This window comes from Eumetopias jubatus, unplaced genomic scaffold, assembly GCF_037043125.1.
Source record: "Eumetopias jubatus isolate StellerSeaLion01/CBP00866 unplaced genomic scaffold, mEumJub1_p1.0 scaffold_10, whole genome shotgun sequence".
Taxonomy (NCBI): Eukaryota; Metazoa; Chordata; class Mammalia; order Carnivora; family Otariidae; genus Eumetopias; species Eumetopias jubatus.
Genome location: NW_028274816.1, coordinates 54,324,764 through 54,467,939, shown reverse-complemented (window position 1 = coordinate 54,467,939; position 143,176 = coordinate 54,324,764). Strand labels below are relative to the sequence as shown.

Below are 143,176 nucleotides of genomic sequence, written 5' to 3'. Positions count from 1 at the left end.
GGAATGCACCCATTTCTTCCAGGTTATCTAATTTGCTGGCATAGAGTTGCTCATAGTATGTTCTTATAATTGTTTGTATTTCTTTGGTGTTGGTTGTGATCTCTCCTCTTTCATTCATGATTTTGTTGATTTGGGTCATTTCTCTTTTCTTTTTGATCAGTCTGGCCAGGGGTTTATCAATCTTGTTAATTCTTTCAAAGAACCAGCTCCTTGTTTCGTTGATCTGTTCTACTGTTCTTTTGGTTTCTAGTTCATTGATTTCTGCTCTGATCTTTATGATTTCTCTTCTCCTGCTGGGTTTAGGCTTTATTTGCTGTTCTTTCTCCAGCTCCTTTAGGTGTAGGGTTAGGTTGTGTATTTGAGACCTTTCTTGTTTGAGAAAGGCTTGTATTGCTATATACTTTCCTCTCGGGACTGCCTTTGCTGTATCCCAAAGATTTTGAACAGTTGTGTTTTCATTTTCATTGGTTTCCATGAATTTTTTTAATTCTTCTTTAATTTCTTGGTTGACCCATTCATTCTTTAGTAGGATGCTCTTTAGCCTCCATGTATTTGAGGTCTTTCCGACTTTACTCTTGTGGTTGAGTTCTAGTTTCAAAGCATTGTGGTCTGAAAATATGCAGGGAATGATCCCAATCTTTTGGTACCGATTGAGACCTGATTTGTGACCTAGGATGTGATCAATTCTGGAGAATGTTCCATGGGCACTAGAGAAGAATGTGTATTCCGTTGCTTTGGGATGGAATGTTCTGAATATGTCTGTGAAGTCCATTTGGTCCAGTGTGTCATTTAAAGTCTTTATTTCCTTGTTGATCTTTTGCTTAGATGATCTGTCCATTTCAGTCAGGGGCGTGTTAAAGTCCCCCACTATTATTGTATTGTTGTCAATGTGTTTCTTTGCTTTTGTTATTAATTGCCTTATATAATTGGCTGCTCCCATGTTCGGGGCATAGATATTTACAATTGTTAGATCTTCTTGTTGGATAGACCCTTTAAGTAGGATATAGTGTCCTTCCTCATCTCTTATTACAGTCTTTGTTTTAAAATCTAGTGTGTCTGATATAAGGATTGCCACCCCAGCTTTCTTTTGGTGTCCATTAGCATGGTAAATGGTTTTCCACCCCCTCACTTTCAATCTGGGGGTGTCTTTGGGTCTAAAATGAGTCTCTTGCAGACAGCATATTGATGGGTCTTGTTTTTTAATCCCATCTGATAGCCTGTGTCTTTTGATTGGGGCATTTAGCCCATTTACATTCAGGGTAACTATTGAAAGGTATGAATTTAGTGCCATTGTATTACCTGTAAGGTGACTGTTAACTGTCTGTTGTCTGTGTTCATTTCTGCTCTTTGCTGCTTTTGGGTTCTCTCTTTGCTTAGAGGACCCCTCTCAATATTTCTTGGAGGGCTGGTTTCGTGTTTGCAAATTCCTTTAGTTTTTTGTTTGTTCTGGAAGCTTTTTATCTCTCCTTCTATTTTCAGTGATAGCCTAGCTGGATATAGTATTCTTGGCTGCATATTTTTCTCGTTTAGTGCTCTGAAGATATCTTGCCAGTCCTTTCTGGCCTGCCAGGTCTCTGTGGATAGGTCTGTTGCCAATCTAATGTTTCTACCATTGTAGGTTACATATCTCTTCTCCCGAGCTGCTTTCAGGATTTTCTCTTTGTCTCTGAGACTCGTAAGTTTTACTATTAGATGTCGGGGTGTTGACCTATTATTATTGATTTTGAGAGGGGTTCTCTGTGCCTCCTGGATTTTAATGCCTGTTTCCTTCCTCACATTAGGGAAGTTCTCTGCTATAATTTGCTCCAATATACCTTCTGCCCCTCTCTCTCTCTCTTCTTCTTCTGGGATCCCAATTATTCTAATGTTGTTTCGTCTTATCGTATCACTTATCTCTCGAATTCTGCCCTCGTGATCCTGTAGTTGTTTCTCTCTCTTTTTCTCAGCCTCTTTATTTTCCATCATTTGGTCTTCTATATCGCTGATTCTCTCTTCTGCCTCATTTATCCTAGCATTTAGTGCCCCCATTTTTGATTGCACCTCATCAGTAGCCTTTTTGATTTCGATTTGGTTAGATTTTAGTTCTTTTATTTCTCCAGAAAGGGTTTCTCTAGTAACTTCCACGCTTTTTTCAAGCCCAGCTAGTATCTTTAAAGTCATGATTCTGAACTCTAGGTCCGACATCGTACTAATGTCCGTATTGAGTAGGTCCCTGGCTGATGGTACTACCTCTTGTTCTTTTTGCTGAGGTGATTTCTTTCGTCTTGTCATTTTGTCCAGAGGAGAATAGATGAATGAGAGAACAAAATGCTAACAGGTTTACAACGTCCCCAGCAAATATACTGTATACAAATCAGAAAAGACCTGAAAGCAGGGGAAAAGAAAGGGAAAGAAAGAAAAAAGAGAAAAAGAAAAAAAAAAGAAAAAAAAAGATAAAAACAAAAACAAACCAATACAAAAAAAGCAGAATATGATCAAATATGATCAGGCTAGTGCATAGATCAGTGCCACACACTAGTTTTTGGGCGTATTTTGGTCTGTTAGAAAAAAGTGCCTCCTAAAATTTTAAAGGAAGAAAGACATATATGTACAAAATAAGGGTTGATACAATGAAGGGATGGAAGATGACTGTAAAGATGAAAATTATAAAAGATTTTATAGGGGTGCCTGGGTGGCTCAGTTGGTTGGGCGACTGCCTTCGGCTCAGGTCATGATCCTGGAGTCCCGGGATCGAGTCCCGCATCGGGCTCCCTGCTCAGCGGGGAGTCTGCTTCTTCCTCTGACCCTCTCCCCTCTCATGCTCTCTCTCTATCTCATTCTCTCTCTCAAATAAATAAATAAAATCTTAAAAAAAAAAAGATTTTATAAAAGGACTTGGTAAGATAAGTTGTTTGAAAAAAGAAAGAAGATTTAAGAAAAAAAAGAAAAAAAAAAGGAAAAAGGGAGAGAATGTGATCAGGCAGGAGACTAGAACAAAGCCATACACTAGTGATTTAGGGTATATTTTGATCTGTTAGAAGAAACTGTACCTCAAAATTTTAAAGAGAGAACAACTTATATATATATGCCAAAAATAAGGGTAACTACTATGAAGGGATAAAATATGACTCTAAAAATGAAAAATAGAAAATGTTTTTTTTTTTTTTTAAAAAGGGATTGATCAGATGTTGGCTGAAAAAGGGAAAAAGAAAAATAAAAAAAAACAGTCAACAAAAATTAACTTTGATGAACTAATGAATCATGGTAAAAAAAAAGCCATGAATCTATGTGCAGTATTCCCCTAGCGCTGGAGTTCTCCCGTTCTCCTTGATCGATCAACTTGGTCTTGGCTTGCTGGCTGTTCGTGCTGATCTTCTGGGGGAGGGGCCTGTTGCTGTGGTTTCCAAATGTCTTTGCCGGAGGCGGAATTGCCCTGCCCTTGTCGGTCCGGGCTAAGGAAGCTGCTCCGGTTTGATCTCAGGAGCTTTTGTTCCCTGCAAGCTCTCGGTACAGCTTTGGAGGACCAGGGCAGAAATGGTGGCCTCCCAATCTCCACCCGGAGGAGCTGAGAACTCGGGGCCCCGCTCCTCAGTGTGCCCCCAGAGAAAAGCAGTCACTTCCGTGTCCCCGGTCTCCGGCCGCACTCCGTGCTCACCCGGCCTGTGACCGAGCATTTCTATCTCCGGCACCCGACCCCGTGTGGAGTCTCCAAACCCAGCAGATCCCTGCAGTGCGTTCCCGCACCGCTCCTCCCCGGGAAGGAAGGGGAGTCTCCCCGGATCTGCTGCTTGTTGGGTCCCTGCTGGAGGAGCAGTGCCCCGACTGGGCCGCAGATCACAGTTTATGGCCACCCCGAGCTGAGAGCCCGCGCCTCGGCTCCGTCTCTGCAGCCGGCTTCCCCGCTCCGATACCTGGGAGCTCTGGCGCACTCAGGCACCCCCGGTCTCTCTGTGACCCCAAGGGTCCTGAGACCACACTGTCGGGGGAGGATTCCACCCCCCGCTTAGCCACTGCAGCGACGTCCCTCCGCGGAGCCAACTTCTAAAAGGTCCGATTTTGTGCTCCGCGGCTCTATCACTTGCCAGAAGCGGCCGACGGAGGCCCCTCCCCCGCCGTCTATCCTCCCGAATATCGCCTCGGATTCACTTCTCCGCATGCCCTAACTTCCAGTAAGTGGTCACTTCTCTGTTCAGAGAGTTGTTGCTACTCTCCTGTTCGATCTCCTGTTGAGTTCGTAGGTGTTCAGAATGGTTTGATCCCTATTCAGCTGAATTCCTGAGACCAGACGAAATCTAGGTCTCCTACTCCTCCGCCATCTTGCTCCGCCCCCCGCAACACTCGACGAACTTCTTCTTTAACAGTGAAGGGAAAAGGGAGGAGGGAAAGGGGTACAGCAGGATGCCTCAGGTGACAAAGGAACTGGTTAGATATTAGGGATTTCCAAACAAATCTGAACCCTTGGACAGACCAGGGCAAGGACCCCAGAGTCAGTGATCTACACATATGGGTGCTGGGGGGGGTATTTATTTTTAACAATGAGGAGTTAAGAGTTGCACTGTCCAGTACAATAGCCCCTAGCTGCAGGCGGCAATATAAATTAAAATTAAGTTGAATTAAAAACAAATAAAAATTTTAGTTCCTCAGTTACACTATCCACATTGCAAGGTCTCAATAACCACATGTATCGGATGGTGCAGATATAGAACATTTCCATTACCACAGAGACTTCTATTGGACAGCACTGGTCTAAGGCACGGGTTTTGGAATTGGGTAGACCCGAGTTGGCACCATGCATGGCTGTGTTACCTCAGGTGAGTCACTTGCCCTTTCTGAGCATCACTTTTATCCTATGTACATGAGCAAAATGACCACTACGTGATACAGTAGGTGGGAGCTCATGAAAGAAGGGGAAAGGGGCTCTGGCCCCAAGGAGAGAGCAACAGGAAAGTGGGGTGATTGGAAACAGAGCCAGGCAACCTGGCTTGGAGAACAGTTCCACCTTTTGCTACCCATGTGACCCTGGGCAAGTCACTTACCCTCTCTCTGAGCCTCTCCTGCTTTGTCAGGAAAGTGGGGGTGGATTCTCCTTTCCACAGTGGGTTCAGTGAAGATGATATGACCCATGAATCACCTAAGGTATGTAGTATAGGGGCTGACACAGAGACAGCCCTTGGCAGACAACATCTGAACTCAGGTCTGCTCTTATTACTGCTAATCATCATGATGTGATAGGTGGCTTTGTGTTGGTCACAAAAGCACTGAAGTTCCTCAGATGTTAGATGCATCCACGCCAGAGCTTCATCCATACTCCTTTCCCCTCAGCCTGCCATCTACCAGGATTCTCCAACAGCTCAAAATCAAGTGGTCAATCTTATTTACAAATGGGCCATGGACTTCTGGGCCTTGTAACCACCTCCCCCACTTCTCTGTTCTAGTTTTTTTTTTCTTTTTTGAAAAGGAGCAAAAATAAGCGGCATGTGTAGAAGACATTTTGGGGTGTCTGTCCAGCTTAGAAGGCAAAACCTCTCCTGTTTTCTGGGCGACGAAACAGACAGGGCTAAGCCCCTTGAACTCTGCTGGTACGAATCCTCCTGGACCCCACCCCAGCCACAGGAATGGGACCACGGTTGATACCTGACATGAGTGAGCCAATCAGATGCCTTCTCCAGGGGTTTCAGGGACAAGGCAAAGGGATTTTGTGGACTTAGAAGTTATGGGATTGTGTCTTTTCCCATGTGGATGGAGAAACACTGAGCACCCACATGCAGAGAGAGACAGAGAGAGAACTGTGGAATCCCATGTACCCAGAGAGGAGGGTGACAAGGGGTGAGGGCTGGGGGCCGAGAGGGGCAGCAAGCTCCTGCCCTGCCCTGGTTCCAGCAGCGTTCCTGTTTTCTGATCACGCACTGCCTTCAGTGGGAGCTTGAAAAAAATGGCCACAGATTCTTTCCTTTTCATGAAGAGGTGGTGTCCATTTCCCACCCCTCAAATCTGGGCTGGCCACGTGGCTGGCTTTGGCCAGAAGAATGTGGCAGAAATGATGTGCCGTTCTTTTTTTTTTTTTAAGATTTTATTTATCTGAGAGAGCACGAGTGTAGGGAGAGGCAGAGGGAGAGGGAGAAGCAGACTCCCTACTGAGCAGGGACCCCCCCCCCGCCTCCACCCACCAACATGGGGCTTGATCCCAGGACCCCGGGATCATGACCTGAGCTGAAGGCAGCTGCTCAATCAACTGAGCCACCCAAGTGCCCCAGAAATGATGATGTGCCATTCTTAACATTGGCCCTAAAAGGCATTGCCCCTCTGCTCTCACTCCTGGAATCCTGCCTCTGTCATGTGAACAAGCTTGGGTCGGCCTGCTACAGAATGATAGATGATATGGAGGACAGGTTAATTGTTCCAGACAACTGTCTTAGTCCAGACAGTCCCTGGGTAACTGCCAACTCATCACAGGTGCATGAGTGGGCCCAGCAGAGACCAGAAGAATGGCCCAGCTGAGCCCAGCCCAAACTGAAAACCCTGCAGAATTGTAAGCTAAATCCATGGCTGTCTTTTCAAGCCATTAAATTTGGTGGGGGATAGTTTGTTACACAGAGGGTGCTAACTGATACACCCTTGGAGTTTTGGAAGTCTTCCTGGATCCTTGTATTAAATTCCTCCTTTTGTTTTTATCGACCCACTTAAGTGAGTATCCTTTGCTCTCAGCCTGCAAATTTTATGAAATATGGACTACTTGTGTAGGTGGTTTCCAGGGATTTGGTGAGCTGGGCAGATGGGACACTGGCAGCTGGCGAGAGGGAGAGAAAGGCAGTCTCTGGGACTCTCTGCAAGATGAGAACATCCCAAAGACAAATGATCAGGAAGGAGAAGGTCTCATCTGGAGCCCCCAGGAACTTCATCTTGTCCCAGCCCCAGGATTCTCTTGCTGCCCTTCCCAGCATTACCTCTGAGGCTGACAGACAAGTGCCCACTTCAGCAGCATATCTGTATTCTTTGTCTGTTAGTCCTATAATGAGAGAGAGAGAGTGAAATCGTCATCATCATCATCACCATCATCATCATCATAATGTGGCTGACATTTTTTGGAGGTTTACCATTGCCAGGTACTATTTGCAGTGCTTTACTCCTACTGTGTCATGTAATCTGCACACTTTCCCTTTGAGGTAGGAATTACCATTTATCCTTGTTTTACGGATAGGGTAGGAGGTTAGTTAGCCTGGCTTCAAGGCCCAGGGCCTTAACTGCAAACAGCAGGGATCTCTCTTGGCCCTTGTTGGGTGTGGTGGATGTGTGTGGGGCTTCCCCTCAGCCCATACCCCTCTTTCCCGAGGACTGCTCCTCCCCACTGGGAGGGGCAAGACAGCCACACCTGTCCTCATGACCTCATCTCCAAGGTTGCCATGACTCGAAGAGGCTGGTTCCTCCTGGCTGCCGTCAGCATCCGTCCATCATCATACGTCTTGGCCAAAATTGTGGGAGGAGAGGAAGTGACCCCTCCTGCCTGCTCATGGAGGCAGGGACTGGATGTCTCATCCCTCCCCTCTAAGAACATGATTTTGGATTTGAATCTGGGCTTGGTTCAGGGTCAGCCATTTGTCAGCTGTGTCGCTGGGCAAGGTGAGTTTCTCTGGTTTACTCACTTGGAAAATGAGGACAAGAACATACCCATCCCTTGGAGTAGCTGTGACTTGAAGGCTCTTGGCACTTCCTGAGGGCCCAGGAAGTTGCAGCTGCTACAGTGATGAGGCTGATGCAGGGGATTCAGGCAGTAGCCTGGCCCTCCCTCACCCATGGAAGGTTCCACATGGGACTCAGGGACTGGAGACTTGGCCCCAGCCTCTCCCAGTTGATCCACAAGGCCTTTGCAAACCATGTCAGCTTGCAGTACATGAGCTATGAAGGCTTGTGTTGTTATGGCAGGAAAAGAGGCAGTTGAGGTTAGGGGCGAGAACTAGGAATAAGGCAGGGTTCTGGGTTTGAATTCCTCTCTAGCTGTGGGATCTGGGGCTAGTCACTTCTCTCTGAGCCTTAGTTCCCTCTTTGACAAAAACAAGATCTTCTTTCTTATCCACCACCGCCCCTCCCCCTTCCCCCCAACACCTGCAGAGCTCTTGTGGACATTAAATAGAATAATGTTTAGCAAGCACATAATAGGCGCTCAATACATGGTAAGATATTATAGTATTACAGTAATAGCTAATACATCTAGGAATGAAATGCAAGTCGGATATAAGTCAGATCCCGTCCCTCCTCTGCTCTAAACCCTCCATGGCTCTCATGTCACTCAGAACAAAAGCCAAGTCCTTATATGGCCCACAAGACCTTACACTTTCTGTCCACCCCCACCCCCACCCCCATTCCCTCCCTGATCTCATACCATATTTCTCTTTCCCTTCCTCACACCACTCCAGCCACACTGGCCTCCTTGCTATTGCTTGAACACACCAGGGAAGTCCTACCTCAGGGCCTTTTGCCCTGGCTATTTTTCCTGCTGGGTATGCCCTTCTGCCAGACATCCACTGACATCCATCCCTCCTTTGCTCAGTGTCTTAGCTCAGATGTCACTTTCTTGGGGAGGCCTTCACTGACTTAAACTGTGCCCCACCCCAACCCTGGATTTACTTCTCAGCCTTACTCCACTGCTTAGCACTCACCATTATCCAACATGCTGGATATCCAACATCCAAAATCTATATTTTACTTGGTCATCACGTGAATTGCTGGTGTCTCTGACTAGGATGCAAGATCCTGAGGTCCAGGACTCCGGCTGCTATTCCCAGGGCTTCCCCAGCGCCGGCAGAGTGTGCCCTGGATGGATATGTGTAGAAGGACTGAATACAGCACTGACCACATGCCAGGCACAGGTGTAGATGCTTGAGAAATAGTAACTTGTTTCATCCTCACAGCAGCCCCAAGGATGGCATTTTGCAGATGGGCAAACTGAGGCACAGACAGTGGGAGCAACTTGCCTATGGCCTCACTGTGGGTAAGGAATAGAGCCGGGATTCGAACCTAGGCAGATGAGCTCCGGAATCCTTTTCTGTCTCTTTGTTCCCTGGTTAACTTTGCGTGCATGCGTCAAGGGTAGGTATCCTCCTCTCTGAGTCTAAAGCGTCTTGGATGAGGCTGCTGGTGGGGTTTCTGTCTTGCTGCAGAGTGAGCTGTGTCTTGTAGGGGCTGAGTGGATGTCAGGCAGTGGACAGAGGTGAAGGGCAGCACATACCTTATGCTCTGGATGATGGCAAAGCTATGCCTCCTATCAGCATCACGGCCCCTATACTTCCAGCGACGAGGAGGCCGATAGCAGCTTCTCCTGACACAGTGAGAATGGGGTCTGGCTCAATGGGCTCAGCGTCTGTGGGATCCACATTGTCTTCTGGGGACCAAGAAGGGGCGAGACTGGAGAAGCCATCCTCCCTCCACACTGCCGCCTCCCACCATTGCACCTCCTGAACGTGTCTTTAGTCTTCTGCCTCCTCCCCATCCTCTGGCCTCCACCCCAGCCTCCTCCTGGAGGCCAGCCTCAGCTCTCTCTCTCTCTCTCTCTCTCTCTCTCTCCCTACCTTGTTAACTTAGTTCCACTGGACTCTACTCAATTTCTGAGCTCACCTCTCTCTTCTACTTCCTGGCCTTTGTACCCCCTAGAATGCTATTTATGCCATTTTCTTCCCCTTGGCCTGGATAATTCCTATGTATCCTAGTACCAGCTCAGATGTCCCCTCCTCCAGGAAGCCCTCCCCGACCCACTTGCTGGGTCAGGTGGCCCCTTGGCTCCCCCACCCCAGTCTTGCCCACTCTGGTCATTACTGTTTGTGGATGGGTCAGTCCCCCACCGGTCTGTCCCCCACTCAAACATTAGTGTTTGGGGACAGGGCCAGGGCTGTCTCCAGAATGTCCCCAGCACCACCCAGCACAGGCTGGTCATGTAGTAGGCAGCCAACAAACATTTCCAGAATAGTTGATGGACGAATAAAGGGGGACCTGAAAGTCATTCTCAATGAACATATCAGAGTCACCTGCTGCTACAGGATTTAAACTTTTTTCTCCCAATGACTCACCCCCAAACCAAATCCTGAAGCTCCTTCTAGAGCCTGGCTGGGAAGAAATGGCAGCTCTCTGGGACCCAGCCAAGCCAGACTTTCCATCACCCTTGCCTTTTCCATGCTCTGGACCTTTGCTCATGTGTTCCCTGCTGCCCAAGTCCCTCCCCTACTTCTCTACTGGCCAGGTCCTCTGTACCATTCTAGCTCATTCCAGGCCTCTCCTCCTCCATGCACAAATACACGAAAAATAATATTCATGAGGATAGCTGCTATTTAAAGGACCTGCTTTCTTTCTTCTTCTTTTTTTTCAGTAGGCTTCATGTCCATCGTTGGGCTTGAGTTCACGACCCCAAGATCAAGAGTCTTATGCTCCACCGACAGAACTAGCCAGGTGCCCTTTAAGCACCTGCTTTCCTACAGGTGTTCTGCTAGCCTCATTCATGTATTATTTCTGCTCCTTATGACAATCTTCCAGAGGTATACACAGTCACACCCATTATGCACAGGAAGAAACAGAGGCTCAGAGAAGGGATGTCACTTATCTTAAGTCACCTGGCCAGGAAGGCACAAGGGCGGGAATTGAATCCAGGTTTAACCAGCTCCCAGGCCACTTTCCTGATCGCAACAGGCTGTTCTTGTTACTGCCCCTTGGGGCTCCACACGTGCCACCGCATACAGTAATAGTCACAAAATTAATAATAATATGGATAATGGTAATTGCAGCACGATACTAGCTCATGCTTTCTGAGCTCTCACTAGTGTCCAGTAGCACTGGGCACAATTATTTTAAGCTGTTCTCCTCCTTATCTCATTGAATGCTCACAACTATACTTTGGGGTGGGCGCTATTATTTTCCCAATTTACAGATGAGGACACTGAGGCACAGAGAAGTCAAGGCAGTGGTCTAAAGTCACACAGCTAGGAAGTGGTGAAGCCAAAATTCAAATTCCAAAGCCTGTGCTCAGAACCACTCATTATCACCTGCCTTTTTTTTTTTTTTTTTTTTTTTTTGCCGGTATGCGCTGAGACCTAGAGAGGTTAAGTTCACACAGCCAGCAAATAGTTGGAGCTGGGATCCAGATCGCTGGCTCCAGATCCTGAGCTGAGCTTTTGTTTGAGCTCATCTCTGTCAGCTGCAGCCTCTGTAAAATGGGCTAATAATCCCCACTCTGCCAGGCAGATGGAAGGACGGGATGACATCTTGGCTGGAGAGGGGCTCAGAGTGGACTGCTCTGTAGGTGGCTCAATGCAACCAAGGATGCAGAAGTCTGGGGTGGGGGCGGGGGACTCACGTGGCAGCGAGAGGGTCACAGGATAGGAGGATACTGTCCCTGGCTGTTCTTGGCTGTGCACACGTAGGTGCCCAGATGTTCCAGGGACAACCTCCGGATGATCAGCATAGCCCCAATCTTGTAGGGCTCCCCGTTGAAGGACCAGTGCAGCACAGGTTTGGGGGTGATAGAAGAAGCCAGGCACTCCAGGATCACTGAGTAGTTGAGGTCACTCTGGATAACGCCCTCGAAGACATAGGGGAATGTCAGCAGCATCACTCCGTTGGAGCTGGCTGTGCAAACAGAGAGCAAGGCCACATGGATGGAGACCCCTCAAAGAGGCTGAGCACTTCTTTTGTCCAACACAGGGACATTCATTCATTCATTCATTCATTCATCAACAAATGTGTTTGGAGTTCCTGACTGGTGCCCAGTGCTGCTCCAGACATGGGGCGTGGCAGAGCTGTTGGTGCCCCCACCCCAGCCCCTCACCCTCACCCTCACCACTTCCAACTGCCACATTGCACCTGTTGCCTGGGCACTTTCTCCGGCTGCCAGAGCCTGCTCTGGCCAAGGAGGAAGCAGGCCAGAGAATTGGGAGATGGGCACAGCCAGGGCACTATGCAGTGACTGGCATGGGCTGGTATATAAATATCCCAGTTGCCCAGCCCTCAGCTGGCCCAGGGTGAGGCCGAAGAGCTGGGAGGAGTGGCTGGATTCTGGATTAGTTTGAAAGCAGAGCCCACAGGATTTGCTCATGGATTGGAGAGAAAGAGAGGAGTCAAGAGGGGGTCTCCAAAGGCTCGGGACCTGCGCCTGGCTGCTGGGAACCCTCTTTACAGAGGTGGGGCATCCATACTAGTTCTTTTTCCAGGTGAAAGACTTGAGGTCCAGGGGTTCTTAGGCTCAGGCTTCATGGTCAGAGAGAGGCACAGCGAGTATTTGAAGCTGGAAGTCTGATGTCATGGTGAGTACCTGGAGCCTCCACACTGAGCTGATTTCCAATTTCAGTGCAGTGTGATAGTGAAAAGAACTTTAGCTCAAACCAATAACTCACGGAAGGCTTCCTGGAGGAGGTGGTGTCTCAGCTAAGCTTGGCAGGAGGAGAAAGAACCCACCAGGTGTAGAAACAAGAATCAATGTAATATCCACTTGGATCTGGCTCTTACTAGGAGCCAAACGCCGTTCCAAACACATGTTAACTCATGGCCGGTTATGAGTGAGTGAAACCCATCCATGCTTGGGCGAAATCATTTAGAAAGTTGTAATCGGGGCGCCTGGGTGGCTCAGTCTTTAAGCGTCTGCCTTCGGCTCAGGTCATCGTCCTAGGGTCCTGGGATTGAGCCCCGCATGGGGCTCCCTGCTCCGCGGGAAGCCTGCTTCTCCCTCTCCCACTCCCCCTGCTTGTGTTCCCTCTCTCTCTGTGTCTCTGTCAAATAAATAAATAAACTCTTAAAAAAAAAAGTGGTAATCAGCATTTGAAATGTGACATGAACTATAATATGATAGAAACTATCAGAATGCACTGCTTGTAGCAATAACTGTTATTTTATGGCACGTGTCTTACGCGTGCGTGTGTGTGTACACGTACACACCAGGTCATGATGTGAAGTTCATTTCTCACTGTGGGTCACGATGGAAAAAGCTTGAAAAACACCAGATTTACTCCCTGAAATCCTCAACACAACCCTATGTGGTAGGTTCTACCGTGACTCCATTTTACAGATGAAGACACTGAAGTACACAGATGGGAAGTACCTTTGCAAAGACGCAAGGCTAGTCACTGGTGGGGCAGCCACATCTTTGCAAGGCTGTCCTGGTTTCAGAGGCTGCACAAGCTCTAGGCTGAGCATGGCACGGGCACGGGAGGTGGGGGAGCTCTCCCCACCTTTGGTACCCTGAAGATGGTGCTGGGCTAGAGAGGCCGTGGGAAAGGGGATAAGCTCCAGGACCAAAGAGAGTCCTGTAGAATCCCAGCTTGGCCTTTTGCTTCTAGGTGACCACAGGCTATTGACATCACCTCTCGGTCTTAGCTCCTCACCTGTGCAATGGGTTTGGTGCTCGGAGCATCTGCTTTCTCCGGTCGTTGTGAAATCCCCTGTGTTTGGTATGTATCGAGGGCTCAGTAAGTTGCAGCCAGTCCTTCCTGCTTTTTGGTGTTTACTCCAGCTGGCCTCTCTAAAGGAGCACTTTCTCCCACTCTTCACGGGGCAAACTCCTGATCGGCTTTACAGGTCCCAGCTCGGATGGCCCCTCCTCTGGGGAGCCCTACCTGTCTCCTAGGCTAGGTTCTTGCATGTCCCTGCCCACGAGCCCAGCCCCACCCAGGACAGAGAAGGCACTAAAAAAAGATTTGATGCATATGTGAGAATCAGCGTCGGTAAGTGTTTTGTTGAGCGGAAATCTCAGGCCCCGCATGGTCAGCCCTGCCGACCACCAGCTCTACCTGCCTTCCCAAGTTACACTGAAAAGCCAACAGCTTCGCGTGGCCTGCACCCCCTACATGGTTCTGTGCACAATTTCTTGTGCTCTCCAGATCTCTCTTGCCCCTCCAGCCTTGCTGCTCTCTCTGCCTGAGAACTCGGTCCCTCTCAGCCCCACTCACCCTGGCCAAGTATCTGCTCTGTCGCACTCCTGCGTCCTTTGCTGGTTTCCAGCACTGTGTCTTGAGCTGTTGCATTTCCAATGATCAGGCTGCTTTGGGTGTCCAGTGTCTCCTGGCCGATGTGGTTGGGCCCTGGGAAGCCCTCAGGGGAGAAGATCATGGTTTCTGGCCGGGCCTTGTGCCCTTGGAACCAAGAAGTGGAGAGAACACCATTCAGGCTTCCGGGGACAGGCAGGCGGGCACTGGCTCCTTCGGTCAAGGGGTCTGGAGACGCGGGGGCGGGCAGCGCCAAGGAGGCAGAACAGGTGCAGGAGGCGATCAGGATGCCTTGGAGGATGTGGGAAGGGAGAGGAGAGAGCAGAGGGAGCAAATGGGACCAAAGGCGAGATGATGCCCCAGCAAATAAACCTTCCTGAGCTTGCGAGGAGTGTGGAACATCAAGAGTTGATAACAGCGATAATGACAGAAATAGTGTAGGGGGCGCGCCTGGATAGCTCGGTTGGTTAAGTGTCTGACTCCTGATTTCTGCTCAGGTCATGATCTCGGGGTCCTGGGCTCGAGGTCCATACTCAGCGGGAAGTCTGCTTGAGGATTCTCTCTCGCTCCCTCTTCCTTTGCCCCTCCCCCTGCTTGCTCACTCTTTCTCTCCCTCTAAAATAAATAAATCTTAAAAAAAAAAGAAATAAAAGGGAACATTCACTGAGCACCTTCTACAAGCCAGACACTGTTTTAAGCAATGAACATATATTATCTTACTTACTCCTTCATCGAACCCACCAAGCACACATTATTCAGGGTATCCTACAGATCCATTCTCTGACCTCTGCCCTGCTCTGCTTCCTGAAAGGCTGACTTCTTTGAGCTGCATCATTAGGTGCCCATGTCTTTTGCTTTGGGTTGGCTTCTGCCAATGGGAGTGACCTTGAGTAGCTGGTCCCACAGCTCCCTCCCTGCTCCATCAACGTGGGTCGGCTCTGTCCCTCTAATAAGGCTGCTGTTGGTGTCCCTCTCCATACACCACTGTCTTTGGGTTTTGGGGGTCTGCTCTTCCTCTTACGGCTTCTAGCAGAAAGGAAGTAACAGCTTTCTGCTCTGGCTAGTCCCTGGGTGTTGCACAATCTCGGGTGGGTTTACCTATGTCCTGCCTACACCTCTGCAAATAGTCCCTATATTAACCCCCCGTCATTACTCCTTTTGAGTAGACCATTTTCTACCTCAACCCTGAGTGACACAATTATTATACCCCCAGGAGGACTGAGGAAATGGAAGCTCAGAGAATTGAAGACCATTGTCCAGGATGTCATAGGTGATAAACAGCAGGGCTGTGAGCCACACCCAGGCAGGCAAAATTCTGTCAGTAAAGTAGACTGGTGCGTGTGCCCCACCATCCCCAGTTGCTCTCACTTCCTTTAATTAAATTTCCATGTGGCTTAGTGCTTGGAGTGAAATCCTCAGGGTCTGACTCCAGACCCTATGCACTTACCCACCCCACTCTTCTGCCTCTCATTGGATTGATGGCTGTGGCAGCAAGAACACAAGGTCCAGCCATAAAAGACTGAAACATCTGAGGGGAAAATGTAAAGAACTTCAGCCAAGTGGAAAAAAACAAATACCACCCACCAACTCAGAAGAACAATGACATACCAGGAAAAATGATTTGCAACAGATCTCACAGACCAAGAGCTCATTTTGCTAATATGTAAAAAGCTCTGAGATATCAATAAGAAAAATATCAGCAACCTAACAGAAATATATACAAAGGATGTGGGTAGCCCATTCATAGAAAAGAAAAGAAAATAGAAATGTCAAATGTTCAGCTGTGCTCATGGTAAGAGCAATGCAAATTATTATTATTATTTTTAAAGACTATATTTTTATTTGACAGAGAGAGAGAGAGAGAGCACAAGCAGGCGGAGCAGCAGACAGAGAGAAACAGACTCCCCGCTGAGTAGGGAGCCCGATACAGGACTCGATCCCAGGACCCTGAGATCATGACCTGAGCCGAAGTCAGACACTTAACCGACTAAACCACCCAGGTGCCCTCCATATCCTCTGACCCTGAAATTAAACGTCAGGGAATGTGTTCTACAGATACACTTTCTCAATATAAAATGACTAACGGGCAGGGTCATTTGCCACACCTTAGTTATAATGGCTAAAGATTGGAAATATCCAAGTGCCTGTCCACCGGGAACCAATTTAATAAATTATGGTCCATTCACACAGTGGAATGATACACTTGTACAAAAGGATGAGGAAGAACTCCGTCCAGAATGGCATGAACTGAGAGGTAAAGATCTCCATAGTATGTAGTTAAGTTACGAATGCATGCTGCTGGATAGTTCTTATGGTATGCTACCTTTGGTGTAAAAATGGGAGAAAAGTAAATATATATTTGCATTTCTTATAAACACACAAAGAAACCCTGGAAGGATACACAAAAACAGTGGTTCTCTGTGTGTGATGGCGGGGAGGGAAGCCTCAGAACTCGATGGGTGGTGAGGACAGAGACTTCACTCAAGGTCTTTTCTGTATCTTTGAGATTTAAACCGTGGGAATATACAACCCATTCAAAAATTAAGTAAAATTTGAATAAAGGAAGTAAGAGAGCATAAATGTTCTCAATAGTCTTTCACACACACATGTGCGCACACACACACACAGTGCACATACACCAGAATGTAAGATCCAGAATTGGACTGCCAGTGTGCAAGTCCCAAAACTTATTAGCTCTGGTGACTTTGGGAAAATTACTTATCCTCTCCAAGCATCAGTTTCCTTATCTATAAAATGGGAATGATGATGCCTCCAGTGATTTTTCAACTGGGGATGATTTGCTCCCCTCAGGGGACATTGGTAACGTCTAGAAGTTTTTCTGGTTGTCATGATGTGGGGTGGGGGAGGTGCTACTGGCATCCAGTGGGTAGAGGCCAAGGAGACTGATCAGCCTCCTGCCATGACAGCCCCAGCAACAAGAAAGCATTGGACCCCAAATATGAGTAGTGCCGATGTTGAGAAGCCCTGATCTAATGCTTGTAAAGGGCGCTTAGAACAATGTGCCAACAAGGTGAACGCCAAATCAATGCTTGACATTATAATTATCATCACTATTACCATTCTTGCTTCTGTAATTGCGAGTCCTTGGGGTGCTGTAAATATGTCTTTTAAAGATTAAAAACAAAAGCAATACACTAAGTGGTTACATTCTAAGGATCAGAAATTCCCACTTACAGAACAAACGTGAAAACATCAGCTCTCTCCTGGAATGAGAAGTGGTAGCGAATGACTCCCAGGGCAGCAGCATCAGATACAGACAGTGCTGGGCTCTGGAACCCGGTGTGACAGGTCTCAGAAGGGCAGCTTCCGGGGGAGGGGGTCAGCTGACACCCCCTGCTGGCTGCGTGCCAGGGACTGTGCCAGATTCTCCCAACCACGACCTCACTGGTCCCCTCTACAACTCTGAGATCAGCACTAGTCTGTTTTATAGGCAGGGAAACTGGGGCACAGCGAGCTTGAGTCTCAGAGCCAAGGTCAAAAGTGGAGAGCTGGGAGTTGTCCCATTACAGGGCCTTCTGGGTGGGTGAGGGGGGCTCACTGAGTCTTTTATCTCCGAGTCGACAGCTGGTGTGATTTTTCTTTTTAAAAAGATCTATGTATTTATTTGAGAGAGAGTTGGGGGGGGTGAGGCAGAGGGAGAGAGAGTCTCAAGTGGCCTCCCCGCTGAGCATGGAGCCCCACATGGGGCTCGATCTCATGACCCTGAGATCATGACCTGAGCCCAAATCAAGAGTCACTTAACCGACTGAGCCACCCAGGTGCCCCTGGTGTGACTTTCCTGTTCCCCTGCTCATAAGCCTTCTGTGGCTCCCCAGTGCTCTCAGGACACAGCGCAGATCCCCTTGCCTGGCACCCTCCTACATCTCCATGCTCCTCTCTCCACTCCTCCCTCATTGTCTGCATCAGGCAGACCGAACTCTGTGCAGCTGCCCTGGCCTCCGGGCCTTTGCACATGTGGGTCCCCCTACCTAGAATGCTGTTCCCTCTAACTCTTCATCTAGCTGTGATTCCAGTTTCAGCTCCGGCACCCCCCTTCTGAAGCCTTCCCTGACCCTCAGGGAGGCTTGGTGATAGACACTACACTTGTGTCCGGGCAGGGACCTCAGGAGATGGAGTGATGGAAGCTCTAGCCACAGAGTGATGGGAATAAACAGGACCTGCTCAGGGTGCTGCTTTTCTATCTTGACGGAAAAGAAAAATTTGCATTCTTCCCCTTTTATGAAACAAAGGGCACAGGGATGCAATTTGCATGAGCGACGCCACCTTTCTCTGAGCTCTTACTTTGAATTTAACGGCTTTGAAAGGGCCTTCCCTGGCCAGCACCTCCCCAGCTTCAGACCTCAGCCCTCTTCTTTGGGCCCCCACATTCCTGCCCTACCCACTGGGGGATGGGTCTGTCTTCTCTCTGGACTGTGAGCCCCAAGAGAGCAGGGCTGGGGCTGTCTTGGTCGCTGCTCTGTCCCCAGCACCACCCCGCACAAGCTGGGTCCCCAGCAGGTGCTCAGGTGTGTTTGTTGAATCAGTGATTGAAGTAGAAGATCTCAGGTAACCCAATCTGAATTCGGGGATGGAGTTCTGACTCTGACACCATCGCAGGTGCCTGGTGATTCAACGAGTGTCCCCAAGGCACCTTAAGAAGACCTCACGTCTCGGCAACACTTCCTCCAGCTGCTGTGGAGTCACAGTTTCACTTGGAGACTTTGAGGCCACTAGACCCGGGTTCCTAACCCTGACTCTGCCACTTATTATTTCTGGTGTCCAAGTGAGGGATGGAGTGGAAAGGGCCCGTGGGGCAGAGGGAATAGAGGCTGGAGTGGAAATGACCCACGCCTCTAGTGTTCCATGTGATGACAAATGTGTCCTCATGTTTCCCATGAGGCCGTGGTGGATGCCTCGGCAGGGAGCCGGCTGGAGGCTGTCTGGCAAAGCCCCTCATGGGACAGGGCTCCCAAGGGCAGACCTTGGCAGAAAGAGGCTGGAGGGAGCCGGGAGATGCTGGTGAGCCTCTAGGGGGGCCCAGTTCATGGAGCCACAACAACATACTCTGCAGTGAAGAGGGTCCTCAAAGTGTCCCCCAACCAGACGGATGCAGCAATGGTGCCTCAACCACACAGAAGGGCTTGACTCCACCTTACAAGTAAAATAGCCAAGTAGAAACTTTCCTGCCCCCTTCCTGGACTTCCTCCCCTCTGCCCGTGGCCCCGAGAGGGCCGCAGACCACATCTCTGGGTGGGGGGGAAGGACACAAAGAAAACAGGCCTAGAATCTTACTATAGTCGGACACAGGCCTCAGCTGGGGATGAGGCAAAGCTTTAAACGGGGTGGAGTTTGGGCTTTTGAAACTACATGGAACCTGACCTTTTAAGACCTGGAAAAGGAGGCAATTCATTTACCTTCTGAGAGGTGCATGTGTGTCGTCTTTGGGAAGTGCGGTCTTGGTGGCCAGACCATCTGGGTTCAAATTCTCCCTCTGCCATTTCTAAGCTGTGTGGCCTGGGGGGGAGGCACATAACCTCTCTGTGCCTCAGTTTCCTCCACTATGAAGTGGGGATCATATAGCCCTTACCTCATAGAGTTAAGAATTAAATGTTACTACATGAAAGCTCTTAGAACAGCCTGGCATGTAGAAGAAGTCAATTATATGACCTCTTGATATTATGACTTGTTATTTTATAATCATCATTATTATTATTTAAGATTTTATTTATTTGAGAGAGAGAGCACGAGCAGGGGGAGGGGCAGAGGGAGAGGGAGAATCTCAAGCAGACTCCCCACTGAGCAGGGAGCCCGTCCCAGGGCTCCATCCTAGGACGCCGGGATCATGACCCAAGCTGAAGGCAGATGCTTAACTGACTGAGCCACCCAGGTGCCCCTATTATTATTATTTTTAAAAAGATTTATTTATTTATTTGAGAGAGAGAGTGCATGCTAGTGGAGGGAGGGGCAGAGAGAGAGAAAGAATCCTCAAGCAGACTCTGCGATGAGAGTGGTGCGCCAGGCGGGGCTCCATCCCACGACCCATGAAATTGTGACCTGCTCTAAAACCAAGAGTCCCACACTCAACCAACTGAGCCAGCCAGGTGCCCCTATCTTATTATTATTATTTAAAAATTATTATTAGATGTAGATAGCTGGGGTGAGCCAGGGAGCTCGGTGAAAAAGGGCGGGGCGGGGGTGGTCCTGGTCCTGAATTCTGATTCTACCCTCACCAGCCAGCGATCTTGGACAGGTGACTCTGTCCCTCTCTGAGCCTCTCTTCCTTGGTAAAAAGGGTCAACAGCACGGCCTCTTGGGGGGACTTCAAGAGCTCTTGTTCATCTTTCAACTGACTAGAGGCAGAGCTCTGAGAGGGGCAACTCTGACTTGGATAGAGACTCTCCCTGGGGGTGTCTTCTCCCTGTCCCCAACCTGTGGGTGAAGCCACTGTTCCTTACGCACCTGTTAGAAGTAGCCTCTTCCAGGCAGGGCTGTGGCCGGGTCCGGCGTCCAGAGGACACCTCATGCCTCGTTCTGTCCAGGCGCTGCGCAGGGGAGGTCGCCCTGTCAGGAGCGGGGCCTCCTAGATCTCAAAGTCAAGGACGCAGCTTTGGCCCCGCCCCCCGTCCTGGCCACACCCCCGCTTCCCTGCCTGGCTCCTGCTCTTGGCTGGGAATTCACCTCCCGGACCAGCACTCTTCTCTAGCACCGGTTTTATGGTAGTGGTGGGTGGGGAGCACGCAGGGGCGGGATCCTGGGAGAAGGGGTTTTAGGGTTTCGCTCGTTCCCTCTTTGCTCCCGCCCCCTTCCAGCCCTCCTGGCCTGGAGAATGATGAAGATGGAGGGTGGGGCGGAATTGTCCTGCTCCCGTCACTTCACATCAGAGGAGAGGAATGGCCAAAGATCATCAGGTAGGAGGTGGCTGGGGCCTCGCTTGCCTCCTGACTTGGCTCCAGACTCCGTGACTATCAGCTCTGAGACTCCACGTCTCTCCTCTGTAAAATGGGGATGTTGATAATAGTGCCTGCCTCAGAGTCAGAGGGGCCCATGGACATCAAGATGCCCAGCAGAGTGCCTGGCATAGAGCAGGTGCTCGATGAATGGCGGTAGTTATTAAAATAATGCGAAGTATTGTTATAGGTATCCGGGATGTCCTGGAGGCATGTTCAGAAGCCCTTTCTCAGGGCCTTGCTCCTACTATATCCTGAATTTTGGATTCTGGAAGAAGAATCCACAAAAACTTCTTTCTCTCATCCTTTGGACCCATTCTTTCCTCCTCAATAATTGTATTGCTCAAACGAACAGCTGGCATTTATTGAACACCTACCACATGCCCGGCACAGCAGTTGACCCTTAAGGATTGTTGTTTAATTGAATGCTCATAGCAACCCTGCGGGGTCAGTATGATCATCTTCTTTTTCCAGTGGCTCACAGAGGCTAAGTAGTTCACCTAACCTCACACAGCTATTCACAATGGCTTTTGTCAGTTCTTGGAGAGAGTCATCTCAGGGCCTTAGCACTCGCTGCTCCCTTTTCTTAGCACCTTACACAAGTCATCTTATGGCTGATTGCATCTCATTGTTCCAGTCTCAAATCAAATAGAAACTCCTCCAAAGGGCCTTCCCTAATGCCTGCTGCAGGTGAAGCCCCAGCTTCTTGCTAGCAAAGCACACTGTTTTCTTTTCTTTCCAATATTTACTACTGTCTGAAATTATTCATTTCTTTGTCCACTTGTTTATTATCTGTCTCCCCATTCCCACACCCACCTCTCTAGAACATCAGGCGGGAAGGATTTTGTCTGGCTGTGTCCACAGTGTCTAGAACAGTGCCGGGCATATCATGGGTGCTCAATAATTTCTTTTATAGTGAATGAACAATGACTAAGTGAGTGAGTGTCATGGGAGTGTTGGAATTTGAACTCCTATCTGACTCAGCAGCTCATGCTTCTCCCTCCCAAAGAGGTCCAGGTTTCTACCCTGGGGCAAAGTTTCACACACAAGTCTTTGAGAATAGTCATTATCAAGTGACTTGGTAATATCTTTATTAACATTACCCATACTGCCTTTTTTTAAAAATGATTTTTGTGAAGGCTTGCTGGGGCGATTAACCAGGCCAGGGGACTACCAGTGGGTGATAAGCAAATATCTGCAACATGATTAATAACCGTCTATGGGTGAGGAGTCTGGCATTTCAGCTTATCCAGCTTTCACGCTCTTTTATTGGGGCAAAGCATCTGGAGTTTGCTTTGAGAAACCAGCCTTCTCATGGTTCCAGATCAGAGCACTTCATCCTCAACCACAGTGATTGGGGGAGGGTTGGGCACGTGACCCTAGCCTAGCAATAGGAGAATTTCAACCCTGTGCTTCAGTGATACCTGGACACACCACCCAACACAGGCCCAGGAAAAGCAAACAGAGGTCTTCTGTTGGAACTCTGGGGGATAAAGCATTTTCTTTCTGTCTGGCTTGCAAAGCTGAAGGGACAGAAAACATTTTCTTTTTGTCTGGCTCCAAAGCTGTGGAGCAGCTGGGGGCCCTCTTTCTACCATGAGTAGAAAGGCTGCCTAGAATGAGGCCAACGCATAAGAAAGCATAGCAGAGTAGACGGACAGATTTCTGATGACTTCATTTAAACACCTAGACCCATCTGTGCCTGAAGCTGGCCCTCATCTTTCAGCTTTTGTGTCATCTGAGTCTATATATTCCCCTAGATCTTCCTGGAAGTTTGATTTGTGATTTAGTTACTTGCTTCCCAAAGAACTCTGATGGAAAGGAAAGGTGAAAACAGAGCTTTTTGAGAGCATGTGATTCAGGGTCTAGCGGAGACTGAAGATGGGTAAGGGATGCCTTGGGGGAGGAGGAGGACTTAGCAGGTCTTTGTATCCCAAACCTCAGCCTTTCTTATACCACATCTTAATTCCTTCCATATGTACCCCCCATCTGCACTTTTATTTATTTATTCAATATCTTACTTAAAAACAGCTCATCTAAAATAAGCTTGACTCAGTTTTTAAATAATAACACCCACAAAAGTGCATCCTAATACGCTACTTGCATCAGTGCAGATGACGGCAAAAATATAATGATGAAAATGAAACACATCTGTCCACATAACTGTGCAAAAAATTTTGGTGTGTCACTGAAAGAACATGAGCCCCGATCCGCAGCACAACAATGTGAAGATACTTACTGCCGAACTGTACCTTAAAAATGGTTAAGATGGTAAATTTTGTGTCCTGAGCTTTTTTTAAAACCACCATTAAAATTCTTAAAAATTATTTAAAGAAGAAGAAGAGAGAAAAGAGGACAAGGAGCAATCATGTACCTAGCTTGCCTTTATGGTCCAGTCAAGGTAGGATGGAGTTGAAATCAACCCTTGCTGATACTCCAAGAAATAGCTAAGTTACAGTTGCAGAAATCTTAACAAACCATCGTCAAGTCCATAGATAACCTGGGGGAAGGGATTAATTAAGAAGTAAAACAGAATGCAAATGGCAGATATAACATCTAATGAGTCACTTCTCTTTCATTAGAGTCAGATAACTTAACCAATGGAGCAAGTTCAACCTGGCTAGTAATGTCATGTGGGTATTATGTAGGCCCTGAAATGATATGATAAGAAGGGCACTTCAAGGAGAAGAAGAAGAAAGAAGAAAGAAGAAAGAAGAAAGAAGAAAGAAGAAGAAGAAGAAGAAGAGAGAAGAAGAATTAGAATTAGAAGAAGAAGAAGAAGAAGAAGAAATAATAATAATAATAATAAGAAGAAGAACAACAACAACAATAAGGAGGAGGAGGAAGAAGGGGGAGGGGGTGTTGGAGGAAGAGGAGAAGAAGAAGAGGAAGAGCCCCTTCAGCTCTATGGTATTCTCCCCGACCCCCAAACCCAGAACCCCAGTCTAAGTATGAGAAAAACTTAGCCAAATCCAAATTGAGGGACATTCTACAAAATACCCTGTGTTCCTTAAAATGATCATGGCCATGAAAAAACAAGGTAGGACTGAGAAATTGTCACAAAGGAGATTCAGGAGACATGAAAACTAAATGCAGTGTGGGATCCTGGATTGGATCCTGGAACAAAAGAGGGACATTAATGGAAAAATTGGTGAGATGTGAATAATGTCTAGAGTTAAAAAAAAAAAAAAAAAGAAGACCATGAGTCCCACTTGGAGGAGAGAATCATGACAATTGCTAGCATTTACAAAAGAACAGGAGTCCTGCTTAGAGGAGACAGTCATGACCCTGACAATGACAAATGCTAGCATTTATGGAGAACTTGACTCTGAGTGGGGCACAGCGCCATATGGCAGGGGTTGCCATTCTCCAATTACAGAGGAGGAGAATGAGGCACAGAGCGGGTAGCTAGCTTATCCGAGGCCATGCAGTTGGTACATGACTGGGCAGACCCCGGTGCTAGTTTCCAGAGTCCATGATCTTAAGCATTATATACACCAATCTTTTAGTCACTTGGGCTTCCTAACATCCATAGGTATTAGATATTGTTTCCACTTCTTCACAGGAGGAAACAGATACAATGAGTGTGGTTAAATACATTGTCTAAGGCCAAACCCTGTAAGGCACACTCACTCCAAGCCAGCCTCACTTCCTCTGGTCCTGGGATGATGAGTTTCCTGAGACACTGGTCAGGTCCTGTATTCCTGGCTCCTTGAGCCCGTGCAACATCATCATTCATGTCTCCTGGTGTGCGTGTGTGCATGCGCATGCGCACATGTGCAAGGGCTCGGTGTGTTGGAGGGGAGCAGTAAAGCATCATTTCACTTATAACAGGACAGATAGCCAGTGCTGGGCGGCTTGGGACAAAGCTGAATTGTGAAAGACAGCTGGAAGGCCAAAAGGACCCCCTGTCCCGCCAGGGGCTAGGTTTGGATAGGGAGAGGTCTTATCCCACGTGTTTCATGTTTCCATGGAAAGACTGGTCAGAGGCAACCCCTGCTCCTTCCAGGGGGTTTGGAAATATCTGCCTACGTTTTGGTTATCACCATGCCTGAGGACAGAACAGTACTGATGTTTAACTGGGCTAAACGTCCCGCAATAATAGGCGGGACTGTCCTCTGCGACAGAGATTCTTCTCACTTAAAATGCCAATAGTGTCCCAGTTAGAAACCTGGAGTTGGAATAAGGCTATAGCTTTTGTCCCACTTCCTTGTTATGAGATTGATGAGTCTAGGAGAGGATACTGAGCTTGCGTGGCTCAGACCCCCCTCCCTCCATGGATTTGCCTGTCTCTTGAAAGAGTCCATTGTAGCCTGCTACCTCCTGCCATGTGATAAAGGCCATCCCGGAAGTATGATTATATGTAAGAGAAACTAGTGGTGCCCTCACCCCTGATCTATTAGCCCCCTCTTTCACAGTTAAAGAAGTTTTCCCTGGGCACCTGGTTGCCTGGAATAAAGACTACATTTCCCAGCCTCCCTTGCAGCAAGTGTGGCCCAGAGGCCACGTTCTGATCGATGAGATGTGAGCAAAAGTGCAGTTTTGGGGTCATGCCCTTAAAGGAATGGGCCCTTCCTTTCTTGTTTTCCCTTCCTTCAGGCTAGGGTGGGGACATGGTGGCGTGGCATCTTTGACCATGGGGACAAGCACAACACCATAGGGATGGCCAAGAACAGGGTGGAAGAGCTCAGGCTCCTGACACCTTCACAGAGCAGAGCTGAACACCAGCTTGCACTGTTACAGCAGAGAGAAATACATTTACATATATTTATATGTAATTAAAGCTATTCTTATTTTGAATCTGTTACACACAGCCAAATTTATATCCTAAATTAAGCTGCTCAATTTAAGGGAAAAGAAGGGGAGGGGATGTCAAACCCATTGGGCCACACAGCTCAGTCATGTTTCCTGATATTCTTTATTGTTTGGGTAATAAAGCCAACATGTTGCCTCCTCTCTCTCTTTTACTTCTGCATCTCTCTCTATTGGTTCTGCCTTTAGGCCAGGATGAAGGGTGATATTCTTTGAGAGTTTAAGTCTCCACCCAGTTGCTGGTAGAAAAGCAGTTGCAAAGAAACCCGAGATTATCTGGAGCTTTTTCTGCAAAGCAGGCTCTGTTATGCAGGGGAAAGACCAGATATGGGTTTCCCCCTGGATGTAGGAAGCTGAAGAGAAAATGTCCCAGGGGTTTTAGATTGTGAATTTGTTTGCTCAAGCCTTCTTTCTTCTGGTGTGCCTTTCTGTGCTACAGAGGCCAGTAAGCTAAAAGCACACTTCCTCACTTTCCTCGAAGCCAGGGTTCTGCCAGTGTGACATACTTCATGAGATTTGGAAAGGAGAAGTGAAATGGGGGTGCTTATGATGCTTCTGGCATGGATTCTGACAAGCACAGTCATGGAGAGGCTGGTGTCTTTTTCCACCAGTGACTGGCTTTGTGCATTTTGAGAGGCTCTTATCAGTGTGAATCTAGCAAGTGTGGCATGGTTCTGGAGCCAACAACTCCAGTAGTAGCAACTTTTCTATGATGGTGGCAGTAGCAATTCCCCCAGCGGGTCAGTTCAGAAGCTTCAGATCTTCAGCCTGTGGGGCCTGATGGAATCGGCTTTCTTTTCCTTCCCATCAGAAAGCACCCAGCTAGCTCTCTTTCCCTGGGCTGGGTCTGCCCCCTTTGAGCCTCTCAGAATTGGAATTAGTCCAGTCCTAAATCAAATCAGATGCACAAGAATGTCACAGCACCAGACCTACTCTCCCAACATTTAGAAAATACAGGTGCACCAGCATTTCCCATGTGAATGCAATTTTCTTGTGTTGCTGTTTCAGCCACAGCCCATAGATCAATAGGAGGAAAACATGAATTTAAGTGACACGACACTATTTGCTTGAATAAGAAGGTTTAGCAGAATTATGATGCTCTTTTTACTCCACGAGGGTGGGAGAAGAGAGAAGTGACAATGAAAACTCCCAAGTCTTTGTTCTTTTCAGGAAAAGGGAGTGTTGGTGTACGTATTATTAGCAAGGGCAACAAATTATTAAGACAAGCAGTCCAGGTTTTAGAGGTGTTATGGACTAAATTGTGGTGCCCCCCATTCATATGTTGAAGCCCTAAATTTCAATGTGACTGTATTGAAGACAGGACCTTTAAAGAGGTAATTAACTTTTTTAAAAAAAGACTTAATTTATTTATATATAGAGAGCACACGCATGTGTATATGAGTCGTGGGGGAGGAGCAGAGGGAGAGGGAGAGAGAATCTTAAGCAGACTCCATGCAGAGCACGGAGCCCAGCGTGAGGCTTGATCTCATGAACCTGAGATCATGACCTGAGCTGAAATCAAGAGTCAGACGCTTAACTGATTAAGCCAGCCAGGCTCAATTACCCAGAGGTAACTAACTTTAAATGAAGTCATAAGGGTAGAGGCCTAATCCAACAGGACTTCCATAAGAAGACGAAAAGACACCAGGGATATGTTCACACAGGGCAAAGGCCATCTGAGGACACAGCAAGATGTTGCCCATCTGCAGGCCAAAGAGAGGCCTCAGAAGAAACAAACTCTGCCAGCACTGATCTTGAACTTTCCACCTCCAGAACCATGAGAAAAAAATTCCTGATGTTTAAGCCACCAGCCTAACCAGTAATATTTTGTTATGGCAGCTCTAGCAAACTAATACAGGAGTTTGAAGGTGGCTGTCAACCTTCAGGGGCTAGGTTTGGATAGCCTAGGTTTGTTGCAATCCTGCAACAACAATCCATCTTTGAAGTCTGGGTGTCTTATAAGACTCCTTTGTTAGGAATACATTTACAAAGTCTCATGAGGCAGAGTCCACTTTTCTGAAGCTGTAGGAGAGGATAGAACATGTTCTCTTTCTTGCTTTGCTTAGGTTTTTGTTACTAGCAGTTAGAACAGCCTAGAGTTTCAAGTCAAAATCTTGCAATCATATATTTTTTTTAGCACCATGAGAATAAAGAAGGAGCTGTAACAGGGTAAAAACGTTCACAATGCACAGGAAACGCAAATTCTAGGATTATTGGGGAAAATTTTCAATTGGCAGTAATCACACCTCAGATAAACCTCATTGGCTATGATAGTGCCACTGTGCAAAGCTTACAAATAGTGTGATTATTAACAGAAAAACACAAGGCATGCAACACGTTTCACCCACCAAGATAAAGAAACAAAGTAGGAGAGAAAATAAAAACTTTGGTTTGAGTTGTTCCAGGCTGGCTTTGAACCTGGGCCATCTTTTAGACTTAATAACCTGTCATTTTATATCCCATTTGGAGGTTATTGGTGACATTCCACTAGCCCTCATTTTGGAAAATATCTACATTTGTACAATTGCTTTCCCGCTCAGAGTTACATTTGAAAAACTCTTGTCTTCTTGCAAAGCGGAGGAGTCTACAATGGTGACAACTCCAGTCTTCAAGTCTTACTGGGGGTAGGGAGTGGGGGTGGGCTTCTTCCCCTTAATACCCAGTATTTTAAAACATTTTTTTAAAAAGATTTTATTTATTTGACAAAGAGAGACACAGGGAGAGGGGGAACACAGTGGAGGGAGTGGGAGAAGGAGAAGCAGGCTTCTCACCGAGCAGGGAGCCCGATGTGGGGCTCGAGCCCAGGACCCTGGGATCATGACCTGAGCGGAAGGCAGATGCTTAATGACTGAGCCACCCACGTGCCCCATATTTTAAAACATTTTAATGGACATTCTATCTTGCCACCTGTGTCCCTGCTCCTCACTCCATCCCATGCTTAACTGAGTCTGGGCTATGATCAGATGAGCAAAGCAGCCTTCAAAATACCAGTTTGGATGCTTCCAGCTGCATAAAATGGGTGTCCGAACTCAAAATAGTTTGAAACTCTGACACGTACTATCATGTAGCAGGGATTCCTATGATGGGACAGTTCCTGGGCTGTCAACACGGTGGCTCAGTGGCTCAGAAACCGACTCCCTACACAGACCAAGATGTGACCACCATGTGCGCCAACAACCGAGGCGGAAGGCCTGAAAACGCGACGCGCGGCTCCATTCCTAGCTCTCTCCAAAATCCAATAAAATCTTTCCCATCACCACCCAGGAGACGTCCTCTCACTCGGCATTGGCCAGAGCCAGGTCACATGACTGTTCCCGGCACCGGGAGCATCTGATTGGCTCAGCCTTCGGCCAATCAAGATTTGTCCTTTCTGAGCGGGCTTTTGTCTGGAAGCCTTGGCCTAGAAAGGGAGGGAAGAGGCTTTCACGCAGTGCTAGGGCTCGTTCCACGAAGAAGGCAGGGAGGAGGGGGTGCTGCCGAGGCTCCCCGACAGCGGCCGCCAGCCTCCCAGCTCTGCCGCATCCGAGACGGCTCCCGGCCCTCCGAGCCCGGTTCACAGCCTCCCTTCCCGCGGCTCAGCCTCAGGCTCTTCTGTCCGCATATCCTCAGCCCTAAAATGCAGCCCCATAGAGAGAGAGTTCCGCTGGTGGGGCTGGCGCCTCCTGCCACCAGCCACGGGAATGAGCCATCCTGAGAGTGGGTCTTCTACCTCACACACACCTTCGGTTAAGTTAACTGCAGCTTCGGCCCTAATCCTGCCTGAAAGTTCGAGAGGTTGTGAGCCAGCACTGCCCAGGTAAGCGGCCCCCAAATTCCCGACGCGCAGAAACGGTGTGCTGTCATAACTTTTTAAACCGTGAATATTCGGAGTGATCTGTTACACAGCAGTGGATGCCCCCCTACACAAGGGTCCCAGGCAGATTCAGTGAAGTAATATGGACGCATATGTGCTTGGTGTATGGGACACACTCATTTTCCATGCTACCCATTACTATTTTAATTTTTACCATGGTTTATCAAACTCTCCCCCGCCCCCCGCAAAAGTTTAAAATCAATCTCGTGTGTGTACGCTTAGGCGGAACTGAGAGCCATTTGTCAGCCTTTGGGAAGTGGGAAGCAACACTGAACAATGAAAATATAATGTGAGCCATATGTGTTTTAAAATTGTCTAGTAGTGGGGCGCCTGGGTGGCTTAGTTCATTAAGCGTCTGCCTTCGGCTCAGGTCATGGTCTCAGGGTCCTGGGATCGAGCCATGCATTGGGCTCCCTGCTCAGCGGGGAGCCTGCTTCTCCCTCTCCCTGTGCCTCCCGCTCCCCCAGCTTGTGCTCTCTCGGGCGTGCTCTCCGTCACATAAAATCTTACAAAAAATAAAAATAAAATAACATTGTCTAGTAGTTACATTAAAAAGCAAAAGACAGGATAATTATTTTCACCCGTTTGGCACTCCCTCTATAAAGTTGATTTCAGGTGGTCATCATTTTGGTGGATTTGGATTAGTAATTAAAGCTAAATGTAATATATATTGAGTTGTGAGAATCCTTGAAAATTATATCTTGAAACTTGGGTATTATGAGCTATTAATGTAAGAAAAACTAGGTGGGAATATAATATTCTTATATATATGGAGAGTCACTGTTTTAGTGTTCCTTACCAAAAGTGGATTGTCTTGACACGCTATTATTTTTTTTAAGTTTTTATTTAAATTCCATTACTTAACGTACAGTGTATAATATTAGTCTCAGGTGTACAATATAGTGATTCAACATGTCCATACTACACCTGGTGTTCATCACAACAGGTGCACTCCTTAATCTCCATCTCCTATTTGACCCCCACCCACCTCCCCTCCAGTAAGCATCAGTTTGCTCTCTATAGTTAAGAGTCTGTTTCTTGTTTTGCCTCTTTCATTTCCCTCTGCTAGTTTTCTTTCTTAAATTCCACATATGATTGAAACAATATGGTATTTGTCTTTCTCTGACATGTCCTTAGCATAATATTCTCTAGTTCCATCTACATTGTTGCAAATGGCAAGATTTCATTCTTTTAAAAGGCTGACTTACACTCCATTGCATATATATGCCACATCTTTTTTTTCCCCCCCCTCTTTTCTAGGGTTAGAGTCAGGATGAGGGTGAGGGTATGTGCCTGGTATCCTGCAGTTCACAGACTTCTCCAGGAAGTTAAGGTTAGGAGTTAGGGGTTTGAGGTAAGAAATAGGGTTAGGGTACCTGCCTGGCATCCTGCAGTTTGAGACCTTTCTGGTGAACAAATCCTCAGACTTCTGCTGGGGTAAGTGTATAGGGCATGGCTGATATCTACCCAGTGGAAGCAAGGAACGGATTTGGGACTCTAAATACTTTTTATTATTTTATTTTTTAAAAGTTTTCTTTTCTTTTTCTTTTTCTTTTTAAGATTTTATTTCTTTATTTGACAGAGAGATAGTTCCCTGCAGGAACACAAGCAGGGGGAGCGAGAGAGGGAGAAGCAGGCTCCCCGCGGAGCAGGAAGCCGGACGCGGGGCTTGATCCCAGGACCCTGGGATCACGACCTGAGCTGAAGGCAGACGCTCAACGACTGAGCCACGCAGGTGCCCCTAAGTTTTATTTTCTTAGAGAAAGTGTGAGTGGGGGGTGGGGAGTGGGAAGGGCAGAGGGAGAGGAGCAGACCCCACCCTGAGGGCAGGGCCTGACTCAGGGCTCAGTCTCACAACCCTGAGCAGAAATCAAGAGTCGGCCGCTTAACCAACTGAGCCACCCAAATACTTTTTAAATAGGCATTCAGTTGGTTGTTGTGTTTTTATCTCTGCTGTCACATCATTTTCAGAAATATTTCTAATTCTTTAATATTTGGGATCTTCTTTAGAATAACTAGTCGCCTTCTCTCTCTCTTTAAATTGTGCGTTGAGGAACCCATTTTCTCAGATCTAGGGTGAGGGCGAGTGTATGTTCTTGATATACTGCAGTTCAAAGACCTCTCCAGAGGGTTAGGGTTTAGGACTTAGGGGTAGGGTTAGGGTTACGGTTAGGGCATGTGACATACTGTTATTAATAAAAATGTGTGGGTGCTCATAGAAATTCATACTCAGAGATTTCTATCCTATGAATCAATGCCGGAAAACAACTATATTGAATGCTTCTTCCTTAAATTATTTTCTTTTGTCCAGAGGAAAATGGTGACATCTTTAGCCTGGTATTTGAAGTTCTTTGTATCCTGACCTCTGCTGACCTTTCCATTCTGACTTTCTGCCAGGGTATATGGAGGCATATACTCTGTACGTGGCCACAACTACAATACCCTAATTACTGAGCAGGCAAAATCCAATCTTCAGGGGCCCCCTCAACTTCCTCTACCGTCCCTTTGATAACGATCCACCACCTGCCCCCGCTCCCAGAGCATTGCACTCCTGCTTTTGTGGTGCTTGTCACGTTTAGTTGAGGGAATGCCTCCACAGCTACTCTGGGCTACCCAGAGTAAGGATGCTGCTGTGTTCTGTGCATCCCAAAGCCCCCAAGCAAGGGCCCACAGGAAGCACTGAGCACATACTTTGATTGGTATAGGAGGTGCATTATATGTCAGAGAGATACTTTCTGCTCCTCTGTATCAGAATCCTCAGCAGAGCTGCTTAGGAAAAAGAATGAGAAAGGCCTTGTTGGCAAGAGAATATTTCTTTGAAGGTCTTTCTTCAGAAATCTACCAATTAAAGAATCATAGCATTTTAGAAATAAAAATACATATTTATCCTTTGCTTAAGTAGGATTCTATATAATATGAGTTCCCTATTGAAAAAGAAGATAGTTTCACAGTTAAATAAATTTTGGGATTAAAACGAAAGAAACAGGTAAAATTAAATAATTTATTTAACACAGTGTATCCAATACATTGTCATTTCAACATATATTCAATATAAAAAATTACTGAGTTGCTTTATAATCTTTTTTTCATGCAGTCATTTCATACAATCATTTTTCATCCTAAATCCCAAATTTTATACTTGCAGCATGTCTCAGAGCAGACCACCTGCATTTCAAATGCCCATTAGCCACATGTGGCCACTGGCTAGTGGCCACTGTTGTGAACTGTGTTGAGTTCTCAAGTGTGCACAGTAAAGCAGGATCAGAGAGGTTTGGAGTCTGGCTCAAGGGCATACAGCAGGGCCCAGCTCTGCACTCTTCTCAGCCCCTGGCTTTCCTGGGAGTGGGGTCTGCCCCACAGCACAATCAGTGGCGCTCGAATTCTACATTCAAGAATCATCTGGGGAGCTTGTTAAAATGAGAGTTCCAGCCCCACCCCAGACCTACAGCATCAGAACCTCTGGGGACAGAAGCCAGGAATCTGCATGAATAAACTCCCCATGATTCTGATGCATGTTTGCTGGGTATACCTGGAGGATCACTGCTTGCAGCACTTTGGAACCACTTGGAAAGCTTATCAGAATTCCAGTGCCCAGGCTACACCCCTAAGCTACCAGATCATAATCTCTGAGGGGGGACCATATACTTTATCCATATACTTTAAAAATCAACTTTATTGAAGTATAATTTACATCCATTAAAATGCACCCATTATAAGTGTAAATTATGTTCTATTTTGACCCGTGTAACCACCACTATAGTCAAGATACAGAACATTTTTGTGAGCCCAGAGGATTCCTTTGTGCCTCTTTGCAGTTAATTCCCCCACCCCAGGCAGGCGTTGATGAGCCTTTTTAAAAAGATTAGATTTGCCTCCCTCAGTATTTTTTATCAATGGAATCACCTGAATGCACTCTTCTGTGCATTTTGAGCACTCATTTCACTCAGCATAATGTTTTTGAAATTCAACCACGTGCCTTCCAAAAGGCAGGTCTTCTAGCCATGGGCCTGCCTGATGGTGTAGGGATACCATGAGAAGGGTACAGCCACGCCTTTGCCCCTGCTCTTCCCTTTGCCTGGAGCACCCTTCCCTGATGCTTTCTGCTCTCACCCACCAGTTCCTCCTCCCTAGAGAACTGGTCAGAACACTAACAAATGTGGCCAAGGGACTAGTTAATTCTGGTAGTTCACAGGTGCTGCTTGGGTCAGGGCCGCCCTCTGTGCTCCCAGAGGCTCAGAGAGGGCCTCCAGCTCATCTTCCTATCCCTGCATCTCCGTCCATCCTCCACGCGCCACCAGATGCTGCTTGTTCCTTGGCTCCGACCCTGTTGTTCTGGCTGTAACGGTAGCAATCTTTAGTTGTTCTGCCACCCCATCCTGTGCCACCTCACCAAGCTCTTCTCTGGAAGCTGATGCGGGATACACCTTCTCAATCTAGTTCTTATGCCCCCGCTTCTCACCTCATGACTCTGTGGACCAGGATGCCACTGCCTTGTGGAACCCCATTGGATGGGCTCTGTGTAAATGGCGCCTCCTGGAGGTGTATATTTTGGGGGATCACAGGTAAATGCTCACTGTGGCTGCCACATGGGAAGACTGGGTTATTGATTAGTGTTGGCTCCAACCAGTCAGGAAGGGACCTTGCCCTGGGTGGGACTGGGATGATTTCTCTCTTGAGAAGGAGAGAGAAGACTGGCCTCTAACCAGGTTAACAAGACAGGAGAGAAGGACCTAGCACGAGATCCTTGGCTTTGTGCTGGCTCCCCAGGCCACCACCTGCCCCAGGTGAGCTACATCCTCTGGCCCACTGTTGATGATTTCTTTTTGGTGGAATCAGTTCTCCAAACATCTGTCTGGAAACTTCTCAGTTTAGAGGGCCTGAGGGGCTGAAGGTTCAGGATGCCCTGCACCTCTGCAGAAGGAGTAAGATTCCTCTGATATCCATGCCCTTTTCTTCCTTGATAACACAGACTTGACACACTGGAGCCCAGCAAAAATTACATTGTCTATGTTCCCCTGGGCTAACTGTGGCCATGTGACTACATTTGACCAGTAGAAGTAAAAGTGTTGTATGGGCTTCCAGGAATTGTCCTTAAAGAAAGTTTTTCTAACCCCTGCTTCCTTTTCACTACTGACTGGAATGTAGATGTGATGGCTGGAGCTCCAGCAGCCATCTTGGGTCACAAGGTGTGGACTGAAGATGACAGCAATAATATGAAAGGCTGGGTCCCCATGATTATGAGGTGCCACATTAGCCCTGGGCACGCCACCTCGAGACCCCATTTATGTAAAAGCAAATTAAACTTCCGTCTTGTTTTGGGTATTTGATTTTGGGGTGTTCTGTTATTTAGAGCTGAATCTAGTCACGACCGAACACTCTGTCAGGAAGGAGAAATGCAGGGGGCATCTTGTCAAGGCAGGTGTATGCCTTAAGATTCTTTTGGGTCCACAGGACAGGAAGCCACCTTGAGGTAGTTTAAGGAAACTGAGAAACTTGTTATAAGGGGGTTCCAAGACAAGACTGGGGCTGTGCCTCAGGGACACCCAGAACCAGAGGCTCAAACTGCCACAAGAATTTTTTCTCTCTCTCTCCCATCTTCCTTTGTGCCCTGGATTCATTCTTTTCTCTTACAGACTGGCTTTCTCCACAGAGGCCAGAGCATGGCTCCTCATAGCCCTCAGGTTCTCTGAGGCTCACAGTTTTGGTCACTTGGAGGGAGATGGATTCCCTAGGGCTCACCTGACTGAATCTCAAGTGAGCAAGGTGCAGTCCTGTGTTTCAGCAGGGCCTGTGGTGTGCTGGAGGGGGCCTGATCCGGGAAGGTCGGAGCTTCCCCGCATCAAGGCCTCTGGAGACACACGCACTCCCCCAGCCTCCACCCCCCCTTTCCTTTTGCCAGTGTCCCTTGTCCTGATTGTTCTAACTGGAATAGTCGCTCCTCCACTAAAATCCGAGGCTCCTGGGCTAATCGAACAATGTGAGGAAAGGTTGGTGTTGGAATAGGCACTGGAATAAAAGCCTGATAAAACTGTTTGTTCCTGAAACCACTGAGCTCTGCAGTGTGTCTGGGTTTGAATCCCAGACTCTCCGCTTGCTGCTTGGTGGCTGTGGCCTTGAGTGAAGCACCACTTGGGCTTCCTTTTGTCCTTTGAGGGGAGGAAAGCCTATTGTGAGGGCTGAATGGGACAGGGCACATGGTGCCCTTGCGACAGGGGAGGTGCTTGTCAATTGTTAATTATCAGCGTTGTTTTTATATTTTTTTTTTTAGACAAAGAGACAGTAAATCTGTGGAGAATTGACAGGACAAAGAAAGCTTAACTTTGGGAGCTTCAATTAGTAAGGAATTCTAAAGAGAATTTGCTGTGGGGTAGTAAATTAATAAAAAGTAACAAGCATTGTTTAAACAGCCTTCTTGGTCCTGAATTCCCTATATCTGGTGATAATAAGGATGTGTCTTTACCTCTTGGTACAGGGAGGGCACCTTTCACATGGGACATTTATTTTCTGCTTTCAGGGGGCAGGGGAGGGGCTGAGTGTCCCTCTTACACAGGCCGATTCTTAAGTAACTTTAAAATCAATATGCCAGGGGCGCCTGGGTGGATCAGTCAATTAAATGTCTGACTCCTGATTTTGGCTCACATCATGATCTCAGGGTCGTTGGATCGAGTCCCGTGTTGCCTGCTTAGGATTCTCTCCCTTCCTCTCCCTCTGCACCCCCCAAAATAAAAATAAAATCAAGGGGCGCCTGGGTGGCTCAGTCAGCTAAGCATCTGACTTTGGCTTAGGTCGTGATCTCGGGGTCCTGGGATTGAGCCCAGAGCTGGGCTCCCTGCTGAGCAGGAAGTCTGCTTCTCCCCCTCCTTCTGCCCCTCCCCCACTTGTGCCCATGCTCGCTCGCTCGCGCTCTCTCTCTCTAAATAAAATCTTAAAAAAAAATCAATATGCCAAAGTGGCGTATTTTAGGGCCACCTGCCCTTGGCCCCTATAGGGTCATTTGCAGCTCTTCTCACACCCCCATCCAATCTGTCACAGATTCCATCAGCTCTCCCTCCAGAATTTCTCCAGAATCTCCCATTGCTTTCCTTGCTCCCTGCCCCCTGCCCACCCCCCATCCCCAGGCTACTGCTGGTCTGCTTTCTGTCACTATGGGTTAGTTTGCATTTTCCCATCTTTTATATAATGGAATCACTCCACAGGTACTCTTTGCTTTTGTCTGGCTGCTTTTACTTAGTATAATTACTGTGAGCTTTCTCCACATTGTTGCATCAGCAGCAGCTCCTTCATTGTTCTCACTGTGTGGTAATCCTTTTTATGTTTACAAAAAAAGTTTATCCGATCTCCTGTTTTTTTTTTTTTTTTTTAAGATTTTATTTATTTGGGCGCCTGGGTGGCTCAGTTGGTTAAGCGACTGCCTTCGGCTCAGGTCATGATCCTGGAGTCCCGGGATCGAGTCCCGCATCGGGCTCCCTGCTCGGCAGGGAGTCTGCTTCTCCCTCTGACCCTCCCCCCCCGCTCATGTGCGCTCTCTCTCTCTCTCTCTCTCTCTCTCTCTCTCTCTCATTTTCGCTCTCTCAAATAAATAAATAAAATCTTTAAAAAAAAAGATTTTATTTATTTGAGAGAGAGAGTGAGAGCACAAGTGGTGGTGGTGGGGGGGTGCTCAGAGGCGGAGGGAGAAGCAGACTCCCCACCGAGCAAGGAGCCCGACATGGGACTCAGTCCCAGGACCCTAGGATCATGACCTGAGCCAAAGGCAGATGCTTAACAACTGAGCCACCCAGGTGCCCTCCGTTCCCCTGTTGATGGACATCTGGGCTGTCCCAGTTTTGAGAAACTAGGAATACCCTGGTCAGAGTGCTGCCACCTGTGGTCTGGGTCATGGCAGTCACATCTCCCGGTTCCTGCCCTGGTCCCCCCTTCGTCTTTCCCCCACTCATAGCCACAGGGATCCCATTAAAACCTAAGTCACATCTTGTCCCTTCTCTGTGGCGAGCAGGGTAAGACGCAGGTCCTCACCATGCCCACATGCCACCCCCTCCTTCCGGGTTAGCTTTCTGCCCTCACGTCCTCTCTCTCCTCACTCAGTCCCAGCACAGCTTCCTTGCTCTTTGGTCCTCTACACCTGCACCACGGCCCCTGTGTGGGCAGGTGTGAGTCCAGCTTCTCTGGCTGCTCCCTATGTCTGGACGCTCCTCCCGCAGATCTGCACTCAGATCCTTCTCTCACCTCCTTCGGGTCCCTGTGCGAGTGTCTCCTCCCCAGAGAGACCTCCCAACATTTATCTCCCTTCCCTGCTTTTTTTGCACAGCACTGACCACTGGCTCATGTACCCTATCATTTATTTCCTTGCTGTGTTCTTTGGCTGCCTCCCCCCAGAGGTCCCCTCCCTGAGGGCAAGTCCACTGCCACAGCCCCAGGACCCAGCGCAGTGCCCGGCACACCGAAGATGCTAAGTAGCTGTGGAGTGCCCAGGTCTGACTGGCTATCCCAGTTCTTCGTGCCACTCAAAGCCCCATCCAAATCTTCCTTGCCTTCCGCAAAGGCACTCCTTTCTTCCCCTGGTGATCCTCCCTCACCCATCACCACTCAACCCCAGTGACCTCTCCTGAAAGCGCTCCTGGGCACCCAGTTGCTGGCGCTCCACACTGTTTTGTTTAATACTCTCATTAAGGCATCTTTTTCAGGCTGTCAGAAAGCAAGTGGCAAAGCTGCCTTGCAAGGTAACCTGGGCCAGTAGAAGGTGCACCTGTTCTTTGGCGGCTCAGACTTCCGCGTCCTGGTCTTCTCAGCCGTGGGTGAGTCACTTTGTGCACAGACACCTACTTCTTCCTCCAAGGTGTTGTGATGATGACTCATACCCCACTCTGTTGTGAGATGATTCAAGGCACATAAAGTCCCTGGCGCGGAGAAGAAATTTAATAAAAGTCCATTCCCTCTGGGCTGGGGGCCATCCAGCTGTGCCAGGCCTGGTGTTTGTTTGGACAATTTATGGTCCTGAAAAGGAGACAAGGCCAGTGCTATCAGGGCCCTAAGGGAGGGGAACTGGTGCTCTGGGACTCCTGGGGGGGGGTGGGTGCCTCCTGCTCGGTACAGAAAGGTGGGTCTTCATTCCTTCCTTCGTGTGTTCATTCACCATCCAACCACGAAGTGTCCGCTGCCTTCCAGCTGGCAGGAGTGGGTGGGGAGCGGCCATGGGAGGAAGGGGCATCCTGGTGGAGGGAGCAGAGGGGGCACAGGGTCAGTGTCAGGGCCACTTTGGGAGGGACAGTATCACGTCCATGAGGAGGTCTGACTTTATCCCTGCCAAAATGCAGAATTCATTGTCCCGTTTTTCTACTTAAAACCCCTCAGTGGCTCATCTTTGCTCCTGAATCAGAATCAGGTCTGCGTGTCCCCGTGTGGCTTCTGTGACCCCCCACCATCCTCTCCTTGGGCCATGTCGCCCCTGTACTTGATACACCCGATTGCCCACACTTCTTGCATTTGTTTCACACAGATTCTGTTCTTTCCCCCCCCCGGGCCTGGTTCTCACACTCCCCTGGCTGTGACTTCCATCTCGAAGCCTTGCTTCAGCCCCAGGCGGGTTGTTGGAGCCTCCACTCTGCTCCCATGTCCTCTGTGGTTTTCACGCCCGTCCCAGCTCTCCTGAGCGTGTTCTGGATGGCGAGTTTCTTACCACTGCCCTCCCTCGGCTGTGAGAGTCTTTAGGGGGGAACTGGATCTTAGCCATCTTTGTACGCCCCAAGGTGCCAAGTGTGTCACTGGGAGGAGGGGGCATTGTGGACCCAAAGAAGTGAGTCTGGCTGCTGGGAGGTTCAGTGCCTTCAACAAGAAACAGAATTACACATAGTTTCCACTCATTTTGTGCCTGTTGGTGCTATTATACCTGCTAATGAAAGGATAGGACCCTCCCCCCGACCATGTCCTCACTACTATGCCCCCCAACACACCTGGCCCTTTGAAGGGGCTGCCCTTCTACCGGCAAGTGCTCTGGATTCCCCTCCTGATGTTGGCTCGGAGACGTCAAACCAGCAGCTCCCAGACACGTGTTGCCTGGGCCCAGACAGTGCTTGAAAAATATCTTCAGTGAGTTGCCAGCATTCACAAATGCAAAGATGATGTGTAAAAATCCAGATTTCCAAGTTCCATTGAAAAACAGCATCATTGGCCTTGCTGGTCCACATCCCAGCGTGGCAGCCAGCGTCTAGTCTTCCTTGGGTGCCCTCCTGGCCTTCCGTCCTGAGGGCTGCCCACTCTGTGCTGCCTCAGCAAGGTCCTTGCCCTCCGGTTTCTAGTTGGGCGCCACCATGGAGGCGTCTCTGAGAGTCTGGAGGGAGAAGAGGGTGTGTCAGCCTTTGTTCCCGACTTCGCCTCGGCTGGCTATGCTCCACCACTGGAGGCCTCCACCCACAGCCTCGGTTCTGGCTCTTTCTGCGTCCTGGCACCCCCGCCCCTGCTTAGCTATTGTTAGTCCTTTTGAGCCACCACATCCATGACTGGTTTCCTTAGCCCTGCCCATAGCTCCTCAAACCATTACATGCTTTTCAGATGTTCTGCAGGCCATCTGTTTCCTGCCACGACACTGACTGCAACACCCCGAGACCCACCCTCTCTGTGCCTCTCAACCCTAACCCATGGTGTTCAGCGACATCTATGGGGCATAATACGGATGTAGAAATGTGCACCCATTGTAAGCGCGAAGCTTGATGAATTTTTGCAAACTGCACACACCGGTTTAATCAGGACCCAGATCAAAGTCAGACATTTGCCCCATTCCCATCCCCCATGCGCCCCCTCCCAGTCATTACCCCGCAAAGGGAACCACCATCCTGACTCCCAGGACACAGGTTTGCTCTGCCTGCTCTTGTACTTTACGTATAAACGGAGTTCTCCATCATGCATTCTTGGGTCTGACTCCTTTTGCCCGACATCACATCGGCAAGACTCATTCATATGGTTGCATTGTTGAATTGCGTTGTGGAACCCCGTGAAGTTGCTGTTCAGTTTCCAGTCCACACAAACGGCACTTCGTGCGGTTTCCCCCACCAGAGTGCTTGTTCCCATCCTGTGTAGAATGCTGTCATCCAAACCGACCGAAGTGTGTGTAGCGATCCCCTTGGGCGGGCCTTCGCGTTGTGTTGTCTGTCCTATTTGTGCCGTGCTGTCCTTGCCCCGGACTTAAGAGGAGAGTGAACCATGTCTTACAGCTGAGTCTCTCTCAGTAGGGTGGAAATGGACCCCTGGAGCCAGAGGGCCGTGCATTTTAAGAAAAAGTAGCAGGGAGTGTGCTTGGATCATGGATTTGCGATCTTTGCTTCTTAATGGAGGGGTGACAGCAGGAAGACACCCACAGGCACTTCCTGCAGGCTACAGGACCGGTCGGGGCCCCGCTGCCCACGTGGGGGCTGCGCACTCCCCCCAGAATGCCTCTGCAGGGTTGGCGCGCCCACCTGGCTGCCCAACACGCCCTGCTGGCTCCCGCCCTGGGGATCACCCTCTTCCATAGGGGACTGCCACAGCCCTGCCCCTCCAGGTGGTCAGCTGTCGATTACTGCAGGGCACAGAAGCCAACCCCCCGCATTTCTTTCCTGGGCCTCCCATAGCGAAGTGCCACCAGCTGGAGGCTTGAGCAACGGAAATGTATTTCTTCACGGTTCGGGAGTCCAGAAGCCCGAAGTCTAGGCGTCAGCAGGGTTGGTTCCTTCTGAGGGCCAGGAGAGACAGTCTGTTCCAAGGCCACTCTCGGGGCCTCTAGTAGCCTCAGGAGCTCCTTGCTTTGTAGGTGGTGGTCTCGGCGTGTCTTCACTTCACGTTCCCTCTTTGCCTTTCGAGCCCTGGGTCCAAATTTCCCCTTTTTGTAAAGACGGTCATATTGGATCAGGGCCCGCCTTATTGACCTCATCTTAACTTACCATCTACAAAGACCCTATTTCCAAATAAGGTCACATTCACAGGTACTGGGAATTATGACTTCATCTTTTTTGGGACAAAGAATAACCCCTTTGCCTCCGTTTGGGCCAACCCAACCTCAGGGCTCCCCAGGAGGCAGGGGTGGGCTCAGCGGGGACAGAGGCCTCACTGTCTGTCCCCGGGCAGATGAGCTTCACTCTCCACCAGGCCTGCCTTCCTTACCACCTCATAGGCCTGGACCCAGGAGTACGCCCAGGTGGATTCCTGCACACAGCTCCCTGTCTCAGAGTCTGTTTCCAGGGAAACTGGAGATTCTGGGCAAACACAGGGACATGGAAACTCCCAGAATCAGCTTTGCTGGCAGTGAAGGCTGGTGATGTCCTCTGAAGGGCCGTGAACCTTAAAAGTCAAACTTCTGCCAATTTACCAACAAAAGATGGGTTTATTTGGAAATAAAAGAGGATTGTAATCTTGGACAAATGAGCTGTGGCCACACCAACCATTGGGAAGTCCGGGGAGCAAAGGGGAGGCATGATTTTTTTAAAGAGAGAAGGAGTCCGTTGGGAAGGCTTGTTAGGAACCAGAGTCCATTGCAGTAAACTGGAAGTTCAAAGTGTGGGGGCTTCTCACTGGCTGAGCTGTTGCTGCTGGCGAGGTGGGGGCGGGGGAAGGAGAGGAGGAAAGAGTTCCTTCCTCAGGCTGGAGTAGTATCCATGTGCAAGGTCAAGTCCTCGGAAGGTCAAATCGCTCTCCTCCTGTGGGGTCTGTAGTTGACCATAGGTGGTAGAGCGTGAGAGCTCCCCGTGCCCAAACCTCCTGCCTCCGTTTTAGTGAGGTTTCCTGTTCTTCATTTTCATAGAACCCCTGTCTTGTGACCACCACCTGAAGACAGGCGTGTGTCAGGCTCTGCTTCTGTAGCAAGGGCAGTAAAGACCTTGTGCTGGATGGCTGGGGTTCAAATTCTCGTCTTGCCACGCACTGGCAGTGTAAGCTTGGGAAGTGACTGAACCTCTCTGGGCTTCAGTTCCTTCATGTCTAATGGGGGTAATACTAATACCTTCTTTGTAAGGTTGATGTGAGGACTAAATGAACTCATCCAGTAAAGCTCTTATAACTGTGCCTGGCATACAGTAAGCACTCAATAAATGCTCACTTTCATTATCCCAGTTTAGACTGAGCTGGCCTGCACACTGTGCCTCCACATGCCCAAAGGAGGTAGGCTTCTGGCTCCTTACTTTCTGCTTCCAAGTCTTAGGTGACTCCTAATGAGCAGCCTGTCTTGCCTTCATCCCCTTTGGGAATGCGTTTGCATCAGTCTGAGTGTTGTGAAATTTCAATCACATCGGGTGGACCATGAAAATAAAACTTAGTTTTTGTTTTAGAAAGAAAAGGTGCTGGGGCATCTTGGGTGGCTCAGCCAGTTAAGTGTCTACCTTCAGCTCAGGTCATGATCCCAGGGTCCTGGGATCAAACCCCATACTCGGCTTCCTGCTCAGTGGGGAGCCTGCTCTCTACTTCTGCCGCTCCCCCTGCTTGTGCTTAATCTCCCTCTCTCTCTCTGTCTCTCAAATAAATAAATAAATAAATAAATAAATAAATAAATAAAATCTAAAAAAGAAAAGGTGCTTAGGTAAATGGCCTGGAAAGGCCACAAAGTCTTGCCAAAGTTGATAAACTAGAAGAGAACCACAGGCATACACCATAATCCCATCCTCTGAAAGGCTCTGCAGATTTTGAAAAAAACAAATGTTTGCTGTAAAGGCAAAATTAAATCCAAGCATCCTTCACATTGTTTTTTTTTTTTTTTTAATTGTAACTTTGCCTCTTGAAATAGTTTAAGACTCAAAAGGAGTTACAAAAACAGGACTGGGAGTTCTGCGGACACCCTTCACCCAGCGGGATGTTTTTACTTCCAGCACATCTGACAGCAAGCGTGTGCGATTCTTTTCTCACACCAGCAGCCAGTTGTCTGATTCTCCACCACTAACCGAGTGTCCTGCAATCCAACTCTGGCACTAAGCAGCCGGAGTTTGTGTAAGACCCCACAGATGAAGGGTTCAGTCCCACAAGACTGCCCCCACTTTAGATGCCAGTCCCAAGCACTGAGTCCCCAGGGTACCCACACTTCTGTCCAACTTGGCTACAAAGTTGGGGGGGGTTTCCACAGTCCCCTTCCCTTTCAGGTTCAGTAATTTGCTAGAATGGCTCACAAAACTCGGGGAAGCACTTAAACATGCATTTTTCTGGTTTATTATAAAGGATACGACTCAGGAATAGCCAAATGGAAGAGATGCAGAGGGCAAGGTATGGGGGGCAGTGCACAGAGCTTCGTGCCCTCTCTGAGTACCCCACCCTTCTGGAACCTCGGTGTGTTCACCAACCCTGAAGCTCTCCGAATGCTTGTGTTTAGGGTTTTTATGTAGGTTGCATTATGTAGGCACGATTGATTGAACCACTCGCCACTGGTGATGAAGTCAACCTCCAGCCCCTCTCTCCTCCCTGGATGTCCGGGATGGGGCTGAGAGTTCCAACCCTCTGACCATGTCTTGGTCTTTCTGGAGACCAGCATCCTGAAGGCCCCCAGCCACATTATCGGCATACAGGAGACACTCGAGCACTCTGGAGAGTCCCAAAGCTTTTAGGACCCGTGTGCCAGGAACCTAGAACAAAGACCAATATTTAGTTTTTATTGTATCACACCCAGCTTTCCCCAGTGATCATATTTTATATAATATACTACCTTGTCAAAATCAGGAAATTTTTTTTTTCTTTCTAAATAGACCTGTTAAGTCCATCTGGTCCAGTGTTAAAATCAGGAAATCGATGTTGGGACAACACTACTGATTCAGGACAGATCTTATCACACTGTTTTTTTTTTTTTTAATGTCTTTAAAATACTTAGAAGAACACAAAAATTAAGGAATGAAAAACCCCGTTCACCATGTGGTGAATTTTAGGTAAACTATTTTGGGGGTGTGTGTGGATCTTTGGCTGATCCATCCGGTGGGTGCCGGCTTTCAGCAAATTCCCCAGCAGCTGTGGGCTGCTTGACTTTAGTCTGAGCGCCAGATGGATGCGGTGTCTGTCACAGTCTAGACCTCTGGGTGCAGCCAGTCTGTGCCACCCTCACTTGCCTCTGAGAAACAAAACCTTGTGCCCACAGATTGAGACGGAGGCCCACCGTGTGTTCTGTATCTCTGCCCACGGGAGAAACACAGAAGTAACTGCCAGAGGAGCCCCCTGCAAACCCCTGTGAGACCCAGCTGGGTAGGAGCTGTGGGTGACCAGGGACTGCCTCAGAGTAATTGGTTTATGGTTTGTTTCTCAGACGCCACTTGTTATTTCTGATAAATGCCTCCTCCCCAAATGAAGACCCAGAGACGTGCCCAGAACAGGCAGCTTTTATACGATATGGACAAAACAAATGTGTGAAGAACTGAGCACACACAGGTCAGCTGGGGCTAGGGGGAGTCAATGGTGAAGAAACCAGGAAGATAGGGGTGCATTAATAAGCTTTGTTTATGCAGATTTCTTGGCCCTGTTTCTGGTGATGAGACTGTGTTCTCTCCTCCTGGGAGGGAACCTTTCATGTGGGAGTTTTATGACCTGTTTCAGGGAAGAAGGGTGAGTGTGACCTTCCTGTTTCTGCCATTTCTTAAAATTCCTTCAGCTTAGCATATGCCAAGGTGCCATATTTGGGGGGTGACATGTCCTGAACCCCATCAACACAGAGACAGCCTCGATTTCCAACCCAGGTTCGGAGCCTCCGATAAGGGATTTCTGGACTCAGTCTTGCACGCTTAGCCTAATTCTGTAGCTTCTAAGGAAATGGGGCGCCGAGACCTCTTCACGGCCCAGACCTTATGAACCCCCTTCCTCACAGCCCTGCCTTTCTCTGTGCCCATTCAGAACACCCTATCCTTCCAGTACCACTTCCCTTCTTCTGTCCTCACATCTAGCCTTGTGTCTTTCCTTTGGAGGAGACTCCTGGTGGGGATTTGAGCTCCCTTGCCGCCGCATCAGTAAACCTCACTTGTCAGTTTGCAGGAAGTATTCCCCACATCTTTATCAGATAAGCTTTCTCATGCTGCCTGATTTTGCTATGAGGGTCAAAAGAACGAATCCATAGGAAGCACTTCGGAGAGTTCTTGGCTCGTGAACTGGATGAGCCACGTTCTTTATATTTCAATATTAGGAAGCATCTGGGGCCTTGCTGATCCTGGAGGGGTTCATCTCCCAGGGTTAAGTGATTCCTAGAGATGCCAAAAAGCTTGCCTGTCGCCTTTCCTACGCAAACTAATGAACCTGGATCAGTTTCTTTGTTTTCGGCCACTCTCCCTGCCTGAATCATCCCAGGGCCAGGTACCAGACAACTAGGGACCGACCCTACACCCCAGAGCCTGCTGAAATGATTCCAAACTAGCCAATTTTAAACCCACTGAGCCTGCTTTACCCTACTCTGCCCATTTCCTCCTGTAAAAAGAAAAAAAAACCCACAATAAATACCCTCTCTCACTCCCCTCCCCTCCCCCCCCCCCCCCCCCCCACTGGAGACCAACCTAGATGTTCTTTCATGTGGCCCTTCCTGGGAAGTGTGAGTAACAAACTGTTTCTTTAGCGGCAATCTCCTGATCCTACCTGAATGAAAGTAAAACTTACATTTTAAAACGTCCCACGTGTGCTTACAGCCTCATCTGTCATCACAGCCGCCTTGGCTTGCTCACAGCTGTTCCCGACACCACCGCCCACACTGACGGAATCTTGGAGACAAAGCTGCCATTCGTGCAGAAGGTGCCTTCATCTGGGTGCTTGCATAGATGAACTGGAGAGAGGAGCTGGATTCCTGGGGAAGGAGGAGGCCCGGGATCCCTGGCCTGGCCTTGCCTCTTTCCCCAGGGCCCACAGGCAGAGCTGCCTGAGCCCAGGGTCTCCCAGCAACCTCCACCCCCCCCTCCACCCAGCTCCACCTGCTTGTGCTCTTGCCCAGATGAGCCTCAGGGCTGGGCATCTTTCCAAATCGAGTGCCAAATGCCGTGTGTGCCTACATTTTCATCTTGGAGAGAGGCCTGAAGATTTTTTTTTCTGACTCCAGGGAATCTGACCCTCCCCCATAGATGAACAATCTCATTTCAGATGTGCCTCATTAGTATGGTGTGACAGTCACACTGGTAGTTGCCTTGGGGGTGGGGTTGGGGGGTGACTGGGAGGGACAAAAGGTCAGCCCCTGTCGCTGGTAGAGTTCTGGCTCATACTTATGTTGGTGTTTGCAAGAATGTGAGCTGTGTATCTAGCTCTTGCATACTTTTCTGTAAATGCTTTAGGAAAATTTGGGAGTGTGGTAAAGCAAATGTGGCAAAATGTTAATTGTGTATTTAGGTAAAGGGATATAGATGTTCATTTTACTACTCTTGTCAGTAGGTTTGAAATTTTTCATAATTAAAAGTTGGGTAGAGGCCCTATAGCTCAGGGGTTAGAGCACTGGTCTTGTAAAAGTTGGGTAGAATTACCAAAAAGCCCAAACACACACACAAATACTAAAACCGTTCACACACACACACACTAAAACTGAAAAGCTTTCCCAAGGAAAAGGCGGGAATCAGACTACCTTCTGTACTCTCGCATGTCCATCTGTCTTGTTTCTATGGCTCAGGCTGGTTCACAAAACTTTTATCTTCCCCTTTCAGGAATTTAATCTGCTTTCCCACAACCATCACCTCCTGCAACACCCCCCCACCCCCACCCCGCTAAGTCTTCCTGGCCCTACCTGGGCCTGGAGCTTCAGTGCTCTCTAAGGAAGAAGACACCAATTGCAGAGTCAGAGCTCAGTCCAAGTCCCAGTTCTGCTGCATTCTAGGTGTGTTTGTTACCTGTCGTTGTGTAACACACTGGCCCCAAGTGTCGTGGCTTACACAACGAACGATTATCTCACCCACCTGCGGGACCCTGAGCCCCTTCCTGAATTCCTGACCCATAGAGATTGGGAGACAGGATCGTGGTTGTTTTCAAGCTCCTCAGTGTGGGGGTCATTCTTTAGGCACCAGTAGTGACTGGGACACCAACCCCGGATACTTTAAAGCAAAAAAAAACCCCACCCAAACAAAACAAAACAAAACAAAACAAAAAAATGTCATAGGACACAGTGCATGTTTTGAGAAGGCTCAGAAGAGAAAGCAGACAGAGCCGGAGCCTCATTAAAGCCCCAGCTACCTTGCCTCTGCGTCTCTCTGCGCACCTTTCTCCTTCTTTCCTGCAAATCTGCTCCCTCTGCATCTTAGTGCCCAACATGGGGAAAGGAGGCCACCCCCAGTGCCCCTTTTCAGAGCCTTTCTTCAAGAGGCTGAGCTAGAATCTCTTGGTTTCAACCCCAAACTCCCTGGGAAAGAGACTCTGGTGTCCATACTGGGATTCTGAAGTTGCACAGGCAGTCCCCACCCCTGGCCCCAAGGGACCCTGACATCAGGCCCCTCCTCTGCCTGCAGCTGGGTGCCCAGGCCAGGGCTGGAGTTGGGACATTTGGCGAGTTTGGGGCCCCAGCAGCAGCTCCTGTGACCAGGCTTCCAGGGCCCATGGCTGAGTTGGTTGTATAGTCCCAGGAGGCACCTGTAGGGGGTGGGGAAGTGAGAGGGAGGGAGGCAACCCTCGGGGGTGTGTGTGACATGAACAGGATATGTCTGTGGGCAGCGGGCTGGGGAGTCCTGCTGGGGACCTCCAGGAACCACTTGCTGAAAACCATTGCCTCTGAGCTCCTGTCCTCGGGGACAACGGAGCTGTTACAGCCCAAATCATGTTGCCCCCAAATTCATATATTGAAACCATAACCCTCAATGTGAGATTTTTGGAGACAGGGCCTCTTTAAAGTTTCCCCTTTCCCACTTTGTAATGAATTAATAATTCACGGGGAGCTATTCTGAGATTGTTAATATCCTATTCCTTATCATACTTCCACTTTGTTAATTTTATTAATCAGTATTTATTTATATAACAGTATGAACTCATGGCTTTCTATTTTATTCAGTGCCTTATATCTGTTACTATCTGTTAAGGGTTGAATTGTGTCCTGCCCCCTGCCCCAAGTTCGTCTGGAAGTCCCAACTCTCATGCCTCAAAATGTGACCTTATTTGGAAATAGCGTCATTGCAGATAGGATGAATTATGATGAGGTCATACTGGCGTGGGGTGGGTCCCCAACCCAGCATGACTGGTGTCCTTCTAAAAAGGGGAAATTTGGACACAGACACGCCCATGGAAGAACGCCATGTGAAGATGGAGGCAGAGGTCAGGGGAATGCTTTTACACACCAAAGACTATCTTCAAGTCACCAGGAGCCGAGAGTGAGGCAGGGAACGGATTGTCCCTCGCAGCCTCAGAAGGAACAGACCTTGATCTGGGACAACCCGTTTCTGTTGTTTGAGTCCCTCAGTCAGTGGTCCTGTCTTACATCAGCCCTCAGCAATGAACATATGCTATTTTTTGATGTTGAAATGATCCCCTCTGTGCCCAGAAGAGTTCAGCTGGCTTCTGCATCCTGCCCATGTGGCACCATCTCTCCTTGCGGACAGCTTTACTTTCTGGCACAATAAGATGTTCCAGGCTCACTTTGAACTTGCACTGCCCTGGCCTCAGAATGAGCCATATCCTCAAAGAGCCCCGGTTCCTTTGAGTGGTTAATGGTACTTGGAGGTGAGGGTCTGCTTGCTCCGGGTCACTTAGTACATGTTTATGTCGGCCTTGACTTCTGTTACTCCGACTACCTGTTGAAAACCTCTGGTTTACCCAGAAGCCTCTGGTCCCAGCCAGGGCCATGGTGTTCTGCCAGCTTTCTCTCTCTCACTTCCTTTGTGCCTCCTTGCTCTGACAGCCAGGAACCCAGCTCCCAAATCCTGAATTCATTTGCGTACTCGATCGGCCCTCTTGTGTGTTGTCTGTAACCCTCCCCCATGCCTATCCCCTGCCCCCACATGTGGATGCCCCCTTCACCCCTGACGGGCTCTAACTCCCTGCTCCGGGCCTCGAGGCTCCCCCTCAGCCCCTGCCTAGTTGATCTGTCCCACCTAATGGTTTGGGGCCCGAAATACTCAGGGAGGGGCAGGGGCTCCACTCTTAACTGCGGAACTGCTATGTCTCCCAGGTGGAGGGGTCAGGACTCCAGGGACACAAGCCGACCCCACGTCTGTTCTTTCCTCCCCGTCCACCTAGGCGGCTGTGACAGCCAATTCTTCCATGCCCCTCGGACGAAACGTCAGGCAGGGCTCTTTTGTTTCAGATCCTCTTTGGTAATAAAAGGGCTTTTGTCCTAAGAGCTGTCTCCGTTCGGTAATAAAGGTATCTGGCCCTATTTCATCATGAGAACTCAGATTGTTTTAAAGAAAAGATTCTTGCCTCCCCCAGTGACAAGTGCTCCAGGCTGGGAGCTGAGGTCAGAACAAAGAGCGTGGGGAATTCTCTCCTATTTTCCCTGCTTGTGCTTCTGACCCCTTTCCTCCTCACCCCCTCCTCCTTCATGACTGAGCCATTGGGGCTCCTGAAAAGCCCTCAGTGGGTTGGCCCAGGTGGGCAGGCCCAAGCACCGTCGCTTTCCCCTCTGAGGGGGCTCTCATGCACTGAAACCGAACCCAGGCCTCCAGCCCCGGAATCTGTGTGCCCCTCTCTGCATAAAAATCACAATGATAAACCAATGCTTTCAGCACACTTACTGTTTGCTGGGTACTCTTTTAAGCACTTCACATGTGAGCCTTATGCTGGGTTCTCTAGAAAGCAGACATTGAGACTGAGTGAGTTGTACAAGAGGTCTGGACAGGAGACACACCTGTGACAGGAAAGGAACCGGGGGAGCAGACCACATGCAGCTGTGCTGACGTCCCAGCCCCCAGCGAGCATCTCCGGAGCCAAGACAGCCCCTTAGAGAATCCTGTGTTGAGCAGAATTATCCAGACTCCAGGAGCCCTGGCAAGCTCAGTCATTGATGGTGGGGCCGTCCCCCAAATAGCAGACCCACAGTTCAAAGCCAAGACTGAGCCTTCACACACAGACTTGAGAATGAATGTTTGGAGCATTATTTATGACAGCCCCCCTGGAAGTAATCCAAGGGTCCATTAAAAGGTGGAGAAACAAATTGTCAATCACCCACTCAGTGGAACACCACTTGGCAATAAAATATAAACCAGAGAGGGAGACAAACCATAAGAGAGTCTTAACTCTAGGAAACGAACTGAGGGTTGCTGGAGGGGGATGGGGTAACTGGGTGACAGGCATTAAGGGGGCACGTGATGTGATGAGCCCTGGGTGTTATATGCAACTGACAAATCACTGAACTCTACCCCTGAAACTAATAATACACTATATGTTAATCGATTTTAAATTAAAAAATTAGAATGAATGCTTGATCCACACAGCAACTGGGATGAATCTCAAATTCATGATGCTGAGCAAAAGAAGCTGAACACGAAAGACCACATAACATCTGATTCCATTTCCATGAACATTCCAGAAAAGAGGCCTTGGAATGTCCAAGACTGGCACCAGCCGACTTCAACCGGGAGAACTTGTTTCCGGGATTTGAAACCAGAGAGTCGGGCGCCCTCTGGCAGCTTGCTTTGAGACATGAAGTCAGGGACCTGCGACAGCCATTTTCTCCCTTGGGGGACAGAGCTGGAGGGAATGATGATAATAAACATATAACATACATAACTATATATTCTATCCGTATGCAACATATGTACCATGTGTGGAACAACACACACCAAGCCACACTTGGACCAGGCGGCTTTCCCTCAGGAAGGAAAGTGTCATCACTCTTGTATATGAGGACGAGATGAGGAAACAGCGCGAGGGAGCTCACACAATGTGTGGGTGTGAAGCATGTGGGGTGTGAAGTAGTTCTTCTGACTTTAGGGAAAGGAGAGAAGCTACACTGAGGGCTTGGGGGCCCTGGCTACTCAGGCCCATGAGACCCAGCCCTGTCCTGCCTTTAATTTGGAGGCACCCTCTGATCTTCTGACAATAAACCCCTTTCCACTTGAACCACTTCACATTGGACATTCCTGCCTCTTGAGGCCGGCAGGGCATTGGCAGTTCATCGGCCTCCTCGGGGGCCCTGACTTGCTTTGGCCACTGCCCACTGGGGCCTCTTTCATGCCTTATGGTCAAGGGGATGAGGTGGGGGTGACCCATGGCACAAAAGCTCCCTGCTGTCTTTGGGAGTCCCCTACCTCTGAAGGCTCGAGTGGCCTTGGCAGGTGCTCAGATTTGGGGGGCTGTGCCTTTAGCAACCCCAGCTGGATGTGATCACTCTCCTCCACGACCTCGGATCACCTCACACAGCTCACATGAATTTTTTTCCCATGTAGCTGGGTATAATAAAAACAGCTGCAACTGGTGCTCTCACAGCCCTGCCCATGTCCTTCGGATGTTCCGTGGCACTCTAGTGGACTTCCAGCCTGCATCTTGGTACCTGTGGGCTGTTTTCTGGAACCACAGAAGATCACTCTGCCTGTCTGGGCCAGACTGTGAGTGCCATGGAGCTAACACCCTACCGGAACAGCCCTCAGTAACACCTGGGAGAAACGAGCACAAATACCCCAGTGCCCTTGCTCCTTGGGTACGCGCCTGCCCTGCTTCCCAGAGTCTCCCTACAGGCTTGAGCTCTGGTTACCTGCCGTGGCAGCTGGATAGTGGCCACCGTTTTTAATCTATCCTCCCTTCTCTGTATCACCGCCCCCGCCCCCCATCACTGTTCCTTGAACTTCCCAGATTAACTAGGAAGTCTCAGAGTCATCTTCTGGGGGATTCTAAACTAAGCCAACAGCGAATATCCTGAGCCCTCTCTAGTGCCAGACCAGCTCCAAGCACATGATCTCATTTAATCATCGCAACAACCTCAGAGGTGGGTACGACTGTTATCCCCATTTCAAGGGCGAGAAGACAGGCACGGAGAGGCAGGCTGCATAATGCTCCCCTAAAGATGTCCACATCCTCACCGCTTGAACCGGTGAATATGTTAGCTCATGTGGCAAGAGGAACTTTGCAGACGTGATTGAGTCAAGGATCCTGAGATGGAGCTATCGACTTGGATTATTTGGATGGGCCCATTGTAATCATAGGAGTTCTTACAAGAAGGAAGCAGGAGGATCTGAGTCAGAGGAGATGGGATGATGGAAGGGAAGTCGGAGCCCCATGAGGAGGGGCCATGAGCAAATCTAAAGGAACACAGGCACTTCTGGAAGCTGGAAAAAGCAAGGGGATGGATTCTCCCTGAGAGCCCAGAGGAATGTGGCCTTGCCAAGCCACATGAGCTTTCTGAACTTGCAGAACTGTGAGGTAATACGTTCGCGTTCTCTTAGGCTGCTAAGTTTGTAGAAATGTATAGTGTAGAGTGTAGAAGATGTGGGTGACCTAGGCTTCTGGAACCCCCTGTGACAACCAGAAACAGGAAATGAAGCCAGTTGGCAGCTGCGTGACCTCTTTATGATCTCACCAGGGAAATCACCAGCCACTTCTGTCCTACGCTATTGTCAAAGCAGTCCCAAGCCAGCCCAGCTTCCAGGAGGGGTCAGTCGTAGTCACATCCTCTCCGTGGAAGGAGCGACAAAGACTTTGCAGCCATTTTAATAGCCTAACAACCTTGTAATCAACATATATTGTTATATCCCCCTCTCAGATGAGGAGGCTCAGAGAGATCTAGTAACTTGCCCAAGATCACTCAGCTAAAAAGTGGCCTGAGCCGGAATTCAAACCCAGAGTCCATACTTTGAAGTGTTTCCAATTCGTTCTTTGAACCCAGTGTGTTCGGAGCCCTCTGTTTCCAGAAGCCAGACTGTTGACATCTCTCACTTCCTTGATTCCTTCTGTGCTAGCTGATCTGGCCAGGCGCTGATGACACACGGCTCTGGCGTCAGTTCAGACAGACTACTTTCAATTCCACATGTATTTTAGGAAAACGAACACCGCAGAATAAAGACTTAAGAGAGCTGAAAGCATGTAATAAACAGAAGATGAATCCCCGGTTCCAGACCCTAGAATAAATGGAGCAGCCAGGACAGGAAGTGAAGATAAACCTGATGGCTTCCAGGAGAGGAAAGAGGATTGCCGGAAGTATGAAGCTGGAGGGACGCATCACAAAAACAACCCAACCAGAGGCATTTGTTAGGAAAAATCTACTAGCTGAAATAGAAAGCTCAACGGAAGGGCTTAACAGACTCCAGGCAGCTGATAGATGAAAAGGGAGCTGCAGGGTCAGCTCAGAGAAACTTCCAGGAGACCTGACATGGTCTGGGAGCAGCAGTGAGGAGCAAGGGTGCCACCCACCCACCACCCGTCACACTGGCCAAGAGCTGTGGGAGAGAAAACAGCCGCCCCTTGAGAGGGCTGTAAGGAAGGGATGCCTCAGGGGCGTACTCACCCTTGTCAAAGCAGACTCCAAGGTCTACCTTGGAGCAAAGAAAGGGTGAAAGAGGTGCTGTTGGTGAGAGCCTGAGTTTCTGGGAGCACAGAGGAAAGCTTTCAGGAACTGTGATGAGAAGTGGGATTTGGGAACAGGAATATGGGGATTAGAGTGTAGGAGATGTGGGTGACCTAGGCTTCTGGAATCCCTTGTGACAACCAGAAGTTGGGGTGAAGGTCAGAGTTGGTTCGGAATTGTGGAGAGTGGTGGTGAGGCTGTGGGTGCTGGGCGCAGCCACAGCTCAGTGTTCCAGTGCTGGACCCTGTCTACACCAGTGCCTCTGCTTCCTACACAAGGATTCATTGTCCTGCGTCTTGCATCACTAGCTCTCAATTCAAAGTCCAGAGAGGGTGGGTTGCATTGCCTGAACCCAGAACATATGTCTATTTCCTAACTTGATGGAGTCTGGAAAAGTGGACATCAGAATTTTGGGGCTTCTGTTAGAGGGATGAGCTCAGTCACTGCCCAAATCCACATGGTGCCCATTCCTCCAAACACAGGAAGGAGTTTCAGATGCCAGGCAGCTAAAAATCCCAACAGATATACACCATACCACATACTAGTTTGGTATGGATCTTTCTAGAGCTCTCAAAAATATGTTTACATAGGGCTGTTGTTTTTGTTATTTGTTTCTCTCCAATTAATGGTATGTTTTGGGATCTATCAGTAATATACCCTATTTTTTTTCAAGATTTTATTTGACAGAGATACAGTGAGAGAGGGAACACAAGCAGGGGGAGTGGGAGAGGGAGAAGCAGGCTTCCCACAGAGCAGGGAGCCAAACACGGGGCTCGATCCCCAGACCATGGGATCATGACCTGAGCCGAAGGCAGACGCTTAACGACTGAGCCACCCAGGCGCCCCCATAGGAAAATATTTTAAATGTTTAAAAAACCCAGTGATTTTGTGTTTTATTAACAGTATGATCATTTTCTCTTTCCTTAAAGTGTGCCTGGCAAAGTGACAAACAACTTTTTCAGTGCAACATTATCAGCCAACATTCCTGAAAAGGAGGAATGGTTTTAAACACCTTCTGTTTGAGAACAAAGAGAGACTGATTTTATTTGAAATAAATCTAGAAAATGACTGGACTCATAATATTAAATCAACAGTGTAATTCCCAGGGTCAACATATAACTGCTGTGCTAGGTACACTCCTTCCAAATGTTAATTTTCCAATACATGAGCCAGAGAAACTAAATGAGGAACTAGCCATGCATGAGCTGCTAAAGCAAATACAGTTTCAACTTGGGAGAACAGCCCTAAGTTATAACCAACACTCAGTATATATTCATCTTTCTGATATTTCATATTTAACTTCTCTAACCATTAGTCACAGAGATAAAACGGCTCTTTCTGAACACAGGAGTAAACACTCTTTGCTGATGAGGGGCAGACCTCAAAACAATTACACCACTATGAGTTAATACTTTAGGGGACAAAAATTAAAACTCTTTTGAAAGTATCACTGCAGTCCTAGGCTTTATGGCAGAAAATACTGGTTTTATGTATTTATCTTTTTTAAGATTGTATTTATTTCCCACGTGGGGCTCGAACTCACAACCCCGAGACCAAGAGTCACACAGTCTTCTGAATGAGACAGCCAAGCGCCCCCCCCCCGTTTTTATGTATTTAGCACTTAGAGAGCACTTATATTTACCTCCTTATCTAGTCTCTACAGCACTGTATGGAAATCCGCTTGATACAATAGTCTGTTTTTGTACATTATGCCAAGGTGATGGTACAGTGGAAAGAAAACAGGTTGAGCTTGGGTCAGACCCGATTTCCACGGAGGACGTTTCATCTCTGTGACCAATCTGGAGTTCAAAGTGAGAAACACCAGACACAATCAAATGCTCCCCTGAAACCTACTGATGAGGTTGCCCCACTGCCTTAACAGAAAAGTAAGACCCCGTTCTCTTCCCACCCACCTTCAGTCTTCTATTCAAAATAATTCAAGAGAAGGTCTCTATTCTCAACTCTTAATGATAGGAGACACTTTAGAAAATAAAAGTTCACTACTTCTTAAATCTGGATCCTTCCATTTAAACCCTCTCTTGGGTATCTAATTCTCGGCACCAGTGACTGTTACTTCAAGAATTCCTGACGAATGTTTCTGACCCGAGGTCTCCAATGAGTTGAGGAACCAGGCACTTTCTGTTCCCACCTTTCCTCGTGAAGGACACAGAGGGGAAGGGGGGTGGATTAAAAAGAAAACAAACCCCAAAGATCTGAAAAGAGCGGTATTCCAGGTTAACTCACTATTCCAATCACAAGAGGAATTCACTGATGCTTCCCAACGGCATCCCAAGTCACCAGGAGCACTCCTTCCCGGCCATGTGCGCCCAGGACGGAACCCCAGCCCTGGGACATTGTGCTTAAAACGCCCCTTCCACGTGGTCTTCAATACGGGGTTCTGGCCAGTGTGCACCTCGCGCAGGCATCAATCGCGATCGATCGCAGCACAAACACGAAGCACCTGCTCCATCACCGACTCTGTAGGAGCCCAGGGGCTGAAGAACCACAGGTGGGCAGCTCTGGAGACAGAGGACTCTACCAGCGATCTCTGAACGGAAGGGCTGGGCCAACTGCTGCTTTTACACGGTTAGAAGGCTGAACTCTTACTAACTTGCTTCCACTTTACACACCGTAACGCCTCAGCTCAAACCTCAAAATCAAGACGCTATGCTAAAATACCAGTCCACAAACACTAAGGGAAGGTTCTTGCTCAGGGCAGCGTACAGGCTTCTCTTTGTCTTTTAAAAACCACACGGGCTGGTCGTTTCTTGCTCGCTTCGCAAGGCGGTCTGGCCTCCTCGGCCTCGGGTAAGGACCCTGCTCGCCGGGCGCTGACGCCCTGGACGTTGCGGGGAGGCGGCAGGTCTCCGCAGCAGGCTCAGACTAACGAGCGCAGGGCGCAGGCTACCTTTACTTGGGGTCCGGAGGTGCTTGGCGCGCTTTCAGCAGCGGCGTGTTGGCCACGGGGTTTTCAAGCTCCGCGGCCCGCAGGCGCCGCCCCCTCCGCGCCTTGCTCCAGGACGCCACCTGGCCCGGCGACCCCGCGCGGGGTCTGGGCGAGCTGACCCGCCGCCGCCGCCGCCGCCAGCACGGCCACGGCCACAGCCACCACCACCACCCGCCGCGCCGCCTCCGGGCCTGTCTGCGACGCCACTACCGCCGCTTCGGCCGCTGCCGGCGCCGGCCAGGGGAGCCCTCGTCCTCCAGGCCCGGGCCTCCGGCGGGGGCGTCGCTAAGGCGAGGGGAGCTGGCAGCGCGGCCGCCGGAGGACTCTGCGCTCACCGCCTCCGCTCCGGGGCCCGGCCTCTAGTCCTCGTAGCTCGCGCCTGGCACGGGCAGCTCTCGCCTCAGAGCCTGGCTCCCGGGGCTCACCGGCCGGGGCCGCCGCCGCCGCCTACTCGCAGAGCGGCCGGCTTTCTCCAACGGCCTCCCCAATATACCTTATTTTTACAAAAGATTTTATTTGAGAGAGAGAGAGTGTGTGAGTGTGCAGGTGGAGGGGCAGGGGAATAGGGAAAGAGAGAATCTCAAGCAGACTTCCCACTGAGCTCGGAGCCCCATTGTAGGGCTCCATCTCATGACCTGAGCCGAAATCAAGAGTCAGATGCTCAACGGACTGAGCTACTCAGGCACCCCCATACCTTAGTTTTAATGACTTTCTATTGTTTTATAGGAAAATTTTACTACAGTTTATTTAAACACTGTTATCAGCATTTAACTTGTTTCTAATCCTCTGCAATTAAGAGCAATGCTTCAGCAAACATCCTGGTACCTATATTTTGTCCACATATGCGACTTTTTCTGTTGGATAGACTATCTGAATTTGGAATTTCTGGGTACAAAGGGCTCATATGTGATGTGTTTTAATAAGTACTGTCATCCCTGAGTTTATCAGTTTACTTTTTTTTTTTTAAGATTTTATTTATTTATTTGACACAGAGAGAGAGACAGCGAGAGAGGGAACACAAGCGGGGGAGGGTCAGACGGAGGGGGAGGGTCAGAGGGAGAAGCAGGCTTCCCTGCGAGCAGGGAGCCGGATGTGGGGCTCGATCCCAGGATCCTGAGATCCTGACCTGAGCTGAAGGCAGTCGCTTAACCAACTGAGCCACCCAGGTGCCCCTATCCGTTTACTTTCTTTAACAGCATTTGGATGAGCCTCTTTTCCCAGTGCTGGACATAATTAATATGCCCCTATTATTGCCCATCTGCATATGAACTTTAGTACCGCAACAGAACATTGGTACCTCAACATTTTTTTGAAAGATTTTTAATTAATTAATTAATTTAGAACGCAAGCGGGGGGAGGGGCAGAAGGAGAGGGAGAGTGAATCTCAAGCAGACTTCACACTGAGTGCCTGCAGCCCGAGATGGGGCTCAGTCCCAGGACCCTGAGATCATGACTTGAGCAGAAACCAAGAGTTGGCTGCTTGACCAACTGTGCCACCTAGGTGCCCCCTCAGCATTGTTTTAAATTGCATTTCTATCATTGGTGAAGCTGGGTATCTTTTCCTAAGTTTATTGATCCTTTGAGGATGGTGTCCTTGGGGAATTGCTTATTCGCGTGTTTTGCCCATTTAAAAAATTGTGCTGTTTTCCTTTTTCCTATTGCTTTTCAGGATGTCTTTGTATATTAGGGGATTTTTTGTTCATTTATTTATTTGAGAGAGAGAGAAACAGAGATAATGACAGAGATAGCTGGGAGGAGAGGGAGAAGCAGGCTCCCTGCTGAACAGGGAGCCTGATGTGGGGCTGTTCCCAGGACCCTGGGATCATGACCTGAGCCAAAGGCAGACGCTTAACCAACTGAGTCACCCAGGTGCTGCATATTAGGGCATTTTAAGCATTTGCCTGTTAAGTGTTACCCTTGTTAATGCTAGTGTCCTGGGACACCAATGGGGCAGTGCTGGTGAATAGCCACCAGGGGCAGAGCTGCCCTCAGTTTAGAAGGAGATTTCATCTCGGTCTTCGGGGGGATATTCAGATCTCCTTGCAGAAGGACTTGCTTTGGTTCCTTATAGCCTTTGCTTCTTACCTTTGAGAGAGTCCTGGTTAATTTAGGAGACATCAATGGGGGTGACCACTGGCATGTTCTCTGGGCCTCGTCCCCACATCCAGGGGCAGTATTGCATGGTGGTTAAGAACATGGTCTTTAGCATCAGACAGACTTGGGTCCAAATCCCACCTCTTCCCCTCGTGAGCTGTGTGGCTGGAAAGTGACCTGGCCTCTTTGAGCCTCCATTCCTGCTTGTGTGCCATGGGGATGAAAACTCTTGCTTTGGATTAGATAGACTACTTGCCACGGGAGCTCACACATTCATTCATTAAATATGTATTGAGCACCTACTATATACCAGGCACTGCTCTAGGCTCTGTGCATAAAACAGTGAACAAAACAGACAGAAATCCCAGCCCTCGTGGAGCTGACATTAGGGGGAGGCAGAAAATCAGCAAACACAGGGCAGCAGAGAGTAAGTCAGACGGTGATGAGTGTTCTGGAGAGAAATAAGCCGGGGAAGTGGGAAACACAGAGAGCTGGGTGCACATAGAGTGGTCAGGGAAGGCCTCTGAAGAGGTGACATTTGAATAAGAACCTGAACGAGGAGAGGGAGGAGGCCTCGTGGGTACTTTGGGAAGAGTGTTTGGAGCAGAAAGAAAACCAGTGCAAAGGCCCTGAGGCAAGACTGGTATATTTAAAGAACAGTAGAGAGGCCAGTGTGGCTGGAGGGGAGGCCATGGGGGAAAGAAGTAGGGGATGAGAACAGTGATGGGACCACGTCATGGAGTGGGGGTGGGGGGTGGCTCTTATGGGCCACTGCGGGGATTTTGGCTTTTATTCTGAGTGAGATGGGAGCCTGGGAGGCTTTTGAGCAGGGGAGGACATAGTTGACTTAGTGTTAATAGGACCCCTCTGGCTGGCTGTGTGTGGGGAACAGACTATGGAGGGTGAGGGCAGGAGCGGGGAGCCCCTTGAGGAGGCAGCTGCAGTGGTCCCAGCAGGAGATGTTGATGGTGCTGGCAGAACCCTTGGGAAGTCGTTGGATTCTGGGGAGATCTGAAAGCTGAGCCGTGGGTTTTGTGGGTTGTTCGGTAAAAATGAGTTTCCTTTTCCTCCTGACCAGCCCACCTCAGGCTCCTGAAGGTTTTCAGTTCCCATCTCCCGCCTGGGCCCTCAGACTGGCCCAGACGCATGGGATCAGACTTCACACTGAGGCTTCAGACAGGGCCTGACTTCAGAGCCTTTGTGCCATCTGGGGAAATCGCTGGCTCTCTCTGGGCCTCTCTTTCCCACTGATATAGTGGGACAGGGAGCATCGGGCAGGCTTTCCTTGTATTTGCCTACTCTGGGGACAACCAGCCTATGCAAAGGGCAGGAGTCCTGGGCCAGGGATATAGGCAAAGATGAAGAGATAATGGGACATTGAGCAGTTATAAACTGAGCAGGACTGTGCCAACCCCTCTCTGGGTCAGCCACCAGTCACTTGGGCATGGCCCTCCTGAGGGGGACAGAAGGCTGGGCCATCTCCCCTCCGGGAGGCCTAGGAGTTCTCACAGGCTCTTCTCTGCAGACCAGGTTCCCTTCAGGAGGAAGTACTTCTGGGAAATTTGAGGACTCATGACTTAACACCTGGTTGCTCCCCATGGTTGGGCTGAGCCCTGGATGGGGGCCCTGCCGATAGGGCGTGGCTGGGGGCTGAGGTGGGGGAGGGCATTTCTCAGGAGTCTGACCAGTCTTCAAGGCTGGCTGGCCCAACTTCCAACTCCCCAGATCCTACATACTTGACAAATATTCATCATGTCAGATCCAGGGATAGAGTTTCTCTCTGCTAAGTGATTATGTCTGAAAGGGAAGCTCTGGGGCAAGGTGGCTTTGACTGAGACCAGTCAAATTCTTACTTTACCTCTGCTAGCTCTGTGACCTGAGGTAAGGCACTCAACCTCTCTGATCCTCTCAATTTCCTTATTTGTGAAATAGGGCAACAATTGTACTCCCCCCTGTGGGCTGCTGCGAAGGTCAAATAGACACTGTTTTGAGTGCCTGGAAAATAGTAAGGGGAGGGGTTAGGCCGTGATTACTGGAAATGATGAAAAGATGAAGATAGTGAATGAGGATACAGTCCAGGGAGTGATGATAGTCCTCTGGGGTCACGGAGTGCTAGGATGGGCAAACGCTGTTCCAGGTGCCTTCATAATCCGTTCATCTGGTCCTCGCAGCTCCCTGTGCAGGAGCACTGTTAATGTTAGCCCCACTTTCCAGATGAAGAGAGTGAGGCCGGGAAGCAGCATAGTGTAGTCACTGATGCCCTTGATTCAGATCCAGCTCTGCTGTTTACATTGCAGGAGCTTTGACAAGCCATTCAAGCTTTCAGGGCCTCAGACTCCTCATCCAGACAGTGGGTAGAAATAACCCCTGCCTCATAGGGTTGCTGTGAGATTGAATAGGTTGCTATTTGTCAAGTACACAGAACAGTCCCTGGTACACAGTAAGTGCTTAATACATGTTTAAAAGAAAACTGTTCTCGCGCACTGAAATAAAGTTCTCAGACAGCGATCTGAGTGGTCGTGCGGGGCTGCTTCTGCAAGGGAGGGCAGCAGCAGCTGGATTCTGCACATAGCTTTTATTTTGTTTTTGTTTTTGTTTTATCAGAAAAGCAAGGACAGATGTCTCAAAGCGTGGGAAAGGAATACAGAGGGATGGCAAATATCCTGAAGCCGTAAAGCAGGCCTGCACTCTCCTATGCGTATGCACTCAGGGAGTCAGTCATGGGATAAGGGAGGAGCTGGATGTTGGGGCTGGCAGTCACCAGGTGCATGCAGGTGGGGGGAGACTGAGGGTTACATTCTTTCATAGCTCCTAACCTATACCCTGCCCCTGTGGATCATGGGATCTTGCTCCTACCAGGCCATTGCATTCAATAGCCCAACAACAGGAATGCTGCTGCTGTTTCAACTGCTTCCGCAATCACTCCTTAGGGCTTACAATATATTTTCTAAGAATAACTCCACAAAACTGCCAGAGATGTGGGTAACTTGCCCAGAGTCACACAATCATGTGGAGCGGGTGCTAGAATCTGAGACTGGCTCCAGAATGTTCCCTGTTAATCACTTGATGTTGCCTTTCAAGCACTATGTGAGGGCACTTGGGGACCCGGAGGAGGCACCCAACCTGCTCCCGGGAGGTCAGGAAACTTCCTGGAGGAGGTGATGTCTGAATTCACCGTTGAAAGATGAGCAGGCAGGGGGACAACAGTATCTCCCTGACCCCCAACCTCCCACCCCCCTTCCAAAAAAAAAAAAAGGAAGGAAGGAGCTCAGGGGGAAGAAAGAAGAAAAAACATGCACATTCCCATGGTATGTCCTGGTTTATGGAGTTCAATGGAGTGATCAGCAAGAGATGAAAAGACGGAGGTGGGGAGGGGGACAAGGGATAGATCAGGAGGAGTTGTATATATAAATCTACTTTGCACATCAGGATTTTTTTCTTAGGCCAAATTCCTGAAAGTAGAATAGTTGGGTCACATTTTATTTCTTGATACACGGCATAAAACTGCCCTTCAAAATAATGTGTCAGTGTAGCTTGCCACTAAGTGTGTATGAGTGTCCATTTCTGAATGTCTTTGCCCACATTGAGTATTATTGTTTTAAGATGTTGTGGTGATTTCACATCATTAAAGCTTTCCAAGGGGAGGAGTCACTCTGAGTTCATAAAGACCAAATTCAGAGACCTTGGGTCAGCTGATGCCAGTAGAAGCAAATCCATCTCTGCCCTGCCTTCATCTGAGGGGATTTCCTTGTTTTCCCTGTAAAGAGATGCAAACTCTTTTGCCCATATATTATTTTTTTAAATTGTGGTAAGATACATATAACATGGAATTCACTCTCTGAACCATTTTTAAGTGTATAGTTCAGCATGTAGTACATAGTGTAACTATCATCATTGTCCAGTACCCATTAAGCACAAATTCCCCGTTCTCCCTACCCCCAGGCCCTGGCAACCACCATTCTACTTTCTGTTTCTACAAATTCGACTACTTTAGGAACCCCCACTCGCCCCCAAATGGAATAATACGGTAATTGTCCTTTTGTAACTAGCTTACTTCACTTAGGGTACTGTCCTCAGGGTTCATCCATGTTGTAGCCCATGTCAGAATCTCCTCCCTCTTTAAGACTAAGTAATATTCTATGATACGGATAGGCCACATTTTGTTTGTCCATTCAGCCATTGGTGGACTGGGCTTGCTTCTACCTTTTGGCTATTGTGAATAATGCTGTTGCTGTGAACATTCTTGCCCATTTAAGAAACCAACCCAGACCACCTGTGGGCACTCCCTATATGACCTTGATCTGGGGACTCCAGATACCTTGGAATCATGTGACAGATCTGGAGGATGGTAGGAAATAGTTCATGGAATTTATGCTGGTTCTTCATGAGCTGTAAATGGCGTCACCAACATATTTCTTTCCCTCTTCAGGTCCTTTATTCTATCAACAATTTAGATAAACTCTTCAAAGCATTTCACGCTGTCCTTTTTCCCAAAAGAGAGGTTGGTCTTTAGAGGAAAGAAGTGATTAGTGAAGAGTGGCTCCTTCTCTAGTGACGTCCAGGTCGTTGGTCTGGTACAGGAGCCCCACCATCCTGTTCACCATCCTCTTGCCCCATTCTCTGTGCCCAGACTACTCTCTGTCTTCCTGTCACATCTGCTTACTTGTTCCTTCCCAGTCACCTCTAGGACTTGGGCTAGGCTCTGCCTCCCCCACTGGACTGTGAGTCCCACAAAGGCATGAACTGGGGCTGGCTTGGCCCCTGCTGTGCTGCTCAGAAAATACCAGCTAAGTGAAGTAACAAACGGATGATGGATGGACAGAAGGATGAATTAATGCTGGTTCCTTGATCCAGCAGATATGTTCCTTCTCCTTGTTCTATGCTTGCACAGGCCTACAGTGACATCTTTCCCAGAGATAATTTTTTAAAAACTAGCTCATATTTTGAGTGCTTACTATTCCTTTCAGATCTCAGTTCAGGTAGCTCTCCTCTACAAAGCCTTTCTGACTCCATGTCCCTGGGTTCGATGCCTCTCCTGAGTTCCAAAGCTCCCACTCCCCTAACTACTCTGGGTCATCCCTATCTGAGGACTGTAAGGCCCATGAAGACAGGGCCGGGGCTGTTTTGGTCATTGCTGGGTCTCCAGTCTCCCTACACTGGGCTGGACATTGGAGAGGTGTTCAAGGAATATGTATTAGATAAATACGTGAGGGAAAGAAGGATAGATGGCCTGGGTCCTCTTGCTGGCTACTCATCCCTTTGTTCCCCTTCACCAGTTCCCTCTTCCAGGAAGCCTGCCCTGATCTCAATCTCATAATTATTTAACATCTCGTCCCCTTGATGTGAGTTTGTGGAGGGTGGGATCAACTCTCTTTTTGCCAGTGCATCCCCTCCAGGGCAGGGTCAGGTGCCCCCTTTGTGTTCCTCCAGCCCCTTGGGCTCCTCCATTCTAGCCCTACTCACTTTGGGTCGTACCTGTCTGGGGATGGGTCTGTCTTCCCCTCTAGACCTTGAGCCCCAGGAGGGCAGGGCTGGGGATTTGTTGGTCATTACTGTGACCCTAACGATACTCGGCACAGGATGTGACCCAGAGCAGATGTCCAGTGCTTGTTAAATAAATGATAAATGAATAATCAACATTATCCATTGACTAATACTTTGTATAACATTTGGTATTTGTTTGCATCATTGACTCTGCATATACAATTGACCCTTGAACAACATGGGTTTGAGCCACGCAGGTCCACTTATACACAATTTTTTTTTTCAGTATAGTACATCACTATAGATGTATTTTCTCTTTCTTCTGATTTTCTTCTTCTTCTTTTTTAAAAAAAGTAGGCCCCATGCCTAGTGCTTGAATCTACGACCCTGAGATTAAGACCTGAGCCGAGATCAAGAGTTTGAAGACTAACTGACTGACCTACCCAGGCACCCCAGGCTTTCTTATGATTTTCTTAATAACATTTTCTTTTCTCTAGCTTACTTTATTATAAGAATACAGTATATAATACATATAACATACAAAATATGTGTTAATCAACTTTATGTTATTGGTAAGGCTTCATTCCACAGTAGGTTGTTAGTAGTTAAGTTCTTTGGGAGTCAGAAGTTACATGTGGATTTTTGACTGTGTGTATGGGGGGGTCAATGCCCCTAACTTCCACATTGTTCAAGGGTCAACTGTATTGGAAAAAAAGCACATATGTGCCTGAGAAAACAACTCATTCAGTCTACAGTTAGCATGAACTAGGTGATCACTGGAGTCGTGTGCAGAACTTCCCCTTCCCTTCCCCCATCCCCAGGCTGCAGCCAAGGGCAAAGACCACGGGTACATCAGTGGACATTGTCTGCAGGATTCTGGGCTAAGGGTATCACATACATGAGCTTATGTCATCGTCACAACAGCCCTATGAGGCTGGCATTGTTGCCAGCCACGTTTGAAGAACACTGAGGCCCAGAGGGACAAGTCAGTGTGGCTGAGCCAGGCAGTGGCTTTGCTGGGATTCAAGTTTCCTTCTGTATCCATCTCCCCTTCACAGAGAACCTGGCCCACGCACTATCACAGCCTCCACCTTGGCTCCCCTGGAGCTGCGGGACTCCATTACCCTGAGCTGCCAGTCCCCAGGCAGCAATGCCACCTTCCGGTGGTGACATTGACAAGGAGCCCGTGGTGGGCAGTGAGCAGCTGGAGCTGTTCCTGGACCAGTGGGAGCTGACCATCCACCCGGTGTCCTGGAGCGATATGGGTCCTTAGTGGTGTGAAGCCAAGAACCCCGCCATCACCAGCCTCAGTGAGGCCCTGCCCCTCAGTGTCATCTGTGAGTGCCCATCTCATACCTCTTGCCTCCTTCAGGGTCACTCCCCAAACACCCACCTTGCCGGGCAGGGTGGGCTGTGGGGTGCTGGACCCAGGGACGCATGGAGGGGTTATAAAGGCAGCAACAGCTGTAGATGCCCATGTCTTTCTAAAGCATAAACTGGACCACAGCCCTCTCCTCCTCAAATCCCTTCCATGGCTCCCTAGCATCCCTGGGAGGAAGTCCAGCCTCCTCAGCTTGGGCTGCAAGGCTCTGCTGAACTTTAGAGCCTCTTTTCTCCTTAGTCCCTTATATCCTACCAGCACTTTGCCTGGCATACCATAATCTGATTGGTCCCCAGGCTTTTGCACAGGTTGTTCCCTCCACTCCTGCTCTCAGCCTTTGCCTGAATAACTCCTCCTCACTGTTCAGGGTCCAGCTCAGGCATTCTTTCCTCCAGAAAGCCCTCCCTGGCCCTCCCTCAGGCTGGGTCAGGTACCCCCACCCTCCTGAGCTCCCTCATCCCCACTCAGCATACCCTAGATCATTGCTATCAGGGATGGGTCTGTCTCCCTGACAGGAGTGGGGGCCCTGTGAAGTCAGGGCCAGGCCTGCCTTGGTCTCTAGTGTGCCCCCAAACCAAATCAGTGCCTCACGCATGGCAAGTGCTCAAGAAACATTTTCTGAAAAGATGGATAAATCTATTTATTCTCAGATATGTGTCTGCCTCTTTCATGGGCAGAAATAGTGCTATGTTATAATTGGCTTATTTGTCCACTCAACATAATCTCTACTCAACATAATTGTGAAACTTCGAATATATGCTGGCCACTGACAAAGACATAGCCCCTTCCCTCAAAGAATGTAAAGACAAGTGCTGAGCCCACTGACCCAGAGAGGGGAGGTGAGTTTCTCAGGATCACTCAGCAAGTGAGAGCCCAGGGAAGGGACCAGGTTGAGGGCGAAGGACAGGGCCTGGCAGAGACCCCGGATCCCTGGTTGTGGCTCTCTCTGGGAATTTATTTTGGCTGCTACAGACGGTCCAGACATGCCCACAGTAACCACCACTGATGTCAGCTTCATAGCTGGGTTCAACCTCGCCCTCTCCTGCTCCACCGCGTGCAACCCTCTGGTCCAGATCATCCTACTGATGATCAGTGGGAACCTGGGGCCCACTGGACAGCAGCTTTTCTTGGCTACCATCCACCTGGGTACAGCTGGAGTCTACACGTGTGAGGCCACCAACCCTGCTACAGGCCGCTGCAGTGCTACAAACACACTGATTGTCATCCCTGGTGAGCAGGGGTTCTGGAGGGAACTCTGTTCACCAACTGGATCTTTGGGAGCCTTGGGAGACCACTCGCTTCCACGCCAGGTCATTCCACAGAGATGGAAGGAGTGTGGTGGGAGGGGATTCTCACGGCCACAGAGAAAGGTAAGGGCTGGGACCACAGGCCTTTCTCCTAAGCCCTTGAGTTCTTGAATGTCATCTTTCATCTTAGGAAAATGCCCTTGATCTCTGGACCTTGAGTTTCTGTCCCTCAAGGTTTTAGCTCCAGCCCAGAGGTGATCAATCAGACCCCATTCATTTATTCTTTCACTTATTTATTAAGTACTTTAAAATGTTCCAAACACTGTTCAGGCACTCTCTGCTTGTCTCTAATAGAGATGTGTTCCCTGCCTTCCTGAAGCTTAAAGTCTAAAAGGAGGGAGAGATGATTGAAAGATTGTCACAGGTGACACTTAAACTGAGACCAACAGGATGAGCAGGAGTTGAGTTATTGAAGAGTAAATGGGAGTGGAAGAGAGACTGGCATGTGCAAAGGCCCTGTGGCAAGGAGAACTTTGGGGTGTTGCAGGAACAGAAAGTATGCCCAGCTGGGGCATAGTAAACAAGGAGAAGATAGCAGGGCATGGGGTTGGAGCAGTTAGCAAGATCAGAGCCTTTATTCTCAGGGCAGCCGGGAGCCAAGGATGGCCCTTAACCAAGAGAAAGACATGGTCCAGTCTTTGACTTCAGAAAAGATCATGTTGCTGCCATGTGGGCAGTATGTTGGATGAAGGCAGGAGAAGATTAGGAGGACAATTAGGAAGCTGTAGCTGTCATTACAATATTTGTGTATATATTAAAAATTTTTATGAGGTGTGGTCCAAGTATTTTATTAGAAAGACACGGAGGCAGGATTTAGTCATGGTAACTCATCAGTTGTGGAAGGAGTGAGGGAGTTGATTCAAACTCAGTCTGATGCTAGCTTCTGCATACATAGCTACTGGAGCAGCATTGTCTGATAGAAATATAACACAGGATTTTAAAATTTCTAGTAGCCACAATAAAAAAATAAAATATAAGATGTGAAATTAATTTTAATAATTTTATTAATCCAATTTATTTTTAAAATATTTCTATATGCAGTTAATATAAAATTTATTGAAATAGGTTACATTCTTTTTGTCTACATTTGAGAAATCCATTGTGTGTTTTATACTCTTAGCACATCTTAATTTGGATCAGCCAGGCTTCAGGTCCTCAGTGGCATGTATGGCTCCTGGCTACTAGACTGGACAGGGCGGATCTAGACTAGATCATGCTAAGGAGACTGCATAGGAGGGTGTGGGTTTCCAAGCCGAGGGAGGAGAGGGTTTCAGGAAGGAGGCGAGACGTCTCCACAGAGGAGATTCAGGATTGCAGAAGGCAGTGAATGTGACAGTGTAGAGGAGCCTCATTATCTCTGCCATTGCCCCCTGCTGTGTGTCCCAACAGAATCCAAGCCTCAGCCCAACATCCTGGCTGACAAGGTCGCCCCATGGAGAACGTGGCCTCCTTACCCTGACATATGTCCAAAGAGATTTGCAGCCATCAGATGGCTGAAAGACAGTGATATCCTTGCCGATAGGGGCCGAGCGGAGCTGTCCCCACACCACAGGGTCTTGACCTTCCGGAACATTACACGGAATGGCACTGGGCTCTACCAGTGTGCGGCCAGCCATTCTGCCACCTCAGCCCCTGAACGTGAACTGTGAGTCTCTTCTGCCTTGTGCCTGCCTTGGAGGCATCTTAGGGAGGGAACGGCGTAAAGTCCAAGTTGTAATAATAGCTACTGTTCATGTATTAACTGCTTTAATTCTCACTTAACAACCTGTGAGCTTTGTAGGTACTGTGATTATGCCCATTTCACAGATGAAAACGGGAGAATGTACCAGAAGGTCACAGAGGTGCTAGGTGGAAACCAAGGAATTCTGAACTTAGCTTGCTTAGCTTGCTTCTGTGGGGCTTTCATTCCAAGGGGTGGAAGGATGGCCCCTCCAGCTCACACACTCCACGCAGCCGGCAACCCTGGGAGAAAGAGCACCCATTCCCTCCAGGGTTCTGCTGAAGTCCCAAGGCTCACTCTCATTGGCCCACTTTGGGTCAAGTGCCCACTCCTGAACCAATCACTGTGGAGGGAGATACCGTGCTCTTACTGGACAGTCACAAGTCATGTGTCTGCCCACGGCCTGTGGGAGTGGGCTGGAGGATCATTGCCACTGGAACGGGAACCTGCAGATTGAGAGTGGGGGAGGGGTGCTTCCCGAAGGAACCCTGTCTGGGGTGGGGGGATTGGATGCTGGCCAGGCAAAATCTGCATATGGCCTCTTAGCTGGGCCCAACCTGGGGTAGGAGAAGGGTTTGGTCCTTCTTTATAGAGAAGGGTCTTGGGCTGGAGCATCGCCGCCAGCACAGGGTCAGTCTCAGAGCTCGGCGACACTTGGCACAGCGCTCATCCCCAGGCCACTACCCACCTTGCCTCTTGCCGCTGGCATGGGGATGGGGGCGGGGTTAGTTGATGTTCAGCTTTCATGCTGTCCCTATCCAAGCTGCTTCTCCCACCTTAAGAAGAATTATATATTAACATCAATTAATTAGGTTAATTAATTAAGCCAGGAGCACATACCGAGTACTGACCACATACCAAAAACACACAGGATTCAGTAAAGCCATACAATCCAGTGAGGCTACTCCCTTCCCTGATTTTCACAGATGAGGGAACAGGCTCAGAGCTAATCCCTGAAATTGCTGGGATTTGGGGCCCAATCCATCTGACTCTGAAATTGGGGTTCTTGATCTTCATGCTATAACATCTCCAGTCGTGCCCGTGTAAGGAATGTGACTTAGAAGGCCCAGAGGTCCCGCAAACTTCCTTCCTTCTCCTTCCCTCTCTCCCTTCCTTCCTTCTCTCACACTGTTCCTCCTCCTTCCCTCCTTCCTTCTGTCTCTCAGGTGTCACCGAGCCCTTCCCTCTATGGACCCAAACAGGATCACCTCTGCATCCACTCCCACAGTCCCCTGACTCTGTGGCCCCACATGCATAATTCTGTAATTTCTCGCCAAGTTGCTCTTGTATGTGTTTGGAAGTCCCAGCTGTGACTGTGGGCCCCTCTTCTGACTCCAGCTCCTTCCTACGTCCCCTGGGCTGTCACCGTCTCCTACTTCTTCTCACACCCAGGCCTGCTGTGCCTCGGGACCATCGTGCCCCACTGTGAGCTGCCTCTGCACTCGGAGCAACTTGGCAAAAGCCCTAAAGGGGCCCAAACGCCACCTCCCAAGGCCGGAGAAAGCCAGATTCACTGCAGAAGTGGAGTCAGGGCCGGCTCTCATTCTGTGTGGTTGTCTGGGCACCACTGTAGTGCAGGTGCTTCAAAGAACACTGCTTGGAAAGAGGTCATGCAGCTCCTACCTGGGGCCCCATCACCATCAGTGCCCAAGAAGCAGCTGAGAGTCAGGGCTCCAGATGCCACCACACACTTCGCTTGTCCTCCTCCCGCCCCCTCTCACTGAGTCCCTGTGTATGCCCCTCTTCCTCCCTAAGTGCTGGCGTCAACCATGTGACACCAGCTCATGCTTCATCAGACTTCCAAAGGGTTGAGTGCCAGTTGGGCCTCCCACGTGCCTGTACTTCCCGAGACCTCCCCTGTGCTGAGTCATGCATTGGGGCCTGTGTGTCTGGTGCTGGCCCAAGCCCTGTCCCCGCTGTTCAGGAATGTGGTTTGGTCGTGGAAACACAGAAGAACAGAAGAGGGTCACCCAACTCTCTGGGGGCACTCTGGGAAAGCTTTCTGGAGGAGGAAATAGCTCAGCAGCCAATGGGAGGGCTGATAGGAACTGGGCAGGTTGAGGGGAGGGGAGCAAGGACATGGGTGGAGGGGATGGTGTATGCCAGGCACAAAGGTGTGACCCAGCACAGGATCAGAGACGGAAGTAGCACCTTCAGGCTGAAGTGAAGTCTGTATATGGGGAAGTGCTGGGAAGTGGGAGGAGGAGAAAATGGATTTGATTTTCAGATGGGGATTAAGACTGTGGGCTCTGAATTCCAACTCCTTTCGAACAAATTCTGGTTCCTCTCCTCAGCAGTTGTGTGCCCTTGGAAAAGTGACTCAGCCTCTTTTTTCATTAATTTTCTTCATCTGTAAAATGGGGCTCTTAGTACTTCTAAAGTACTTTAGAAGTAGGTACTAATTAAATGCACCAAAAACCATAAGATACCTAGGAATAAACCTAACCCAAGAAGTAAAAGATCTGTACTCTGGAAACTATAGAACACTTATGAAAGAAATTGAGGAAGACACAAAGAAATGGAAAAACATTTCATGCTCATGGATTGGAAGAACAAATACTGCTAAAATGTCTATGCTACCCACAGCAATCTACACGTTCAGTGCAATCCCTGTCATAATGCCATCAGCGTTTTTCACAGAGCTGGAACAAACAATTCTAAAATTTGTATGGAACCAGGGGCGCCTGGGTGGCTCAGTCATTAAGCATCTGCCTTCGGCTCAGGTCATGATCCCAGGATCCTGGGATCGAGCCCCGCACTCCGCATCAGGCTCCGTGCTCCGTGGGAAGCCTGCTTCTCCTTCTCCCACTCCCCCTGCTTGTGTTCCTTCTCTCGCTGTCTCTCTCTCTGTCAAGTAAATAAATAAAATCTTAAAAAAAAATAAAATAAATTTTGTATGGAACCAGAAAAGACCCTGAATAGCCAAAGTAATGTTGAAAAAGAAAACCAAAACTGGAGGCATCACAATTCTGGACTTCAAGCTCTATTACAAAGCTGTAATCATCAAGACAGAATGGTACTGTCACAAAAACAGACACATAGATCAATGGAACAGAATAGAGAATACAGAAATGGACCCTCAACTCTGTGGTCAACTAATCTTCGACAAAGCAGGAAGGAATATCCAATGGAAATAAGACCGCCTCTTCAACAAATGGTGTTGGGAAAATTGGACAGTCACATGCAGAAGAATGAAACTGGACCACTTTCTTCTACCACACACAAAAATAAATTCAAAATGCATGAAAGACCTAAATGTGAGACAGGAAACCATCAAAATCCTAGCGAGAACACAGGCAGCATCCTTTGACCTCAGCCGCAGCAACTTCTTGCTAGACACATCTCCAGAGGCAAGGGAAACAAAAGCCAAAATGAACTATTGGGACTTCATCAACATTTTAGAAAGCTTCTGTACAGCAAAGGAAGCAATCAACAAAACTAAAAGGCAACCTACGGAATGGGAGAAAATATTTGCAAATAACATATCAGATATAGGGGTAATATCCAAAATCTATAAAGAAGTTATGAAACTCAACACCCCGAAAAACAAAAAAATCCAGTCAAGAAATGGGCAAAAGACATGAGCAGACATTTCTGCAAAGAAGACATACAAATGGCTAATAGACACATGAAAAAAAATGCTCAGCATCACTTGACACGAAGGAAATACAAATCAAAACCACAGTGAGATACCACCTCACACCTGTCAGAATGACAAAAATCAACAAGTCAGGAAACAACAGATGTTGGCGAGAATGTGGAGAAAGGGGAACTCTCTCACACTGTTCGTGGGAATGCAAACTGGTGCAGCCACTCTGGAAAACAGTATGGAGGTTCCTCAAGAAGTTAAAAATAGAGCTACCCTATGACCAAGCAATTGCACTACTGGGTATGTATCCCAAAGATACAAAAAATACCGATTAGAAGGGCACATGTACCCCAATGTTTATAGCAGCCATGTCCACAAATATAGAAAATATAGAAAGATATGGAAAATATCTTGGAAAGAGCCCAAATATGGAAAGAGCCCAGATGTCCATCAACAGATGAACGGATAAAGAAGATGTGGTATATATATATAATGGAATATTACTCAGCCACCAAAAAGAATGAAATCTTGCCATTTGCAATGATGTGGTTGGAACTAGAGGGTATTATGCTAAGCAAAATAAATCAGTCAGAGAAAGACAAATACCATATGATTTCACTCATATGTGGAATTTAAGAAACAAAACAGATGAACATGGGGAAAGGAAGGAAAAATAAGATAAAAACAGAGAGGGAGGCAAACCACCTAGAAAGGAATTTTTTTTTTTAATTCAATTTAGTTAACATATAGTGTATTATTACTTTCAGGGGTAGAATTTAGTGATTCATCACGTACATATAACACCCAGTGCTCATTATATCAAGTGCCCTCCTTAATGTCCATCACTCCACCCACCTCCAGCAACCTTCAATTTGTTCCCTATAGCTGCTCTTTCCGAATAGCTGGGTCATTGCAGGGTCTGGAGGAACCTAAGAAGAGGTGAGACCCCAGCCTGGTGCTGGTGGACCCTGCCCCCAAACCTCAGGCCCTCTTCCCAGGTTCACCTCCAAGACCCTGGGCACTTCTCACCCTCGTGGGCAATCTGGGCTGAATGGGGGTGGGACACAGAGGGGCAGGACTGAAGGGCTCTCTTGGAAGATGAAGAAAATACAAGGACTTTGCAGTGGGGAGGGGCTTCTCAGACACGCTTGCTCTTCCTCTAGGCCTAGACTCTAGTTGGGTGGAGGCAGAAAGACAACTAGACCCGTCAGGGCATCATGAAAACGTGGCGGTCCCTCGGAGGGTCCCTGCAGAGGTGGTGGGCTTTGGAAATCGCTGTCTCGCAGGTAACAGCTCTGTGCTCCCAATTTCCTGGTTTTCTTCCCCCCACATCTTCGCATCTTGGGGAACAGCCCCTCTATCGTTCAGGTGCTCATGCCGCTGAACTCAGAGTCTCGCCTCACTTCTCTCACACGCTCGCTCCCCACCCCATATCAGCCAGCAGATCTTACTGGCCTCAGGATCTCAGATTTCACATTCCCTGTTTCCTTGCTGCAACCACGTTGGTTCAAGTCACTGACCTCTCTCGCCTTGACTGTTGCAGTCACCTCTTCACTGCCTTGCTTCTACCTTGCCTGGGGTTGCTGCAGGTAGCTGTACCTACAGCTGGGAGCACTGTGGGCATTACCTATAACATGCAGGGCAGCTCAGTCCTTGGAGCTGAGCACCGTGGTGACTCTACCCTTGGACTCCAAAATCCATTCACTGTGCAGCCAGAACAAAGCACTTCTGAGCATAAGGCACACATCGTGTTACCCCTTATCTCAAGGCCTCCAGCGGTTCCGTAACTCTTTCAAAACACAATCTCTATGATGGTCTACAAGAGCCTACAGGAATTGTTCCCAACCAGGGCTAATTCTGCCCCCTAGCGGATATTTGGCAATATGTGGGGATGTTCGTTCTCTGTCTAGATGCCTGGAGGGAACTTCTAGTGTAGTGGAGGGCCGGACGTGCTAAACCACTTGCAATGCGTAGGAGAGTCCCACGTGATGAATAACTGTTAATAATAACAATAATTAATAATATAATTATTTAAGTATTATTATTATTCTTACCATAGGTGCCAATAGCACCTGTGTGGTGTGCCTCCTTTCCCTCTCTCACCTTAGCTCCTCCCTTTCTCCTTTTTACTCACTCAACTGCAGCCACACTGATCTTTCTATTGTTCCCTTAAAACAATACCCTCACTCCTGCCACAGGGCCTTTGCACATGCTCTTTCCTCTTCCATTGTTGAACCCCTATGAATGAGAATCTAAAAGGGGCTAATTCCAGTGTTGAATGCTGCCAAGTGGCCCCTGTGATAGTGCCCCTTGCCTCCCCCCTCGGGCTTCTTCATGATTTCCTGCGGTGATCGGGTATCTGCCCAGCTGGCCATAACCTCCATTCCTCCCCAGGCCACCGAGGGGAGCAGCGCCACCCTGTCTGTCCAGAGGCTCCCTCAGAGTCTCATCTCCTACAGGTGGTTCTGAGGAGCAGCCACCACCCAGGTTACCTGGATCTTCATTTTTAGATTCATCAACCATGACCATACTCCAGGACCAGCCCACAGTGGCTGGAGACAGGCAGTGCCGACGGTTCCCTGAGTCTCACAGATGTGTGAGTGTCGGATGACAGCATCTACACCCTGCAACTCATCTCTTGGTGGGACCAGTGGCCATCATGCTATGCTACTTGTCTCTGGTAAGGGCACTCCTGGGGGAAGGGTTTTCTGGTGACACAACTCGCAATGGTTAGCATTTATGAAGTGCTATGTACCTGGTACTGTTCTGCACCCTCTGCAGATGGGTTGTGATGGGCTCCTCACTACACATTTTAGACTAGGTTAATGAATGGGAAACTTAGGGTCAGAGAGGCTTAATGACATGGCCAGTGACACCTGTGGAACTGGGATTTGAGCCCAGTCTCTGCTGAACCCTAAAGTACTTTTTTTTTTTTTAGGACAGCTTCAGAATGTTATTACATGAGTAAGAGACTGTTACTCCCTCCCCTTTATTAAAGTAACACACTTGTTATCTCTTGAGTTTTTGAAAATAAGGGCTGTTATTTATATATTTTTTAAGTGTGATGCCATTCCATGTTGTCAGGGATGTGGGAAGTGAGCACTCCCAGGCGTGGCTGGTGAGAGTGCAGGGAGAAGCCTTTTCTGGGCTATTTGGCTTCTCTGTCACAAAATATTTCAATGTTTTATTTGGGAATAATTTCAAATTTAAAATTGTGGCGAAAATAAGGAGGCTACAAAGAACATCCACGTCCCCTTTACCCAGATTCATTTATTATTAATATTTACCCCTCTTTCTCATTTTGTGCTCTCTGTCTCTTCCCATCCCCAACCCCCATCTGAGAGTAAGTTACAAACGTCACGACCCTTTACTCCTAAATACTCAAGTGTGTATTCCCTAGGATCAGGGATATTCTCTTACATAAACACACTAATGGACTTCATAAATTTACAGTGATACAATACTTTTATCGAATCATCCCTCTGTATTCCAACTTTGTCAGTCAACACAACAAAAAGTCCTTTGTAGCGTATTTTCCCCCATCCAGCTCAGGACCCAGTCTACAGTCAGAAACTGCATTTTGTGTCCTGTCTGTTCAGCCTCCTTTAATCTGGAGTTTTCCCACACTCTCTCTTTATCTTTAATAACATTGACTTTTTTTTTTTTAAAGAATTTACCCCCCCCTTTACAAAATACAACATTTCTCATTCTATGTTTGTCTGATGTTTCCTTGTGATTAGGTTGAGATTAAGCATTCTCAGCCAGACTACTGTGCGTGTGATGTTGTGTCCTTCTTGGGGCATTGCATTGGTGGCGGGGGGGGGGGGAGCGGGGGGCCGGTACCATGTCCATCTGTTCATCATTGGTGATGTAATTTTGCCCAATTACTCCTCTGTATAATTACTGTTTTTCTCTTTCCTCCCTTGTAATAAATAAGCCTTCTGTGGGAAGACACTTTAAGGCCATGTCCTACTCACCAAAACTCCCTCTGAGGTTTAGCATCCACTGATGGTTCTTGCTTTGGAGATCTTTACAAAGAGGGTTGCAAGTGATGATTTCCTGAGTCCAACACTCTCAGCATTGACCAGTCAGCACTTGGGCTTCTTCAGTAAGCAAGATCCCTCCCCCAGCTCTCCTTTCTATCATCTAATTTATTTTCTCCCTCCCTCCCTCCTTATCATCTGTCACCTATCTATTGTCTGTCTGTCTATCCATCTATCATCAGTATGCTCTCATGAATTTCTTTTTTAATGGTTTATAACTCATCACTGTACTTAATATTTTGGTGCTTAACTACCAGGTATTTACCCCAAAGATACACATGTAGGTATCCGAAGGGGTACGTGCACCCCAATGTTTATAGCAGCAATGTCCACAATAGCCAAACTGTGGAAAGAGCCAAGTTGTCCATCGACAGATGAATGGATAAAGAAGCTGTGGTATATATACACAATGGAATATTATGCAGCCATCAAAAGGAATGAGATCTTGCCATCTGCAACGACGTGGATGGAACTGGAGGGTGTTCTGCTGAGTGAAATAAGTCAATCAGAGAAAGACATGTACCATATGACCTCACTCATATGAGGAATTCTTAATCTCAGGAAACAAACTGAGGGTTGCTGGAGTGGTGGGGGGTGGGAGGGATGGGGTGGCTGGGTGATAGACATTGGGGAGGGTATGTGCTATGGTGAGCGCTGTGAATTGTACAAGACTGATGAATCACAGATCTGTACTTCTGAAACAAATAATGCAATATATGTTAAGAAAAAAAAGAAGAAGATAGCAGGAGGGGAAGAATGAAGGGGAGTAAGTCGGAGGGGGAGACGAACCATGAGAGACGACGGACTCTGAAAAACAAACTGAGGGTTCTAGAGGGGAGGGGGGTGGGGGGATGGGTTAGCCTGGTGATGGGTATTAAAGAGGGCACATTCTGCGTGGAGCACTGGGTGTTATGCACAAACAATGAATCATGGAACACTACATCAAAAACTAATGATGTAATGTATGATGATTAACATAACAATAAAAATTATTTAAAAAATATTTTGGTGCTTAAATTATTCCAGATTTGGCCAGTGAGAGTCTCTTTACTTTTCCTGTGACACACCCATTTTTTAAAAGCACTTCCTTGCTGGCATAGGATATTTCAGGCTCATGTTGTACATATCCTGCTCCACTTCTGGGTATTTATGCAAAGAAAACAAAAACACTAACTTGAAAAGATATCTGCACCCCTCAGCATGTTCATTGCAGCATTATTTACAATACCCAAGATATGGAAACAACCCAAATGTCCACTGATGGATGAATGAGTAAAGAAAGTGTGTAAATTATATTGCATTTAAAATTTCTGTTTCCATGTTTTTTATTGCTAGTATATAGGGATGCAGTTGAATTCTGTGTGTAGATCTTGTATCTTGAGACCTTACTGAACTCACTTGTTGGTTGTAGGAGTATTTTGTTTTTGTTTTTTTTGTATGTCATTTAGGATTTTCTTCATAGACCATCATGACACCTACAGATAGAGACAATTTTATGTTTTCTTTTCTGATATGTATGCCTTCTATTTCCTTTTCTTGACTTATTGCATTGGCTAGAACGAGCAGTACTCTGTTGAATAAGAGTAGTGAGACCAGACAATATGATTTATTTATAATTTTAGGAGGGAAGAATTCATTCTTCTACCATCAAGTATAATGTTAGCTGTAGTGTGTGTGTGTGTGTGTGTGTGTGTGTGTAGATATTCTTTTTTAAGTTGAGGAAATTCACCTCCATTCCTAGTTTTCTGAGAGTTTTTATCATGAACAGATATGAATTTTCTCAAATGCTCTTTCTGCATCAATTTATATTGCTCTGTGATTTTTCTTTATTATTAACGTTAATATGTTGGATGACATTGCTTGGTTTTCCAAACATAAAACCAGTCTTGGATCCCTGGAATAAACCCCACTTGATGATGGTGTATGATTCTTTCTATATATTTCTAAAGTCTATTTGTTAATATTTTGTTCAGAATTTTTGTGTCTGTATTCATGTGGAGATATGGCCTGTAATGTTCTTTCTTTGTTTTTGTACTATCTTTGGTTTTGGTATCAGGGTAATATTGGCTTCATAAAATGGATAGGGAAGTATTTCTCCCCCTCTTCTATATTCTGGAAGAAATTGTGTAAAATTGCTGCTGATTCTTTAAACAATTGGTAGAAGCCTCATGTAAAACCATCTGGGCCTGGAGATTTCTTTTTCTGGAGTTTAAAATTGCAAAATCAGTTTCTTTAATTGTTATAGGGCTCTTCGAATAATCTGTTTCATCTTGGGTTAGTGATGGTAGGTTGTGATCTTTGAGGAACTGGTTCATTTCCTCTAAATGGCTAAATTTATGTGTGTAGAGCTATTTGTCATATTCCCTTATTATCCCTCTGTTGTCAGTGGGACCTGGTGACATTATAAATGTGCTGTTCAGTTTCCAAATGTTTGGAGAGTTTGCTGTTATCTTTCTGTTAGTTATTTCCAGTTTGAGTCCACTGTGTTCAGAGAACACACTACACTGTATGATTTCCATTTTGTTAAATTTATTGCGGTTTGTTTTATGGTCCAGGATATGATTTATCTTGGTATGTGTTCCATGCATGTTTGAAAAGAATGTGCATTTTGCTGTTGTTGGGTAGAGTGTTCCATTAAGTATCGATTAGATCTTGCTGGTCAGTGGTGGTGTTGTGGTCCAGCTCCATCCTTGCTGATTTCCTATCTAGTTGTTCTACCAGTTCTTGAGAGTAGTGCTGAGCTACCAAACTCCAAAGAGGGTTGTGGGAAAGGGAGGTGGGTGGGGGGATGGGGTAACTGGGTGATGGGCAGTAAGGAGGGCATGTGATGTGATGAGCATTGGGTGTTATACACTACTAATGAATCATTGAACACTATGTCAAAAACCAATGATGTTGGCTAATTGAATTTAGATAAAAAAACTACAATTGTGGATTTATCTATTTCTCAATTCAGTTCTATCAGTTTTTCTTCACATAGTTTTCAGCTTTGTTGTTTGGTGTGTACACATTTAAGGTTGCTGTGTTTTCTTGTTCTTTTATCATTATGTAATGTCCTTTTCTGTCCCTGGTACTCTAAAGTCCACTTTATCTGATAGTAATATAGCCACTCTGGCTTTCTTTTGAATAACATATGCAAGGTGTATCTTTTCCCATTCTTTTATTTTCAAGAAGACATTTTATTGTATTTGAAGTGAGCTTATTATTATAAAGTTTATATATTATATAGTTGGCTCATTTAAACAATAGTCCTGGGGCACCTGGGTCGCTCAGTCGGTTGAACGTCTGACTCTTGACTGTGGCTCAGGTCATGATCTCAGGGTCATGAGATCAAGCCTCATGTTGGGCTCCATGCTCAGTGCGGAGTCTGCTTGGGATTCTCTCCCTCCCTCTGTGTGCGCCCCCCCCACCCCGCTCTCTCGCTAAAATAAATAAATAAATAAATAAATAATAAAAAATATTAAAAAAAATACAGTCTTCATTGTAAATTAAGACTTTTTCAGTTGCCTTTTATAAACAGAGTTGTCCCAGTATCGGTACAGCTAATTCTTTGCACATGGTTACAATAATTTCATTAGAAATAATTATAAAAAGTGGAACCACAAGGTCAAAAGGTATACATATTTTAAAGCTTTTGGTCTGTACCGCCAAACCATCTTCAAAGAAGAGTTTTACTAATTTGTAACCTAGGTGTAAGAGTCTTCACCTGGGCTCTGCAGTTGGTCCTCAGAGTAGCCCATAAGCACCTGAAATTAGACGCCAGTGTGTGGATGCGTGTGTTTTCTGGGGAGAGGATCTGGGATCCACTCTTCAGTGGAGTGGGTGAGTCCTTGTTGTGTGTGTGAGTGTGTGTGTTCCCATCAGACTTGGGGCTGGTGCCAGGTATGCTCACTTTGGAATCCTCAGAGTCAGCAGTGGGTGTTTTCAAGGTCCAGGGCAGCATTTCTTGCCACTGATAATTCCTGGGCCTCCAGATCCCCTCTGGCCCTATCACCCTCAGTTCCTCTTTTCTCCTCCCCAGAGAAATGACACCAGCCCTGGGTGGCAGCCCAGAACCTGGGCCCATTGGAGCACATGGACTCCTTGAAGTAGAGGGGTAGACTGTGGCTGGCATGGTTGTGGGTGGGAACCAGGAAGAGGGCCCTCTCTAGAACCTGGCCATGGTGGCCAGGACCATAAGATATAAATTTCTGTTGCTTGTAAGCTCCTTGAGTTTGACATGTGTCTCCCCAAAACAAGGATGTGATGATCCAGTGGTTTCTGAACATCGAGCTGATTTGGGAAGGGGATGGACCAGTGATCTCTACGGATGGCAGGGCCCTTACCATTCCCACAGTGACACGCAATGACTCTAGCACCTACCACTGTGAGACCAGGACCCACCTGGGGTCCAGGCTCAGTGGAGCCCTTGTGGTGGGTGTGGCCTGTGCGTATGGGTTTCCCTGCCCCATTACAGACCCACCTCTGAGACACAGGGTACCTCCCTCTCAACCATCCACTGGTTCATCCACTGTTTATAGCTAAGAACTGGGGCTGTTTAGAGCAGGGGCTATACAGACTGACTGGATTCAAATCTGGGCTCTGCTCTTTCTTAGCTGGTGACCTTGGGCAAGTTACTCCACCTTTCTGTGCCTCAGTTTCCTCATCTGAAAAGTGGGACTCACAATAGTATCTACTTCCGCGAGTCTTTGGGGGGTTAGAGTTAGTTCACGTAAGAAGAACAGTGCCTGGCACGTATGTCCTGTTCTCTCGCAAGTTCATTCACCATGTTTGTTTGTTTGTTTTTGAGGGGTGGGGGAGGCAGAGGGAGAGAGAGAATCTCAAGCAGACTCCACGCCCAGCTCAGAGCCCGTCATGGAGCTCAATCTCATGACCCAGAGATCATGACCTGTGCCAAAATCAAGAGTCCAACACTCAGCTGACTGAGCCACCCAGGCGCCCCTACCATGTATTTATTTAACAGGCACTTACTGAGCCTTTATTATGTAACTACTTAGGGACTTGCAGACTCGTCCTACCTGAGGTCCAAAGTCAGACAGAGACCACGGACTTCAATCTCCCAGAAATTCCAGACCTTAGAACACCAGTATTTGCAGAACTGAGAGGACCTTCATTCTACAAACAATAAAACCAAGAAAGGGAGGGGCTCAGCCAAGATCTCATAGTGTTGGGAGTAAAGATGGGAACTTGAACCCAGCTTTCTCCCCCTCCCCATCCTGCTCTCTTAAAAAAATATGAGCTCCACTGGAGGCTGAAGGTTACTCTAGTCAATGCAGTGAACCTAACAGGCAAGCGTCCCTATCCTCACGGAGCTGCAGCTCCACGAGGGGCCGTGAGGGACACAGACACAACAGTGAGGGAGTTGCTGTAGTAGTGGGTTCATGCATTCATTCATCGGACAAACCTTTAGGTTGTGTCACTGCGTGCCCCCCTCAACGTGTGGGGCTTCCAGCCCTGACCTAAATGCACAGCCTGGTAGGAGGGGGAGGACAGTGGTCCTTACTCTCCATACTCTTCCCAATTAGAATGTTTTTCTCTTGGTCCAAACGGCCCTGACACTCCCACCGTGACCTCACCAGACCCAGATTTTTTAAAAAAAGATTTTCTTTTTTTATTTGACAGAGAGACACACAAAGAAAGAGGGAACACAAGCAGGGGGAGTGGGAGAGGGAGAAGCAGACTCCCCGCTGAGCAGGGAGCCCGATGTGGGGCTCGATCCTAGGACACCGGGATCGTGACCTGAGCCGAAGGCAGACGCTTAACGATGAGCCACTCAGGTGCCCCATAGACCCAGATTCTGTGATTTGTTCCAACCTCACCCTAGTCTGCTTGGCTGACTCCCAGCCCCCCTACCCAGTACATGTGGAGCATGTACTGATGGCCAGACCCTCTTTATTCCCAGTCTCTCCAGGGCACATTCAGAGGTCTATACCTGCAAGGCCTCAAACTCCACTTCCAGCTTGCACAGCAGTGTGGATGCCAGCATCACTGTCTCAACTATTGCTATGGTCTGAATGTTTGTGTCCCCTGCAAATTTAGATGTTGAAATCCTAACCCCCAAAGTGATAGTGTTGGGAGGTGGGGCCTTTGGGAGGTAAGGAGGTCATGAGGTCGGAGCCTCATGAATGGGATAAGTGCTTTTTATAAAAGAGGCTCCAGAGAGATTCCCTAGCCCCTTCCGCCAAGTGAGGACACAGTGAGAACCAGGAAGAGGGCCCTCTCTAGAACCTGCCCATGGTGGCCAGGACCATGAGATATAAATTTTTGTTGCTTGTAAGCTACCTAGTCTGTGTTTTCTTACAGCAGCTCAAACGGACTAAGACAAGTATGATGCTAGGTTTGAGGGTTATTGGTTAAAAGGGAAATCCCCAAAATTAAAAATAGAGAAAGAAATCAAGAGAAAAATCATTCCCTGCCCCAGAACTTTATTGGTGGAGACTGGTTTTATTTTCTTTTTAGGATTCACTTCTTGGCTGTTGCACGTCTCTATACATCCAGCAAGATTTTTCTAACCCGTGTTAGGCAAAATGAGTTTTTACATTCTTAAACCAACAAACTGACTCTTAGTTGTAGGGATTGCTTTTTTAAAATATTGTATGCTACCTTTTCATGTATATATATATTTTTAAAAGGTTCTATTTATTTGACAGAGAGATAAAGAGCACAAGTAGGCAGTGCGGCAGGAAGAGGCAGAGGGAGAAGCAGGCTTCCCGCCGAGCAGGGAGCCGACACCGGGCTTGATCCCAGGACCCTGGGATCATGACCTGAGCTTAACCATCTGAGCCACCCAGGCACGCCTTTTCATATATTTTTGAAATATTTATTTATTTGAGAGAACGTGCGAGAGAGTGCACAAGCATTGGGGAGGGGCAGAGGGAGAGGGAGAAGCAGACTCCCCGCTGAGCAGAAAGCCCAACACTGACACAGCCACTTAACCCACTGAGCTGCCCAGGCGCCCTCTACCTTTTCATATTTTAAATAAATTTCACAATAGTTGTAGGAAAAGTAAAGTATACAGATAAGCAAGAAGGAGCAAAAGCTTGTCTACAGTTAAGCCTCCCAAATACAATGATGTGGCTTTTCTAATTCCCTTATTTTAGTAACTGTATTTAAATATATATATTTAAAGATTTTATTTATTTGAGAGAGAGTGAGCATGAGCAGGAGGGAGGGGCAGAGGGAGAGGGAGAAGCAGACTCCTTGCTAGCAGGGAGCCTGATGAGGGACTCAATCCCATCCTGAGCAGAAGGCAGACGTTCAAGCAACTGAGCCACCCAGGCACCCTAAATATATGTATTTTTTTTTTTTGACAGTAAATGCAGTCGTTTATTACAGGGCCACAAAGTACATTCCAAACCTGATCTGACGCAAGCAGTATCCCTCAACAAAGACCACAGTCTGAATGTTGCCTGTGGAAACTATGAGAGCCTAGAATACTGCAAAGATGTGCTTCTTTACAGTGCTGAGAAACCACGTGGAGACACAGATTTATGGCAGGTACACAGAGAAATCTTAACCAGAAAGCATGTCAAGGACCAGCCCCCTTTACCCTTATATACTCCAGCCAGTGCGTCCCAACCACGTTGGAGAGCCACCGCGCCTCATCTATCGAAGGGTACACGATCTCTTTCAATTTACGCAGGGACTCTCTCATCACGTGGATGTTGTGGATCTCCAAGAACACGAGCTCTGCGTTGGCGTAAGCACTTTCCCTCTCGTACCCCCCACCCTTGGCCTTGTTGGTATCAGCGACACTGTTTTGTCGGGCATCGAAGATGGTAAGTTTGTGAGACTGTGCGTTAGCATCCATTATCGTTTGCAAGTATTTTTCATCTTCTTTGCAGCGTTTATCACTGGGACCCACAAGTGGCTGGCTGCAACGGGTAATTGTTGCCTGACTTTCTGGATGAATCCACGATAACACCGGGACTCTGCCTTTTGCTCGAAAGGCTGCCACTTTTGAAAGGTCAGCATCTTTCACACTAGTTGGCACGACAATGACAGCAGGGTAGGTGTCACAGAGCTCATAGTTACTGTTCACTTTGGATATTTTCCAGCTCTCATTTGGCAAGCCCTGTCTCTTATATTCAGATACAGGATCATAAACTTTCCACCCATTCGTTGGAAATTTTTCTTTGTCGTTGAATGCAAAGAGTGTCTGCCCATTGGAAAGAGGAAATGCAAGTTTGTTGAGGTTTTCAAATATCCCAAGTTTACTCTGTTCTTCCTGCTTATAAGCAAGTCGCAAGTTCCTCATATCCTTGCACACAATCTCTATGCCACAGGAACTGTCCCCGTGGCTCTGCGCTCCAATCTTCTCAACTCTGCTAATCACACCAAGGGGAACATCGAGGACAAACTTCGGGTCCCTTTCTACATTCTTGAAGTACACCTTAAAGTCAGTCACCGACAGGCTTCCACTCACTGCTCCCATAAATGGGCAGATGTACATGACGTCTTTCACAGTGGCCTTGATGGATTCTCCTGGAAAGAGTGGCGTTTCTTCCATCTGTGCCAGCTTATTTCCGTCTCTTAGAGCCTTGTAGTCTCTGGATACATTTTCGGATGTCACTGAACCTGAAATCTGACTAGAAATTGTAGCAGCTATAAGCTGTTTACACCATTCAACATGTGATCCTGTAGGACTGTCCAGAGTCTCCACGCTGGGCTGCCAGGAGCCGGCGGCAGGAGGTCCCCAGCGCCCTGAGGGGGCCTCCTGCCGCCCGCTGGGCCGGGACCCAGGCCCCCGCCGCCCTCGCTGCCGGCCGCTGCCGCCGCCACCGGCCTGTCCATGGCGCGCCCGGCCCGCCGCCACGAGTAAGCCGCAGCGAGAGGGGAGCGGCGCCCGGAAGGGCAATATATATATTTTAAACAAAAATAGTACCATACTCTATTTGCCATTCTTTTACCTGTTTTTAAACTTTAATCTTCTAATCTTTAATATTCTTCTATGTTAATATAGAGCCACATTACATCCTACATTTGGAGTCTTTAATGAACGCAGGCTATATATTCGGTGTTGAAAAATTAGACAGTGAAGATATTTTTTGAAAGGAAAATAAAAAAACCCTATAATTCCAGAGATGACCACAGTTAATATTTTGGTATATGCTCTTATAGAGTCATTCCTGTGCCTATTTATTATAAATTAATAAAAACATGTGCATTTTCTCTTACACAAGGAGAATGTACTATGCGTGCTATTTTGCAACCAGTTTATCAGTTTAACAAAATTTCATGAATATTGATTTAGAACAACACACATCAATCCACAGTGCAGCCTTTAATGACCCCGTGTATCCGCTTTATGGGTGTGGGGTAACCAGCTTGGCCAGTGTCCTGTGGCAGAGCATATAGGCCCCTCCTGTGGGCTTTGTCTGGTCTTTTCCCATTCACGCGAAAAATATTCCAAATACCTGGTTTTGAAAGGGACTTTCCAGTCCTAAGACTCAGGCCTATTCTGCTTTACCTCCAATTTTGTGTTTATTCAGTGTTTTTAAATTTCCAGGAAATATTTGCTTTTAAGAGTCATACCACTCTGATCTCTTAAAAATGTATTTACAATAGTAACATTGTATGTCAACTATACTTCAATTAAAAAATGTAAAAAAGTACATAATTACATAAAATCTAGAAGAAATCATATCAGGTTCTAGACCTCTGTCTTCTTTGTGGAGTGGGGTTGACCATGCGTATACCAGGGGAGGACTAGAAATTACCAGAAGGAGATTTCTCTTATTTCCAGATCAGAAGTTTCCCATTCACCCTGTGGGTTTATTGGGAAAGAGATGGGGCATCTCAGACTTCTTGTAGGGTCAGCTGGTCTTGGAGTCTTTCTCTTTAGAAGGGAGGGACCCTAATGCAGAGCTGGGATTGGGGAAGGTAGCCAGGATTGTGATGGGCAGATTGGAGATGCAGACTCCAGAGCCTGAGAGGCTGACACAGTTTCACAGGTGAGTTTCGCAGACAGGTGAGGCAGTGGGGCAGAGAGAAGGGACCAGAGAGCAGAGTTAATTAAAACATGGAACCCACAGGATTTGGTGACTGACTGGGTGTTGGAGGTGAGTTAGGGAAAGGAGGGCATCCAGGAGGATGTCTAGATGTTTGAATTTTAGAGGGAAAAAAGAAAATGGAGGGAGGGAGGCCTGCTCACCCTGAGTGAGGAATTGGGTGTCTGTCCCACAGCCGGAGGAGGCTGAGGCATTTCTGGATTGTGGAAACTCCTTCTGTGGGTAGGGTTTATCAAGGTTTCATTTCGTTTTTGTTTTCTTTTTCTTTTCTTTTCTTTTCTTTTTACAGTGAGGGCAAGGATTTTATTAATAAATGATACTGATTAATTAGATCTCTATATGAAAAAAAATTCATCTCTACCTCACTGCACACAAAATTTTCAATTCCAGGTATATCATACATCCAAATGTGAAAGATAAAACAGGTAGCGACTTCTTTCTAGATACGTCTCCTGAGGCAAGGGGAACAAAAGCGAAAATAAACTACTGGGACTTGATCAAAATATCGTGTAACGTTTCTTCTGGCCAGTAATCTCCTTTAAGGTTTCTTATTTTTCAGGGAGGTGGAGGTGTCGTCCGCATCGTAACAGCCTTCAAGACCCTGCCCAGAGGTGCTACATCCTTCCAAATCCAAGAGGAGAAACTGAGGCTTGTGGCAGAGGTCAGCTATTTCAACAGATGTGAGGTTATTTGCATAGTAAAGTAGAAGATTGCAATCATTCCCCGATCACTTTCATTTTAAAAAAAATGCGTTAGAGAAAGTCAATGATCATATGGTTTCACTTATTTGTGGAACATCAGGAATAGCAGGGAGGACATTAGGAGAAGGAAGGGAGAAATGAAGGGGGGGGATCGGAGGGAGCGATGAACCATGAGAGACTATGGACTGAGAAACAAACTGAGGGTGTTAGAGGGGAGGGGGTGGGGGGGATGGGTTAGCCCGGTGACGGGTATTAAGGAGGCCACGTACTGCGTGGAGCACTGGGTGTTAATGAAAACAACAAAGCGTGGATCACTACATCAAAAACTAATGATGTATGGTGACTAACATACATAATAAAATAAAATTTAAAAAAATTTAAAAATGCATTAGAGATTTTCATGATGAGTAAGACTTCCATGTGGGTTAATAGACTACCTCCACAACATTTATCCAACAATTAAGGTGTGTTAGGATGAAGAACACCCTCTTCCGGGTTTCATGCTTTCTTTCCATACCATGGGTTACCCTATAGAAACCATGGCTTGTGTGGCTTGGTTCCAGAGTGGAATTGCATTGAAAAATTCATGGTCCAAATGGGAATTCCAGGCTTAATCCCCTTTCTCAAAGGACATACAGGGGTACGAACATGGTCCCTGGCAACTTTGGCCAGTGTCCTCACGTCATCAGTTTGTCTCTAACATCCTACCATTCCTGAGGGCCTCTCGCTTTCCACCACAGAGCTCTCCCTCTCCCTCATCCATGCTTTCCTGTCTCCACCACCTCCGTCAGATGGAGTTTTCATGGCTGGCCTGATTATGGAAGACTGGGAACTCTTTTCTTCCTTGTTGCTGGATAAGAGCGAGGTAACGTACAAAATTGTTGGTGCATGATCTGAAGGTGAACTTAAAGCATCCTGTAGGCAACAGGCTACATATAAAGAAGATCTGAAGCATTTTGCTATCTAATTGGTGGTGCCCCAGGTTCTAGAGGTCATGGCTCAGACTCAGTGTGGTGGGGTGCAGATTGTTATGGTGATAGAGGGGGTAGGACTGGGAGAGTGTTGGTGAGTTATCCTGGTGGCCAGGGGAGAATATCTCAGCTAGAGAAGCTTCTGGGAAGGTTTCCTCCTTTGAACTGTGGCTGAGAAGTGATGTGTCCATTCCTATGTTGCCTGTGGGCATTGTAAGCTCAGTAAAATGCCTGAGTGTCTGTGGGCTAATCTTTTGTCTGTCATCTCTGTTGTCCTAAAAATTTACAGTCATGGCAACAAGTATGGTGTAGTGGTCCTGGTGGTGCAGGATGATTGTGTGTGTGTGTGTGTGTGTGTGTGTGTGTGTGTGTGTGTGTGTGTGTGTGTAGAGGTTCTTAGTTATGGATTTTTCCAATCATGTCTTTGGGATGTTGGGATTATATCACCTGGGCCCTTGTATACACTATCCTTTCCCTTCTCCTTTATACTTCTCCTGCTTTTCCTACACCGTGGGCCCAAAGAGTCAATGGTACAAAATTGAGTTTCCCAGGTGCTCCAAGAAGACTCAGCTCTATGACCCTGGAGAAAAACTTCACCTTCTCCTCTGGGCCTCAGTTTCTCCATGTAGAATAGAAGGGAACTAGATAGAAATCTCTTTTTAAATGGAGTAATAGTGTTGAGTAGACTCCTCAAAGTGAGTTTTACAAGTTTTACTATCCTTTAAGACAAAGGACACAAACCCCATTAACTCTAAGTTTCTAAAAGATCAGGGTTCTGATCCCAAGGTAAGCAATTCAAATAAACATTTCCAATGGTGATGGAACAAGATACCAACTGGGGGGCATTAAGCTACAAAAACCATAACTGTTACTTTACAAGGTGCCCCAGGCTTATTTCATGGCTCAACGAAATCCTTCTGCCCATCCCTCCATCCTTAATTTATTGAATATCTTCCCCAGGATTCTACCTCATGGTCTCAAGATGGCTGCCTCAACTCTAGATATCCGGCCCTCATACCACATCATGGTGATAAGCAGAAGAGATGCCCATGCCCCAATCTGTAAATATGTTACAAATCTGTGGATATGTTACGTGACATAGCAAGAGGAACTTTGCAGATGTAATTAGGGTTCGTACTTCAAGATAGGCAGGTAGCCTGGATTATCCAGGTGGGCCCAGTTGAACACCACCACCCTTCAAAGCAAAGAACTTGTTCCAGCTGGGAGCAATAGAGAGATCCGGCAGAAAGAGAAGCCAGAGAAATTCCAAGCATGAGACAGATTTGTCGTGCGTTGCCGGCCCTGAGATGCAGGGCTCTTGTGCTAGGACTGGGTGGGGGGAGGCAGGAGCCAAGGGTGGCCCTCTGCTGGGTCACCAGCAAGGGAACAGGGACCTCAGTCTTACAACTCCAAGGAACTGGGTCCTGCCAACACCCTGAATGAGCTTGCGAGTGGATTCTTCCCACTCACAAGGGGGCCCAGCCGGGGACACCTTGATGTCAGTGGTGAAACTTGCAGAGCCAGGCTGGACTTCTGACCCACAGATCTGTGACATAATGAATTTATGTTGTTATAAACCACTGAGTTTGTGGTGGTTTGTTATGATCTGTTATGGCAGCAATAGGGAACTCACACAGTTATTCATTCATTCATTCATTCATTCATACATTTGATAGAGAGCACAAGCGGGAGGGGAGCAGGAGAGGGAAAAGCAGACTCCCTGCTGAGCAAGGAGCCCCATGCAGGGCTCGATCCCAGGACCCTGAGATCACGACCTGAGCCCAAAGCAGACACTTCACTGACTGAGCCACCCAGGCGCACCACACAGTTATTTAATTACAGGAAGCAGGTGATGGCTCTTTGGGACACCGCCTCTATTTTTTCAGAAGTGAATTAATTCCCAGGAGCCCCCAGACACGTGCTTGATTCACCTTGTCACTTCCTTCAAGTTGTTGCTTGAGACTCGGTGAGTCTCCCAGGGTTGTCCTGCGTCCTGCATGTCCGTCCATCCGGTGGCCCCTTGCCCTGACCCCTCATGTCATGCAGCACTTTCTAACATAGATGATTCAGTTATTTAATCACATGTCCTGCCTGTTGTCTGTCTCCCTCTGCCTCTGCCCATCCTTGCATCAAAGGTGATTTCTTTTGTTTGTTTGTTTGTTTTGGTTTGGTTTTTTAAATTTTATTATGTTAATCACCATACATTACATCATTAGTTTTTGATGTAGTGTTCCATGATTCATTGTTTGCATATAACCCCCAGTGCTCCATGCAGTACGTGCCCTCCTTAATACCTATCACCAGGCTAACCCATCCCCCCACCCCCTCCCCTCTAGAACCCTCCGTTTGTTTCTCAGAGTCCATAGTCTCTTATGGTTCCTCTCCCTCTCCAATTCCCCCCCTTCATTTTTCCCTTCCTACTATCTTCTTTTTTTAAAAAACATATAACGTATTATTTGTTTCAGAGGTACAGGTCTGTGATTCATCAGTCTTACACAACTCACAGCGCTCGCCATAGCACATACCCTCCCCAATGTCCATCACCCAGCCACCCCATCCCTCCTGCCCCCAACCACTCCAGCAACCCTCAGACTGTTTCCTGAGATTAAGAGTGTCTTACGGTTTGTCTCCCTCTCTGGTTCCATCTTGTTTCATTTTTTCCTCCCTTCCCCCATGCTCCTCTGTCTTGTTTCTCAAATTCCTCATATCAGTGAGATCATATGATACTTGTTAAAAGGTGATTTCTTTAAGGGCAGAGGTCTGTATTTGTTTCGTTTGCTGGTGTGCTTTAAGCACCTAAAACAGTGCCTGGCACAGAGTAGGGCCAAATAAATCTTTGCTGAGTGAAGTGGGGTGGGGGAGGGCAGCCATCGGGAGGCAGTATGGGTTGGGACGTCAGTGGAGGCCATGCCTGGCAAGACACGGCCTTGAACCAGCCTGCATGAGGCTGGTAGGTAAGGGTGTGGGGGCAGGAGGGCCCTGGGTTTATTTTCACCCGTCAGAAACAAAGCGAAAGTTGTACGACAGGGAGGGGCCTGGAAGTTCCTCTTTCTTGTTGGGGCAAGAAAACACAGAACCTGCCCTGGGGAGGGTGAGGAGGGGATTTTGGGAGAGAAAACCCCGCTCTTGTGTGAAGGGGCAGATTTGAGGAGAAGTCCACTCCAGTGGCGGCTCTCTCCTCTTGGGTGGGGTGGAGGGGAGGCAGGGGGAGGGCCTCGGGATGGGAGCAGGACTGAGCAGAGGGGTCAGGAGGGAAGCCCAGCTGAGGGGTGGGTGGGTGGTCAGAAGACCCAGAAACCCCAGGAAGAACAAGATGGGAAACAGAGGCCTTGAGTGCCAGGCGCGCCTGGCACAGGGAGCCGCAGACAGTGGGAGCGTGGTGGGCTGATGTGGCCACAGGTGTTAATTGAGTTGGGGGTGCCGAGGAGATGAGGCTGGGGGTAGCCAGAAGCCACATTAGGACCTTGGAAGGCAGGACAGATGGTGGTTGAGAGCCAGGTAGACCAGAACCTGTGGCCTGACCTTAGGCAAGTCATCTCCCCTCCCTGAGCTTTGGTGTTTTTAACTACGAGATGGAATAAAACTATCCCCTAACCTACTTGACTTTTCATTTTTCTTTTTTTTAATAATTTTTTATTGTTATGTTAATCACCATACATTACATCATTAGTTTTGGATGTAGTGTTCCATGATTCATTGTTTGTGCATAACCCCCAGTGCTCCACGCAGAACGTGCCCTCCTTAATACCCGTCACCAGGCTAACCCATCCCCCCACCCCCCTCCCCTCTAGAACCCTCCGTTTGTTTCTCAGAGTCCATCGTCTCTAATGGTTCGTCTTCTTTATAAAGATTTTATTAATTTATTTGACAGAGCAGGAGCAGAGGCAGAGGGAGAAGCAGGCTCCCCACTGATCAGGGAGCCCAACATGGGGCTCGATCCCAGGACCCCGAGATCATGACCTGAGCCAAAGGCAGATGCTCAACCAACTGAGCCACCCAGGTGCCCGACTTGTCATTTTTCCTTAGCCTGTATCACTTGATATTTCACATAGCTTACCTGCTTATTACGCTCATTGTTTATCATCTCTCTCCGCCCTGGAACCAGGTTTTCTGTCCATTTTGTCCCGAGCACCTGGAGCAGGCACAGGAGGTGCTCAGGACGTGTGTGTTGAATGACTGAGTGAGGGCGCACGTCCTCCCAGGGGCTGCTGTCATCACAGTCCCACCACCTAGTGGAGATTCACACGGACTGAACGCTTACTCCGGGCCAGGCACTTTCCCAGCATTAAGTCATTTCATCCTCACAGACGTCTTGTTTGTCCCCGTCTGCAGATGGGACAAGGAAGCTCACAGGTGACGTAACCTTCCCGACAAACCACAGCTGGGGCATGGCGAACTCAGACACAGCCTCGCTCTCATAGCTGTAGAGCCTCTGAAGAGCCAAAAACATCCCCACCCCATCTTAGAACCGAGGAAAGTGGTCACGAGGGAGGCAGATTGACACGGCTGGCAAGTGGAGGGGCCAGGATTTGCATCCCTGCATTTTGTCTCCAGAGCCAGTTTGCTCAGCCTCATGTGTCCCTGAAGCAGGTACTTGGTGACTGCCTGTGGCACGAAGGAGACCCAGACAAGCAGAAAGCTGAGGCAGCTGGGTGACCGAGTTCTCCTCGTGATGCCGAGGTGCCTCTCTTGCCCTAGGTAATCATTTTAGAGTTTTCTCAGCCTTCCCTTGAACCACCCACCCTCTCACTTCCTCTGTTCTGGGGCCTGAACTTCCTTCTGTGCCTCAAGCTCAGCAATCTCCCGCATGCTGCCCCCTCTGCCCACCGGACTCTCGCCTTACCCTCTCCTGCATCTTCCAGGTCTCCAGCTTGATGTCCTCTCCTCCAGGAAGTCCTCCCTGACCTCCAGTCTGGGTCAGGCGCCTCCTCTGGGCTCCCCCAGCTCAGCCCTGTGCACGCTGGGTTGGCACTGACTGAGGACAGGCATGTGAGCTCATGCTGGTAGGGCTGGGGATGTCTTGGTCACTACCGTGCCCCCAACGCTACTAAGTCACAGGGATCAGCACAAAAGAGGAGTTCAGGGAATGTTTGTTAATGAATGAATGAATACATGGATTGACGGTTGTTAATGGTGTTCCCTAACCCAGTTGATCACATTAAATCTTCCTGGTCTGGGTGCTCCCAAAGTCCAATAGCTTGTCTTGCCCATAGGGGATTAAAAAAAAAAAAAAAAGCAACTCTCCTGTATTGAACCTTGACTGTGTGCCCAGGTCTCAGCTCAGATGTCTGCTCTTTCAGGAAACCCTCCTTGCCCCTTCTCCCCAGGCGGGGTCAGGCACCCCCCGGGGCTCTCCCAGCCCAGCTCACTCTGCGCTTCCTGCTGTTTGTTTATGACCAGTATCATTTCAGCTCACTTACTATTTCCAGGCTGCTATGGCGAGCTTGGCACCGAGCCTGATTTTATTAAGCTCTCAACAACCGGGAGCTACCATCATTGTTTTGTTATCATCACTATTGACTTTCATTATCTCGGTTCCTGGTCTCCTTAACTCTAACATTCTGCAGTCGTCTCTGCCTGGCACCCCTTCTCCCCAGATTGCTCCTGCATCCTGGCAAAGAGGCGGGGAGGGGGGCTTAGGAGGAGGGGGCTGTAATTCTCAAGGGGACTCAGGGCAGGGATTTCTTTCTTCTTTTCCACCCTGGCGGAAACCCCAGGATTCCTGGGGCTCTCATACTCTGTGCTGGACAGAGGAAGGAAAGAGAGCCCTGGGGTAGAGTCGGGGGGTGGGTCCAAAGTTCCTCCCCACTGCCACCACCCCTGTCTGTCCTGGGAGCCACTCTCATCACAGTGAGGTTGCAGCAGGGCAGAGGGGAGGAAGAAGGAGCTGGCGGGGTGCGGCTGGAGCAAAGACAGCGTTCGTGTGTGCAAGCCGGGGCACACTGGTCAGGTGCCAGGACCCATGGGGCTCGCTGACTTATGGGGCCACCACTGGGCGGGAATCCTGCTTGCAGGTGAGTGCACTGCTCCCTTCAGAGGGGGCTGGGGATGGTGTGTGTATGTGTGTGTGTGTGTGTGTGCATATGTGTGTGCGCGCGCACACAAAAGAGAGACAGAGACACAAAGAGAAATAGAGATACACACACACACAGAAATATAGATAAATACAAAAGAGATTGACAAAGGTAAAGAGAGACCAGAGATAATGACATATATACAGAAAGAGATAGAACCACAGAATAAGAGACCTAGAGAGAAATAGGGGGACACAGAGGCAGAGCATGAAAATGACAGGAGAAACTGTAGCAGAGGGAAGAACAGGGAGGGACAGATAGGAGAGAGGAAGACAGAGGACAGAGACAGAAAGAAAAATGTACAGTCACACAGAGAGAGAGAATTCGGGGGAGTCGTGGAGAGAGAGAGATCCAGAGAAAGGTATGGAAAGAGCTGGAACATAGCAGACAGGAGAAGATGGGCAGACGGAGGATGTGCCAGCCCCGCGTGGCCAGGTCACACCTCAATCAGGACAGGGGATGGATGTGACACTGATGCTTAGAGTCTTGGAGGCAAAAGGAAGAAACGAGACTATTTTGATAAGAAAAAGCATTTTGGAGGCAAAGAAATGATTTTGCAATGCGTGGTGTACAAAATGCAGCCCTGCTTTGCTGTGTCGCCCTGAGACCAGCTCTTCCCCCCTGGCTGACCCTGGCAGGCTGCGGGGGTTCCGGGGTCCCCCGAGGGGCTGTGAGTTTGCTTCCCCCTGTGCACAGAAGGCAGGACCCTGTGGGGAGGAGGCGGGAGGGAAGGGGCCAGGTAACAGCTGTCTGCAGAGGGAGGTGTATCTCAAATGGGTGTGATGAGACGCAACGTTGATGCTTTCACTCAGTATTTCTGTTATCCTTACGATAGTTATGTGAGGTGGGAACTATTATTACTCCATTTTACAGATGGGGAGAAACTGAGACTCAGAGAGGGGACATGACTTGCCAAAAAAAAAAAAAAAAAGACAAAGCTGGTTATTCACATATAGGCAGTCAGGCTTTGAGCCTGTGGACTTAACCTCTAGCAGTATTACAGGCAGAAAATACAAACATAGAAATAATCATAATAATAATAGTGACTAGCACTTACTATGAACTGTTTTAAGCACATCACATCTGATATCTCAGCGAGCCTCACAACAACCCCATGAACTAACTTCTGTTCTCCCCATTTTGCTGTTGAAGAAACTGAGGCTCACAAAGAGTGAGAAGCATTAGAGTCAGTATTTTTTTCCAAATATCCTAAGAGCCCATGCCCTTAACCACTGACTGAGCAGGGAATGGGGCGGGGCTCGGGCCAGACTGGGGTCCAGCGAGGGCTGGAGAGAAACATGGCTGCCGGCCTCTGTGAATTGCGCTGAGGCGAGGCTTGGGGGGATGTCAAGGTCAGCTGCACATGAGCACGGGGGCAGGGGGTGGGGGGTCCACGGTCTCTTCAAGCCTGAATGTAGATTGGCCAAATGGAACACCCACAACTCTTGCTATCTTGTTCCTTTTTCCTCCAGACGGGAGGGAAATCTCCGCCCGAGGGCAAGTCTGCAGAAGTACCAGAGATTAATTTCCCCCAGCAGAGATAACAAAGTTCCCGTTTATCAGGGATAAGCTCTGTACCCATCCCTGGGCTGACAGGAGGAATTATGCAGTGTTAAGAACACACTCTTTAGGTGCTGGCCGGCCAGGTTCGAGTTTGGCTTCTGCCACTTAGTATAATGGTCTTGGAAAGGGACTCCACCTCTCTGAGCATCTCTTTCCCTCTGTGTGGAGTGAGGAGACTGATCATGTATCTCCTGCAGGGTGAGCATCAATGGAGAGAGCACAGTGACCCTCAGGGGCCCCATTACAACTTGCCAGTATTCATCACCTCAACGCAACAACCCTGGAATGCAGGTGATATTATGTCCATTCTACAGCTGGACAAATTGAGGCTCAAGGAGATTAAAAACATGCCACAAGTCACATGGCCAGTGAGTAGTGGCCAGGAGTCAAGCCTCTAGGGGTGAAGTGCCATGTCCATGACCTAGACTCCTCTCTCTTTATGAAGACCATAACTGGACACCCCCAAAACACTGCCCCCTCTCTGAATGCCTCTTCTCTCTTCCCCACCAGCCTTGCTTTTGACCATGTGGAGCCTACCAGCTGCAGTCCAGTTCACCCTTGATGCCAACCCACTTACCACCACCGAAGGTTAGCAGGATGTTGTTCCATCTAGGTCTGGGACCCCCTGGGCACCCCAGACCCATGGCAGATTCAGAGATGTGGGCACATTCTGATCCCTGCCTTCATACCTAAAGCACCCATCGGGATTCCGTGCCCAAAGTCCCAACAGGACAAATCAGATTGGCCCAGCCAGGGTCAGGCGACAACTGGACAGATCAGTTGTACTGGGGGCAGGAGTAGAAGGGTGGACTGTGGCTGGCATGGTTGTGGGTGGGAACGGTTGGCTAAGAAGCGGGCAGTGGGATCTGGCTGGCATCCCTGTTACAAACGTGATTCTCCTTACAGCTGAAATTAATTGACCCATTGTCATATACCAGATCCTTCTGCTTTATTTGTACAGTCCCCTTTAGTGAGGCTCAGAGAGGGGAAGTAAGTTGCCCGTGATCACACTTAAAATGAGCAGTAGATCTAGCATTTGAGTCCAGGCACTGAGCTCATTTGTCTTCTGGCAATTCCAGTCCAGTCTCTCTGGGTCCCTCTGTGGCTACGTTTGGCTTGGTGCTCTGTCTGTGTCTCTGCCTCTGTCTCCTTCTCTCTCTTTCTCCCTGTGCAGCACTGCCGGGCAGGCCCACCATTTCAATCAGCCAGGACACTGCCATAGAGCAGAGGGAACAGGTGACCCTCTGCTGTGACACCAAGGATGCCAACGTTACCATCCACTGGTTCTCCAACGATCTCCCCCTGGTGTTCCATGAGCGCATGCTGCTGTCTACAGATGGCAAGAAACTCACCATCCTCACTGTGCAGCGGGAGGACTCTGTGACTTACAAATGCAAAGCTCAGGGTTTCTACCAGGTCCAGAGCAGTGATCCCACCTTCCTGACTGTAAACTGTGAGTCCCTTTCCATTCTCCCCAGCCCCTCACTGACACCCCCTTTCTTGATGATTTCATTCAGTCTCACAGCTTCAGATACCATCCTGTTATGGACTTGTCTACCCTTGGCCTCTCGATGTATAAGTAACCCTTTGATGTCTCTACTTGGACTCTCCTGGGAATATCCAGGTTAAGATATCTAAAACTAAGTTCCTTAACCTTCAGATGTTTGCTACAAAATCTTGCCTGGGTAGGGGCAAGGAAAGAGCATTTTCTGGCATACTTCAGATGTGTCTTACAATCCCGCTTTCCCCAGGGACAAGGCTGACATTTAATTTCCATTAGACTCCTGTATCTCCTTTGTAATTGACCCAGACCTTGGATGGGGAGAAGAGAAATATTAGTATTTACTGACTCCGGGGTCTCCCTAAGAGAGCCTTTGCTGATGTGATCATCCTGCTGTGACTGTTCTTGTCCTCCCAGACGGTCCTGACCCGTTTGAAATCAAGTTGGATTCTGGTGTATCCAGCGGGGGGGTGGTTGAGGTGATAGAAGGCTCCCATGTGACCTTCTCTGCGGAAACAGTCTCACCCACCTCCTGCCTATTCCTGGTTTCTCAACAATAACTTCACTCTGTCTTTCACCACGAGAACACTCACCATCCAGGCTGTGTCCACGGAACATGAAGGCACGTACAGGTGCTTGGTGTCCAACCGTGCCACCCAGCTGCTCCGCCTGGGTGCTCTTGAAGTCCGAGTCCTTGGTGAGGCTCTTTCTCCTGCTCCTCTCCTTTGTTCCTCTGGGAATCAGAGCTACACCAATATCCCAGAGGTTGAGGAGGACACAGAAGAGTGGGGATTTCCTACGTGGCTGGTGGCAGAACGGGGCTCTGACCACAGGGAAGGACCTGGCTCCTGGCTTGGCCCATCTTCCACAAGACCTTGTTGGCTGGCTGTGGGTTGTCCATTCTTTGATTCTCTGAAAGTTGGTGGTGGGGGGGGTTGATTCTCTATACATACAAACCCTAACACAATATTCACACATCTCAGCACACAAATACCCACCACATATGCACAGCACACTCACACACATGCACAGCACACACAAGACACATGTAATTCACATACAATAAACACGCACAGCCCTACCAACGTACAACATACACACAAAGCACATACAAAATGCACACAACAGAAATGTTTAACACACAGTACCTAACACAGCGTTGACCTACATCCCATGCTCAGACTGTTCACACAAACCCCCAACACATATACAGCAAACAATACCGCAAACGCACAACACACTCTCATATGAAACATATATACACAATATAAACATACACACATTACAGTCACTCAACATCCTCACATACGACACAGAAAATACCCACATACTGTACGTTCAATTCCCTCAGCACATGTACATATAACTGACACACATTACACATCCTCAGGATATACATACAACCACACGACACAGTCATACACAAAGCATCTAGAACACCATACAACACATATGCATAACACACACATAAAACAGACACAAACTTAAAACACACACAACATGTCCATATACCACACCCTCATCATACACACACTCGCATAATTGTCACACAGCACACACTCGTACCCCCCATATGATGCAGTCATAGGCAAAGAACACACACACACCATCCACAACACATACACACGTGTCCCTGGAAAGCCCGATGGCGCCTGCTTGGGCAGGAGACTGGGGAGGGGTCCCTGACCCGCACCCCGTGTCCCTGTGTGTGTTTCCAGAAATGCTGACCAAGCCTCACATTGTGTCCCCAAGCCTAAATCTCGTGGAAAGTGCCAGCTCCGTGGCCCTGACCTGCCAGACCTCCCACAAGGGGGCTGGAGTCCTGTGGTTCCTGAGGGGCCAGGCCCTCCTGCCTAGCAAGCACCTGGTGCTGTCGGCCGACAACAGGAGCCTGGTCATCCACGGCCTCCAGCGAGACGACACAGGCCCCTACGAGTGTGAAGTCTGGCACTGGGGCAGCCAGGCACGAAGTGAGCCCCTCACGCTCACCATCAGCTGTGAGTCACCCAAGCTGGACTTTGTCCTCCTCTCCCTTCCTCCTTCCCTTTCGGTGGTTCCTTCCAGCCATTCGTGCCACAATTACTGATTCCTGCTCTGTGCCAGGCATGTGTGGGCACGGGACAAGGCAAAGCACCTGCCCCTGTGGGGCTTAATGTTCTAGTGGAGAGACGCACCTTAAACAGCTAAGCAAGGGAGAGGCATGGTGTGTCGGGCAGGGCTGAGGAGAAACACGAGGGCAGCAGGAGGGGCAGGGAAGGCTGGGAGCGGAAGGTGTTGCAGTCTTAGTCACGCTGGGCAGTCAGGGGAGGCCTCCCTGAGGAGGAACACTGCAGGCTGCTAAGGAAAGAGAGAGCCAGGGGGAGGGAGCGGCGTGTGAGGTGGGTGATGAGCGGGAACCCGAGGAGGCCAAGGTGACCAGACGGGTGAATTAGGGGGAGGACAGAATGGGAGAGGTCTGCAGGTAAAAGGGTGGGGGCAGATCCTGCAGGGCCCCGTGAGCCACGGCAAGGGCACTGGGAGCAACAGTAGGCTCTGGGCAGAGGGAGAAGAGGATCAGACTCAGGTTCTCACAGGGCATCCTGGGCCCTTGTCTATGGGGTGGAAGCAGGGGAGAGGGAGGAGGCTGAGAAAGTGTTGGGTTTGTTCGGGTCCTTGGAGAGGCAGACCCCAAGGTAGGATTAAAGGGGTGACACGTACAAGGGCTTTAGCAGGAGGAATGCTCCTGTGCAGAAATGTAGGGAGGGAGCCTTGGAAGGCTGGGGGAGCCACTGACCGAGATGCCCGTCCCACCCTGAGCAAGCAGGGGAGGGGGGGGGAGAGAAGGTTGGATGGAAGTGTGGAAACCACCATGCAGTCTGAAGAACATCAGCAAGGCTGTCGGGGAGCCCCGTATCTCCCAGGAAGGGGCCTGCCTCAGTTTCCCCAACATGCTCAGGTACAGGTCGGGTGCAGCCCGTGGGAGAGCAGGCAGTGGATTTCAGGGGCTGGGCACTTGGTTATTGAAACTCCTGCCATCGGAAATCTGCAAGCCACCTTCTCGGGATGGCCCACAGTCGTCCGTCTGGGGAATGAGAAGTGGTCGGACCATGGGACCATGGATTCATTTGGAATCTAGAACTCAGGATTTGCTGCCATTGACACAAGTGAAAGAGAAAGGGACTGACTCCAAGGTTTTTTGCCTGAGCTACTCACATGGTTTAACGGCCACGAGCTGAAGTGGAGAAGAGGCACCTGCAGGGAGAGGAAGTAGGGTCCACGTGTATACGTGTTAAATAATGGGGCGTATGGGGGTGGGGGTTACATGCACTGCTGCTCTCTTCTTCCGTTCCCGCTTCAGTCATGGAACCAAAAACTGCTCTTTTGCTCTCCCTCTCTGCTGAGCAAATGTGGGGTGCTTGGTAAGTACCAGTTGTGACTTTTGGAGCTCCCAGCCTACTTGGGACGGGGAGGTCAGCAATCAGGCCAAGAGAAAAAAAAAAAAAAAACAGCATCAAGAGTGCTGCCATGGGACGACAGGATTTGGGGAACCCAAAGGAAGCCCCCCACCAGCCTGGGGGATGTGGGAAGGCTCATCCTGAGAGGCGGTGTCTTTCATGAGATCCAGAGTAAGTTAGCTAGGTAGAGCAGACTCAGGGAAGAGCATTCCAGAGAAGGAAGAGAATATGTGAAGGCTCTGAAGTAAGAGGAAACATGAGAGAGAGGGAACTTCCGAGTAGGATCTTATTTCTGAATCGAGAGTGGGAAGTGTGGAGAGGTGAGAGGTGAGGCTGGAGGGGTCCGCGAGGGCAAGATTGTGAATGAGCTCTTCAGCCATGGCCTTTGTCCTACGGGTACTGGGGAGCCATGGAGGGCTCTGAGCACGGGAAGGATAGTGTCAAGTTTGTACTTCGGGAGCCCCTCTGGCTGCTGTGTGGAAGATTTGACACCGGTATGGGAAGACCCTGAGGGGTCCTGGCGGCCATGGGGTTTGGATGGGGAGAATATCAAAGGATACCTAGAAGGGGGTGAGGCCAGGACTTTCCTCCTTTCCCGGAGTGTCCCAACTAGAAACTCTTCGCGTCCTTCTTTCCAGTAGTTCACGTTAATTTAAATAAGACAGAGACTCAACCCTTGGTTAGCATGGAAAACTCAACAGCCATTTCGTTTGTTTCCTTCATGTTTGCGGGAGGAGGGCCAAGTGCCAATGACCTCCTTCTGGCTTTAGGAGGGAACTCTGAAAGTGTCTCTGCTTTGGAGAATACATGGATGTAAATTTAAATATCGCAACAGGGCCATTTGCTCTTCAGTAAGGAAGTCCATCAGAACGGTAAAGTCTTTGGAAGTGTGGGGCTATGGTCACAGGACACAGCAACAATTTGGAAGCCTGGATGCGTTATGAGGCTCCTAGTTGAGAGCTCGCTTTTGCAAGGGCAGGGGGTTTGTTTTTTATTTTGATGTTGTTTTGCTTTGGGTTTCTCCCCTCCATGCTGTGAACTATACAGTCTGCCTGCTTGGCAGCTAAGGAGGAAAAGGGAACATCTTGCCGAGATTCCTTTCAACGGCGGGTTAGAAGAGCCTTTGTTCTCCAGGCTATAACCTAGAATTCTGTTAGTTAGAATCGAGAAGGGGCGGCGGGCGGGGGAAGAGGTAAAGCTTCCAATGTGGATGCAGGGCGGGCAGAACAGGAAAACTCACCAGTGGAGGGTGGGTGCTTGATGTTTGGCTTTGCACACAGATGGCCCCGATCGAGTGGACATCACCAGAGGGGCAGCGTCTGGGGTGGTCAGCACCATCAGGGTGGAGCTCAACTGCAGCCTGACCCTGCAGTGTCAGGCGGAGTCCCAGCCGGGCGCCAAGTTTCACTGGACCCTTGAACACTCCACCACTGTGTATATGGGCAAGCACTTAATCATCGGGGCCCTGACCTGGGAACACCAGGGCATCTACAACTGCACGGCCTCCAACCCGCTGACCCACCTGGCCCGCTCTGCCTCCGTCCTGGTCAGAGTGGTAGGTGAGTGCCTCAGTGTCCCTTCCCCTGGGGTCCAAACGGCTTTCCCTGATGCCAGCCTCACTATCTAGTCTTCTAGTGTGACAAGTGTGCTGCGTGGGGCAGAGTCCCAGTCTGGAGCTGCCGAATCCCAGCCTGTAATGCTTGGGAGCCAGAACCTCTCCTTCCTAGCTGTGTGCCCTGGAAAACCCTCCAGGCTGCTCTGAGCCTCAGTTTTTTGTTTTTGTTTTTGTTTTTTTTACCTGGAAATGGGGGTTGTCATGCCTTACCTTCCAGAGTTGTTTAGAAGCACAGTGAGTCAGGGAGATAGTCAATGAGCGAAGGAGTGAACTGGTAGGAATTATATTAATTATAGGAATTATATATATTTTAAAGATTCTATTTGTTTGAGAGAGAGAGAAAGAGAGAGAGAGAGCACGAGCAAGCAGGGGGAAGGACAAAGGGAGAGGGAGAAGTAGACTTCCCGCTGAGCAGGGAGCCGGACATGGGGCTCGATCCCAGAACCCTGGGATCATTACCGGAGCTGAAGGCAGATGCTTAACCGACTGAGCCACCCAGGTGCCCCTAATTATAGGAATTATATCACTAACAGCTTGGTGTGACTGGCAGCGAGTCCCTGTATTTCTATCTTGAGTTATTGAGAGGGCAGCACGGTGTCGCTATCAGCCAGAGTTTTGTATCCCAGCTCTAATGCTTACTGGCTGTGTGATCTTGGGCATGTTGCTTAACCTCTCTGGACCTCTGATTCCTTGTGGGTGCAAAAACATAACAGTTGTGCTTATATCATAGGGTCACTGAAATTAACCAACATTTGTAAGGTTTTTATGGCAGTGCCTGGCATATTGTGTTTATTAAACAAATAAAATTATTATTTTTAAAAATATTTTATTTATTTATTTGACAGAGAAAGACACAGTGAGAGAGGGAACACAAGCAGGGGAAGTGGGAGAGGGAGAAGCAGGCTCCCCGCGAAGCAGGGAGCCTGATGCGGGGCTCCATCCCAGGACCCTGGGATCATGACCTGAGCCAAAGGCAGACGCTTAACGACTGAGCCACCCAGGCGCCCCACAAATAAAATTATTCTTTATTGAGCCTATGCTGCATTCCCGAAACAAAACCTTTCCATATACAGTATCAGCAAACACTTCCTGGGTGCCCACTGCCAACCAGCTCTGAGTTAGGCTTCCTGGCATCTCTGTTGTGTAGGAGAGACTGAGACCCGTCCTAGGGTTTGAAACCAGGCTGGCCACCTCAGGAGTCAAGTTCTTAGTTGTCACCGAGTAGAGGACCCTATGCACATTCCCAAACTACCTTATTTAATCTTCAAAACAACTCTCTGGTCTTGTTAAGACCATTTGGTGAATGGAGAAACAGAGGCTCAGAGAGGAAGCAGTGAGTACGGTTGATGGTCATGGGGGCATTGTAGGATTTGAACGAGATCATGTATGACAGGCTCTTGGAGCTTAGAGCTTGGTGGATGGCAGCTTCTATCATCATCATCATCATCAGATCATATCATGGTCTTTTATCAAGTACTGACGCTGTGTCAGGCATGGTGCTTTTACTCCTATGTGGGATCTCACTTAATGCCCTCAAAGCCTATAGGGTTATGAATGGCTATGCTTGTTTGACATAGAAAGAAATGAAGGCTCAAAGAATGAAACTAAGAACCCCCAACACATCCTGGAGGCCCCTTCCTGCCCCTCCAAAGCAGAGAGCCCCTTCCTCTCACCCCTGATCCTCATGGCTGCCTTCCTCATCCCTGTGGCTGGACTTCACCCCTTTGGGAAGGCTTCTGGGCAGAAGCTGGATGGGAAAACACAGGCCCACGTTAATGATTACAGCTGCTATTTATTAATCACCTGTGGTGTGTGCAGCATGAACATTCACGATCTCATTTCATCTTCACATCATCATTGTGTGGTGGGTAGCATTTCACTCACTTTACAGATGAGGACATCAGACTCAGAAGGGGATGTCACTTGTCCGTGGTCCCAGGGCCCCAGAGAGTCAAAGGTGACTCAGGTATGAAAATGAGGAGGAAAATGGGGGAAAGCCAGGTTTCTGGTTTTCAAAGCCCTTTCCTCTGAAAGCCATATTTGATCCATTATCCCAAGCAGTATTGTCATCCCACCAACATTTACTGATCACTTTCCATGGGTCTAAATATTGTCCTATCTTGAGCATGTTGAACATTCCATATTTTGAACATGAATGCTCTTATGCTGAATCTTTTCAGCAACCACTGACACTATTATCCCTGTCTTACAGAGGAGACAACTGAAGCACAGAGAGGTTAAGTAGCATGGTCAAAGTCGCACAGCTGAGACATGAATAGGCCATTGGACACCAGAAATGATGCTATTAATAACCACAAAATGCTGCCTCCCGGTGACTGGAAAACACATGTTCATCACGTGACAGTAAAGATAAAGCCACAGTTTGGGAATGGGGACGGGGGCAGGCATGAGGGTGTGTCAGACCAGGGCCCTGATTCTTTCTCCTTGCCCAGGTCCCAGATCATCCCTGTCTGCAAGAGTCATTGCTGGCATTGCTCTGGGGATCTTGACTGTCATTGGCCTATCCACAGGGCTGGGCTATTTCCTCTACAACAGAAACGCCAGACGGTAAAGCTGGGAATGGGGTAAGGGAGGTGGCCTGCAGGGGGCCTGCCTGGCCGAAGTGTTGCTGACCATGGTGCTGAGCTGTGTCTGTAGCAACTGGGGAACTCAGGGGGGTTGGGACATTGCCCAAGAATGGATGTGGGAGATGGGTAGGGCCTGTGAAGATGGCAAGGACTAGAGGCAGAAGAATGAGGGATTTGGGGTTTCAGGTTCTCAAGGAAAAAAGCAGAGGACCCCATCCAGGAGGGAACAACACCCACCTCTGCGGAGGGGCCCCATGCAGAGCCCTGTTCCAGTAAGTGACTTCATAGCTGGTGCCCAGGGCAGCAGTGGGGGCTGGGGAAGGGGCTGCTCCTGGGAGCCTGGGCCTCTGCTCCCAGCTCTGCCACTAGTGATCATGGTTGAGATTGGAGCCAAGAACTCTGAGTTCTGCCTATTCCAACAGCCACAGCAAAAAATAGGGAAAAAATAGGTTGCTATTCTCTCCTTCCTCACCCTCAGAAAAATTTGCTAGTTGATTGCTGTAGGAAGAGGGAATCAATCACAACACTCATCCCTGCTGAACCCAAAGTCAGCCTTATAACACACCTCAGCACAGTGCTTCATGCATGCTCTACATGGGATGGATGGGAGCTGACTAAAGGCAAAATGAAAACATCTTTGACATCTCTGGGCTAGGATTCTGGAAGGATTCCCACCCCCCCCGGAAATGGAAGCCCTAGAGATTGTCTGATCCAGCTCAGTTTTGCAGAGGGGAAATCCACGCTCAGGAAAGAGAAAGGATAAACTCCACGCTACAGAGGGCCCACTGGGGCTAGGTCTTAGATTTCTGTCCTCATCCATCTTATCAAACAGCCTTATCTAACCCAGAACTAGATTTCCAGGACATTTAGTCATCTAGTCTAGACACTGACATCTAGTCAGTGTCACTAGAGATGTAATGGGGAGTCCTGGGGAGGAAGGAAGGAAGGTAGGTTTCTGCCACTACCTTTCTGGGGATAGGCGTGACCTGGAGAAACAGCCCCTTCCCTCACATCTCTTCCTAACTCCAGCCCCAGGCTGGCACTCCCTTTCTCTAGACTGGCCAAGGCCCATGTTTGCCAACTTACCTGAACCTCAAGGACAGGCTGGGGTCAAAACGGTGAGCAGTGCTCCAGAGGGACCCCCCCTGCTCCCCTGACTACCTGGTCCTCCCCCAGCCCAGCAGGGCCGTTCCAGTCCCACCTCTTGGGTTGGGGGGCGAGGCGTGTTCTCTTGAGGATGCCCAGTGCTAGTTTTGGTCTCTTCGCATCTCCTCCCCTTCCTCCTCTGGGGATCCCAAGATCCTCCCTGGCTTTCCATCTTTCTCCTTGTTTTCTTGCCCTTCAACAATGCCTTGAGCTCCTCTGGGAACCAGGAGGGATGTAACTGCCTCTGAGGCCAAAACTGTTTCTGAGAAATTTCTGGGAATGGTCCCCATCCCAAGCCCATGACCTCTTAACTACTTTCTTTTCCCCCAGGTGATGTCACCAGACCCCCCCGAGCAGTTTTATGAGGTATGTTGGCCCTGCTGGGTTTGATTTTAAAAAGCTGCAGTGGGAATACAATCTGAGAATGTTGTGTTTGACAAGTCTGAGAAACCATCCTGTATAAATCTTTATTGTACATTGCAAGGCCAGGGATGAGGAGAAAGTGGCCCGAGGCTTCAGAGGCAGCTGGGTCAGATTCTAGGTCTCTGGCTCCTAATGTGTTCCTTTTACCTCCAGGGCTCTGAATTGGCTTGCAAACGAGATGGCTCTAGCTAGCACATGCTGGAGTGCAAAGGATGTTTTGGGGGTAGAGGTTGCAAAGATAGCCGGGTGAAATGACAGAGTTCTAGAGCAGGGGCTGCGCCCTGGATCCTAAACTTATATCCACTTCTGATTCTTTGTAAGGACTTGGTGAAATCTATTCCTCTCGGGGATCACTGAAGATTGCAGGCTGACACTTCCTGTGATTTTAAGGCAGTCTGTTCCCGTGGCCCCTAACTGATCTCTCCATTCACCTGCAGCAGGATCCACCATCAGGAAACCCCAGGAACTCTTCTCATGGCCCCAGAAAACCAATGCCCAAAGTTGCATTGGATCCATTGGTCCCTACTCTACCAAAAGGAAACACAGAGTCAAGCTATGAGGTAATTTTATGCCACTCTGAATCTTTGGACAGGTCGAGAGCTGTCACCAACCTGCTTCTTCCTCCTTGCTGGAAAGTCTGTAGGATAAACTATAAGAGAATTTTCCCTTCATTATTTTTCAGTTCCATTCCTTTCATTCCCTCCTATCCTGTTCTACTTCATTTCATTCTGTTCCTTTCCAGTCCACTCATTTTTACTCCGTTTCATGTTTCCATCACATTTATTTTCACCCCACCTGTTAGAAGGTGGAGGAGGGGCAGGAATGTATCCCCCAAATTGAGAAGGCACTCTGAGACCAGAGAACAAATTGCTGCTGTGCAGCAATTCTCCATAAAGTCCTGATTTTAGTCCACAGATTTTATAGAGTGAAGTCACAGGATCTAACGCTTTACAGACCTCTTGCCACCACCTGTGCACCAGAAGAAACTATGTTATCTCTACCAGTTATCTGAACAACTTTAGGGAAGACCAGAGCAAGCCTTCCCCTATTCGGTGGGGGCATACCCTCACCTGCAAGGGGCCTGGAACACGTAGCCCCAAGCAAGGTCATCTCGCAGAGTTGAACAAGATGGAGTCAGTACTGTGGACACTCTTACACCACCCATTTCCTTTCTATCCATCTCACTTTACTCCATTTTTTTTTGAGAGAGAGAGAGAACATCCCCAAGAGCTTGAGAGGAGGAGGGGCAGAGGGAGAGAATCTCCAGCAGAGACCCCCCAGCACTGTTGAGTGCAGAGCCCAACGTGGGGCTCAGTCTCACAACCCCGAGATCACCCCCTGAGCGGAAACCAAGAGTTGGGTGCTCAACTGACTGAGCCACCCAGGCTTTGCTCCATTTCCCCCCCCCACTTTATTCCAACCATTTGCTTGCCATGCTATTTACTTCCACTCCACTCCATCCCTCCACACTCCATTTCTTTTGTTTCTTTCTATAAAATTCCTTCTTTTCCTCTTGTGTCACCCCATTCCATTCCTTTCCACCTCTTCCTTATGTCCATTCCATTCTTTCCCACTCATTTCTGTTGAATTTTCTTCATTTTTATTTTTTCCCTTAACTCCCCCTGGTTCATCCCCTCCGTCCTACACCTTCTGGCTCCCACCACCCCACTCCTTTCCGTTCGGTATCTCTGTTTACACAGTGCCAGGCACCTGGCTTTCATTTCATTCCGGAGCATTCCCTTTCTTCTCCCTCCATACAGTACCTCCCCACTCTCTTCCTTTCCCTTCCACTTCTCTCCTTCTTCTCCCTCCATTTCCTTTCCACTGTGCCTCCCTCTTCTGCTCAATTCTGCTCACTGTTTCCCGTGCCCATCCATTCTGCCCTCTTCCACCCCTTCCCTGCTCCCCTCCATCGGATCCCATCCCATGCTCCCATCCTTCTCTCCCGTCACATTCCCTTCCAGCAGCCCATGCTGCTCTCCTTCCCATCTAGCTCCCTGCTTTCTGGTCCTCTCCTTCCATGCCTTCCCTTCCACGCCACCGCATGAGCTGCATTCAACTCCATCTCTTCATCCTAGATTCCGCAGCGCTCCAGTTTCGTTCCTGTGTTGCCATTCCTGAACTCCCAGTTGCCCTTTGTCATATTACTTTTTTGTCACTTGCCTTCTATTCTTTTCCTCTCCTCAGATGCCTTCCCCTGACATTCTTGTCTGTTCAGTTCTAATCCTATGCTCCATGTCATTCCTCTCCTTTCCACACCAGCTTATTTTACTTCATTCTTTTCCTTTTCATTCCTTTCCACTATTATTTTTAAAAGATGTTACTTATTTGAGAGAGAGAGAGAAAGTGAGCATGAGCGGGGGGGGAGGGTCAGATGGAGAGGGAGAAGTAGACTCCCTGCTGAGCAGGGAGCCCAACTTGGGACTTGATCCCAGGACCCCAGGATCATGACCTGAGCCAAAGGCAGATGCTTAACTGACTGAGCCACCCAGACACCCCCGATTTTTCTATTTATTCCATTTCTTTCATTTACATTTTTTGGACCCTGTGCCATTTATTCCTTTCCACTCCCTGACTTCAGTTTCTGTTCCATATTTCATTTCTTTCCATTCCCACCCCTTTCAGTGCATTGATAACTATCTATCCCTTTTGATTTGTTTCCTTTTCTAATCTTTTTTTTTTCCCATATTTACCTCTCTGCATTTCTTCCATGGGGGACTTGAGGCAATTCACAGCAAGCTTATATACCACACTATATAATGGTGCTAAATTACAAATAGGAACCACAATTAGGAAAATACGTTTAATAATAGCAGCAAGTCAAGGCATGGATAAGAAAGTTAATCTGCTGGACCAACAATAGTATCTGTCCCTATATTTCTCATTTGTCTTTGACTTTCTTCGTAGCCAAATTAAAAAAAAAAAAACATCAGTTTTATCACCCAAAAGGAAGAAAACTATTAGCTCATTCAGGCAAATGGGAAGCAGAGCTTCCTACTGGAAGTTGAGATAACTCAGGTAATGGCTTCCTGGTTCTAAGGATTAGTGAAGTTATTTCAGAGAACACAAGTGATAACTTCCACGTTCAGGACTAGCCAGACTGCTCCATGCCCAGGGATGGACTTTAGACAGTATCCTCTGAAGGAGTCAGTGACCATTCAGACTTTTAGGAGGCAAAAGAGGGAGGCCAGGACAGATTTGGAAAAGAGAAAGTTTAGGGACACAGAACTCCAATAATTTAGTGTCTGAAGTCCTTCCTTTCAGTAGAGAAACAAATGTGTTCCCTGTTCTTCCAGAGGGCAGACCAGTTACTGTGGAGGGTATATTGGAGGGTGGCTGGCAGTAGTCTAACTGACAGATGAACCATCCTCAAAAGATGTGAATGTCTTATATATCATAGCCAGGGATTTTAAACATTATCTTTTTTTTTTTTTAAAGTAGGCTCCACACCCAATGTGGGGCTCGGACTCATGACCCCAAGATCAAGAGTCTCATGCTCTTCCAACTAAGCCAGCCAGGCACCTCCATAGTCAGGGATTTTAATAAAAAGACAACCCTCTGAAAGTAATTGAGAGAACAGTGGGGAATCTCAGATAACTCAATTTCAGAAATTATGTGTGGGTGTCCAAGGACTGGAATGTTATCAGGAAGCTTTTCTCTCTTATGCAGTTGCTTGTAATTGCTGAGCAACGAATTTGCTCCATTGTTCTCAGTCCAGATTGAATTCCTATGCAAGCTTCCTGGTCACTATTACTCTATAACTTCAAATTCCATATAACACCATCCTCTCTTACTATTTAAGAGTTTCCAGGTTCAAATTCTACAGAGGAGAATCAGACTGGCTCAGGCCACCGTATGGATTGTGTTTAGGCTTGTCAGCTCTTCAGTCAGCTATGAACTGGTACAGTCAGGCTTTTGGGTCCCTCTCTTCATCAGGGTCTGGGGCGGAGAGCTACATTTGTTCCCTTTTATCAATAAAGCAAAAGCTCTTCCTAGAAGTCTCACTCAGAGAAATTCCTCTTCTATCTCCTTGGCCAGAATTCTGTCACATGGTATTCCTTGTTGCAAAGAAGGCTGAGAGAGTGAGGTATTATATTTCCTAGTCTTGTGGATAGAAGTAGACAAGGGATAAGATATGGGGAAGAGTGCTGGGTCAGCAAACTGAATGTGTGCTATATTCTGGAGGGATGAGAAGGAGCAAACCATGCAAAGGGTATGGAGTGGAGCATTCCAAGTCGAGGGGCATTAAGTGAAAAGGCTCTGAGGTGGGTGTATTATAACCTGTTGCTGCATAACAAATTACCACAAACATAGTAGCTTAACACAGCATATGTTATTGTCTCAAAGTTTCTGTCGGGAGTCCAAGCACTGCTTAGATGGGCCTTCTGCAAGGCTGTAATCAAGGTGTTGGCCCAGGCTCAGGTCTCATCTGAGGCTTGACTGGGGAAGGAGCCACTTCCAAGCTCGCGTGGTTATTTGGCAGCCTTCAGTTCCTTGCAGACTGTCATAACAAGGGCCTCATTTTCTTATTTGCTGTCAGCTGGAGGCTGCCCTCAGTCCTTTGCCATGTGGCCCTCTCCATAGGCAGCTCACACCATTGCATCTTGCTTTTTCAAAGCCAAGACAGAAGTTGCAATCTTACATAACAGAATCAATACCTGCCATCATGCACATCCTGCCATTTTGCCATATTCTATTGGTTAGGTGCAAGTCACAGGTCTTGCCCTCAAGGGATGACATAAGGGCATGAATACCAGGAGGTGAGGATTATGGGGGACACTTTAGAGTGTGTCCTCTGTGGTAGGGAAGCATATGGGCCATTATAGGAACACAGAGGTGCCAATGTGACTGAAGTGTAGTGATATAGGAGAAAGATCTTTGGAATTTCCAAGAATGGAGAACAGTGCCGGAATACCTGGGCCTTGGACTAAATATAGCAAGTAGACCAGGAAGGCCTACCCAGAAAATGGAACTCATCTTTTCTCTTTGTGTAACAGGTGCTTGTGAATCCAGAACACAGCATTTACTGCCAAGTGAACCCCTGAGTCTGATGGAAGCAGATTTCCTTTCTCCAGAAATCCTAGAGGAATCACGCTCAATCACATATTCAATGAAATTTATTGGGTGCCTATTATATTCCAGCCATTCTCTTTGTAGACCTTGTGACATTCTGTTTTAATGTGTTTTTCAAGCTCTGGACCCTAGCTCCCACCAAATCTTGGGCTTTTGATTCATGTTTCTTTAAAAGCAATAAAGACAGGGAGAAAGTGACCCAGAATTAGCGGGCCAAGGTTCGAGACCCAGCAGCTGGAGATGCCATAGCTATATCACGAGGATGGGCAAACACTGGGGATGGACACAGCAGCCGGGTGTGGGGGGGTGTGAGCCAGCCAAAGATGAGCAGGGGATGTATAGAGGGGCCAGTCTTTTCAAATCATGGCAGAGGATGAGAGACAAGGAGCTATTAAGAGATGATGACAGGAAAAAACAGAATGACACAGGAGACTGAGGCACCTGGGGGAGGAGCAGATGCAAGATGCTTAGAATCCCAAGGGATTTGGGGGTGGAGGTGGTGAGAGTCAGATTTGGTGAAGACAGAGTGAGGAGTCAAGGACTCCTTTCTGGACAGAGCACCTGAATGACTGGCTGACCACTTTCTGAGGCAACGATGAGGGAGGGGCACATTTGGGATAAAGAAGGAGAATCAAGAATTTGCTTTAGGCATGTCAAAAATAGATTAGCTGGAGAATAAAACAGGCAGTTGTTCATAAAAGTCTAGATAGAACAGGGTGGGAGAGATAAACATCTGGGAGTTGTTGGTGGGGCTTAAAGTTATGAGGCTGTAGGAGATCTTGTGTCAGGGTTCTCCAAGACCAGCCTCAGGCTCGATGATTTGCTAGACAGATTCACAGGACCCAAGAAGTTGTTATACTCATGGTTGTGGTTTATTATAGCAAAAAGAGAGAGAATAAAGTCAGCAAAGGGAAAGGTGCATGGGGTGAAGTCTGGAGGACACTACACGCAAACTTCCAGTGTCCTTTCTCAGGGTCACTGGAGAATTCCCCAGCAATGATGAATGACAACACTTGTGAAGGGTTGCCAACCTGGGAAGCTCACCCTGAACCTGAGTGTTCAGGGTTTTTATAGGAGGTCTAAGACTGACCTGTCACCAAAGCTCCAGACCCCTATAGAAGAAAAGCTGGTGTTCACCATAGAGCACGTTGTTTGTATAAACTATGGACAAGCTGGTACAGCATGGCTCAAGGCCTCAGGCCTGCAAAAACCCATTATCAGATAGAACATTACAAGAGCTCAGTCCCTAGAAGCCAACCAAGAGCTAGTCATGGAAATAGGCCCTTCTTGGGTTTGAATACCCTAGGCCTGTTGAGTTAACCCTTTCCCCTACAGATTGCAAAGAAAGTGGATAAAGACAGAGAAGAGTAGGGGCTAATAACTAAGCCCTGGGTCCCTCCAATGTTTATAGTTTGAGAAGAGGCTTGAGCAAAGGAAAAGGGCTTTTTTTTCTCCCCACTGCCACAAACCTGCCACCCCCCAGTATCCCAGGGACAGGTTATACTCCCCCTCTAGTGACTCTTGCCTTTATCCTCCAGCATTTAGAGCAAATGGATTCATGACCTCCTTGTTTCTCAGTATGTGTTGTGTCCTCACCCAAATCCTGGCCAATAGAACCTCAATATGAAACTTGGCTGATAGAGAAACCTCTGGGTTCGATGAGCATCTCCCTAGAATGAGTTCCTGTTCCTCAGTAGTAGCTGTTCTGAAGTCTCTGTAACATTCAGGTTAGGTCAGGATTTGGGTGCTCCTGGAAGTAAAACTTACCATCTTGTTCATTTTGAAAGAAGAAGAAAAGAAGAGCAAGCAAAAGCTGAAGTCAGCTTTAAATCATATATTACTAATGCATTAATGTCTGAATATCTTAAATTTTTTAAAAAAATGGAAAAATACAGAAAAAAGGGGAAGATGAGCTCATGGTCAAAGCATCCCATCATGATTTTCTCATATTTGCATACTGAATCTGTAGATCATTCTGCAATATTTGACATCTTTACAACACAGCTTGTAGTATGGTGATTCTATGTCTTTTATGTCTGTCATTGGGGTTTTGAAGATTTCTTCTTATGCTTCCTTTTTTTTTGCTTCTATTATGAATAAATATAAACTGTCCTGTCTTGTTTGCAAACTTAGTATGGCTTATGTAGAGGAAAGATATTGATAGGTGGGCAAGGGGCAATATAATGTAAGAGTTAAGATCATGAACTCTAGCATCAGACTTCTTGGACTCAGTCCCAGCTCTGTCCTCACAATACAATCCAGGGTAAGTAACTTAACACTTCTGGGCCTCAGTGTCATCTTCCATAAAATGGAAATAACAGTCCAACCTTGTATGAATTACTATGAGGACTAAGTGAGAAACGTTTATAAGGATGTTACAGCAGTACCTGGCATAGAGTGGTACATAAATATTTACCATTATCTGTTTCACATTCGATGCCTTTCTAGCCTCTCTTTGATGTTCATTTCTTTTAGTTAATTCTCTTGGGTCTTGTTGTTTGTAATCATATCTGCTAATCATAGTAATTTTGCATTCTCTGTGCCTAACGGTATGACGCATATCTATTTTTTTTTTTTTTTTTGAGAGATAGAGTGTCCTAGCGGGTGGGGAAGAGCAGAGGGAGAGAGAGGATCTCCACTGGTTGTGGAGCCAGATGTGAGGCTGGATCTCATGACCCTGAGATCAAGACCTGAGCTGAAATCTCGAGTTGGATGCTCAACCAACTGAGCCACCTGGGTACCCCATGATGCATATCTATTTTGTACTGAAGTTTTGTTTTTAAAACCAGTCCCTGTTTTTCGAACACATACTGAAACACAGATGAAATGAAATAATGTGTAGGAGTTGCTTCAAAACCACTGGAGGAGGAGGCCAGTGGAAAGCACAGGTGGGGCTAGAGATGAGAAAAGATCCAGTGGAAAATTAAGTTGCATGACAGGCCAAAGAGGGTGCCCTTTAACTAGTCTCTCTACTTTCGTGCTGGAAATTTATGTAACAAAAAGTTAAAAAAAAAAAACCAATAAGTTACCTACTTCCATTTAAAAAAACAACTATATTTAACCCTCAACATTAGAGCGATGCCCATTAAAAAGAGAACACAATCAAGAATGTCACTTCTACTGTGAAAATGATAGCCAACACAATCCAAATGCAAGGAAATATCTGGCTAAAAATATTGGCAAGGAAGAGATGAAATAATTATCTGTAGATGATTGTCTTACTAGAAAAGCCAAGAGTATCAAAGGAAATACAATAAAAATTCCTAACATTTCAGGGGTGCCAGGGTGGCTTAGTCAGTTAAGCATCTACCTTCAGCTCAGGTTATGACCTTGGGGTCCAGGGACCGAGCCCCGTGTTGGGCTCTCTGCTAAGCAGGGAGTCTGCCTCTCTCTCTCTCACTTTCTCTCTCGCGTGCGTGCACGTTCATGCTCTCTAAGAGATAAGTAAAAATCCTTAAAAGAATAAAAAATCAACCACAATAACCAATCATAAGAAATTTGGGGGGTAGAGATTACATTTCAAATAGCAATAATTTGTTGTTAGAAGTTATGTGAAGAAAACTACAGGAGTATTTTGACAGTAATAAAAAAGAAAACCTTTAAAATGTCATATTTTCATACAGCAGGGCTCCAATTATCAGCTTCTCCCTGGTGGGGTGGAACTAAACATCACTGTTTTCTCACAGGGTGATTGCGCCAATTAACGAGATGTTAAGGTGTTTAACAAAGGGCCAAGAACCTTTATTTATTCAAAACAAACCAAGTATTTATTGAGCATCTATCATGTGCTAGGTACCTTAGGATGCTGGGGATACGGCACTAATCAAGGTAGATACAAATCCTTTCCCTCATGGAGTTGACAGTCTAGTGGTGAAGGCAGGTAACAGACCAAATAAATACCCACAACATATGATTATGTTAGTGAAAATTTCTCTAGAGAATAAAGATGAGGGAAGCAGGGAGTACGTGGGGAGTGAAGGGTTTGTTTGCGAGCTTTCAACGGTTGATGGGGGAATGCCTCATGAGAAGGTGACATCTACCTAAAGACTTAGATGGCTGGAATCCAGGGGAATCCTCAAAGTAAGAGCCAGCCGGCAGCATGAATACCACATGCAAAGGTCCCAAGGTGGGAGCCTAAAGGAGGTGCTGGAGAAGGTGGAAAGGCCAGCGTGGCTGGAACTGAGAGAGAAAAATGGTCAGATGAGGCAAAAAGCGAAGGGGAGGGATAGAAAACAGATGCTTAAAGCCTTACAGGCAGAGAAAGAACTCAATTTAAAAAAACGAAAGGATTCTTGCTATTTTACCATCATGAGCTACAAAAACATATCAGCAAGTCAGATTCTTGAAGGACTTGACAGGAGCTCCCTGGACTGTGTAGCGGGCTTGTAGCCACTATCTTTGGACTCGAGGACCAAAAAGGAAACCGCGCGCGCGAAGCGTCTGACAAAGCAGTGGGCGCCCGGGAGGGGTCCCCGCCCTTCCATCGGATCCCGTTTTCACGGCCGCTCCTGGGCGTCCAGCCGGCCCCAGGCCAGCCTTTCCCAAGTTAGCCACTGCCTACGCATCGGGGCCCAGACCTGGCCCTCCAGGTCCTGCTCCTTGTCTCGGCGCCCCGCAAAAACTCGGGCACACAACAGTCACAGCCCCCAGCAGCTACCCCTACCGGGCGCGTGTGGCCGTAATCCCCACGCTCGCCTCCGGAAGGAGCTGGACTCCCGCCTAATCGCCGCCGGCGCCGCTGAGGCTTCTGGGAATTGTAGTCCCGGCTCGCCGAGCCCAAACGCACTTCCGGGTTCGGCCAGAAACGCAGCCATTGTCCCGCGCGCGCTGGCGCCTGCAGTCGCCGCGTGCCTGGGGTCGGACATTAGTCGAGCGGCCCTGCGGATGCCAACTAGGGGAGGGGGGCCGAACTAACTTAACCCGAGTCTGTAGTGTGCAGAATCGGCGCCGGGGGTTGTTTAACCCGACCTCGTCTTGCCGCAGAGCCGTGCCGGGCCCTGAAGCTGGGACAGGCCCGGCCTCGGCCGCGAGCCCGTGGACGCCCAGGTCGGTGAGGGGCGGGGCGGCGCTGGGTGTCCCGTGCGCGCATGCGCAGGGTGTAGGCGGGAAACGGGTTGGGAGTGTTGGGTGGGCGATCTGGTACCTTCGCCGGCGGCGCTTTAGCCCTGCGTCCCCGAAGTAGGTGGAGATACTGGTGCAGCTGCAGATTCGGGACCGAGGGCCTGCGCGAGTGCTTGATCGGGTAGTGCTCTTGTCCCAGGCCTGAGAATGCCCAGGTTGGTGAAGACAGGCCATACGCTGGGATGTGGGGAGATCCTGAGAACCCCGCCTTCCCCTCCACCAGTGCTAGGCCGGTTTAGTGCAGGCTCAGAGGACTGAAGCCCGGGTTGATGGAGTACTCAACAGCAGATTTGGAGGAGAGGGGCTGTGCCACTATCCCTGTATTTTGAGTAGGCGTTTGAGTAGGAAGCTTGGAGTGGGAGGTGAGATTCTGGGTGATTGGCTTGGGGACCCGACGGGCGCCCTAGGTAGTGGAGAGACCAGGTTTGAGCTGCTGATTCTTGCTCCAGAAGAGGCAGTGCTGCTTGAGCGAACTCTCTGAGAATCGTTGATGGGCTGCAGACTGCTAGGTTGAAGGAGGGACCAGGACCGGGAGGTGGGTTCTAGGCAGACCGCTCCCTGCACGTGCTGGGGGTGTTTGAATGGGAAGCAAGAATTTGGACTGGTAATCCTGGAATAGCGCAAGGCGCTAGGGCATTCAGGTTTGGTGGAGACTTTGGGTTAGAGGTGCAGAATTGGCGTCCAGGAAGAACAGAGCTGCAGCATCTGCATGAGATTGACAGCGCTTTGGTAAGGAAGCAGGGTGCTACGAGCATGATCTCAAAGTAGGCATTCTCAGGACCTTTGCTCAGGGGCTGCTCTGCTTGCAGGCACGAGAATGCCCAGGGACAGAGGGACAGAGTCTGGGCTGCATATTTGGACCTGGAGGGGGCTGTACTCTGTGGCATTCAGGGGCTCACATTTGTACTGGAGGAAGCAAAAGGGCCTGGTTCCCATGGGAGCTGCTCTGTCATGAGCTTGAGAACCCCCAGATGGTGAGTGCTCAAGTCCCGGGGCTGACTCTGGAATTCTTTGCTCAAGCTACTGTTTGGGTGTTCTGATATTCTGGTGTGTGAGCAGGCAGTGGGGCAGGTGACCCTAGAATCCTCCAGAGGCTTGTGGGTACTTGAGGTATCTCGGGTATTGAGGTGCAGAGTGGGAGATGCAGCTTCTCATCTCAGGAGCAGGGACTGCACTCGGGTACTCTCGGGCTGGTGGAAGGCCCAGGTCCTGGGTGCAGATTCTGGGAGTGAGCCTGCTCTGTGTTGTGCCAGTAGGAGGAGGGAACCTAGGTGGGTGGCCTGGGGCAGTCGCTGCTGGAGCTGCAGGTTCTGGTCTTGGGACACCTGGCATTTGGGCAGAATGGGGAGGCATGGGCAGTCCTAGGACCCTGGTACTGCCTGAGGATGCCCAAATGAGTGGAGGGAGCACCTGCAGATTCGGGGCTATGGAGGATTAGGGCTGCTCCATGTCCCCTTGTGCTCACACACTAGTATTTGGATGGAAAAGAGGAGGCTGGAGGTGGGAATTAGAGGGTACTGGGGGTCTTTGTGCAGAGGGTGCATTAATCACAGCCTGGCGGTACCCAGGTTGGTGGGAAGACAGGATCTCCCTAAGCAGCAGGTGCCCAGAAGGACATTTGGGCAGGTGTGGCCCAAGTAGGGGCCTATGGATGTTGGTGGAGGAAATGGTGTGTGTGCAAGTTCAGGACACAGCTGCATTGGGAACCCACACTGTACTGTTGGAGTGAGACTCCGGTGGGGGTAAGGGGGTGTGGATAGGAGGGGGAGGATGGGGTAGGGTTGGTAAGATGGTGTGTGGGCTTGGATTTGCCAGGGGCTGTTCTAGTCTCAGACCCAGAAATATTGAGCCGGCACAAAGACAGCCGAGGTCCACATTCTGGGCCTCAGAGCGGGTGGCATGTGCTGGAGTTTGTCAGGAAGCTCCCAGGCCCATGCCGGCTCTGTTGCTGATTCAGGCCTGAGGATACCCATGTTGGTGGAGGGACCAGGTCTGAGCTACATGTTCGGGGCTCAGGAGAGTTTGGGGCTGGGGATCCGGCTGGTGCTGTTCTGGTAAGGGCCAGTAGACCGCAGGATGGTGCAGCCAAGCTCCATGAATATGCTTGGTTATTTGAGCAGGAAGTGGGAGGTGATTCATGACAGGTTGTGAGAGGGTCAGGCCAGGTTAATGGAGGGGTCGGATCCTGGGAGGGGTGGGGCTGTGTCACGAGCTTCATGCATTCAGTCGGGGAGTGTGATTCTGGGTGGTCAGTCCCAGAAGCCCAGCTCCTTGCCCAAGGAAGGGGTGCTGGTTTAGGGCTGCAGACTCGGGTCATGGCGGGGGAGGAGTGCACACTAGGGGGTCCTCAATGTGCTGGGCATTTGTGAGGATTCCACAGCCCAGTGGGGCAGGGAGGGACTGACGTGTACTGCAGATTTTGGTGGTGGGCAGAAGGCTTTGTTTGGGCATGACTTATAGTTAGGGGGTCCAGAGGCCTGTGATAGTAGTGGGGGTACCCGTTTGTACCAGAGCTGCAGAGTCTTGGCCTGGGAGAGGGGCTGAGGGACTCTACGTGCATGCACAGCTTTTCAGGTAGAAACCTCTAGAGGCAAGCTTGCCACGGGGAATGCGTCCTGGAAGTGGAGACTGATCCAGGGAGGGGGGGGCGCCACGGTGGACCTGCGCCAGGTTGCTCTTCTAAGGGCTTCTGCCCTTGCAGCTCAGGACCCTCAGGCCTCTGCCTGTGCCTGGAGGAGAGCATGGAAGAGCAGGATGAGAAGCCCCCAGAGCCCCTGAAGACCTGTGCCCAGGTGAGTGGAACTTTCCTTCCTCGAGGAGACCCAGAGCTTAGAGCTTGCTCCCCACCCCACCCCACCCCTGGCCCCACAGCCCAACCCTCCAGGCTTGGGAGCTGACCTGGCTCTCTTTGCAGTGTTTTGGGGGCTTTTGGTCTCTCCTGACTTGAGACACTCTACATTTTAGGAGGCTCCCTGCATTTCCTCACCATTTTAACCCAGATAATTCTTCCCGGGAGGAGTTTCGCACCCTGTATCAGAGGCCCTTAGAGTACTGATTCCCCTGGGGCAGCAACTCCCAGTTTTGCTTGGGAACGAGCAATTGGAAAAAATTGAGAATGGGCCATGCAGGAGAAATGTTAAAGAGTTATGGGGAGACCATGAAATGGAATATGCTGTGGACATTGATGTGAGAATGCGTATTTCCCAACATACAAAGATATGTAGGATCTATGTTAAGTAAATAAGGTTTAGAAACGATCGTCTTTTTTTTTTTTTAAAGATTATTTATTTAGAGAGAGGGAGAGAGAGAATCCCAGGCAGACTCTGCTGAGTGTGGAGCCCGACATGGGGCTTGATCTCATGACCATGAGATCATGACCCAAGCTGAAACCAAGAGTCAGATGCTTAACCGACTGCACCACCCAGGTTCCCCCAGGAATGATCATCTTTTTAAAAAGGGATGTAGTTTGTGTGTGTATAGAAAATGTGTTAGAAGAGTATAAATATGCCAGTTAACAAAGATTATGTGCAAGTTACATCCCGAGTGACTTTATGTTTTCATTTCTTGTCTATCGTTTTCTGCTTCTGTATAGCACATTTTAAGGTTAAGAAATCAACAATTTAAAGCATTTCCCTACGACAAATATTCTTTGAAAACATTTAACTTCTTAAAAATGTTCCGTTAGAATTTCACTCCCCCTTCCTAAACAGTTCAATCCTGAAGCCGTTAGGTGGGTCACAGCCGGGTAGGGGTCTGTGGTTGAGGGAGGGCTCCATCCTGTGGGGTGAGAAGGGTGTCCGTGTGTGGGGGCATCAGTGACCAAACAGGGTGAGGAAGGTGGCATTGAGAGCCGGAGCCCAAGTGGGGTGAGGTGAGTGTCCGTCTGGTGGGGGGGATCTGCTTTGGGGTGAGAGAGCCAGAGCAGGTGAGAAGGGCGTCCACAGAGGGGACAGCCCAAGTGCAGTCAGTCCATGCAGAGGGTGACCCATGTGGTGTAAGATGCTGGGGCCGGGGGCACCTGTCGGTGTGGTGCGTCACACCCGAAGCAGGTTGAGGTTATCAACGCATGAGGGAAGCCCAGCGTGGGGTATGACAGCCCGAGCCCAGGCCAGAAGTCAAGGTCATCCATGTGGCGTCCAAGTCCAAACGGCATGAGAGTGAGTCCCTAAGAAGAGGCCACCTGCCTGCAGAGTCAGAGGCTGAGGAGGGTGAGGAGGGTGAGGAGGGCCAAGTCCAGGGGGGCCGAGGAGCATCTGTGTGGGAGAGGGAGTGGCAGTGGGGATGGGAGATGAGTTATCCGCAGGGGCGGAGGTTGGCCAGGTGAGTAAATATCATAAGGCTCATGGAAGCCGGGGTTCCCACAATCAGATGTGGCTAGAGCAGCAGTGGAATGCACTTTAGTGTTCAGTGGGGATTGTAGGTATTGATGTGGCTCGTGGTTTTCGTATGATCCTATTTCTGTCCACTGTCAGGGCCTGGGAACAGTGACATTCTGATACCAATATGCACGCCTGGCACCCAGATTTCCGCAGAAATAACCCCAGAATTTATGGGCATACTGTTAATAGATATTTAGTGTTCCGTGTTTTGCTGTTACAAATAGCACTTTTGTAAATGTTTTTGTGTATGATTCCCTGTTCAGTTGACCCTTGAACAAGGCAGGGGTTAGGAACACCTACCCTCTTGTATAGTTGAAAATCCATGTGTAACTTTTGACTTCCCCAAAATTTAACTACTAATAGTGCAAGAGTTTTAGAGGGAGTTATGCATTTAAATTTAGATAAGTACATTCACACTTTGTCAAAACTACAAGTAAAGTGTGCTTTGATTGTGACCATTGGCATTCTGCTTTAAGCTAGTGACCGGATATTTTTCTGGAACCTTCATAGTTCTTTTGCCATTTTTTTCTCTGTTACATGACTGAACTAGCAATCTGTTCATTATAATTTTTACCTTCATCACATATTCATTGATTGCCTAGCCAGTGTAAGGCCCCATGTGAGGTGCTAGGGAGAAAGCTGACCTAGTTCTCAGACGTGAATGCTCTTCTTGTATATTCCAAGGCTACACAGGAAAAGAAGAAACATCTTCCTTCTTGTATTAGTCATCTGTGGTTTCATACCCCAAAACTCAGCAGCTTAAAACAACCAAAATTTTCGATCGCACACAGTTTCTTAGGGTCAGGAACCTGGGAGCAGCTTCTCTGGATGTTTCTGGTGCTCAGCGTCTCTGACAAGGTTGCGGCAAATTGTCGGCCTGGGCTGCTCTCTTCAGAAGGCTTGACTGGGTAGGAGGACCCCCTTGCCAGCTCACTCACATGGCTGTTGACAAGAGGCCTTAGTTCCACACCACACAGACCTCTCCCCAGGGCTGCTGGTTTCTCCTGGAGCAAAGGACCTGAGAAAGAGAGAGAGAAGAGAGAGAGCGCTTAATTGCACACAGCCAAGATGGAAACCACAGTGTCTTTTACCATCTGATCTCAGAAGTGACACAGCATCACTTTTTCTTTTTCTTTTTTTAAAGATTTATTTGTATGAGAGAGAGAGAAAGAGCATGAGTGGGGGTGGGGAGGAGCAGAGGGAGAAGCAGACTCCCCACTGAGCGGGGAGCCTGACTTGGGGCTCGATCTGAGGACCCTGAGATCATGACCTGAGCCGAAGGTAGACACTTAACCAACTGAGCCACCCAGGCGTCCCAGCATCACTTCTTCTGTAATCTGTCAGTCACACAGACCCGCTGGTATCATGTGGGCAAGGACTGCGTAGGGTGTAAATTCCAGGAGGGTGGGGGCCATTGGGGGCCATCTTAGAGGCTGGCTGGCACACTTCTCAACTCTGAGTGTCCTCTAGTAAGTTTTAATCATTATCAGAAGATGCGCAAGTACTTTGTTTGGGCCTGATGGATACCAGTTAAAGCCCCAGCAGGAAGAGAAATCAGGGGAGCCCAAGTCTTGGCGCTAAGTGAGGGAGGTGAGTCCAGTGAGCCAGCCTGCTGGACATCACCTGAGAGATTTTAATCTCTCAAATATTGGTAGTGGCTGGGCCAGGGAAGGCCCTGCCTGCTGTCGGGGGCTGAGACCAGAACCCTGCCACACGGGTGGTAGAGCCTCATCTGTCCCCTGTCAGTCTCAACATGCAGAATTGATTTTAAGTGTTCTCATCATACCCCCGCCCCCCCAAAAAATCGTAACTGTGTGAGGTGCTGGACACGTTAATTAGCTTGATTGTGGTACTCATTTCATAGTGTCCACATATCTAAAAAAAATCATGTTGTTCACCTTAAATATTAGATAGTTTTTGTCAACCATACCTCAGTAAAGCTATAAATAAATAGTTAATAGTGAAAAAAAATAAAAGGCTTTTAATTCCATTCATATTCCCCAAACCCTGCCCATATGTCTAATCCTTTCAAATTCTGATAACTCACATGTGCTCCTACTCAATACTGAGGTACAAAGATGAAAAATAGTTCTTTACAGCACCCAGCTCGTGACCCAGGGGAGAGGTGTAGAAATGGAAGCAATAACACAAAGAGAGAGTGATTTTACTGTTACAGTAAAGGTAAAAGAGCTAAGAAATCCTAAGGGAAGAAGAGACTGTGTGCTGTCCGGGAACGCTTCCTGGAAGAGGTGGCCTGAATGATGAGAGTTTGAGCCATGGGGCAGAGGAAAGGGGCAGAGTTTGGATCAGGCAATTGGCGCTTGGACCATCTCTGGTGAACTTCGTGGACTTAAAAAGTTTGCTAAACATTATTACCATTAATCTCTGCGTTGGTGAAAGAGACATATTACTCCTCCCTTCAAAAATGTTTAGATAATTGGGGCACCTGGTGGGGGGGCTTAGTCATTAAGTGTCTGACTCTTGATTCGGCTCAGGTTATGATCTCAGGGTGCTGGGATCGAGCCCTGTGTCGGGCTCCACGCTCACTGGGGAGTCTGCTTGAGGATTCTCTCTCTCTCTTCCTCTCCCTCTGCCCCTCCCCCTGCTCTCTCTCTCTCTCAGATAAATAAATAAATCTTTTTTAAAAAATGTATGAGATATTCTATGTTGAATACTCTGTGGTTGTTGAAACATACCTGGCAGGTGACCGGTGACATTATCTGGAGGAAACTGCACCAGCTAAGATACAAATACAGGGGACGTTCCTAAAATAGTAATCCAGTGTGGGTGGGTGTTCACACACTTTTGTGACAAGGTGGTTTTTGAACATTTAGTTTGAATAAGTCAGTAGGAGTACGTTCTGGAGGCTGGTGCTTTGAATTTTAGAGGAACAAGGGTACCCATCAGAGGTTTCTGCTAACCAGCAGAGCAGCTGGGTTCTCCGCAGTGATTTGGTGCCTCCCGGGACCACGTTCCATGTACCTTCTCTCGGTGGTGGTTTTATTGTCCACACGCGTGTACGAAGTGCCCACTCTGTGTCAGTACTGATTTAAGCACAGTGAAGCCATGTTGAACAGGAGACAAGAGCCAGCTCTTACGGAGCCCGCTCTAGTGGAAGTGGACAAAACCCAGAGGTGTGAGGACATGGTGATGCAAAGGAGCGAAAGCAGGGGACAGGGATGGCTTCGGCTGCTTGGGTGGGGGCGGGGAAGGACATTGAGGCAGAATTGACTCTGAGCAGACTGGTCTCCCTTTTGTTTTTCTTCCGAAGAGAACTTTTAACTCAAAAGGTGTTGGAAACAGTCTTGATGAAAGAGAAGGCGCACCCATATTCCCCAAGTAAGATTGTCTCAGCAGTTGTAGCAGACAAGGAACATGCTGGAGTTTAGTTTCTACCAAGTACCCGCTGAGTTAGAAACATTAGCTTGTTCAGTTCTTGGCATCATTTCTTAACTTGTCTCAGCTGTTTCAAGACAAAACACAGCAACAACAACAAAACCCAGAAAGAGGATAATAATTTAAAATACAGTCTAGTGTTTGTAAGTTTCCCTTTTTTGAAAAATTCTCATTTCCTTGGGCATTTGCTTATTTATATTACAGGATGCGTTAACTTCTGGCTCTTACATCATTAGAATTTAATGTCAACCACTTTTGTAGCAAGGGAAGACTTGTTTGGCGTTGTTGCGCATCAGGAATGTGATTTCTCTCCGCAGCCGAGTTCCCATGATACACGAGTCAAAACTTGGTGGCTCCCCTGGATCATGTTTTGAAGTTTTGAAATTGTTATTGTGGCCTTGTGAGTGTGGTTTCTTCGTTCGTTTGGCACCTGGAGCTCTTTAGCAATGCCCACGTGGCCACTGTAAGGTGGATGAACCATCCTGCTGTTTATGCTGGGCAGTAACACAGGCAAATTAGCAGCTGAACTTTCTCCTCGGGGCTTCTTTTTTTTTTTTTTTTTTAAAGATTTTATTTATTTATTTGACAGAGACACAGCAAGAGAGGGAACACAAGCAGGGGGAGTGGGAGAGGGAGAAGCAGGCTCCCCGTAGCAGGGAGCCTGATGTGGGGCTCGATCCCAGGACCCTGGGATCCTGACGTGAGTCGAAAGCAGATGCTTAATGACCGAGCCACCCAGGCGCCCCTCCTCGGGCCTTCTTTACATTGAGGCAGCTCCAGCACACAGAGCAGGGAAGGAGAGGGGGAAAGGAGGGGGAGAGGGAGGGAGAGCGTGGGCATGTGGGTGCAACCCTGCAGGAAGGTTGTAGCAACGTAAACCCCCGCTGATGGAGTATGATGCTCTTGACTGGCCGGCCACCAGGGTGGGAGTCCTTAGCAACAGGCAGAAGAAATAGTCCACGCAGTCGGGATTTTGGTTACACAGAGCGGTCTGAGCAAATAAGTAAATAGAAAGAGGATAATGGGAGCTGGTTAAGGCACAAAAACGGAAAGCAGGAAGGCTAGAATAAAATGCGCTGTTGAACGGTCATTGGAGGCATCAGCGTGAACTGATAGCCTCTAATAGAGAGAGATAGGTAGTTACAGAAATAGAGCTTTGATATTATCTGACTTAAAGAGGTGAGCATCTTTTGGTGTATTCGCTGGCCATTTTATTTCTTCATGGTTGAGTTGCATGTGCATAGCCCTTTGTCCCTTGTACTGTTAAAGGTACCTTTTTCTTACTGATTTAGACCAAGTCTTAATAGTATGGATTCTTGTTGATGGTGCCTTTGTTGTGTGTGTTGGCTTTCTGCCAAATGTTTTATGAAGTTACATTTTGGACCTTTTCTCTTTATGATTCTTTGGTCATGCTGTGTTTTTATTTTCTTATAATTCTGTGATCCAGGAATTCCGACAACATGGTTGTACAGTTCTTTTTGCCCACATTGTGTCGAGTCACTCAGTTCCATGTAACTGGTAGCTGGGCTGGCCTAGAAGATCCACAAGGACCTCATGCCCATGTCCGGTGCCTCATTGCCCCTTCAGATGTCCCCTGTCTCTCCACATGGCTAGCTTGAGCTCACCAATGGGAGGGAGCAGAAGTACTGTAGGTGGGATGTGTTAAAACAGGTGGTTTTTCAAATCCTAGCCTACTCACAGTGGGAGTTTTGCATCACAACTTAGCTTCCTGGTTATTTTCCTTTTCCTCATCTGTTTTGCTTCCTCAGGACTCTCTCCTTCCTCCAGAGATTATCGTCAAGGTCGAGAGAGAAGATGCTGGGTCACTGGCCCTTCCATCCCAGGTGAGTTGACCTCTCTCCATAGAGAAATGTGCATAGCCACTTGGCAGCGGGGACTATCTTGAAGTGAGCCGGGAGGTGAGCAGAAAGGGAGGAAACGGAGGTACAGGCGGACAGCTTTTACAAAAACGTGGTCAGTTCTCATGCTAAAGATTGAAGAGAGTGATGGCTGCAAGGAGGTTTGAAGTTGAGGGCTTCTTTTTTTTTTTTTCCCTCCCTTTAAAGGATTGAAAAGATTTGACTCTATTTCAGTGGTTGCAGAAAGACGTAAGTGGAGAGAGGAGTTAAAACGACAAAGCAGAGTGCTTGATTAGCACCAGAGGAAATCTTTCAGGTGAACGTGTTGGCTCTGCCGAGGAGGGAGGACCGACCCGTACAGGAAGAATGAGGGTGAGGGAATTCTTGGAATGCTCAGATTCTTCTCTGGGAGCAGTCAGGTGGTTATCTGTTGGGCATGGGACTGGAAATTGGAATGGAGAGGTGCTTGACACGGGTGGAGAGGGCTGAACAACAGTACTATTGGATTATGAGAGACAAGCAGCTCCAGGAGGTATAACAGGGTTGCCGGTCAGTCCAAAAAGATCATTCCAGGTAGTGACCACTGACAGTACTCTATATAGCTGCTCTTGGGAGTTTTCTTTCTCAGTGGCATTCCGGAACCTACTTTCTGTAGATCGTAGATTGACATTCAGGTTCGTTCTTGTAGCCAGGTACATTCAGTGAAAAGCCCCATAGGGCAAGGTACTATTTGAAAGAGGATTTTTGAATAGAACAAATAGAAAGATTAAAATGAACGATCTAATTACTCTAAGCGGAATAATTAAGATGGAAAAGATAAGAGGGGCATTAAATGGGAAGGAAAAGAATACAGACCAGTGGATAGTAATAGTAGATACTTGAGTAATGGCCCCAAACCATAAAGGATGAGACGAGTAAGGGAGAGCAATCTGATGTTGTAGAGCGTTCTGTCTGTGTGACATGAGAGGTGGAGTACTTTCTGGTGATTTCAAGGTCTGGGGTCTCACCGTAAGAGCAGGGTGCCGAGGAGCAATTCTAGGGGCTGGGAGTTGGGCTAGCGCTAGGCATTGATGACTGAGAACGCATGTTAGGCGAAGTTGGAGGCTGCATCCCAGCCACTGACTTCAGACATATGTGTTAATTTCTCCTTCTAGCTCTTCATCTGAAAAAAGAAAAAAAAGGTGCTGCTACTAGTATTTTCTCTCAGGGACCTTGTGAGAATTCAATGAATGATAGTTCATGCAACATGCTTAGCTCACAGACTGATAGCACACAGAAAGTGCCTCATTAAAGTCAGTCAGTTTTAGGGGCTTCTGGGTGGGGCAGTCAGTTAAGCATTTGACTCTTGGCTTCGGCTCAGGTCCTGATCTCAGGGTCACGAGATCGAGCCCTGCGTTGGGTTCTGTGCTCAGCATGGAGTCTGCTTAAAATTCTATCTCCCTTTCCCTCTACCCCTCCCCTCTAAAATAAGTAAATAAATCTTTGAAAAATTTTTTCAATTTTTTAAAAAAATTAAAAAGTCAATTAGTTTTATATTATTATCAGAGAACTTTACAAATGGATGCTAGAGACAGTGCAAGACAAGACAAGTTCTTAAAGTAGAGGATGCATCCGAGGTATTATACATTTCCCTTGGATTGGGGTTAGTGTTCAGGTGGTTGGTAGGACAAAGGTCCAAGAAGTAAGGTAAATGGCGTGAGTTTCAGTGTAACTGGGAGACACACCCTCCCCCTTTGATGCTGAGCGACTGTGAGCCTGTGGGGCCTGCAGAGGAGGGGGTCACTGGGGGGAAATGTAGGTTTCCATTAACACGAGGATATAGAGGGAATATTTGGTGATGATGTTGAAGCTGTAGGGTTTCATTATTTAGAAGTAGAGTGCCCAAGGACAAAGTTGAAGGGTCTGGGAAGGAATTTTGAGGAGTGGGGAGTTGGGGCAGGTGAGAAGAAGGATAGAATAAATGGAGATAAAAGTGGAGAAAAACCAGTATCCACACATTGAAGGGACTTTTCAGATAGGTGTGTGATAGGCCTCTGAGATTCAGGTGAGAGAGAGGACTTAAATCAGAATTTGGACCAAAAATCAGATTATTTTGAGATATTACGAAGTCTGTTGATACTATGGATTCACTCATTGAAATCATTTGCCAAATATATATATTTCATAACTACTGTACTATGCTGAGCACTGGAGTTAATAGTTACAAACGGTCACTACCTTACCCCTGCCCTCATGGATTGCAGCCTAGTGACAAAGATGACCATTATGCAAATGAACAGAACGTGTGGTGAGTCTTAGGATAGAAATCCATGGAACTTTCAGAACATATAACTGGGGGTGGAGTCAGAGGGAGGCGTGCTAATCTAGTTCGGTATTATTTATTTGACATTTGAATAAGCCAGATATATTTTTTAATGTTTTATTTATTTATTTGAGAGAGAGCGAGCGAGGACAAGCGGGGGGAGGGGCGGAGGGACAAGCAGACTCCCTCCTGAACAGGGAGCCTGATGCAGGGCCCGAACCCAGGACCCTGAGATCATGACCTGAACTGAAGTCAGACACTTAACCGACTGAGCCACCCAGGCGCCCCTGGACAAGCTTGATATTAAAGGGACCTGCGTTAAACAGTGAAGGGGAGTGTTTATGAAAAGGAAGTAGGAATTGGAGCTTGAAAAACAGTACCTATAGATCCATGTTCAACATAGGTGGCAGTGTGCAAATGATATTTCTGAATCCCGTTTTGCGCTAATCATGAAAACTTCTGAGGTTTTGGTGAAATTTATGGGTCCCAACTTAGAAAAATGCAGGTACAGCAGCATTTTGCATGGACTTACATGGGACTCGGGGACTTTGTCCTGTTCATGCACCACAGCTCAGGAACACCAGGTCTACTTAAAGAGCCTTTAGTGACAAGTGGCATTCCACTTTCCCAGCCTTTGCTGCCTTTGGGTAAGGACAGATCACCCCCAGCACTTTATTGGATCAAAATTCCTGCCCAGTAGTCTTGGAAACGGATCCTTTCTCGCTGAGAGGAGGCAGTCCAAGAGACCCCCTCTGCATGTCAGTAGCGACAGTGTGTCTCCTGAAGGCTTTACAATGCAGCTCTGAGTGTGGACAAAATGGAACTGTCCTCTCAAGCTTGAGAGTTCAAGATAAAGGTCACATTGGCTGTCACTTAATTTTTCAGAGTTCTCAGATCTAATAATCCTTTCTTAAAATTTCCTCACTTACATACAACACCCAGCGCCCATCATCACAAGTGCCTTCCTTGATACCCATCACCCTTCGATCCCATTTGCCAGCGTTTGTCTTTTTGTTCAGTGAATTGCTAATAGCTTTACATATATCGTACAATAAATCACCAAACAACCCAATGAGTTGGGTATGATTAAGCCTAATAAATACAAATGGGATAAACTGACCTTAGAAGACAGATGGTCAGATTAGATATATATATTTTTAAAATTCAGACCTTTGCTCTTTTTTTTTTTTAGATTTTTAAGAAAATTTATTTACGAGAGAGAGCATGAGCCAGGGGCAGGGGGAGGGGCAGAGGGAGAAGCAGACTCCCTGCTGAACCCAAAGTGGGGCTCCATCCCAGGACCCTGGGATCATGACCTGAGCTGAGGGCAGACACTTAACCTACTGAGCCACCCAGGTGTCCTGACCTTTGCTCTTAATAGATGAGAAAATGCATCCCTTTTCCAAATCCAGTGCTCTTAACCTATACACACTGCCTTTCATTAAGACCTACATTTCATCTTCTATTTCAGGCATCAGTAAAGTAAAGCCTGTGGGCCAAATATGGCCCACCGCCTGCTTTTGTAAATAAAACTTTATTGTAATACAGCCACACCCATTTGTTTATATATTTTCTGTGCCTGCTTCCTTGCTGCAGGAGAGCTGAGTAGTTGTGATAGAGACTGTATGGCTTGCCAAGCCTAAAATGTTGACTCTCTGACCTTTTCACAGAAAAAGTGTGCTGACCCTGTTTTGTTAGCTTCTTGGGAATTTGGAGGGAATGCCTAAGTGGGAGTTTTATATTCACCAGGGCAAAAATCAGAATAAGCATTTTCTTCAAGGTGAACAAGAGAGAAAACAATTCCTATCTGTTCTGACCCGGTGTTCCTCTCTGGGGTATAAACAGGTCCAGCATCCAAAACCCAAAGGGCCTTACATAAAAGGCACCTGTACACCTTGACTGGATCTTCCTTTGGACAGTCAGGACAATTTCCAGGCCAAGTTTTCCTTCTACCGTTTGTCAAACTTTTCCTCCTTTGTGAACACTGGAAGAAAATGATACCCAGCTGAGCAGGAATGTGTGTCCTGTTTTAGGAAGGAGTGAACTTCAAAATTGTGACTGTGGACTTCACTCAGAAGGAAGAGGGCACTTTGAACCCTAATCAGAGGTGTGATCCTAGAGATGTGATCCTAGAGAACTACAGGGACCTGGTCTCTTGGGGTAAGAATTAATGAAGTTTGTATATTGAAATGATTCCAATTGATTAAGAGCTGTGGAGTTCAGAGGTCAGGATGATTTTGACCACACATAGATTACCTGTGTCCTTTTATTCCCCAATGAAGATTTAATTTTAATTTGTAGAGTAGCAAAGGTACAGCTTCTTGGGTTTGAGCTTGTTCAGTTTTCATAGTTCCTAAAGGCCAAAAGACTGGGACCAAATTCTGCAGTGATTTTCTTTTGTCCCCAGCCCAAACACCCCAAGTCCTATATTGGTCCCTATCAGCTTTTCAAACCAGATGCAATCTCCTTGTGGGAGCAAGGGGATGAGTATTAACATTTCCCAACATACATATCCAGGTGAGAAACAGACACTTAGGAATCATTACAGGTATTGAAGGTTAATTTCAGAAATCCCCATAGGGCATACTACATATTTCTCCATCTCCCACTCCTAATGGACTGTATACATTGCCACTTTTTCCAGATGTACTCTCTGTGCTTGACCTAGTAGTCAACACAGGCTTCTGCTTCTGAGCTAATCTCCATTCTTTCTCACTTGGAACCATAGGAATCCATCACGCCTTAATAGCTGCTAAGGCATTTAGGGAACCTGGGATATTCTTTTTCTTGGTTCACAAGGTCGTTTGCCCATGTCTTACTGACACATGCCTCCAGAAATTCCCAGAAATGTAGATACTGTTCTCTACTTCAGTGAACATGTGTCTAGCACTAAAGAGGGTAGAAAGGACTCTGGTGTTTTTGCTAAGACTTGCAAAATTGTTATTCTGTAGATTCTGCACAAGTGATCTTATTTTGGAATATAGAGATATTTGGCATCTAAAGTCTTTTTATTCGGAAACACTGAATTTTAATGTCGTTATATTGTTGGGCTGTGTACTTCTCTGCTTACTGCTTCATCCCACCCTTCTGTTTTCTTAATCCAGGTTATAGGTCCATAGCGGAAAACAAATCTATATATATTCTGCATATTTGTTTGTCAGCTTCTTTCCCAGTATTCTAACTCTAACATTCTTCAGCTAGAATGTTTTATTTTGCTTTCTTCTAGACTTGGCAACGGCACTTGGAAGAAGAGAATCAACATCAAAGCAGAACATTTTTGATGATGAACCATCCCGTGGAGTGAAGGTAGAAAGGTTGACAAGAGATGATCCTTGGTTATCTTCGTGTGAAGAAGTTCAGGATTGTAAGGACCAGTTTGAAAAGCAACAGGAAAAACAAGAGAGACTTTTGAAAGAAATGGCATTTACTCACAGGAAAGCGATTACTTATGAGAGAGTCCATAAAAGTGATGAACTTGAAGAGAAAAGTGGTCTGAATTCCAGTCTTTTTTCACCCCAGATGATACCCATAAGAAACCATTTTCATAAACATGCCTCACATGTTAAAAAATTGCATTATAATTCCATTGTAAACACTAATGAGACGATTAATGACAGTGAGAAACTCTGTGAGAATAATGAATGTGGAAACCCTCGCCAGAACATTCACCTTATTCAGTTTACAAGAACTCAAACAGAAGATAAATCCTATGGATTTAGTGACAGTATTCAATCTTTTAGCCATGATGTACCCCTAAATATACATCAGAAAATACACGCAAGAGGAAGATCCTTAGATTTTAAGGAATGTGGGCAAGTTTTGAACCACAGTATATCCCGTAATGAACAGAGAATACCTGTTGAAGAGAGTCAATATAACTGTAGTCAAACCTCCCAGAGTTCTCTTGCTCAAAACATGAGAAACCATTCTGAAGAGAAACCCTTTGAATGTAATCAGTGTGGGAAATCCTTCAGCTGGAGTTCTCATCTTGTTGCACATCAGAGAACTCACACCGGGGAGAAACCTTACGAATGTAACGAGTGTGGGAAATCCTTCAGCCGGAGTTCTCATCTTGTTTCTCACCAGAGAACTCATACTGGAGAGAAACCTTACAGATGTAATCAGTGTGGGAAATCTTTTAGCCAGAGCTATGTTCTTGTGGTGCATCAGAGAACTCATACTGGAGAGAAGCCCTATGAGTGCAACCAGTGTGGGAAATCCTTCAGGCAGAGCTACAAACTTATTGCCCATCAAAGAACTCACACTGGAGAGAAGCCCTACGAATGCAATCAATGTGGGAAATCCTTTATCCAGAGCTATAAACTTATTGCACATCAAAGAATTCATACTGGAGAGAAGCCCTACGAGTGCAATCAGTGTGGAAAGTCCTTTAGTCAGAGTTACAAACTTGTCGCCCATCAGAGGACTCACACAGGAGAAAAACCCTTTGAATGTAATCAGTGTGGAAAATCCTTCAGCTGGAGCTCTCAGCTTGTTGCACATCAGAGAACTCATACTGGAGAGAAACCCTATGAATGTAATGAGTGTGGAAAATCTTTCAACCGCAGTTCTCACCTTGTTATGCATCAGAGAACTCACACCGGAGAAAAACCCTATGAATGTAACCAGTGTGGGAAGTCCTTTAGCCAGAGTTATGTTCTTGTTGTGCATCAGAGAACTCATACTGGAGAAAAGCCCTATGAGTGCAATCAGTGTGGAAAGTCCTTCAGGCAGAGTTCATGCCTTACTCAACATCAAAGAACTCATACTGGAGAGAAACCTTATGAATGTAATCAGTGTGGGAAAACATTCAGCTTGAGTGCTCGACTTATTGTACATCAAAGAACTCATACTGGAGAAAAGCCCTTTACATGTAATCAGTGTGGGAAGGCTTTCATTAATAGTTCTAAACTTATTAGGCATCAGGCAACTCATGCTGAGGAGAAACCCTATGAATGTAACTAGTTTGGAAATCTTTCAGCCAGAGTATATTTCTTTTTTTTTCTTTTCCTTTTGCATTTCTTTCTCCTTTCTTCCTTCTTTCTTTTCCTTCTTTTTTTTTTTTTTTCTTTTCTCCTCTTTTCTTTCAAATGTTAACCTTCTCTTATTGTGTATCTGGAAGTTCGTTCTGGAGAAGAAAGAAAAACAATGAATCACATATTTACTTCAACAATTTTCTATTAAAAAATCAAACTTGGCCCTTATGACACATTGCCACATAAGTAATAAATATTGGCACTTTTCCTTGCAGAAAGCACTCTGACCGGAATCTGAGGAAATTACCATGAAATGGACAACTTACTGTGCAGTGATTGCGAGTGAGGTAGACCTCTTTAACAATAAAGAGTGAGAATGCAAACACTGGTGGGCTTGTTGAGAAGATTGGAAAATTGCTATAGTTATTGGAACCTAGGCTGGGAAACGGTATTTCAGTACCATTTTATGACATGATTTCCCCAGTAGCTACTTTGTAATCTATTTTATTCAGCACTTTCTATTATATGTGAAGATTTCATAAAGATAGGAAAATGGCTATGATATGAAGTGAAAAAAAAATGCAGGCCAAGAGTATAGAACAGCAATTTCCAGAACCATTGTGATACTTGTGTATGGATCAGAATTGAAAGGGTTTCTGGGTGTATCTATTTGATTTTTAGGTTTATGCCTGGCTTTCTCTTTTGGAATGTGTGCTGTTTTACTATAGTAAGTAATATGAGAAGTAAAAATTAGACAAAAACGAAAACTAAACCAAAGATTTCCATCTTTGACCATTTAGGAAAGACTAGGTTGCTAGATAAGAGATCCCTCAGGGTTCTGAGATTTCCATTTGGATTAGTTTGAGTAGGTCACTCCTTCGGACTTAGATTCCCAGGGATTTTCCTCATTGAAAATATTTCCCTGAGAATGGGGAACTTGAAATTTAGGCCAGAAGGGGTTCTATATGAAAGATTGAGGATATGCAGGCTGTGTAGAGGGCATATTTTTATATTTACAAAGTAGTATAAAGGAGCTCTATTTTTAAGGGTCTGCCTTCCCCCATGTAGTCTTTTTTTTCCCCCCTCTGGAATTTGTTTCCTAATGTGAGAGTTTTCTGCGTGAGAGAGCATTGCCATGGCTAAGTGCTCATCACCTAAATTAAGCTTGCAAGAATGATTTTAGGTAAGATTTGTAGCTATTTGTTGGTTTCTAAGATGCGGTTCATATGTCTTTCTGGCCTTTGCCCCTAAATCATAAATTCTAATCCTATGGATTATCACGGACCTGAAACCTTTGATCCTAGAGAGGTAATAAAAAGTAAGCTCAGAGCTGAAATGGGAGACCAGAGAACAGAGCTGAATTCCCTGGAGGAAGAAAGAGAAACCAAAAGTGACATCTGGGGGCACCCGGGTGGCTCAGTCGGTTAAGCGGCTGCCTTCGGCTCAGGTCATGATCCCAGGGTCCTGGGATTGAGCCCCCGCATTGGGCTCCCTGCTCGGCAGAGAGCCTGCTTCTCCCTTTCCCTCTGCCTGCCGCTCTGTCTACTTGTGCTCTCTCTGTCAAAATAAATAAAAAAGTTTAAAAATCTTAAAGAAAAAAAAGACATCTGATAGTGGTCACCCTCAGTAAAATTCTGTCCCCATGAGATGACCCTAAGAGGAGCCATCTCTCCGAGGATTAAGCCAGAGTACAGCACACATGCCAGTGATCAAATTTCTGGGGAACAGTTACTGATGGCTGAAAACTAGCTCCACACACACCCTGAGACATCTTTACTCAGTCGATGAATGCACAGATAGACGAATAGCAGGGTTCTCCATGCATTGTCTTTTGGGGAAGACATAAAATGGTGAAAAGTCCTAATTTTGCAATGGGACGTGAATAGGCTTCTTCCCCTCCCCCCAAATTATAGATAAAACCAATACCACTGGGGCACCTGGGTGGCTCAGTCATTAAGCGTCTGCCTTTGGCTCGGGTCATGATCCCAGGGTCCTGGGATCGAGCCCCGCATCGGGCTCCCTGCTCGGGGGGACGCCTGCTTCTCCTTCTCCCACTCCCCCTGCTTGTGTTCCCTCTCTCACTGTCTCTCTCTGTCAAATAAATAAATAAAATCTTAAAAAAAACACACACACAACAATACCAGTGCTAGGATGATTTTCATTGGGCATGTTGAATCTTACTTTGAAGGCAAGAAGCCGTGATTGTACAAATGAGTATAAAGCCAACTGGGTGAAGAACGAGGGCTCTGAATATTTCAAGTTTGGGAAGTGATTTATTGCAAAGTAATCTCTTCAGTAAACATTGAAAATATTTCATTGAAAGTGAAATTTTTAAAACTGCAAAATTTTTGAAGCATGTGTGTATTTCTGGCCAGCTTGAATATGTAAGTCTGTGTGCACTACGTCATAAATATATCAGTTTCTGAGTGGGGATTAAGATTGCCAAGTGCATTGAAATAAGATAGATTCAATTAATAAAAATGTTAATTTATATTATTTGCTCAAAAATTTCCCTTGTAGGAAAAATACTCTTTTAATTTAAAGACAGTCGACCAAAAATTCCTGTATCAATAATAAGTTTAAGGCATGTGACAACATGCCAAAAATATGTAATTAAACTTCTGAGAGAACCTAAAATTTAAGGTTAAAAAGGGGACTCGATAGCTTGATTTTAATGACATATGTATGGCGTGTATATATATATACACACATATATATGTATATACACATATATATGTGTGTATATATATGTGTGTGTCTGTGTATGTATAATGACATATGTCCCTAGCATAAACATTTTTTGTCTGTGTAAAATCCACAAAAATAAAGCTGTACTTTGCCATGGAAGAATTTATAGTGATTTTACAAACCAAATTTCTTTCACCATACTCCAGTAAAATTAGAAATAAATAGAAAGTGACCAAAATGTTTTTAACTACCTAGATGTTAGGAAATACTCTCCTAGAACCAATTTTTCATTTCCCCAGGGTTCCTGAGATATAGTTGACATACAGCACTGTGTAGAGTTTAGGGTATACAGCCTGACTTGATTTACATATAGTGTGAAATGGTTATCACATTTAACATTCATTATTTCATATAGAGACAGAACCATGGGGTTTTTTGTTTTCCCTGCTGATGAGAACCCTTAAGATTTACTCTCTAGCATCTTTCAAATATACCATATAGCAGTGTTAACAATAGTTATGTGTCCTCTCACACGCCTCAGCTTTTACTGCTTTTGTACTCTCTCCACCTCATTTTGTGGTTTGCTGTTTCAGCTTACTTCTAGGCTTGAAAAGATAAATGTGTTTTATTGTTTTTTGATTTTTTTTTTTGAGAGAGATTTCAGCTAGGAGAGGGGAGACTCAGATTTTTAAATACTGTTTTCAGATACACTTTTGTATTTTTAAATTTCATTTGGATCTTGCGCTCAATCAATAGCATCTATTCTGTGTGTCTTACTTAACATACCTGACAAGACCAGTTAAATTACCTATGCCTTTAGAACTTTATCTTGAAAAATAAGTATTTTTTTTTCCAGTTTGTTGACAGTGGTTGCCCCCGGACTGTTTCACTGTAGAAGACTCAATGGATCACATCAGTGAATAGCACATTATTCTTTACAAATTGTAGCAACCTGGGTTCTTAGTTGGGAAGCACGTGAGCCAACGCTGGCCAATTGATTCAGAAAAAGGAGTTTATTGAATGGATATTAGGTGGGTCCAAGAATTGGCAAGAAGCGGTAAGATCATGTTCAGGGATTTATAGAAACGATTGCCAGACTTATGCTGTGGAGCCCTATGAGAGTTCCTTAACGTTCCCATTAATTTTCTTAATATATCTCTACATTGATTTTATTTTGATTCCAAGTCTGAGGTGAGTGTCTAGGTCTGGTGGATCCGAAGCTGTGCCTGTATCTGAGCTACGTGGTAATTTGAGAATTAGAGGCACTGGCCCTTGTATTTCCTGGAGTCTGTAGTGGTAGGTGAACTTGACCTTCCACTCATACTAATTAAGTAGAGAATTCGTCATTTGTAGAATTTTGTTCATTTGCAAAGCAGCAGCAAAGAAAATTTCCAGTATAGCCCTCTCTTCTGCCTAACCCATAAGTCAACATTTTCTTCACCTTCTGTACTTTGATTTGAATATGTATATAGAGCCTCCTATGTAACATAATACAGCTATCTCTCTTAGAATCAAAGACATGCTCACTCTCTTCCCCATGTAGGGATAACCCAGAGCTTCACATCATTACATCCACTTCTAAGTCTGGGATCTCTGGGTGATGTCCATTCCTTTTCTAGTGAAAAAATTGTCATGTAAAAAGAGGGTTCAGATGCTGGGAATGAGAAACGGAGAGAGATCATAAAACGAGGTCAAATTAGCAAGCTAATATTAAGTAACTTTGGTTGTTGCCAGTAGAGAGTCAAAAGCTCTAAAACTTTTTTGTAAAACTAGGAACAAGTCCCCAGTGACAATTTTTACTGCTTAGGTTAATTTAATCCTTATTTGGATTAGCTTGAGGTGTAACCGAATTAACGAATTTTATAGATTTTGCTGTAAAAATAGTACTGTTCCCTTTAAAATATCGATGTTGGCATTTGCCAAGCAGATGTTCATGTTGAAACAGTAAAGTTGGATTTTCTGTCTTATCGCCAATGTGGTATTGATTTGTGGTCCACTGAAGATGGTATTTAGGTGGAAATGGGTTAGTGATTGATAAACCTTTCTGTACTAATATCACCTATCTGGACTCTTTAACAACTTTTATGTTCTATTGAATGAATGTTAATTCTGAGGTCATGACAATCTTCATGATCATTTCCTCAGTCCTTCAGGGAGCATTCCTCGAATTTAGATGTTGGATCAGGTTCTTGAAATTTGGATATTTGCTTGGATGTTGTTCCTTTTTCTTGCCCAGGTTCTACTGTCATTCTCTGACAGTGTTTGTCCAGGTCTGGATTGTTGATACCTCTGCCTTTAGTTCATCGCAGATCAGACAGGTTCCTGAATCTTCTGACTATAAACTCTTTCTCTTGTTTTCTATTTGGTTTGTCCACATTTTCCTCCACCATTACTCACCTCCTGAACCGACAAGGACCACGCTACTCCTATGGGACAATTTGTGGCAGGCTGGAACTTTCTATGGGTGTAAGTACATGATTTTTCTGTACTTTTGAAAAACCGTAAGGACATGCCAGTAACCTGAATTGGCTATTTTTTAAATGGAAGTATAATTAACATACAATGTTACATTAGTTTCAGGTGTACAGCATATTGATGAGACAATTCTATACATTATTCAATGCTCATCGTAAGTGTAGTCACCACCTGTCACTATACAATGTAAAATAGTAATATGTGATATCATAAGTGGAATGTGCTGAAATTTTAGTAGCGGGGATTAGGTTAAAAAAGAACCAAACCTATAGAAAAGCCAAAGGATATTTTTCTGATAAAATACCAAAGCCGTTTATTTGTATTCTCTGATATTACTATTCTCTACTAATTGTATCGGGATTCCACCGTTGATACTAGGTGTACTCTCTGCTTTAGTATTTATGTTGCACTGGGGTAGAGGGAGTTGAAATCTCTTTTTGTAATCTGGTGGATAGATTTTAGGTGTTGCTGATATCATTTGTCATCTTGACCTGTATACAATACAGCTAATTCCAAGATGTGCTCCCAAGAAGTTGGATACCCAGTCACCACAGATCCCCATGTAGGGCAGCTTCTACCTGTGTATGAGTGTCCAATTATGACTTCTCTGCCCAAATGGGCAGAGGGGATGACTACTGTGTGTGTGTGTGGGGGGGGTATTGTTCTCTGTTATTCCTGGATCAAATCCAGTTGTATTTTTTTAATAAAAGGAAAACTAAAGTTTCTAGCTTTAAATGAAACTAAAATTGTGGATTTGTGTTCACGAGACATTCAAATTGGTCAGAAAACACTGAACTAGAATAAAAATGTTTAAGTAGGAGATGGAGACTAGGTTAAAACTAGCATTAAATTGGAATCAGCAGCATTAGCACCATGAAAGGCTGCACAACTTCTTGGGTTACACATTTATCCCAGGGAGCCAGCAATCATGCAGCAGCGATATAGAACAAGGACTTGGTGAGTAGCTTAGCTTAAGGCAGAAAAATAGAAATGGGCTTATAATATCTTGTGGATAATATGTAAAAACATGTTCAGACACTTTGGTGGTGTTACAGAGGCTGTAGGGACCCCTAACCCAAGTGGAATTCCTACCAGCCAGGCAGGAACACTGAGCATTGAGAAACCATTAGTCACGGACCGCTAGACCAAGGTAGGTCTATATGGATCCATTGTGAGATGCAGTAGCAAGAGTGCCTAAGGAAGGCCTATCTTAGTCCGTTTAGGCTGGTATAACAAAAAAACTGTAGACTGGATGGTTTAAACAATAAGAGCAAAGCACCAGCAGATTCAGTGACTGGTGAGGACTCACTTCCTTGTTCACAGACGGTCATTTTCTTGCTGTGTTTTCATATGGCAGGAGGACAAGAGAGGTCTCTGGAATCTCTTGTATAAGAGCACTAATCCCATTTGTGGCAAATTCACCTTCATGAACTAATCACGGCCCAAAGGCCCGCATCTCCTAATATCATCACATTGGGGGTTAGGATTTCAACCTATGATTTTGGGTGGCGGTGGTGGTGGGGGGGAACATAAACATTCAGTCCATGACAGGACCAAACTTATAATAGTCTTCACAAAAGATGTTTTATGTTGATCAGTCCAAATTTCCTGCAGGCAAGCGTCGGTCAACATCAAAGTTTTGGACTAATGATAAAAAAGGCTTAATGTAGGTCCATACAGAAAACAGAATCTTCACTAGACTGATGACCTGGAAACTGTTTGGTCTCACATCTAAAATTCCAGCTCAGGCCTCTCACTGACACTCAGAAGTTGGAGTTTTATTACTTGCCTCTCTGGTGGGTAGGCCCACGGGCTGTGTAAGAACATATAAAGCCATTAATAAATGGGCCCAACCTCAGGTGTATTTGGTCATATTTATCACTGAAGGGACAAGATTTTCAAAAAGTGATTGGACTTACTGGCAATTCACCTTCAGCAAGAGCCCTTATTTGCTCTTTGTTAAAACTTAGGAAGAAAACAAGAAAAAAAGGTTTTAATTATTGGTCCATCTCATCACATGGAGGTGGGGAGTGGGGAAGGCAAAGTGTGGATTAATCATCCAGGAGATAAGCTATAAAGGGGAGAAATACAAACGCCAACTCTAAAGTACACATTAAATATATGGACTTAGGAACCAAATATCTAAATGGGATTCCAGTTGATATTTCTCTTTCCAGAATGGTTTCCTTAATCCCCCGGCTTCTAACAGTTGCTCCCGTTGTTCAAGGTTGGAGGACCTCATATCATCCAGCCAGATATGCAAGAACCTGACTAAAATATGGGTTTGCTTCCTCTTGTGGAAAACAGCATCCCATCTACCACCCCTCTGGAACAAATTGGATGATAATTGGTTTTCTACTACCCCATCCTGGGTTGGAGCATATGTGGTTAGCATCTCTTCCCAGTACAGCCAGCTGACTCTCAGTGTAATTTTACTGGCAAAGTTTGCACCCTTTGAATCCAGGTCACCACAGCATTGATAAAAACATTTAATGTACCCTAAAAGATTCATGTTATTACTGGGAAGGGGAAAAGACTGGGCATTTTTATAAAGATTTGTATCTGTTCATCTAAATAAATCAGTAGGGCTACTTGCAATGCCTTCTAGAGCCACTGTAATCACGATGCTGAAACTTACTAATGAAAGCAACTTAAAAATGAATCTCCCATCTCAAGGTCTCCTTGCTCCATAATTTTTGTCCTTAAAATCTACTGGATAGAGTAAGTGAGGGCATCTCCTAGCCAACACCCCAGGAATTGGAGAGAAAAATTACCCCCCCCTTTTTAAGATTTTACTTACTTATTTTTAAAATTTTGTATTTAAACTCACTTTAGTCAACATGTAGTTTATTATTAGTTTCAGGGATAGAATTTAGTGATTCATCAGTGGCATATAACACCCAGTGCTCATTACATCATGTGCTCTCCTCAATGCCCATCACCCAGTTACCCCATCCCCCCACCTACCTCCCCTCCAGCAACCCTCAGTTTGTTTCCTATAGTTAAGGGTCTCTCCGTTTTTATCTTATTTATCTTAGAGAGCGTGGATGCGGGCAAGCAGGGTGGGGAGAGGCACAGCGGGAGAGAGAGAGAATCCTAAGCAGACTGCACTGAATGCAGAGCCTGATGTGAGGATGGGTCTCATGATCCTGAGATGATGAGCTGAGCTAAAATAGAGTCAGTTCCTGAGCCACCCAGGCACTCTAAAATAAGCCCCTTTGAGGACCTTCAACAGGTGGGGCCAGAACCTGTCTTGTCTGATCACCAAAGATGACTCTCCAGGGAAGTTTTGCTTCAGAGATGAGCCCAAAAGGCTTTTCTCGACACCATTTTCTACAATGAAAATATCACCTATCCACCTTCCTCACACACATATATGCATATACACACAAAACTGACTCAGTGATAAGTGCTTTCATCACCAAGCACTTCACCCACATCACTTAGAGAATCTCCCAAGTCACCTATCTACTCTCCAACCATCTCCAGATTTCTGTGAGAGTCAGCCTGTTACCCACAGGAAACACTTTTACTAACTCATGGACCTCACCGGGTTCCTCCCTCATGTCCCTTATCTCTTCACCCCCAGCGCTCAGAGAATCTCCTGTGTTATCTGCTCTCCCAAGTCACCTAGCTACTCTCCCACCATCCCCAGATTTATGGGACAGTCAGCCCATCACCCACAGGAAACACTTCCTAACTCACAGACCTCACTAGGTCTCTCCCAATGTCTCCCCTCTTCACAGCAATGACTCTCAGATATCCCCCTGGGTCCCCACACTCCAATCATGTCTCACTTGGACATAGGCATGGCCTTCCAGCCACGCTGCATTATTGTCCTTTTATTGCAAGATGTGGCCAAACCACTGACCAGCATGATGTACTTACTGGCCATATCTCCCAAGTCAGAGGGGAAGAGAGGAAAAAATAAAACAAGATGAAACAAGTGAGGGAGACAAACCTTAAGAGACTCTTAACTATAGGAAACAAACTGGGGGTTGCTGGAGGGGAGGGGGTTGGGGAGTTGGGGTAAGTGGGTGAGGGGCATTAAGGAGGGCACGTGATGTAATGAGCACTGGGTGTTATATGCAACTGATGAATCACTGAACTCTACCTCTGAAACTAATGATACACTATATGTTAATTAATTGAATTTAAATAAAATAAGATAAAAAAGTGCACAATTTGGTGGTTTTGTGTGTATTCACACAGTTGTGCACCATCACAACAATCAAGTTTAGAACATTTTTATCACTCCCAAAAGAAACCCTGTAAACATTAGCAGTCACTTCTCACCTTGTGTCCAACATTCACCCCCACCCTCAGCCCTAGGTAACCAGTAATTTCTCTGTCTCTAAGTCTCTGCCTATTCTGGACATTTCATATAAATGTAATCATACAAT

The 143,176-nt window shown here is 47.5% G+C and overlaps 4 protein-coding genes and 2 pseudogenes across 4 annotated transcripts; 3 read left to right on the top strand and 3 right to left on the bottom strand.

Annotated features, from left to right (window-relative positions):
* Positions 1 to 6,951: 6,951 nt before the first annotated feature.
* Positions 6,952 to 20,457, bottom strand: IGSF23 (immunoglobulin superfamily member 23). Its single transcript, XM_028087851.1, is given in 7 exon segments — positions 6,952 to 6,985; positions 9,203 to 9,227; positions 9,230 to 9,355; positions 11,315 to 11,344; positions 11,347 to 11,586; positions 13,899 to 14,225; positions 20,394 to 20,457. Coding segments are annotated over 7 exon segments (846 nt in total).
* Positions 20,458 to 27,852: 7,395 nt separating this feature from the next.
* On the bottom strand, positions 27,853 to 27,984 carry LOC114197224 (U4 spliceosomal RNA; annotated as a pseudogene).
* A 34,036-nt stretch (positions 27,985 to 62,020) lies between these two features.
* Positions 62,021 to 74,904, top strand: LOC148163245 (cell adhesion molecule CEACAM5-like; annotated as a pseudogene).
* An 8,748-nt stretch (positions 74,905 to 83,652) lies between these two features.
* LOC114197024 (phosphatidylinositol-3-phosphate phosphatase MTMR1-like) lies at positions 83,653 to 92,420 on the bottom strand. The gene is made up of 2 exons (XM_088027654.1): positions 92,218 to 92,420; positions 83,653 to 85,066 (listed from the first exon to the last, which is right to left on the bottom strand). Exons 1-2 carry the CDS (start codon positions 92,232 to 92,234, stop codon positions 84,007 to 84,009), a joined length of 1,077 nt encoding a protein of 358 aa, XP_087883780.1. The 5' UTR covers positions 92,235 to 92,420; the 3' UTR covers positions 83,653 to 84,006.
* A 3,562-nt stretch (positions 92,421 to 95,982) lies between these two features.
* On the top strand, positions 95,983 to 113,699 carry CEACAM20 (CEA cell adhesion molecule 20). Its single transcript, XM_088027653.1, is given in 13 exon segments — positions 95,983 to 96,165; positions 96,308 to 96,385; positions 96,972 to 97,250; positions 97,716 to 97,815; positions 97,817 to 97,995; positions 99,017 to 99,295; positions 102,013 to 102,291; positions 104,801 to 104,915; positions 105,122 to 105,207; positions 105,965 to 106,053; positions 106,412 to 106,447; positions 106,942 to 107,064; positions 111,502 to 113,699. Coding segments are annotated over 13 exon segments (1,698 nt in total). The 5' UTR covers positions 95,983 to 96,158; the 3' UTR covers positions 111,550 to 113,699.
* Positions 113,700 to 116,405: 2,706 nt separating this feature from the next.
* On the top strand, positions 116,406 to 136,348 carry ZNF180 (zinc finger protein 180). The gene is made up of 5 exons (XM_028087863.2): positions 116,406 to 116,623; positions 119,400 to 119,490; positions 126,243 to 126,317; positions 130,668 to 130,794; positions 131,861 to 136,348. The coding sequence occupies exons 2-5, from the start codon at positions 119,440 to 119,442 to the stop codon at positions 133,597 to 133,599; spliced, it is 1,992 nt and encodes a 663-aa protein (XP_027943664.2). The 5' UTR covers positions 116,406 to 116,623; positions 119,400 to 119,439; the 3' UTR covers positions 133,600 to 136,348.
* Positions 136,349 to 143,176: the final 6,828 nt, after the last annotated feature.

Excerpts from the sequence above, each read along its gene's own strand:
- ZNF180 (XM_028087863.2), top strand. The coding sequence starts at position 119,440 with ATGGAAGAGCAGGATGAGAAGCCCCCAGAGCCCCTGAAGACCTGTGCC. Across the intron at positions 126,318-130,667 it reads CACTGGCCCTTCCATCCCAG|GAAGGAGTGAACTTCAAAAT; the intron begins GTGAGTTGACCT and ends GTCCTGTTTTAG. Across the intron at positions 130,795-131,860 it reads CAGGGACCTGGTCTCTTGGG|ACTTGGCAACGGCACTTGGA; the intron begins GTAAGAATTAAT and ends GCTTTCTTCTAG.